We start from the raw sequence: 122,687 nt of genomic DNA on the forward strand, positions 1-122,687 counted from the left end.
CCACACTAGGGACTTCCCTGGTGGTCCACTGGTTAAAGACTTCACTTTCCAATGCAGGGGATGTGGGTTCGATACCTGGTTGGGAGGCTAAGACTCCACGTGCTTCACAGACAAAAAACTAAAACACAAAACAGAAGCAACACGGTAGCAAATTCAATGAAGACTTTAAAATGGTCCATGTCAAAATATTTTTAAAGAAAAAAATAACCACACTATCACTTGGTTTAGATTTAGAGAGTTGGTCTTCTCTACAACACCATTTAGATGACTAGAGACAAATGTGAATCTTTCACAAGTCTGACACTCACATGAGGACAAACATAATCATTTGGTATGGCAGAGTGTATGAACAAGTAAGACACATTTCATTCCAAAGCCCTGGCTACATCTTGTAAAGTATCTCGTGGCGTGAGGTAGATCTATTAATAGGTTCTGGGCTCAGTTCTGATTTTCTACATCATCTTGTAATACTGACTTTCCCACTTGGAGTTTTTGAAAACATAGAACTAGATATTCTCTAAAGTCTTCTTAAGCCCCTAAGTGATATGATGGGTTGTTTGTTTAAAAATATCTTTCAGGCTTAAATTCTGCTTTCTTGAACCACTGCAACAATTTTTACAGAGGAAGGGGTAAGGGTGGGGTAGGAGTTGCTTTCATTAACTTACAAGCTTTAAATACAGAACACAGTGACTCATCTTCTGATTGTATAAAGCATCTGCTCCCTGTGTCCCGAAGTACACAAATCTGCGTGCAGTAAATCACGGTCGCCTCAGAAATGATCTCTTCCTCTTATGTTTTCATGGCAATCCACATTTACTAGTGTTTTCCTATTGAAGTCATCTGTGGTACATTTGATTTCAAGAGCCAGGTAAGGGGCAGACATTCCTGACGAAGGGGCTGACAGTCCCTAGAATAAATTGTCCTCCCAAATATATGATCACTTACCTTTAGATCAGGGCATGCTCATCAGCCTCTAATAAGTTTGAGAGACTCACCAGTCTTAATTTCCTATGTGAATCTATAATTGTCCGCAGAGGTCAATTTCAGTGGATGCCTCATATAAATTAGAATTGAAGATAATGATGCCTGTTCACTTGATCAACTGAAATGACCAGCTGGGTTTAATGGGAGGAAAACAAAAACCCCTGTGAAATTGGAATAGCTTCAAAGGTGAGGGAATGTAATTATTTTTCTGCAAAGTTTCTTCTCCAAAGGCGACTGGTCATTGTGCTGGTGGGCATGTGGACCAGCATGTTATGATGATAGAAATGGTATTCAGAGCCACTGACCACATCCAGAGGCATAAGTCAAAAGTTTGCTCTCTGCCAAGCTGTGGGGGAAAGCAGAATTTCTTCTCCACTCTAATTTTTCATCAGGTCATTCACAGTTGGAGAAGTGCTTTGAGTGACGTGCCTAATTGACTTCTGAGAGGCAAATTCTAATTTAAGTTGCTACAGAAGTGTTTTCTCTTTATAGCCATAAACCATTATTTTAGACCTGTTATCATTATCTTTAGGGTAATATAATTTGAGGTCTGAACAAATCTTGGTATCACCTGCACCAACTCCTTTAACCTTACAGATGAAGAAACTGAGGCTCAGGCATGTGAACAGACAGGACTAAGGTCACAAAGCTAGAAAGAGGAAGAGGTGGGCTTAGAATTCAGCAAATGAAAAGACAAAACCAAAACCGATTCCCAGTCCAGTGTTCTCCACTTATGAGTAGCTGGAGACTTGTTTAGGGAGGAAAAAAAGATGCTCTCCATGAAAATCACCATTTAAGAAAACTTAATTTCTACAAAGGTGGAAGGAGGGGCGCTGAGAGAGACAATGAGTAAACGAACCAGTAGCCCCCAAAGCAGATTACTGTTCCCCACAGCTGACTGCGGGCTCTGGCTATGCGTCTCTGAGTGCCGGGGGACAGTTTTACGTACCTGTGGTGACAGCACAGACTCAGGAGCCATACTGTCTGCCTGGGATTGATTCTTGCCTCTGCTAATTCTGAGCTCTGTGACCTTTGGCAAGTTGCTTAAGCTCTCAGTCCCTAATCTGCATAAAAGGATGATAGCATCAATACTGACTGTTGTGAGGATTCAAAACCTTACTATATTAACCTTACTATACCAAGAGATTAAATAAAGGCTAAAGTAAATTGATATACATAAAGAGCTTCACACATACTAAGTACTATGTTAGGGTCTGCTGTTTCTTTCCTGTTCACTCTCCCAGGAAAAAGTTTCAGAATATAAGACGTAAGTGGTACTTGTTAATAATGTACACAGGTGCTCTATCTAGACAAAGACACAAGGACTGTACTAGAGAGACTTAGAAAGGCATGGATAAAATCTCTTTTTAAGTTTAATAGATTAACTTTTCCCTATGTATTACTACAATTTAAAGTTTTTTTAATAAACGATAGGAATGTTTTCATTAAAAATATTCAATGATATCCATAGTTTCATATAAAATGACAGATATTTCATTAGCAAAACAATTAGTAAAAGAGCATTTCTGTTGTGAAAATTAAAGACAAATTATCATGGCAGGAAATTCGTGCTGAGTGATTAGGAAATTAGTCCTGAAGTAGTTTGGAAGAGCAAGGGAAGTTCGGGGTGCTTCATTTTCTTTTGCCACATAGTGGTTCTTGGGCAAGTCAATATTTGCTCCCTTAGAATTTAACATTATCAAAGCTATCATTAACATTTTACTCAGAGTTCTTTAAGAGAAAACCTTTGCAAAATTAACCCTGGAGATATAGTAATTCAGATCATTTCAGATATGCCTGAAATGGGGACCATGTGTAGATTAGTTGTTTTTTTTTCCATTCATTCTTTAAGCGAAATTCAATGGAAATTTTAAGGGCAGGGGGGAAGTTATCTATCCCCCCATTTTTTCATTAAATAATTTTAGCAATCACATAGATAATTTTTACACATTGTGGCAAAGGACATTTTTGGAATTTGTTGATGATCTAAGACATGGGGAGGTCATGGTAGGCTGCGTATCTTCCAGTCACGTGATGGTAAATCTGTAGGGAAAGCAGAGTTTAGTCATCAGTTATTATATTCCTATTCATATCAATTAATAATGACACTATTACATAATGATTTTAGTTAATATTTCATTATGAAGCCCCACTGTTATGTACTTCAGCAGAATCTCCTTCCAACTTTACTTTAGGTGGAAGTTTGCTTGGAAGAAGGCAGGTGGGGTATGATGAGGTCAATGAACTGAGTTTTCATCTCTTTGTTCTCACAGTCCAATAAATGCCTTTTTAAAAGAGAAAAATTGAAGTTGACCTACAATGGTGTGTTAGCTTCAGGCATACAGCAAAGTGACTTATATATATATATACACACACACACACACACAAATATATTCTTCAGATTATTTTCCATTATAGGTTATTACAAGATATTGAATACAGTTCCCTGTGCTATACAGTAAATCCTAGTTTCTAATCCATTTCATGGATAGTAGTTTGTATCTGTTAATCTCAAACTTGTGCGTTACCCCCTCCTCCCCCTCCCCTTTCCCCTTTAGAAACTAAAAAGTTTGTTTTCTAAGTTGTAAGACTATTTCTGTTTTGTAAATAGGTTCGTTTATACTATTTTCTTAGATTCCACATATAAGTGATTTCATAAAATATTTGTCCTTCTCTATCTGACCTACTTCACCAAGTATAATAATTTCCCAGTAGATCCACATTGCTTCAAATAGCATTATTTCATGCTTTTTTAATGGCTGAGTAAGATTCTATTGCATATTAAATACACACACAAACACACACACACACATGTCTTCTTTGTCCATTCCTCTGTCAATGGACATTTAAGTTACTTCCATGACCTGGCTACTGTAAATAGGGCTGCTATGAACATCAGTGTGCACGTATGTTTTTAAATTAGTGTTTTCTCTGGATATAATGCCCAGGAGTGGGATTGTTAGACAATATGGTAGCTCTATTTTCACTTTTTTTAAGGAACCTCCACAGTGTTTTCCACAGCAGCTATACAAATTTACATTCCCTCCAACAGTGTAGCAGGGTTCCCTTTACTCCACACCCTCTCCAGCATTTATTTGTAGATTTTTTGATGATGGCCACTTTTGATAATGACAAGAATACACAGAAGAACTATACAAAAAAGATCTTCATGACCCAGATAATCACAATGGTGTGATCACTCACCTAGAGCCAGATATCCTGGAATGTGAAGTCAAGTGGGCCTTAAGAAGCATCACACTGAACAAAGCTAGTGGAGGTGATGGAATTCCAGTTAAACTATTTCAAATCCTAAAAGATGATGCTGTCAAAGCGCTGCATTCAATATGCCAGCACATTTGGAAAACGCAGCAGTGGCCACAGGACTGGAAAAGGTCACTTTTCATTCCAGTCCCAAAGAAAGGCAATGCCAAAGAATGCTCAAACTACCGCACAATTGCACTCTTCCCACACGCCAGTAAAGTAATGCTCAAAATTCTCCAAGCCAGGCTCCAGCAATACATGAATCGTGAACTTCCAGATGTTCAAATTGGTTTTAGAAAAGGCAGAGGAACCAGAGATCAAATTGCCAACATCTGCTGGATCACTAAAAAAGCAAGAGAGTTCCAGAAAAACATCTATTTCTCCTTTATTGACTATGCCAAAGCCTTTGACTGTGTGGATCACTACAAATTGTGAAAAATTCTGAAAGAGATGGGAATACCAGACCACCTGATCTGCCTCTTGAGAAATCTGTATGCAGGTCAGGAAGCAACAGTTAGAACTGGACATGGAACAACAGACTGGTTCCAAATAGGAAAAGGAGTATGTCAAGGCTGTATATTGTCATCCTGCTTATTTAACTTAAATGCAGAGTACATCATGAGAAACGCTGGACTGGAAGAAACACAAGCTAGAATCAAGATTGCTGGGAGAAATATCAATAACCTCATATACGCAAATGACACCACCCTTATAGCAGAAAGTGAAGAAGAACTAAAAAGCCTCTTGATGAAAGTGAAAGAGGAGAGTCAAAAAGTTGGCTTAAAAGCTCAACATTCAGAAAACTAAGATAATAACATCTGGTCCCATCACTTCATGGCAAATATATGGGGAAACAGTGGAAACAGTGGCAGACTTTATTTTTCTGGGCTCCAAAATCACTGCAAATAGTGACTGCAGCCATGAAATTAAAAGACGCTTACTCCTTGGAAGGAAAGTTATGACCAATCTAGATAGCATATTAGAGACATTACTTTGCCAACAAAGGTCCATCTAGTCAAAGTTATGGTTTTTCCAGTAGTCATGTATAGATATGAGAGTTGGACTATAAAGAAAGATGAGAGCCAATGAACTGATGCTTTTGATCTGTGGTGTTGGAAAAGACTCTTGAGAGTCCCTTGGACTGCAAGGAGATCCAACCAGTCCATCCTAAAGGAAATCAGTATTGAATATTCATTGGAAGGACTGATGTTGAAGCTGAAACTCCAATACTTTGGCCACCTGATGCGAAGAACTGACTCATTTGAAAAGATCCTGATGCTGGGAAAGACTGAAGGCGGGAGGAGAAGGGGACGATAGAGGATGAGATGGTTGGATGGCACCACCAACTCTATGGACAGGAGTTTGAGTAAACTCTGGGAGTTGGTGACAGACAGAGAGGCCTGGCGGGCTGCAGTCCATGGGGTTGCAAGAAGTCGGACACAACTGAACGACTGAACTGAACTGAACTGATTCTGACCAGTGTGACAAGATACCTCGCTGTAGCTTTGATCTCATTTCTCTAATGATTAGTGATGTTGAGCACCTTTCCATTTGTGCATTGTCCATCTGTAAGTCCTCTTTAAACAAGTGACTTTTTATTTCTTTCTTAAAAATATTTGTCAGGTGTTCCAAGGACAGCGGGCTGCTGCTCCTCACCTGCCTCTCAATGTCGGCAAGTAGAGTGCTGGCACCTATTCGAAAGAGTTCAGGCTTCATCCACTCGTCTCCCAGCTCCTCCTTTATGAGAGAGAGCCACACAAGGGAGTCCTTCGCACTGCGGATGCCTCCGGCCGGTTTAAAGCCTACCTGAAAGAGGACAAGGGAAAGAGAACAATGCTTAGTATTGTTACTGTGTTGCTTTAAAAACTGGTCTTGCATTAATACTGGGTCTCCATCCTCTCTCTCTTTTCTAAAGCCTATTTCACTTCCCCCAGCACTCAGAGCACTGACTCAAGCCCATTCACAGGACAAAATGACTTTTCCAAGATTAATGGGAAGAATGTCACTGCTTCCAAGGAGACACTAATGAGAGTTAATAACCCTCATTAACATTTCACTTGCTGGAAAGTCATAAGCCTTAACCATCTAGACTGTAGCTGTGAACCTGGGATAAACAAGAGAGGTGTCAATAAACAGGAAAACATAACACAAGAGCCCGTTCATTCTCCATTTCTATCAGGAGGCCAGGGGAATGTACACCTTTTGGCCCTTCAATCTGAGCTGCAAAAGATACATTCATGGGTTTAAAATGAGAAGAATCAGTGAGGCTGTACTAACCAAACCACGGAACCACCAAGGACAGGTGACAGTTATTTTAATCAACTTAACTACAGGGACTTTTAAGTTGTCAGTAGACCGAGCTGCATAAAACAGCCAAACAGCTAAATAAGCACAGGAGAGAAAGACAGTGTAGGGGCCCTTCATACTTCAGCAGTCTCTGCAGGTGACCACCAATAGTGCAATTCAGCCAGTATCTGATGTTTACAAATGATGTCCCTGAGTCCATTAGAACAGGATAGATGTGTCCTATATACAGTAAAACCTGCTTTTCTAGAAATACTCTTCTAAGAAGTTGACTATCCGATAGAGTAAATACCCAAAGCCCAAGGACTGAAGCTCACACATTTGACCACTCAAGAGTTTGGCTGCTCTGCTGGGGAGCACCAGTGAGGGGGAATGTCAGAGGGGTGGTTGTTGCTAACAGAATGCCAGAGAAGGGACACAATAAGTATATGGTCCATTATCAGCCTATAAAAAAAATGAATAAACAGAAACCTCAATTAGGGACTTCCCTGGTGGTCCTGTCATTAAAAGTCTGCCCTCTAAAGCAGGGGACATGGTTTTGATCCCTCATCCTAAGACCCCACATCCTGCGTTTCTGCAACTACTGAGCCCATTCGCCACAAGGAAAGTTGCCCTATGCTGAGACTAAGACCTAATGCAGCCAAATAAATTTTTTTTAAAAAGAAAGAAAAGGAAACCTCAATTTAATAGAGTTGCAGGCGCTTACTCCCGGATAACAGGAAGAAGAGAGACTCTTCTTTCCTGGTAAGGACTCAGTCTGTGAATAGTCCCAGACTCCTTCTTTACTATACCTCCCATCATCCTTTTCCTCTCAAGCATTCTTCTTCCCTTGCCCTGCAGGGAGTTGCATGTGGCTCGCCATGTTCACTGATCCCCAGTAAATCCATCTTTGCTGGAGAAATAGCTGGCAGTCTACTTGCTTGAGGTCAATAAACCCAAGCTAGAAACTTCTAGCTAAACCGGCCTCCCCCATTTTCCTCACCACACCACATCCAACGACCAACAGTCAAGTCTCACCAAGCCCACCCTCTGAATCCCTCTCCATACACACACACACTTTCCTCTCAACTCTCCATACACACAAACGCTTTCCTCTCAACTCTCCATACACACACCCACTTTCCTCTCAACTGTTCTAAACCGGTTCCACTGGTTTAGTTCAGACTTCGTCAGTCCTCACGGGAACATCAGCAGAAGTCCCCTAAGTTTCCCTGCCTCGGTCACATGTCACACAGCTAAGCAACAGCCACACAGAGATTCTAACTACATCTGCCTATCACTCTGGAGCCCAGGTGACCTTGTAAGAGTAAGGGGAGGTGAGGGTGGGAGAGGTAAGTGGAGGGAAGCTATTTATTGAGATAAGGCAAAAAAGAAAAAAAAAATCAGTGAGCTGATATTAGCATACATGTTAATCATAGGAGCATTTTCTGTCAATTAGGCAGTACTGCACACAGATTTTTCTATATAATTCTGTTGTATCAGCAAGTCTATTTGGCAATGCTTTGAAACAGAGTTTCTAGCGTAAGTTTATCCTGTCTTTTTTTAAGGGAGAGAATATGGAAAACATAAATCTGCAATGAAATCGGTTATAAAATATCAAATCTCTGCTTCTCAAGAGTGACACTAATCATGGTCTGGAAGGCAACCTATTACATTTTAAAACAGCCCTTAAATCAATGATGTGGAAGCTTCACGTCTAAGGGCTGCCTGGACAGCTTGGCAACACTTTTCAACACTAGGAGAAAATGCCCCTGATTTGCAGCTACACACATGGGTCCTTTCTTTGTGAAGTCAAATGTGATCCAGATGAATATGAACTGACTTCTACCTGCTTCTCAGTAAAACCAGGATGAACTTTTATCAGCTAAGGAAAGGGGCAATAGAGTTAAAAAGAAAATCATGAGAGACAGCAAACTGTTCCTCCCTTTCTACCCTGATCTAGATCATTGAACAGGTAAAATTTTTATTGAAAAATTCTTGTGTAAGTGTTCTTTCAGGAAGGGACGTGTTCACTTTTAAGATAATGGCTCAATGAGTGAGTCAATGAATGCTTGTTAAAAACAATACAGGACTGGGTGCCCAGTGGAGAATTTTAGCCCCAACTGTGGAGCATACGAGGGCTTCTCTGTGTAGCTCGATGGTAAAAAATCCACCTGCCAGTGCAGGAGACACGGGTTCAATCTCTGGACCAGGAAGATCACCTGGAAAAGGAAATGGCACCCCACTTCAGTATTCTTGCCTGGGAAATCCCACAGACAGAGGAGCCTGGTGGGATACAGTCCATGGGGTTGCAAAGAGTCAGATCACCTGAGTAACTAAACACCATCACAGAGTTTATGAACGTAGAGATGCCTGAGGACTGTCCCTGACCCAGGGCTGCCGGGGGTGAGGGCCCAGGCATTTGAAGTATAAAAAACTTCACATCAGTATATCCCTGGCAGTCCAGTGGTTAAGATTTTGCCTTTTGATGTAGGAGCTGAGGGTTCAATCCCTGGTGAGGGAGCTAAGATTCCATATGCCTCACAGCCAAAAAAAATCAAAACAAAACAGAAGCAATATTGCAACAAATTCAATACAGACTTTTTAAAAATGGCCCACATCAAAAAATTCTTAAAAAAAAAAAAACAACTTTGCATCTGTTGGAATGTTTTTTGGCTGAGAGTAACCCCAGGTCTAGTGAATGGTGGTGATCTCATTTGAGGGTCCCGAAGCTAGAGTTCTCATATTTACAGCCTTTCTTTAAAAAAAAAAAATTGTTTTTAAATTCGGATCATTGCAGAAAGGCTACCAAGTAGAGGTTACTCAAGTTAAGTCAACTTTCCTATGTCGGTCACAGTAGATATTTATCCTATTTGTACACTTTTAAGATATAAAGGTATTCTGAAGGAAAAATTCTGGAAGGAGTTCATCTCCCCTTAAACCTAGGTACTTTCTAAGAAAGGTCTCCGATTCCAAAATAAACTGAAATACAGTCAAATATAAAGTCATCACATCCCAGCTGGCAAAGGATTAAAGTTCTTTTTTTGGTTTCTATTCAGCAGACATCAAGAGATTGGTTTTAAAAGATGCCTTTCGTGAAGGCAAAGTCTCATTTTAAAAAAAAATTACCTTTCTCTCCCATGATGTAAAAAAAAAAAAGTAATCCTTTGAGATAATTTGCAGCTAAACAAGCAACTTGAAGTGAAAAGGAAAATCCAAACTCATTTTTAAAAAAAAACACCTCATACGCATTTTTTCCTTTTAAATTCATATGTTTCAAAAAATATGTATTATTTTTCGAAAAGCTGACAAAAGCGAGCATATACCCTCCTCAGCTTAACAGTCTTCCAAAGAGCACATCTGACTGCCATAAAACGCAAAAATGGATATTTAATTCAAGAGCTATATAACGTCTAGCTACCTTTTCCCTGCTGTTTCACAGCATTTCATTATTTTGTTTAATAAGTTCATCTCCTCGAGAATTTTCTCTTCACCTCATATTATTAAAAGTAATAAGTTTTTCTGGACCGGGGGTTTCCCAACAGAAAAACCAATTTATGTGTGTCCTTCAATAATGACAGGAAAAGATTATTTCCCATTATATTGCATACTTTTCATATCGCCACCACAGCTTATCATTCAATAAATGTTACTCTGCAATTCTTTCCATTCCTCAAGGAAGTTTAATTTCTGCATTAACCTGTTTTCGCCGGCCAACGCCTTAGCAGAAAGCCTCTGTGTTGTGGCAGAATTAGTTCGTTAAAGAACCCATTTAGGAATCTCCTGTCAGTGATAACATTGTCTTCGGTTAATAAAAGGATGTAAAGTGAGTTTACATCTTGATCACACCTACCAACTCCCTCACTCACCCTCACTTTTCTATGAATCACACATTCTTTCCCCGTGAATGTATTCTTTTGTCATGAAAGGTAAATTAAACATTTATCTTAATAAAGGGAATGCATTCACAGCATCTGCATATAAAGACACTATAGTGGCTGTGACTAGTATTATAAATAACATCATCTTTACTCAGAAGGAAGAAAGATTTGCAGGCAATAAAATACCTTGTTTCCAGTTTTCCAGAAGAAATCTCTAATGGCCCGAAGCATAACTATAGCTACTGGAAAGGTAGCATTTACTGTTTCTTTTCCCGTAGAGGTCTTAATAAAATCTGATCCTAAAAAAAAAAGAGGAAAAAAAACTCCATATCAATTTTTTAAATTTATTAATTAAAACACTTAATTTTTTTTTCACTTTTGAGTCAGTGGAAGGAGCAAGTCATGTACCTTTTTTTCCCCTGAGGAATTTATTTTTCATCAATTATTTGAAAAACTAAAACCAAATCTCTCTTTAAAGTCATTCTGTCCATATATTTTTTTCCTCCTACTTTGTGTGTATGCTCAGTCGCTAAGTCACGTCTGACTCTTTGTGACCCCATGGACCATAGCCCACCAGGCTTCTCTGTCCATGCGTTTCTCCAGGCAAGAATACTGGAGTGGGTTGCCATTTCCTGCTCCAGGAGATCTTCCTGACCCAGGGATCTAACCCATGTCTTCTGAGTCTCCCAAGTTCCTCTTACTATAAAATTAATTAAATTAGGCATCAAATGGATTCTTCCAGACCCCTGGGGCTCTTGTGTCTACATTTCCATATCATCAACTAAAACCAAGTTGGTTTATTTAATGGAAAACTGAGAGAAATAGAAACAATTTTTTGCCCTATGCTTAGCATCACACTACTACAAAACTGGAGGGCTTACTCATTTTCCCCTCATCTTCTTATGTGCGGTAGAAAGTGCACAGTACAGATGTGACAATACAAGGAGAATCATCACTAGCTGATGTCTGCTGCATTGTTTCTTAACAAAAGCTGTCTTCCAACTAGACTGTGACTTTCACGAAAGACACCACATATTTTCAACTTGCAAATATTTTAAACAACTTCCTGTCTTTCAAACATATCTTCAACCTAATGATGTAATTTAACAAAATAGCACAAGGAGACAAAGAAAGGAGAGTAATAGTTAAGAGTCACTGGGTACTATGCACTATTCTAGTGATTTACAAGTATTGACTCAATCCGCACAATAACTGTATGCATTAAGTACTAATATGATCCCTATTTTTAAGGAGGAAATGGTGACTACAGCCATGAAATTAAAAGACGCTTACTCCTTGGAAGAAAAGTTACGACCAACCTAGACAGCATATTAAAAAGCAGAGACATGACTTTGCCAACAAAGGTCCATCTAGTCAAGGCTATGGTTTTTCCAGTAGTTATGTATGGATGTGAGAGTTGGACTATAAAGAAAGCTGAGCGCCAAAGAACTGATGCTTTTGATCTGTGGTGTTGCAGAAGACTCTTGAGAGTCCCTTGGACTGCAAGGAGATCCAATCAGTCCATCCTAAAGGAAATCAGTTCTGAATATTCATTGGAAGGACTGAAGCAGAAGCTGAAATTCCAATACTCTAGCCACCTGATGCAAAGAACTGATGCTGGGAAAGATTGAAGGCGGGAGGAGAAGGGGACGACAGAGGATGAGATGGTTGGATGGCATCACTGATTCAGTGGACATGAGTTTGAGTAATCTTTGGGAATTGGTGACGGACAGGGAGGTCTGGCATGCTGCAGTCCATGGGGTCACAGAGTTGGACACAACTGAGCGACTGAACTGAACTGAAAGGAAAGTAACTTGCTTGAGGTCAAACAGTAAGTGAGGGAGGAAGAATTCTAATGAAAGCAATAGAATTTAACCCATTTGCTACAGTGCCTCCAAAAAACTTAATGAGGGTCACACAGTCAGACACAGGGTCCATCCTCCATGTGGTAATCTACCCTCAAACTGTTCTGTGGACCACAGCTCAGCATCACAGTCACTACCAGAGAGCTTGTTAAAAACACAGACCTTCGGATCCTACACTGAACCAATTAAATTATAATCTGAATAGAAATTAGATTCCCAGATGATTCCTGGGCAATTTATGGCCCACACCCACGGAATCTGTGAAATCATTTGTAATCTACTAATCTCTGAGATTCTCCCAAGGTCCATCAAGTGGTCAAAAGAAGTAGAAGAAAGAAGTGGTCAAAACTTCCCCCTCTAGTTTCAAGGGAACAAGACACTTCCAGGAAGACTCTGTGGATAGAGAAGTTCAAATCGACACACCTTGAGTAAGTACAATATGAAAGGCACAGCAGAAAATATAAACACAAATCATTCAAGCTCTTTCCCTCAAAAGCGTACATTCAAGGAGCAGGTGGAGATGCAGCATAAATCCCGTGTAATCACTTGATAAGCCAGAAGTCAGGAAATCTGGTTTCTAGCTCTGGCTGACATTTACCTTGCAAATTCCATCACCTCACCTTTCTCATTTATAAAATATGTCTGGAAATCCTTACTTGCCTCATAGTGTTATAAAAGTAATCAAAAGAGACAGTCTCTATGAAAGGATTCTGAAAATTATCAATGTTATACAAACCAAAATGGAGCAGGGACCTAGGTAGGGCTGCAATCTGTGTAAGAACTATGAGAATTCTGATCTACCCAATCAGGTCATCAGAAACTTTCTTTCCTTTGGACCTGAAGGCCCACTGGAAGAAATGGAGATGCGCCTTTCATGCCCGCATTAATCAAGAAGTATTTACTGGGAGCTTATTATGGGCTGCATTCTGTCCTACCTGCTGGGAACAGACCGGTACACAAAGTTCCTGCCCTTGTGACTAGATTCTCGAGAAGAAAAAGACAATAAATAAATAAACACATAATGAAGGCCACCTGATGCGAAGAACTGACTCATTTGAAAAGACCCTGATCCTGGGAAAGATTGAAGGCAGGAGAAGGGGACGACAGAGCATGAGACAGTTGGATGGCATCACTGACTCAATGGACAAGAGTCTGAGTAAACTCCGGGAGTTGGTGATGGACAGGGAGGCCTGGCGTGCTGCAGTCCATGGGGTTGCAAAGAGTCGGACATGACTGAGTGACTGAACTGACTGAATGAATGAATGAAGGCCAGGTGGAGGTAAGTTCGATGAAGAAAAGTAATGCAATGTAATGAACAAGAAAGTGATGGAGGTGGGGAGAGACAGCTGTAATTAAACAGTCATCATAAAAGTATTTCTGATGAGTGAAATCCAGAGACAGATGAAAGGAATCTTTGAAAAGAGCATCACAAGGAAGGAAACGGCAAGTGCAAAGGCCCTGAAGTAGGCATGTACTAAGTTGATGGATGAATGAATGAATGGGACTAGAGAACCAATACCTGGCCCCTACAATATCAGAAATAACAAGCAGAGAAAAGAAATGAAAGCCAGAAAATGCATGTAAAAGAACATCAGCAAAGATTCACACTGATACCAAGATGTGTTTTCCTAATAGGTGTCAGTGTCTTCTGATTCACTAGAAGGCTTTGGGTACCATATTGGATACAAGGCTTCCCTGGTGGCTCAGTGGTTAAGAATCCACCTGCTAGTGCAGGAGACACAGGTTCAATACCTGTTCCAGGAAGATCTCACATGCTGAGGAGCAACTAAGCCCAGGCATCACAATTATTGAGACTGTGCTCTCAAGCCCAGGAACTGCAACTACTGAAGCCTGCACGCCCTGCTGCTGCTGCTGCTGCTAAGTCGCTTCAGTCGTGTCCGACTCTGTGCGACCCCATAGACAGCAGCCCACCAGGCTCCACCGTCCCTGGGATTCTCCAGGCAAGAACACTGGAGTGGAGTGCCTTCTCCTCTGCACGCCCTACAGCCTATGAAGCCACTGCAATGAGACGCCCAAAAACTACAATAAAGAGCAGCCCCACACTCTCTGCAACTAGAGAAAAGCATGCATAGCAATGAAGACCCAGCAGAGCCAAAAATAAATAAATAAAATTATTTTTAAAAAACCAGTATTGGATATCATCTAAATTCTTCATCGCAGAAGAGAGGCTATCAAGGGTACGTATTAATAATCACTTCCTATTGTTGTAGATTCTGGCTTCATAGTTCACTTCTTTTTATTGATGAATAGTATTCTATTGCATGGTTGTTCCACCATTTGTTTATCCATTCATCTATCCAAGGATATCTTAGTTGTTTTCACTTTTGGCAATTATGAGTAAAGTTGCTATAAACATTCATATACAGGTCTTTGTGTGCACATAAGCAATTTTCAAATCAGTTGAGTAAATAATGAGAGTAATTGCTAGATTTTACAGTAAGACCATATTTAGCCTTGGAAAAAACTGCCAAATTTTCCTGCAAAGTAGTTATACCATTTTTCATTCCCAACAATAATGAATAAGAGTTCCTGTTGCTCTGTATCTTCATGAGTGATTGGTGTCAATTTTTGGCAATCTAACAAGTATGCATATAATCATGGGCATATGTTGTTAGATTAGATTACACCTATTTCAATTATGGGTTACTATTGTAATCAGTTTTTCTTAAATTTCAAATTCTAATTGTCCATTACAGTAAATAGGAAAGAAACAGACCTTTGTATATTAAACTTATATCATGCAACCTTGGTAAACTCACTTAGTAGCTTCTGTTGTTTTGGAGGGATTTTCTCCATAAACAGTCATGTCATCTACACAGAGAGACAGTTTTTATACCTTTCTTCTTGTATTAATTTCTTGTGATTGTTATAACAAATTATAACAAACTAGGTGGCTCAAAGCAACCAAAATTTATTCTCAATGTTATGGAGGCCAGAAGTCCAAAATCAAGGAGTCAGCAGGGCTGTCTTCCCTGTGGAGGCTCTCAAGAGAACATCTTCCTTGCCTCTTTGACTTCTTATAGCTTCCAGCATTCCTTGCCTGCATTACTCCAAGCTCTGTGTCCATCTGCATATTACCTTCCCTTCTGTAGGTAAGCTTAATACTACTTTGCCTTTCGCTTATAAGGGCATGCGTGTGCATGAGTGCTCAGTTGTGTCTGGCTCTCTGCAACCCTGTGGTCCATAGCCCAGCAGGCTCTTCTGTCTGTGGAATTTTCCAGGCAAGAATACTGGAGTGGGTTGCCATTTTCTACTACAGGGGATCTTCCCAACCCAGAGTATATAGGATGACATTTTGAGCCCACTTGGATAAGCCGGAATAGTAATGTTATTTCAAAATCCTTAATTTAAACACATCTGCAAAGGCTCTCCCCACCAAAAAAAAGGTAATGTTCACAGGTTCTGGGGATGAGGATGTAAATCTATTTTGGGGAGCCTTTATCAGCCTACCACACTTTCCAATATTTATACATTGATTTTCCTTTTCTTGCCTTATTGCACCAACTAGGACTTACAGTAAGATGTTGAGTAGGAATGCTGAGAAAGAACACCCATCCCTGTTCTTAGAAGGGTCTTAAGGAAAAAGCATCCAGTTTCTCAGCATATTAGCTGAAGTTTGTTTGTAGATATGTTTTATCAAGCTGAGGGGGTTCCTCTCTATTCCTAATTTGCTGAGAGATTTTCTTAGGATTAGGTGTTGGAATATATCAAATGTTTTAATTGTACCAATTGATATTAGCACACATTTTTTTTCTTTTTTAGCTTATTGATATGGTAGATTATATTACATTGAATCAGTCTTGCACACCTGGAGTAAATCCCAGTTGGCTGTGGTATATTATTCTTTTTATATATTGGACTCATTTTTGCTACTACGTTGTGGACAACTTTCACATCTATGTTCATGAGTAATGTTAATATTCATCTATTGCTTTCCTTTCTCATAACTGATATTTGGGTAATGATAGTCTTATAGAGTGAGTGCTCTCTCTTTTACTTTCTAGAAGAGATTGTGGAGAACTAGTATTATTTTCTTCCTTAAATGTTTTGTACAACTCATCAGTTAAACCATCAAAAGCTAGTGCTTTCCTTTTTGGAAGGTTTTAAACATTTTCTTTAATAATTTGCTTAATATTTATTCAATAATTTATTAAAGTATCAAATATATTATTATTAAATTATCAAATATTATATTATTAAAGAAGCAAATTTGTTACTATATACTATCATTAAAATATTTTATAAAATAAAATTAAAATGACATCATTAATAGCCATAGGTCTATTCAGACTATTTCTCTCAGTGTGAGTTTTGGTTATTTATATCTTTCAAGAAATTGATCTAAGCCATCTGTATTATCAAACTGTGGCAAAGAGTTCTTCATACTATTCTTTTATTATTTTTTTTAATGATGATAGGAATAGTAATGATCTCTTGTTTCTGATATTAGCATTCTCTCTTTGATTCTTGGTTATTCTAACTAGAGTTTTATCAATTTGATTGATATTTTCAAAGTACCAGCTTTTGGGATTTTCAAATTTTCTATATTGTTTTTGTTTTCAATTTCATTTCTGTTCTAAATTTTATTTCTGTTGTTCTGCTTGCCTTAGGCTTAAATTGTTGTTCTTTCTCTTTGTATGTCCTAAGGTAGAAGCTGAGATTATTGATTTTTGATCATTCTTCTCTCTAACACATGCAGTTAAAAATTTCCTTCTAAGCTCTGCTTTTGCAACACTTTACAAATTTTGATGAGTTGTACTTTAACTTTCATTTAATTAAAAAGAAATTTCAAAAACTTCCTTTGAGAATGTCTTGAACCAAATGTTATTTAGAAGTACCTTAATTTTCAACTATTTGGGAAATTCTCAGCTGTCTTTCTTCTATTGATGTCTAGTTTAGTTTCACTGTAGTCCAAGAACATACTTTCTATTGTTTATTCTTTTAAATTCATTTAAGTGTGCTTTAAGAACCAGGATGTGTCCTTTCTTGGTGAGCGTTCCATGTGAACTTGAAAATATGTATTCTGCTGCTATTGGATAGTTTTCTATAAATGTCAACTTGATTAATATGGCTATTCAGGTCAATTACATCCTAGCTGATACTTCTGCTTGCTTGAGCTATCCACTACTAAAAGACAGGTCATGAAGTACAGTTATAATAATAGATTTGTCTATTTCTCTTTTCAGTTCTACCAGATTTTGCCTCAGATTTTGATACTCTGTTTTTAGATGTATATGTGTTTAGGATTGTTCAGGAGGTCTTCTTTGAGAAATAACCCCTTTATTTTTATGCAATGTCCTTACTTATCCCTAAAAATGTTCCTTTTTCTGAAGTTTTTGTCTGAAATTAATACCCCTTATTCTGAGGTTAGCATGGTATATGTTCCTCCAAGCTTTTAGTTTGAACCTTCAAAGTCTTTATATTTAAAGTGGATTCCTTACAAACAACATACAGTAGGGTCTTATTTTTATAATTAATTATAACTTTTCTATGTGTTGTATTTTTATTGTTACACTTCTTCCTACCTTCTCTGGCTTTAACTGAACATTTTATATGATTCCATTTTATCGCCTCTCAGCATATCAATTATACTTCTTTTGTATGTTTTTTAGTGGTTGCCCTGTAGCTTTCAATATACATTTTTAACTACTCTAAATCTACCTCCAAATAACATTATATATTGCTATAAGTACTGCAGTTATTTTTCAACCAAGTATTCCTAATTTTTCCCTCCTATCCCCTATAACACTGCTGTAGTTCATTTTCATTTATACATATGGTACAACCTAGACAGCATATTCAAAAGCAGAGACATTACTTTGCCATCAAAGGTCTGTCTAGTCAGGCTATGGTTTTTCCAGTAGTCATGTATGGATATGAGAGTTGGACTATAAAGAAAGCTGAGTGCCAAAGAATCGATGCTTCTGAACTGTGGTATTGGAGAAGTCCCATCTTGAGAGTCCCTTGGACTGCAAGGAGATCCAACTAGTCCATCCCAAAGGAGATCAGTCCTGAGTATTCATTGGAAGGACTGATGTTGAAGCTGAAACTCCAATACTTTGGCTACCTGATGCGAAGAGCTGACTCATTTGAAAAGACCCTGATGCTAGCAAAGATTGAAGTTGAGAGGAGAAGGGGACAACGGAGGATGAGATGGTTAGATGGCATCACTGACTCAATGGATATGAGTTTGAGTAAGCTCCAGGAGTTGGTGATGGACAGGGAGGCCTGGTGTGCTGCAGTCCAAGGGGTCGCAAAGAGCTGGACACAACTGAGCAACTGAACTGAACTGAATGGTATAATCACCCAATATACTATCACTGTCACGACTTTAAACAGTTATTTTTTAGATCAATTGAGAAAGAAAATAATTTATTTTTGTCCTTCACTTATTTTTTCTCTGATGTTCTTTCTTTTTCAATGTAAATCAGAGTTTCTGACTTACATAATTTCCTACTCCCAGAGTAATATTTTTAACATTTCTTATAGGGAAGAGGAGCTATCCCACGTTGAAGGTCAGCAAGGGCGGTGGTGAGGAGACACCCCTCGTCCAAGGTAAGGAGCAATGGCTGCGCTTTGCTGGAGCAGCCGTGAAGAGATACCCCACGCCCAAGGTAAGAGAAACCCGAGTAAGATGGTAGGTGTTGCCAGAGGGCATCAGAGGGCAAACACACTGAAACCATACTCACAGAAAACTAGTCAATCTAATCATACTAGGACCACAGCCTTGTCTAACTCAATGAAACTAAGCCATGCCCATGGTGCAACCCAAGATGGGCGGGTCATGGTGGAGAGATCTGACAGAATGTGGTCCACTGGAGAAGGGAATGGCAAGCTACTTCAGTATTCTTGCCTTGAGAACCCCATGAACAGTATGAAAAGGCAAAATGATAGGATACTGAAAGAGAAACCCCCCAGGTCAGTAGATGCCCAATATGCTACTGGAGATCAGTGCAGAAATAACTCCAGAAAGAATGAAGGGATGGAGCCAAAGCAAAAAGAATACCCAGCTGTGGATGTGACTGGTGATAGAAGCAAGGTCCGATGTTGTAAAGAGCAATATTGCATAGGAACCTGGAATGTCAGGTCCATGAATCAAGGCAAATTGGAAGTGGTCAAACAAGAGATGGCAAGGGTGAATGTCGACATTCTAGGAATCAGCGAACTGAAATGGACTGGAATGGGTGAATTTAACTCAGATGACCGTTATATCTACTACTGCGGGCAGGAATCCCTCAGAAGAAATGCAGTGGCCATCATGGTCAACAAAGAGTCTGAAATGAAGTACCTGGATGCAATCTCAAAAACGACAGAATGATCTCTGTTCGTTTCCAAGGCAAACCATTCAATATCACAGTAATCCAAGTCTATGCCCCAACCAGTAATGCTGAAGAAGCTGAAGTTGAATGGTTCTATGAAGACCTCCAAGACCTTTTAGAACTAACACCCAAAAAAGATGTCCTTTTCATTATAGGGGACTGGAATGCAAAAGTAGGAAGTCAAGAAACACCTAGAGTAACAGGCAAATTTGGCCTTGGAATATGGAATGAAGCAGGGCAAAGACTAATAGAGTTTTGCCAAGAAAATGCACTGGTCATAACAAACACCCTCTTCCAACAACACAAGAGAAGACTCTATACATGGACATCACCAGATGGTCAACACCGAAATCAGATTGATTATATTCTTTGCAGCCAAAGATGGAGAAGCTCTATACAGTCAGCAAAAACAAGACCAGGAGCTGACTGTGGCTCAGACCATGAACTCCTGATTGCCAAATTCAGACTTAAATTGAAGAAAGTAGGGAAAACCACTAGACCATTCAGGTATGACCTAAATCAAATCCCTTATGATTATACAGTGGAAGTGAGAAATAGATTTAAGGGCCTAGATCTGATAGATAGAGTGCCTGATGAACTATGGAATGAGGTTCGTGACATTGTATAGGAGACAGGGATCAAGACCATCCCCATGGAAAAGAAATGCAAAAAAGCAAAATGGCTGTCTGGGGAGGCCTTACAAATAGCTGTGAAAAGAAGAGAAGCGAAAAGCAAAGGAGAAAAGGAAAGATATAAACATCTGAATGCAGAGTTCCAAAGAATAGCAAGAAGAGATAAGAAAGACTTCTTCAGCGATCCATGCAAAGAAATAGAGGAAAACAGAATGGGAAAGACTACGGATCTCTTCAAGAAAATCAGAGATACCAAAGGAATGTTTCATGCAAAGATGAGCTTGATAAAGGACAGAAATGGTATGGACCTAACAGAAGCAGAAGATATTAAGAAGAGATGGCAAGAATACACAGAAGAACTGTACAAAAAAGATCTTCACAACCAAGATAATCACGATGGTGTGATCACTGATCTACAGCCAGACATCCTGGAATGTGAAGTCAAGTGGGCCTTAGAAAGCATCACTACGAACAAAGCTAGTGGAGGTGATAGAATTCCAGTTGAGCTATTTTAAATCCTGAAAGATGATGCTGTGAAAGTGCTGCACTCAATATGCCAGCAAATTGGGAAAACTCAGCAGTGGCCACAGGACTGGAAAAGGTCAGTTTTCATTTCAATCCCAAAGAAAGGCAATGCCAAAGAATGCTCAAACTACCGCACAATTGCACTCATCTCACATGCTAGTAAAGTAATGCTCAAAATTCTCCAAGCCAGGCTTCAGCAATACATGAATCGTGAACTTCCTGATGTTCAAGCTGGTTTTAGAAAAGGCAGAGGAACCAGAGATCAAATTGCCAACATCTGCTGGATCATGGAAAAAGCAAGAGAGTTCCAGAAAAACATCTATTTCTGCTTTCTTGACTATGCCAAAGCCTTTGACTGTGTGGATCACAATCAACTGTGGAAAATTCTTCAAGAGATGGGAATACCAGACCACCTGATCTGCCTCTTGAGAAATCTGTATGCAGGTCAGGAAGCAACAGTTAGAACTGGACATGGAACAATAGACTGGTCCCAAATAGGAAAAGGAGTATGTCAAGGCTGTATATTGTCACCCTGTTTATTTAACTTATATGCAGAGTACATCATGAGAAACGCTGGACTGGAAGAAACACAAGCTGGAATCAAGATTGCCGGGAGAAATATCAATCACCTCAGATATGCAGATGACACCACCCTTATGGCAGAAAGTGAAGAGGAACTAAAGAGCCTCTTAATGAAAGTGAAAGAGGAGAGTGAAAAAGTTGGCTTAAAGCTCAACATTCAGAAAACGAAGATCATGGCATCCAGTCCCATCACTTCATGGGAAATAGATGGGGAAACAGCGGAAACAGTGTCAGACTTTATTTTGGGGGGCTCCAAAATCACTACAGATGGTGACTTCAGCCATGAAATTAAAAGACTCTTACTCCTTGGAAGGAAAGTTATGACCAACCTAGATAGCATATTCAAAAGCAGAGACATTACTTTGCCAACAAAGGTCCGTCTAGTCAAGGCTATGGTTTTTCCTGTGGTCATGTACGGATGTGAGAGTTGGACTGTGAAGAAGGCTGAGTGCCGAAGAATTGATGCTTTTAAACTGTGGTATTGGAGAAGACTCTTGAGAGTCCCTTGGACTGCAAGGAGATCCAACCAGTCCATTCTGAAGGAGATCAGCCCCGGGATTTCTTTGGAGGGAATGATGCTAAAGCTGAAACTCCAGTACTTTGGCCACCTCATGCGAAGAGTTGACTCATTGGAAAAGACTCTGATGCTGGGAGGGATTGGGGGCAAGAAGAGAAGGGGACGACAGAGGATGAGATGGTTGGATGGCATCACTGACTCGATGGACGTGAGTCTGAGTGAACTCCGGGAGTTGGTGATGGACAGGGAGCCCTGGCATGCTGCGATTCATGGGGTTGCAAAGAGTCGGACACAACTGAGTGACTGATCTGATCTGATCCTATAGGGAAGATCTGTTGGGAATGATTTCCCCCAGTTTTTAATATGTCTAAGCCCTTTGATTTTTAAGGATAATTTTTTTGAATATAGAGTTTTAGATTGGTGGAGTTTTTTGCCTTCAATAGTTTACTTCATTTTATTTTGACATGGTTTTCAATGGAAGTCCATTGAAATTGTTTCTTTTTTCTTTTCTCTGGCTTTTTATGAAATTTTCTATATGTCTTTGGTTTCTTCAGTGTGAATACTATATAAACATATACCTATGTAAAGGAACTTCCCTGGTGGCGCAGATGGTAAAGCGTCTGCATACAATGTGGGAGACCTGGGTTCAATCCCTGAGTCAGGAAGATCTCCTAGAGAAGGAAATGGCAACCCACTCCAGTCTTCTTGCCTGGAAAATCTCATGGACAGAGGAGCCTTGTAGGTTACAGTCCATGGGGTGGCAAAGAGTCGGACACTACTGAGCAACTTCACTTTCACTTTCACATACCTATGTAAAAGGAAATGGCAACCCACTCCAGTATTCTTGCCTGGAAAATCCCATGGACAGAGGAACCTGGTGGGATACAGCTCATGGGGTTGCAAACAGTGAGACACAACTGAGCAACTGAACATGCATATCTAAGTATACTGTTTTTTGTTTGCTCGTTTCTGATATTTATTCCGCTGAGTGAGCTTCCTGGATCTATAGTTTGGTATCTATCATTAATTTTGGAAAATTCTTGGCCACTATTACTTCAAATATGTTGTCTGCTCAATTTTCTCTTTCTTCTTCAACTATTCCAGTTACATGTGCCACATCTTTTGAAATTGCACAGTTTTTGGATGTTCTTTTTTTTTTTTTTTTTCACCTGTTCTTTCCCTTGCATTTCGGTTTAAGAGGTTTCTTTTGATGCATCTTCATAGTCACTGACTCTTTCCACAGTTCTATCCAGCCTCCTGACAAGGTATTCTTCATTTCTGTTTCAGTGTTTTTGATTTCTTGCTTTTTCTTTTGAGTATTTCTTAGGGTTTCTATCTCTCTGTTTACATTACCTATCATTCCTCACGTTGTCTACTTTGCCCATTAAGATCATTAACATATCAGTCACAGTTACTTTAAATTTCTCTTTCTGATAATTCTAACATATCTGCCATATCTAACTCTGGTTTAATGTTTGTTTGTCTCTACAGATTGTGTTTTTTCTTGCCTTTTAGCATCTCTCTAATTTTCTGTTAAATGCCAGATGTGACATCAGGCAATAAGAACAGAGAATAAGGAGGACTTCAGTGTGAGATTTTATGTTAATCTGGCTAAGAGTCAGGCTGTGTGTACCGTCTGCTGTAGCCAAAGGTATCAGAGTTTTGAAACCTATAATGTCCTTGTTTTTCTCTCTCATGTTTACTTCAGTCTTCCTAAATCTTTCTCTTTAGGGAGAGTATATGTCTTTTAGCTCTGTCAGCTGTAATCCACTAGATTACTGGAGTCCTATTACTGTAATGATAATGCATGGGAGAAAGGAAGTATTTTATAATCTTATTATTAAATTTCAGTCTTTAAGTGGGTCTTTGTCCTTGGGCTGTAACCTTCATAAGTGTGTCTTGGCTTTTCTCCCTGACTTTGATGATTTAGGAAAACTAGAGTGAAATGCCCTCCCCGGTAGGATGAGGCCCTAATAAAGCCTTTTGCCTTGGAAAGTGGACCTTTGTTAAGAAGAATGATCTGGCCATATTTCACAATGATTATTTTTCTCTTTCCCTCTAAGGGCCAAGAGAAGATCTTTCTTGGCTCTTCACTGTGAGAATATGGGGTTCCTGGAGAGAAAACCCACAAAAATGTAGGGGCCACATGCAGCCTCCAACACTTTGCCAAAATTACCACTTACATGTTCCTACCAGTTTGACTCTCACAGGTGAGCAGATCTCTGCTCTGACGCTCAGAATCTGCCTGTCTCTACAGATTTCAAGGTGGCAGTTTGCCCTGTGACTTAAATTCTTTAATGTTTGAGAAAAGTCATTGATTTCTGAGAAAAGTCATTGATTTTCAGTTTATTTGGATTTTTCTTACTCCAAGTACAGTTATGAAAGCATCCAAGATCTTCACATGTCAAAGTTGACACCAGAAGTTCTTAAATTTTAAGGCAAGCCTTTATTGTCTGGGAAGTCACATATGGAAGAAGATACAACTCATATACAGTATTTGTGTGTTTTAGATATAAGATTACAGTCAACAAGAATTGGAAAGGTCCAGATTCACTTTAGCAAAAATAAGAGAAGGCTTCATGGAATGGGTGAAATTTGGGAGAGACCTTGAAGGAGAGATAAAATGTGAAGATGAGAGAACAGATGGAAGAAAAATACCATTAGAAGAAACACCAAAAACATAGAAAGTTCAAGACATATCCCAACAGTAATAAATGGACCCATCTAAGGAATGTCTGTGAGGGACAGGAAGCATAGAAGTACAGAATGGTGATATTTGGGATATGTGTGTCAATGTGGGTTCTAAAATCTGACTGTAACAATCCCATAGGAAATACAAGGTCTGATCATCTGAAATCAATGTTTAAGATGCTGAATACGGTGCTTGGATAGGCTGAGAAGGACAATTGAAAATCAGAGACTACACAAGAGATTCGTAGAGCAGGTAGGTTGCAGGCACCACTGGCTATTTCTTTAAGTCCAGGAATATGACCTAGCTTTAATTACACAAAACACCTTTAGAAAGTACCTTTGTATTTTACAACTGTCAAAAGAACAATGGATTTTTCCAGTGGGAGTGAGTAGGCACACACTTTGTTTTACTTATGTTAATATTGCTTCCTTTGCCCCTCTGCTAAACCAAAATTACCTTAGAGAAATAAATGCTAGATTTGGAGTTACTGACACCACAGAGCACCAGAGGTTCTCCTCAGAGCTCAGTAAATCTAACATTAACCAAGCTCACCTTTGCTCAGCTTGGGGGAAAAAACCTTATAAGAAAATATCTCACAATTAAAATAGATATCCATATAAATATTCTTTCATCAGTGCCCATAATTTCAGTGAAATAACTAAACTAGGAGACGAAAGCCCTGAAGGGTCAAAAGGAACACATTAAATAAGACAAGTATTCAAATGTGCTTGGTTGAAATGAAAATTAATAATAAATTTATAGTATGATATTAAATTTTTTTTTTTATTTTCCTAATTTGAAATCTCTAGCACAAGAGTTTTTTCATGGTCTAAAGCAACTCAAAGCTTTTCTAAGGCCTATAATTACAAGTCTCCATGGTACATTTTCATTAAAAACTTTCATTAAACAACAGCTGCCCTTGTATATGGTCTTCTAATCAATTTGGTCAAACAGAATGACTTCTAATCAGCTGTTGATAAAAATAGAAGATGAAATTTTAATTCTAATAGATTAACCACAAACTCAAGACAGTCTTCAAAATCCATCTAGCTCTATTCTCCAGCGGATTTAATGACTATTCAGCAACTCATTACTAAATAGAACAAGATGAACATTTTCCAGTTCATTAAAGAAATGTACTATGTATTTTTGCATTGTCCTCATGATTCGTTACAGGGAGTCTTAATTACAAGATAATGGATAATGGTTATTAAATGCAGACTGCAGTAATGAAGCTCTATTCATTTGCGAACCTCAGAGACTGCAAAGAGAGGAAAATAAAATTACTAGCTTCAAAAGATTAACGGATCAAATTATTATTCAATTTTGAAAATCTCATTCAGACTTCATAGAAACAAGAAGAGATTAAAAACTAGTATTAAGACCAAAGCAGTACATTTAAAAAAATAATATCTTAAGGCTATTACTGCATAATAAGCTTCAGATGTGATTATTAGAAAAACATATAGCTAACAATGGGGAAACATACATTTTTATTTCCTGAACAAATCTTTTTTTATGAGATAGGAAGTTACTGGTAGTATCTTAAAGGGAGTCTTGGTGAACATGGAAGATATACGCTACTAGGCTACAAAAGAACAGCACAATGGAAGGTATGATTAACATTTTATACTTCACTAATGAAAAATAGGATTTAAAATCAACTGCTGCTTGAGAAAGCTTGTCATTAAGTGGAATTCATGCCAACCCTATAATAAGAGCTTCTGGGCACATTATTCATTAGCACCATGTTTTCTACTGCTCTGTAAGAAATCACCGATTAAAGTTAGCAAGAGAGTTTTGTATGGTAATTATGACACTAATTTATACTAGAAATCTGCAATGGGACACTAAAAAAAAAAAATACTGTACAAAAATATGAAGCCCCCAATTAAAACCATATTCTTAGATATTGTATTCTTCCACTCAACGTAGGCTTGAAAATAATTTGGGGTGAGACATAAAGTGAAAGCCAGTCAGTCACATCTGACTCTTTGTGATCCCGTATACTGTACAGTCAATGGAATTCTCCAGGCCAGAATACTGGAATGGGCAGCCATTTCCTTCTCCAGGGAATCTTCCCAACCCAGGGATCAAACCCAGGTCTCCCACATTGCAGGCGGATTCTTTACCAGCCAAGCCACCAGAGAAGCCTGAGACATAAAAGATTCAGCATATGGTTGAAGAACTGGCCAGAGGATGGTTGGAAGCAGATGGCCCTTATGGAGGTGTATCAACATGGCGCTCATACTCAGTCTGGAGACAAGTACACCACAAAGGCATCTTTACAGGATCCAGGGATATTGGCTAATCTTAGGAAAAGTGGGGGAAATGTTTGCCAAAGGAAGAGAAAAGAGCCAGATTAAACAAAAAAAGAAACACTAGCTCTCTCAGTTCTTTCCTTCAATTTGAAGAATGAGCTCTGGAAATACTGGATTGGCCAATATTCAGGTTTTTCCATAACATCTATGGGATCTCAAAGAGTAGCTATAAGATGTTATGGAAAAATCCAAATGAACTTTTTGGTCAAGTCAATCTTTTTCATTTGGTCCAGCCCATCATGTGAAAAAAGCAACAGAGCAACACAGTTAAGCAGTAAGGCATGTTCGAGCAGAATGGCAATCAGAAAGCAATCACAGTCTCAGAGTTAGAAAATATCTCAAATACCCCAAGGGGAAGATTAGTTCATGATAACCATATTCCTTGCAGTTGCCTTCCCCTCAATAAAAATTAAAATGTGGCCATTTAAAACAATGCCAAACAGTGTGATTCAAATGAAATGCAAGGTAGAAACTCCAACTCCATAATCCTTGATAATTGACAGTAATGTCCCTGGGAAAATATTCTACGCAGTTATGCCAACCATACAAAGATATGTGTTAGAACGGCATGACACAAACAAGAGTCCTCAAGTTATGTCTAATATGCCTGAAGTTTTCTTTCATTTCTAAAACTTAGATTCTTTGGAATGAGTTTTAGAACTGGAATAACATTAGAGATGAGTTACCAATCGATGCAAATAATATCTATTTTATAGTGGATCTAAACTGTGTAATTTTTCAAACAACTTTAAATAATTTAGTTTTGCTTTTCCAATTTGATAAAAGGATTGTTTAACTCAAATGTTTACAAGATCATATCATCAGTATTTGGGGCTACGATAGGCAATGGGATACAGCAGAATGCCTTCTAAACTGAGCTCTAAACCTCCTCTGAGGTTTTATTATTATTTTATTATTTATTTATTATTATTAATTATTAATGCTCCTGAGGATGTAGCCATGTACAGTCAACAGTTCAGAAATGGGCTCCCTCAAATCATGCTCTCATAGTTCCCACCTCTTCGCTTCCTTCTCTGTCTTCTGAGTAAAGTTGCCAAGGAAGGAGAGTGAGGGGTAAGTGAGCCCTAGATTTGTCACTAAAACAAAAGGTTCTGAAATTAGATCACTGGGAGTGGTTGCACAACTTCATGAATATACTATACATCCCCTGAACTGCACCCTCTCAAAGTGAATTTCACCTTATAGGAATTACATTTCAATTTAAAAGAAAAAGGAAAAAATGAAGTTCACGCATGAGGGAGAAAGCAGGAGAGAAAGGAAAACTAGGAAAACTAACTCTAGGTTGTTGGGGGCCGGCGTGAGGCACTCCGCCCGTGGCAAAGGTCATGAGGAAGGAGGCTCGACACACACAAAGGTGGGATCGAGCCTCAGGAGTCCCCCTGGAAATTCTCAAGCATCTACCCCCATAACCAGAGCCTGCCTACTTTACTACTTTGTGCTCTCACCTACACCTCTGACTTTACGGGGGGCTGTCCCCCACCACCTCTTTTGGAGAAGGAGTTAACTTAGAGCTCCAGTTAATAATAATTCCTGGGCGTGATAGGAGTGTTCCAACCTACAAACTCCTCTGAAGGTTCTCTAGCCTGCCTGACAGGCTTGTCCGGCCACATGTGATTGCTCACAGCCTCCCAACCGTGAGAGGCATGAGATGCTTTAAACCTTCTAAAAACAGGTTCTTTAGAGAAGTTAGAAAGCTATTAGTATAAGTACAATGGGCTGATTAGAAATTGTATTGGTGAAGGGTTTTTCATTTGTTGAGCCAATGTTTGTTGCTAAGTCTCCACATCCCCTGCCCTTACACACATTAATGAATATATAGAAGAAATAAGTATTAACCTTTGATATTAATCACGTTAGACCTTAGGCTAAGTAAATTCTTTCCTTAATTAAAACCCACTACACCCTCACCCTATAGGAATGTAACTTTATTTGGGTGGCGTCTGTTTTAAGAATAATCACCCCTGGAGAAATAAGTGTTGACTGACCGCTGTCACAAGGAGAGGGTTGTAAATTGTCAGCAGGCCCCCCCCCGCTGGCCAGAAGATGATGTAACACCCCTAAGACCTCTGTATACATTTGTGTGAAGCACCTGACTTTAATAAAAGTCAGGACTGCTGTCCCCGCGTGACTTTTGCATAACATCTCAGTGTATAAAAGTAGACCATGGAAAATAAAGAATTGGGATCAGTTCCTCGAAAGACTGGTCTCCCCATGTCACTCTCTCTCTCACTCTGGCTGAGTCTCCATCTAGAGTGTGGAACCCGCCATGCTTACTAATTATGCCTGGGCTTCTAAGATCTAACCGGGGAGGCCTCAGTGTCTCCTCTCCTTCGGGAGAACGGAAGGACGCCTGGGGCCTACGTAAGTGGTACAAGCTTCTTGTCTTGAAGTTTTATTGGTCTCCCGCGTAAACCAAGCTACTCAGCCTCTTTTCTCCACTGAATTTTCCTACTGAGCTATCCTCATTCTATTACTCTTTATATCTCTAATTAATGTCTAATTGAAGCTATTGTATCCTGATCCTCGCCGAAGCCGTCTCCCCTTCGAATACCCTGGATCAGCCAGGGCTGGACCCCGGCACTAGGTAAAATTATTAATCAGTTGACAAACTAAGTGCATACAATTACCTGTACCCTCAACCCTTTCCTGAACTCATGTCTTAAGGCTACTCCCAGTAATCTCTGCAAGGGGTTTTCCATCAGCTCCCAAGTATGACATCCATAAGCCAGGTTTCCTCTCTCATTTTTCTTAATAATTATAACGTTTAGTGATCATTGGTCTCAACTGTGGTTGTTTACTGATAATGCTTCACTCTGTAGATGAGCTTAGTGGTTAAGATGGTAAAGAATCTGTCTGCAATGCAGGAGACCCAGGTTCGATCCCTGGGCCGGGAAGATCCCCTGGAGGAGGGAATGGCTATCCACTCTAGTATTCTTGCCTGGAGAATTCCATGGACAGAGGAGCCTGGTGGGTGACAGTTCATGGGGTCTCAAGGAGTCGGATATGACTGAGCAACTAACACACAACACAACCAGATGAACAACATTCATATTCAAGCATTAAACGACCCACAGCATTATGTTTGAAGGAAAATACTTCAATACACTATCATTATTGTTCCTTTAAAAAAATTTTTTTAAGAATGGTATCCAAACTGAGAATTTCATGCAGGCCAAAGAGGGAGTTTTTATAAAAAGACCTTTTAGGACCAGCTCAATGATGTGCCCTGGGGTCACTGACTACACAGTGCATAGACTAGTACTGCTCTGTCAAAGATGGTGGTCACTCAACCGTGTGGCTACTAAGCACTGGAAAAGTGGTTAAGTCCAAACTGGGATGTGCCACAAATATAAAATACACATGGTGTTTTGAAGGCAATACAAAACACAGACTGTAAAATATCTCAATAGAAATTTCCATACTGATTATATGCTGAAATGAAATATTATAGATTTATTGGGTTAAATAATATATATTTTTATAATTACTTTCACCTGTTTCATTTTACTTTATTACTATGGCTATTAATTTCTTTTTAATTATTTATCTCAATTAGAGAGCACTCCGCCTAGGGCTTCAATGAGACATCAAAATCTGTAATCACCTTATATAGGCTCCTATTTGATATCCTTTTAAACTAACAACCTTTAAATGTTGCTTTAAATTCATCTAGCTAAAAAGGCTTAATCCTGCCTAAAGTAGAATAAGAAGATCCTTGGCAACAGCACAACTATATACTCTCTTGTCCAAAAAATTTGACTCTGCAACTCCGGATTTGAATACTGCACTCAGTCAAACAAAACCACTGTAATGAACTGGACCCACCCTCCTTAGAAAGCAGAGAAGATCTGTCTGGAGAACAAAAGAGCATGTCCCTAAAATGTCATAGGCCCAATCCAAATCATGTATTACAGAGAAATTCTAGTAAATACATTTTTTTCTTTCTTGAATGTTCTGTTATTCAGTGCTATTTATGGATTGGCACCCTAGGAAACTGGCCAGCTGACTAGTCCCTTAATCCTATTTAGAACTGGTCTTGCTTTTGGTTTTCAAACATATAAGAGGAACTCTAAAATTATACTTGCAAACTGATGACAATGTATAACATGCTCCTAGATCTATGCTTAGTCCAACCACTCTATCCCAACCTTATCCCAATCCCATCCAACTAGTATTTACTGAGCACTTACTATGCTCAGTCGGTAAAGAGTCCACTTGTAACACAGGAGACCGCCTGCAATGCAGGAGATGCAGGTTCGATCCCTGGGTCAGGAAAATCCTCTGGAGAAGGAAATGGCAACCCACCCCAGTATTTTTGCCTGGGAAATCCCATGGATAGAGGAGCCTGGCAGTCTACAGTTTATGGGGTCACAAAGAGTCAAACACGACTTGGCAACTAAGAAGAAGAAAAAAAATACTGTGTGTTAGTACTCTTGTAAAAAGGGGGACACGGGGCTTCCCTGGTGGTCCAGCAGTTAAGAATCTGCCGTGTAAGGCAGGGTACAGGTCAGTCTCTGGTCCGAAAAGATCCCACGTGCCCCAGAGCAACCAAGTCCCCATGTGCCACAACCATTGAGCCTGTGCTCAGAGCCTGGAAGATGCCATTACTGAAGCCCGCACGCCCCAGAGCCTGTGCTTGACACCAAGAGAAGCCACCACCGTGAGGAGCTTGAGCACCACAACTAGCGAGTAGCCTCTGCTTGCTGCAACTAGAAAAAGCCTAGCAACAAAGACCGAGGGCAGCCAAAAATAAAATAAATAAAATTATTTTTTAAAAGGCGGGGGGCGGCGGGGAGGGGAGTGGGACATAGAAGTGCACAAAACAAGACTTCCCTTTATGGGGCTCTGCACCAGTAGAGGAAACAATGACTTAGTTGTGTAAGTTACATCTGTTTTCTCTTTCTCTTGGTCTGATTTCTGAAAATTTTTCTTTATCTGTCTCTATCACAGTAAGCTCCTTTTCAGAAAACTGGTGGCACCATTGAGAAGGAAAAAAAAAGAAAAATGAGATTCATGACATTAGGCTGGTACCCTATGATCAAAAGAAGATGCCAGAAATACGCATAGGCATTGTCATTGTGGAGGTATAACAGTCTGGATAAAACAGTAAAGCATTTTAGTCTCAATATAAAATGAAAACATCAATCTATAAATCAAGGTACCATTGCCAGATGTCTCAAAATCAAAATGCTTTCCTTTTGGGCCACTGCCTAGAGCTGAACCTACTGATGTAGGGATTTACTATGGTAAGTAAACGTTCTCTATTGACATAGTAGTTTTAAAGTCATCTTATCTTAAAATGACATATCTAATATATTTTTTTTCCTTTCCCATTTGCTAGGAGGGAAGAGGCAGACGAAACCTCAATAAAGGGTAAAATGTGATTCGGTATCACTATACTTTGGCAAAAAAGAGTAAAATGAAGAAGAGTTTTAACAAAATAACAAGCTAGATATGCTTTAAACAACTGAATTTCCTTCTGATTGTGCTTTCTATTGTCACTATCAAGTTTGGAATATATAGTGTATATTAACATTAAAAGTCAGGTATGCTTGTGTGGAATCTATTAACTTGAGAGAAAATTACTCAAATTGAAGAAATCGCTGCTTAAAATGGATTTAGAAATACATTTTACTGAACAAAAGCAAGTGAGAAAATTAGGCTACTTTATCAGGATTAGAAAGTGCTATGAATTTTAAACACAAAGCTTCTAAAAAACAATGCAGAACATATTTGAGATTATCATACCTCAATGTCATCATAAATCTTTTTTTCCGCCAACAATTGATGATAAGTAAGTAGAGTGACTTTTTATAGTGACCTGTCTTTCATAAAAGAAGTTGTGTTAATTTTCCTGAGGGGTGTTTTTATCTCTAGATGATTGTTTCGCTGTACCTGGAGATTCACACGCTTCCCAATAGCAGATCCAGAGATGCGTGAACCTTGAAAAGCTCTGAATGGGAAGTATTTACGTGTGGAGCTCTCTGGCCAACCGTCTGGGTTATGCAGTGACCACTTACTAACTACTTACAAAGACAATGCTGCCCTCTGATCATTCACAAATCATTTTCAAGTTAAAATTCTCACTATTTTTCAACTAGTCACGCCTTCATTTTTATCTTTATTTCTTTTCCCTCAGCCACCACTAGAGACCTTGAGTCCTCAACAAAAGAGAAACAAGCTGGCAAAGGAAGAAGTAACAGAGCCTAGCAGATCTCATCCGTGGGTAAGGGCACCACTGGGATGGGTCACCACAAACTTTTGCCAAGTAATATGCACCATCAGGGTGTTAGGGTCATTCACAAATTTCCAAAAACACACAAGACAAGGAAGGAGGAGGAAGAAGAAGTCTGTGAACTGGGCAGGAAGAAAGGTTCTGACCCAGACTGTGCAAAAGTCCTAAGTAAATACAACATACCTGCCCGCTGGACCCATTCTGCGTATTAATCAGAACTCATCTAAGAAATTAAAAGATGCTTGCTCCTCGGAAGAATAGCTATGACAAACCTGCTGCTGCTGCTGCTAAGTCACTTCAGTCGTGTCCGACTCTGTGCGACCCCATAGACAGCAGCCCACCAGGCTCCCCCATCCCTGGGATTCTCCAGGCAAGAACACTGGAGTGGGCTGCCATTTCCTTCTCCAATGCATGAAAGTGAAAAGTGAAAGTGAAGTCACTCAGTCGTGTCTGACTCTGCGACCCCATAGACGGCAGCCCACCAGGATCCCCCATCCCTGGGATTCTCTAGACAGTGTATTAATAAGCAGAGACATCACTTTTTCAATAAAGGTCCATATAGTCAAAACTATGGTTTTTCCAGTAGTATGTGTGGATGTGAGTTGGACCATAAAGAAGGCTGAAAAACTGATGCTTTCAAACTGTGGTGCTGGAGAAGACTCTTGAGAGTCCCTTGGACAGCAAGGAGATCAAACCAGTCCATCCTAAAGGAAATCAACCCTGAATATTCATTGGAAGGACTTGATGCTGAAGCTGTAGCTCCAATACTTTGGATACCTGATACCAAGAGCTGACTCAGAAGACCCTGATACTGGGAACGACTGAGGGCAAGAGAAGAAGGGGGTAACAGAAGGATGACATGCTTGGATGGCATCACCGACTCAATGGACATGAGTTTGAGCAAACCCTGGGAGATAGTGAAGGACAGGGAAGCCTGGCGTGGTACAGTTCATGGGGTTGCAAAGAGTCAGACACAACTTATCAACTGAAAAACAATAACATCTAAGATCTCCTTGAAAGTCACTTTTCTTTCAAGGCACTGACTTGCCAGTGAATAAATTCATATGCTCATATCCTGTATTCACCTTATAGCAGAGGGCTATACGTTCCTTTTCCAAAATTCTCAAGTAGAAATTGTATATACCCATACGGTAAGAAAGCATGTTTCAGACAAATAGCTTACACTACACACTTAACACACAGGCTTTATCTGTCTCTCACAGAACTCCCTATTATAAAACTAATAGGTCTGATTTAAGGCTACTGGTTTTTTAGGAGATTCCCCTCCCCCCCACAAACAGACTAGAAATAGTTTCTCAATGTGTATAAGTTAGGTCTTCATTTACATTCCTTTTAAACCTATATTTTAAAATTTCAATACATATTTAATGTTTTTAATACTGCCTATATAATTGCCTTGAGTGTGGCATTTATTCCCTCCCTCTGAAGTACATGTTTTATCATAGATGTAATTTCTCCCAGGTATTTCAGGGGAGTTATTAAATGTCAAAATTCAAAGTGAATATATAGGTAACTTTAAAATGTAAAACCTCAGTGAAGAAAAAATTTCAGCTGTTAAGTTGATTACCAAAAATGGGAAATGGGATTCACAATGATAACCTATAAGGGAAAAAGGCATTTAGAAAACTAGGTTAGAGACAGCAAACAGTGTCAACCTATGCTACGATCCATTTACTTGTGCTTCTGTCACAAATACCATCAATTTATTCTTGAGAAAGAAGAAGGTTCTCTGGGTTGACTTGGTCCAGGTTTTTATATTTAATACATGGAAACAAAAGAACACAAAATTTTTTAAGTATGAAGCCCTACAAATTGTTGAAATATGGAATGAACAGATAAGACAGGTTTGATGGTGGCATTTTTCATTTCATAACCTTCAACTGCTTAAAGAGTAAAATCTTAAAATTTCCACTCTCCAGGGTCTGAATTTAGCCAAATATTCCATTGTTCCCTTCTTCTGCCCACGCTAGACTATCTTGGACTCTAGCTAACTCTGATGATGATAATATAACAACAGGAGAAGAGGGGTCTTTTATTTTGCTAAGAACTCACTAGGTGCTTGGCTTTATGTATCTGTTCTCATCTGATCTCCACAACAGCTAGGAAGGCAGGTTATTCTTACTATTTCCATTTACAAGTGATGAAACAAGGGATTATAGATATTGAGGAACCTAGGATAACAGTTTTTAAGTCTCATGAATGGAATTTAACACAGCTTTTTCTAAGTCAAAGTCCAGGCTTTTCACCACTGCACACTTCTGCCTTCTAAACCAGACTCATTATTGTTTTGCAAAAACATCCTCTGCCTTATCAACCTCATACCCTCCTTCTTTTCTGCCTGCCAAAATCCTACCTAGCCCAATTTAACTACTTGCTTCCATATGAAGTGGCACTGACATTGCTTTCTTCCAATTTTTAATGTAAATGTGATGACCGGAGCTCTGGCAGCCATCTTTCAACCATGAGGGAAACATCAAGCCAATAACTGAGGTACCAATCTAGACAATGATGATGAGCCAACAGCAGTAGCTGGCTACACCTCCAGACTTCTTGTTTTATGAGAAAAATAACTCCTTATTTAGTTGAGCCATCACTGTTCACTTTTGTGCTATCTGTAACTATTTGCTTTCACTCTTCTGACTTAGAAATTCAATGGTACACTACATCTGTTAATGTCTCTCTCTCTCTGCAGTCACTCTCTGCAGCCAAAGACACAAAGTATCACCCCCTACACATGCTCTGCTCTGCCTGGCTGAGATCTCAAGGAACTACCAGCTATGTCTATCTGGACCCCTAACTCTCCATCCACACTAGATGACAGGAGTCAAAGTCCAGCTAAATAAAACGTGGAAGGAAAAGGAGGAGGTGAGCAGTGATTTGAGAAAGTTGGTAGGAATTAGTAGGAAAAGCTCAAAGTGCAAAGTCACTGAACATCAGAGATTTCTGGTAGAAAAGGACCTTCTGAGGACTAGCAAATGACACCTCTATAAACCAATCTGTCTAAAGAAGTTACCAAAGAAGCAGAGAAAAAGGAACCATTTTTATCAACAGACAGAAAATACTAAGAGCTCAAGAGAGTAAAATATGGAGGAAGAAACTAAAGTTGAAGTCTTTACAAGCTAAAATTGGAGGGCTTCCCTGGTGGCTCAGTGGTGAAGAATCTACCCGCCAATGCAGGCATCCTGACTTTGATCCCTGATCCAGAAAGATTCCACATGCCGCCAAGCAACTAGACTCCTGTGCCACAACTATTCAGCCTATGCTGGAGAGCTCAGGAGCCACATCTGCTTAGCCTACAAGCCACAGCTGTTGAAGTCTGCATGCATAGAGCCCATGTTCCACCTTTTGCCTTCAATCTTTCCTAGCATTAGGGTCTTTTCCAATGAGTTTACACGTCACATCAGGTGGCCAAAATATTGGAGCTTCAGCATCAGTCCTTCCAATGAATATTCAGGGTCTATTTCTCTCAAGAGTGACTGGTTGGATCTCCTTGCAGTCCAAGAGACTCTCAATGAGCCTTCTCCAACACCACAATTCAAAAGCATCAATTCTTCATTGCTCAGCCTTCTTCATGAAGAAGATTCTCACATCTGTACACAACTACTGCAAAAAGAGTTCTTTTTTTTCCCCTACTTTTTATTTTATATTGGAGTATAGCCCATTAACAATGCTGTGAGAATTTCAGGTGCACAGCAGAGTGACTCAGCCATACACATATATGTATCCATTCTCCTTCAAACGGCCCTGCCATCCAGGCTGCCTAGATTCCTATTGTTTAAGTCACTCAGTGTGTGGTACTATCACAGCAGTCCTACAAAACCAATATAAGAACCTATATTTTTTTAAAAAATCACACACAGCACTATTTACAATAGTTAGAACATGGAAGCAACCCAGATGTCCATCAACAGATGAATGGATAAAGAAGTTATGGTACATATACACAATGGAATATTGATGCTATGCTATATGCTAAGTCACTTCAGTCGTGTCCAACTCTGTGCAACCCTACAGATGGCAGCCCACCAGGCTCCGCTGTCCCTGGGATTCTCCAGGCAAGAACACTGGAGTGGTTGCCATTTCCTTCTCCAATGCATGAAAGTGAAAAGTGAAAGTGAAGTTGCTCAGTCGTGTCCGACTCTTAGTGACCCCATGGACTGCAGCCTACCAGGCTCCTCCGTCCATGGGATTCAGGAATGCATTTGAGTCAGTTCTGATGAGGTGGATGAACCTAGAACCTATTATACTGAGTGAGGTGAGTCAGAAAGAGAAAGATAAATATCGTATTCTAATGCACAAATATGGAATCAAGAAAAATGGTTCTGAAGCATTTACTTAGAGGGCAGCAATGGAGAAACAGATGTAGAGAATAAACTTATGGACATGGGGAGAGGGGAGGAGAGGGTGAGATGTATGGAAAGAGTAACATGGAAACTCACGTTACCGTACACAAAATAGACAGCCAACGGGGATTTGCTGTATGGCTCAGGAAACTCAAACAGGGGTTCTGTATCAACCTAGAGGGGTGGGATGGGGAGGGAGATGGGAGGAAGGTTCAAAAGGGAGGAGATATAAGTATACCTATGGCTGATTCATGTTGAGGTTTGACAGAAAACAACAAAATTCTGTATAGAAATTATCCTTCAATAAAAAAATTTTTTAAAAAAGCATCACATGAACAGGTGATAAGGAATGCATCTATTATTATTATTACTTTTGGCTATGTTAGGTTTTGGTTGGGGCACACAGGATTAGTTGCTCTGTAGTGTATGGGATCTTAGTTCCTCCTCCAGGGATCAAACCCACATCCCTTGCATTGGAAGGCAGACCACTGGATTGCCAGGGAAGTCCCAGGAGTGGGTCTTGAACAGTTCAAAAAATGAAGTTAGGTCACTTATGTTTCAGACAAATCCAAAGTCAACTCTCCAGGCTGCTTCCCCAGGATGAAGCAGGGGACGAACAAAGAGATGAGAAAGGAGGGCACGGCCAGGAAAGCAGCCCGGGCCAAGCAGAGCATCAGATGCAGAGGAATAGAAGAGAGGAATGGACTGTCCCCTTGCCCAAGACAGGGAGAAATTTCAGGAGAGGACAAGGACATAGTTACAGGCAGGGACCGGCTAAGGAAGAAGGACTAGGAGAGAAAAGGGATATCCCAGAGGGCAGCAGGCTCTGAAGTGCAGGGGTATCCCCATGTCCTCTGCCAATGACCTTGCTGGTTCCTGGTCATGCATGAAGTCAAGGTTACATCCAATGGCTCCTACGTGGTATTTCTTTACCTATCTGGAATCTCTCTAGCAAACAGTTCAGAGCTTATAACCTTCTGGTTATAAAGTACCTAGTAACTGTTGGAAGTGAAAGTAAGTGTTGGACTGCTTCTGTCCATGGAATTCTTCAGTCAAGAATACTGATTAGCATTAGTTGCTAAGTCATTTCTCACGGACTGTGGCCTACCAGGCTCTTCTGTCCATGGGATTTTCCAGGCAAGAATACTAGAGTGGGTAGCAATTCCCTTCTTCGGGGGATCTTCCCGTCCCAGGAACTGAACCCAGGTCTCCTGCATTGCAGGCAGACTCTTTACTGTCTGAGCCACCAGGGAAGCCCATTATTCTACTTTTATTTGATTGGACCTATCTGGGGCACTAAGGAAAGGGACACTTTGTCTGAAAAGTCCACACTGGGAATTCCTTTCTAAGCTCCCAAAGCATCTGAACTCTGAATGACTCTCCAGCCAAATGCTTCCTCTCCCCCATTTCTGACCCTGGGAACAGGAGACACATCATTCCGTGTTAATATTCTCCTAGTCAGACTTTCCTGGTGGTCCAGTGGTTAAGAATCCACCAGCCAACGCAGGGGACATAGGTTTGATCCCTGGTCTGGGAAGATCCCATATGCAGCAGGGAAACCATAAGCTCCAACTATTGAGCCTCACTCTGCGACTAGTGAAGCCTGCCCGCCTAGAGCCTGTAGCCTGCAACAAGAGAAGCCGCCTCAGTGAGAAGCACACACACCACGACTAGAGGGTGGCCGCCACTCACCAGAACTGGAGAAAGCCCGCACAGCAATGAAGGCCAAGTGCACACAAAAACAAAGAAATAAGTAAATATTTTTAAAAATTCTCCTATTCATCACTTCATCATCCTCTGAAGATTCTTCTTCTAATACCATTGAGTTTCTTCCTGTCTTTCCTCAGCTGTATTTTCCCCCTTACTACCTACCAACACTCTTCCTACTAATACACACAAATTCAGACCACCACCCCACCTCTGGAAATTGGTGGAGTTCAGTAATCCCTTTTGGGTGTAGAATTACTTGAACAATGTACATCCTTAAGAGAATCAAATGCGACATCACCCAAGACCACAGATGGTGGCTTCGCAATGCCTATGTCCTTTTCTTTGTTTCTGAGCCTGAATCTCTTTCCCATCTCTGTGCTGCTGCTGCTAAGTCGCTTCAGTCGTGTCCGACTCTGTGCGACCCCATAGACGGCAGCCCACCAGGCCCCGCTGTCCCTGGGATTCCCCAGGCAAAAACACTGGAGTGGGTTGCCATTTCCTCCTCCAATGCATGAAAGTGAAAAGTGAAAGTGAAGTCACTCAGTCGTGTCTGACTCTTAGCTACCCCATGGACTGCAGCCTACCAGGCTCCTCGGTCCATGGGATTTTCCAGGCAAGAGTACTGGAGTGGGGTGCCATTGCCTTCTCCCCCATCTCTGTGGGAGGTGCTTTTTTCCCTGGGTCAATTACTTGAATAAAAATCCAGAATCTTTCCAGTCTAGTTCCTTCTGGTTGAAGGAACAACCAGAAAAAGCAAAAGTGGAGAAGGGTGGGTTCAATGGAAAACTATATTCAATTGTAAAGGAGTCCCTGATCACCTCGTGGGGCTTCCCCAATGGCTCAGCAGGTAAAGAATCTGCCTGCAATGCAGGAGACACAGGAGATGCAGGTTCGATCCCTGGGTCAGAAAGATCCACTGGAGGAAATGGCAACCCACTCCAGTATTCTTGCCTGGGAAATCCCATGGACGGAGGAGCCTGGAGGGCTACAGTCCAAAGGGTCACAAAGAGTCAGACATGACTGAGCAGCTAAGCACACTGATCACCTCAAGGGAGTCTGTATGGTTAAAAAACAAAGAGGGGGAAAAAAAGCAAAGAGGGAAGACAGGATTATCAGCCACGAGAGGATGAAAGTGAGAAATGTACTTCAAAAATAATTTCAGCAGAAAAATGTATTTAATAACCACTCAATTTAGAAAATACCATCTCTAATGAAAATGTCTCCAAGTGATAGTTTTAAGGATTTTCATTTTATATTTTTGAATGGCATTAGAATAATGAACGCTGTGAGATGAGGACACGGGAAAAAGCAGAAGAAAATCTGCTTTTTAACTAAGTTATCTCATCCGCAGTCCTATTCAGAAACTGCCACATCCATGAACACGACTAGAGATAACATTATAAACTCTGAGGTAATTTATACGCTTTTCCTTTTTATTAAAAAATAAACAGGCAAATTTTAATTATTCACTAGAATGTTAATATAAAACCAGTGTGATAGCAGCTAACATTCTACAAACAGCCTTTTGCTGGCTTCATGTGACACGGATGATCTAAATTCTTCCCCATTTCATTGACTATTCAGTGCCTCCCCCGTTGTCCCCTGCCCAATTTAGCAGCTTTGTAACACAGGAAACTTAACTTTCGATGTCCCAGATGATGATAAATTTTTTACAAAAAGCATACTATAACACGAATTCTTAGGTCACTAGGAAAACAAAGCATCAAGATAATTCAAGTAAAAGCATGAATTTCCTTTCTGCTCCCGAATCACTGAAATAACTGTATTCGTTCTCTGTTTTGCTTTATGTGCCTTGTCTTGCTAATGTTTTCTAAACATAAAAATAACTTCTCTTTCTTTTATCTTCATAGCCTTACTCAGACTTCATTTCAAATTCTTCTCCTTGTTACAAGAACAGAAGAATAGAGGAGAAGTGGTGAGACTCCGGGGGATTGGTTCTGCAACAAGCTGGGGAGACAAATGGACAGGTTATGAGACAGGTCTAGGATCTGGGATCCTTTGCTGGAATGCCTGTACCTGGACGGACTTTCCAGATGGCTCAGTGGTAAACAATCCTCTTGCCTATGTAGGAGACATGGGTTCAATCTTTGGGTTAGGAAGATCCTCTGGAGAAGGAAATGGCAACCCTCTCCAGAATTCTTGCCTAGGAAATCCCATGGACAGAGGAGCCTGGCAGGCTACAGTCTGTGGAGTCACAAAAGAGCTGGACACAACTGAGTGACTAAACAATGACAACAACCACACCTGGACACACCTCTCCTTGAGCCACAAAATACAAAGAAACCAAATGGGAATAAAAATAACTGTGTGCATGTACAGTTGGGATGAATTCTGGATGAAAGGTAACAGAGACCCAAAACCCCCTAATGCCACTTCTGAAGATCTGGGAGCAAAAGCAGGGTACTGCACATGTACACTTGTACACAACAGCATCTAAGGGGTGAGCAAAACACCTAAGTCACCCCTCCAGCCTGACCTCTGGACACATCCCTACCCTCACCCCATATAAATAGGAACCACCTTATCCCATCTCAGAGAGGGAACAGGGAACCTGTTACTTGATTTCACTCCTCCCTTCCCCCTACTTCAGCAGTGACCCCAGTAAAGCCTTGCCTGAATTTCCTGTCTGGCCTCTAGTCAATTTCTATTGATTGAGGAAAGCCAAGGACCCTGATGGATAACAGGTGGAGGACCTTGTAACAGGAGGCAGAGGTTCAGCTTCCTGGGCCGGAAAAAGCCTTGCACTGTGTGTTGAGTTGCTTCAGACAAGTCCGACTCTTGAAGCCCTATGGACTGTGGCCCACCAGGCTCCTCTGTCCGTGGGATTCTCCCAGGCAAGAAATACTGGAGTGGGTTACCATGCCCTCCTCCAGGGGCCTTTCCCGACACAGAGATCAAACCCGAGTTTTATGTCTCCTGCATTGGCAAGTGGGTTCTTTACCACCAGTGCCATCTGAAGCCCCACCATTTGGGGGCCTTGTTTCCTCTGAACTCCCTATCCTTACAAACTGCACCATCATGAGCTGTTCTGTCCTCTTTCTCCCCTGTTTAGCAGACAACCGTTCATCAAATACTGTTCATTCCACCCCTTTAGCATCCCCCTCAGCTGTCCACTTCTCTCCAGCCCCACTGCTCTGCCCAGGTTCAGCTCCTCATTCTGGTCACCAGGTTGGGACAACAGCCTCCTAACAGGTTCCTGGACTCCCCCTAAATTCACTCCCCTGAAAGTGAAATTCTGATCACTACTCCACTACTGCAGAGAGCAAAAAGGGAGGACGGGGAGTCTGGAGAAAGGGCATCTTATTGATCTTCATCCCCAGTGCCTAGCACATAGTGGAGAAAGAAATGGATGAACGAATCTGTTGATCACTCACTTCCTGGCTATAAACTGCCAAGGCTAAAAACTTTCCACAGCCGCAGACAGGAATGCAAATTCTATAGCAGAGCCATAAGCCTCAGGCTGCTTACTCGCTTAATCCACTCGCTTGCCAGGTCTCCACCCTAATCATATCAGTATTCTCACCATGGTATGCTCTTCACAGCTCCAGGTATAAAAGGGCATGAGCTTCTTTTGCCTGAGATGTCCCTCCTCCTCTGCACCTAATGACTCCTCCACGCAGGTCACTTGCTTTGTGAATCCTTCTGTGAGACCTCAGAGTGAGGCATGTTCCTGAAGCCCCAGAGTAAGTGTACCCACAGCTCCTACCATTCCCAATAGGGAAAATCATAAACCCCATTTTTTCACCTCCTCACCAGACTGAGAGACACTCAGCATTTAAAGGGAAGGCGCTACTTCTTATTTTTCTCTCCCCTCTCTCTTGTCATCTCCTTTTCCAATGCCCAGAATGTTGTTGCTGTTTTATTAATAGTAGAGTTGTGTGTGACTCCTGAGACCCCATGGACTGTGGCCCTCCATGCCCAGAACAGCAGTTGATAAACATTAGATGCTCATAAAATACCTGCTGGATGAGCCTGTTCAAGGGAAACAAATACCCTAGGTATTAGGAGGACAGAAAGTCTCACCTTTCTCTTCCCACCAGTCTCTCCTCCAGCCCCTCTGTCTTCACCCCATCCCTTTTACCACCCCTCACTCTCTCATTTCCTTCCACTCCCCAGCACAGCTCGGACCTGGGCGGGGAGTCCCCATTCAAGTCCTAAATCTCATACCTTGCAGATCAAGGGAAGAGGGACCTCAATATTATCAAGGCAGCAAAAAAGGATGAAAAATGTTCATAGAGACCTAATTAGAAATACAAATTCAGGGCCTTCCATAAAACACTGTTATGTGTTGGTTAGGACCTACAGAACTGCTGTTGCAGTGGGAAATTTCAGTTACTCTGTCGGCTACATTCAGGGCTGGCACGGAGATCAAGTAACAATTCACGATCTTGTTCTACGGGAATACTGGTTCAGAGTTCCCAACGAGCCTTCTGTAAGGTAACTAACTACTGGAACAGTCAGCTTGTTCACTGTGGACTGTCTTTGCTAAAGGCTTTTCCGCTTGAATTTGTAATTCTCTCCCTGAATAATTTCTAAACTACTAAGATGAGTGGAAAGGACTCTTGTCTTATCATCAAGAAACCTATATTCCAGATCAAAGGCCTCATTCCTGCCTACATAGTAGACACACGAAGGGAGTTTTTTAAAGTACTCATTCAAATGCCCCCATTCAAGATGGTTAACATCAGAATCTCTGGATGGTAGGATCTTTTCAACAGTTTATGGAAGAAGCTCTTCAGGAAATTCTAATTTGCAAACTGGGTGGAGAACCTAGACTGTGTTTTGACTCATTTGTTCTGGGGTAATTTCCTCATGAATCTGACTTGTCTGAATCTTGGTTTTCTTACCTAATAAAATGAAAGCTTTGAGATGAACAAAAGTTTCTCTATATTCTATAAGTTTCTCTTATTCTTTCCAGTTTTCAAAACATTTGGAATTTTTATGAGTTAATTTTTGAGCATTTAGTTGCTCTATTCCTCTTGGCTTATCTGACGACGTACAAATCAAGAAAAAACAGACAGAAATCTGCAAAGACCTTTTAGTAACTGAGACAGAAGGAGTTGCAGGCAACATTCCAATTTGAAAAGTATTCTTCCCACATACTTAACTAGTTCCTGGGAAGACAAAAGTTACATGTACAATTACTTAATTTTACAGGTTTTTTAGAGCCATTAAATTAAAACTTTTAAAAAGGAAAAGAAAAAAATCCCCATACTAGATAATATTTCACTCCCTCAGATATATAGCTTTATCATTCTAACAATGCCTATTTTTGCATAAGCTTCCATTAAAGCCATGACTGCAGAGTAAGCTGATGATTTCAATGATGCCGCCTCACTCCCGAAGTCTTTTTTATTCAGTAGCTCACTGAGAAATTTAACACACAGGGTCCCTAATTTCTTTGTTCTAAGGACAGCAATATAACCTTTGTCTTGCTTTGACCAATTTTTCTCTTAGTTAACACATCTTTCCAAGTTTAAAAAAATATTTTTTTCATTGATTTGGATTATAAAGTAAACCGAGAAACCTGCAAATATTTTGTGAAAAACAAATAAAGAAATATTCACCCTTGCAGAAGAAAAGAGAACACAGGAGAATCGCTTGCTCCATTTTATAATATTATGGTACACTGTGTAGTCTCATGTCAGTATTTATTATCAGTCATTTAGTTTATGATAGAGAATAACTTTTGATTACTGATGCTTGTAGTATTACTCACTCTGTCTTGGACTGTTTGAAGATCTGTATTTTTATTACAAAGTCCAATAAAAATAAAGTGAAAAACCCATAGGTCCCAAAACTGATTCCTGGCTAGTGCTGTATGTCACTCCTTTCCAATCTAAAAAGTATTTCCTTCTACTGTTAGTCTCTGTCTCTCGCTCATAAGCAAATTTATCTCCTAATGCTTCATTCTTTATTTTAGCCATTAATCTCCTATTGAGAACCTTACCAAATGCTTTTTGCAGATAAAAATATTTAATATCTACTAGATTTCCCCTATCCACAAAGCCATCCAACACTGCTTAGAGGGGAAAAATCAATCTTTTGTACCTGAATTTAAGTTTGCTGGTTTGACTCAATGTATTTTTCTCAAAACTTCTTCAGGTCTTTACAGGAAACAAGAGAACCATAGGGCAAGAATGCTGCTTCTCTTTGTTATGGGTTCAATTGTGCTCCCTAAAAAGGTATGTTGAAGTTCCAATCCCCAGAACCTCAGAAAGTGACCTATTTGAAAATACTGTCATTTCAATTGCAACCAGTTAGGTAAAAATAAAGTCTTACTATGTAAACTGGGCTATTACATGATGGATGTCCTTAGAAGAGACAGAAATGCACAGGAAGATGACCATGTGACAAAGGAGGCAGAGATGAGAGTAACTCATCTATTAATATAAGCCAAGGCTTCTCTGGTGGCTCAGACAGTAAAGAATTTATCTGCAATACAGGAGACTCAGGTTCGATCCTTGGGTCAGGAAGATCCCTGGAGAAGGGAATGGCTACCCACTCCAGTATTCTTGCCTAGAGGAATCCTTGGACAGAAGAGCTTGGCCAGCTATATATAGTCCATGGGGTCACAAAGAGCTGGACACGACTGAATGACTAATACACACACACAAAGCATCCCAAGTATTGCCAGCAAACAACAGAAGCTTTCTAGCAAGAAAGGATTCTCTGCTACAGATTTCAGAAGGAGAGGGCCCTGTGGACACAGCCTTAATTTCAGACTTCTGCCCTCCAGAACTGTGAGAAGAAACATCCGTTGTTTTAAAGTACCCAGTTCTTGGTACTTTCTTAGGGTACAGTTTAGAAAACCAATACCCTCCCTCTTTTCCCATTAATCCCATATTTGCAGGCCCTGTCTATCCTGGGTTTAAGTCTACCCAGAAATTTCATACATACACAACCTGTGTGTATGTGTGCAGGCATGTAAAATATTTTTCTCCTTTAGTATCAGGCTGAACACTGAAGAACCACATTTAACACTTAGAGCCAAAGGATCATATTTAACATTTAGATTCAAAGGATCATATACAATGTTTCTTCTTTCAGGATCATATTTACCTCCAAAGCAGAAAGTACCCCAATGGTCGCTGAGTATCACGTATCTAATACTGGCTCCAATGGGCTGTCATCCCAGCTGGTTCTTTGAATACCTCCTACTTCCTGACGTGGCCATGCAAATTCCAGAAAACTTGGACTTTATCAAAACTCTGCTTTATACTGGGCTGAAATCCATCTTTCTATATCTTCTAAAAGTAAGGTGCCAGTCCTCTGTCCTTGGGTAATAGACAACAATCATGTCTTTTCTTGCCTTGTTGTGTATGCTGCTGCTGCTGCTAAGTCACTTCAGTCATGTCTGACTCTGTGTGACCCCACAGATGGCAGCCCACCAGGCTCCCCCGTCCCTGGGATTTTCCAGGCAAGAACACTGGAATGGGTTGCCATTTCCTTCTTCAATGCATTACAGTGAAAAGTGAAAGTGAAGTTGCTCAGTCTTGTCTGACTCTTCATGACCCTATGGACTGCAGCCTACCAGGCTCCTCTGTCCATGGGATTTTCCAGGCAAGAGTACTGGAGTGGGTTGCCATTGCCTTCTCCACTTGTTGTGTATATGCGTGCATAAAAGCATGTGAACACAATATCACAACCCCAATGCTCACATTCTTCCCAAATAAGATGTCCCCTTTCCTTTCAATCACTCTGCATGAGGATGTTTCAACTTCCCTCATCCCATGCTCGGCCATCCTTCTACACATGCTCCAGTACCATTTCCATCCTCACACCCTTTCATCGTATCTCTCTGCTCCTTCATTCTCATACGGCCCTCAGCCTTGACCTCTCTCCTCATCCTTCCTCAGGTAGACAAGAAAAAGGTCTACTTCAACTTCTGCCTGTGAGCTGCTCCCTGGGCACCCCCAAGGAAGAGAATCTAAAACGAAGCTAGAACCTTGTACAGAACCAAAGTGGCCGTTGATATTCATGACCTGCACATGCATCATCACAGGACCATCAGCAGAGCAGGCAGATACAGTGGAAGCTACTTGAGCTCAGGGTTCTCTTGCAATCTTCCCTTTCATTTCAACAAGGATTTGCTGTGGGTCTATCATGGGTGGGGCTCTGGGTTTGCCCTCACATGACTCCTTCATGTGTACCATCGTCTAGGGGATTCCTTGGTGGCTCAGATGGTAAGGATCTGCCTGCAATGCAGGAAACCCTGGTTTGATCCCTGGGTTGGAAAGATCCCTTGGAGAAGAAAATGGCAACCCACTCAAGTATTCTTGCCTGAATAATCCCATGGACAGAAGAGTCTGGTGGGTTACAGTCCATGAGGTCAAAAAGAGTCAAACACAACTGAGCAACTAACTCACTCACTTACCCCCTAGAGTTTTTCTCCAAACATTCTCTCTCTATTGTCTTATTTTTCTTGTCCTCCATAGAAAAGTACCGTTCAACATATAAATCTCATTCAGGGACTCGAGAAATACCTCTGGGCCTCCAAAGGTCAAACGTAGCTTAAACTTATCTTTCATAATCTAGATTGATGGCGGGACAGAGAGCAGGATGATGCAGTGACTAAAGTATGGAATCTGGGGTTGAGTCCTTCAGAACTCTGCTCTGTCCTCCATGTGTGGCCTCAGTCTAGTTACCTAACCTCCAAGCCTCAGGTCTCCAAGCCACTCAATGCTGAGAAGGTACCTCCCCTACTTTGCTTTAGGACAACTGCAAAAAGAATTTGGTGAACTACTCCACAAGATTTATTAACCTTTGCTCATGAAATGATTCAACAAATATGTACGGTGGTGGTTTAGTTGCTAAGTCATGTCTGCCTCTTATGACCCCATGGACTAAAGCCTGCCAGGCTCCTCTGTCCATGGGATTTCCCAGGCAAGAATACTGGAGTGGGCTGCCATTTCCTCCTCCAGGGGATCTTCCCAACTGACCCAGGGATCAAACCCACATCTCTTGCACTGTAGACAGATTATTTACCACTGAGCCACCAGGGAAACCCCAAATATGTATATCAAGTATCTCCCCAATGCAAAGGACTAAGGGGCCCATTCGAGGATTTCAATTCCACAGCATTTATGAGTTTGCTAATAGATGAGTAACTGGCACAGATACCATATGACAAATAACAAAAATCAACATGTTAGGAAATAAAGACAAATGAATAACAATCTCAGAGACACAAGCAACCACCTATGGGTCTCACCTCCAAGTCATAAACCAGAATTCCACTAAGAAAAAAAAAAATCCCTACTTCTTCTGCTGAGAAAAATATAGATCTCTTTTAAAAAATGAGTTTTATATGTGTTGTTTACAATTGTATATTTTGATGTCCTTGTACCTGATGACCTATCCCATAAAGAAGCATTTTCTAGGCACTGACTATGTGCAAGTCTTTCTGCCGGGGGGATTTCTCTTAGCAAGCCAGGTCTGTAAAAGGCAGTTATACGCTTTTGGAATAAGGTGGGTTACTTTTTTTTTTAATTTCACATAGTAAAATTTTACACAGACTAGTATACACCACATAAAAAACTAAGCTTGGAAGCTATTCCTTCCCTGCCCCTCCTCCCTAGAAGTCTAGCCATGAGGAGGCACAGAAAATGCTTTATGCTTAAATAGACTTAACCTGTTTTAAAAAATGACATGCATGGACCAAAATGCACCATCAGGAGTTCCTGCCCTGCTGGGAGGCCAGCAAACATGGAAAGTCCTCTCTTCTGCGGAGTTTTTTATTTTACACTCACAAAGGATGGGGAGGGTATGGGTGGGCTAAGGTAAACGTTCTGAAATTTTTGCTTGGGGCCTTGAATAAGATGGCAAGTTAATTAGTTTTTACTCTATAAATGGTTTAATTTTCAGGGCTGGTTTAAGGAACTGTAAATAAATCTACACTTTAAAATCTTTACTTTTTAACCTAATACCCATGTGTATTCTTATACTTTCCACAGTGATAAACTTTCAACTGAAGCAAACTTTTTCATAAATTAAATGCTTTTCCTATGAAAGGCAAGATCTTATTTAAAAAAAAAAAAAACAGGCTGGAACACCACAGGGGTCTGGACGTGCCATCTGGATCAATACTCCTTCAGGATACAAAGATTTGCAGCCTAAGATGAAGGACTCAGTGTGACTTATGACAGTCTTTGGAAAAATAAATCTATACTGTCATTTATACTAGGATTGACTCATATTTAAATTTTTTTTAACTTTTAAAAAAGTCTTAGATGTTAATTTGCTATTAATCACAGCATTTTTTTTTTTTTTAGGGTTTTGGTTTCCTTCAGTCACAGCAAATTTCCCACTGTTTTCTCCCTTTTTTATTTATTTAATGGCTTCCCTTCTATTTTCTTCTCTTTTTCTCAGCTTCATCTCATTGTTTCTGTATTACTTTGATCTTATTGGGTTGCATTTCGAGTATTCCCTCCCCTGGTTCCTACTTTTTTCATTTTTGATTTCCTATACGTTACAAAATCCCAGCCAAGTTCAAAACTCATTTCGCATTCCCTTCAAGGTCTGCTTTTCTCAAGCCCCATATTTTTATGTTTGTACTCTTCCCACAGATCTTCATCAGCAATTCAAACCTGATGACATTATGATTGCATCTTTAGTGCTTTTCTACTCCAGCCTTATTTATCATGCCTGCATTATTTCCAAAGATAAGGTCTAGCATAACTTCAGAGCAGAGCTTGTTAGCTGTTGCGTGTGTGTGAACAGTCCAGGCTACTGAAAGATAAAGCCACATGCCTACAATCTGGCGTTATTCTTAATGTGTGCATTTGCTGGGCGGAAATCCCTGAGCAGTAGATGACCTGCTTTCGACTTCTCTTTTCTATAAGCATGTTTCCCTTTCTATCTTACTTCCTATCACCTTGTTCTTGGATTGTTTGATGAAAAAAATATGGTGCTCGTTTCTCTTCCCTGATTATATTCCCTTCAAACTGTTTACTCCTACTTCACCGTCTTCTTTTTTTGTATTTCTCTCACCACATTTCCACTAATGTAAAAGTAAGATCCATTTTCTCTTTTTTTTGAAATATTTTATTTTAATTAATTACTTTATTTATTTATTTGGCAGCCTCGGGTCTTAGCTGCAACACACAGGATCTTTGTTGCATCACGTGAGACCTTTCATCACAGTAAACGGACTCTCTAGTTGGCAGCACAAGGGCTCAGTAGTTGTGAAAGCGCTTAGTTGCCCCATGGCATTCAGGATCGTAGTTCCCTAACCAGGGATTGAACCCGAGTCCCCTGCACTGCAAGGTGGATTATTAACCACTGGACCACCAGGGAAGTCCCAAGATCCATTTCACTGATGAAAAAGTCAAGGCAAAACGTTTTTTCCTTGGTCCTTTCCTTGCCTCTGGAACTATCTGAGAATCCTAAGAAACCCTTTAGACATCATACCACACGCTTGGATTGCTCAAGCTGTGCTTTGTATACATAATCTCCTTGCCAAAGTTATATTTTTTTCTAACTTTTTGTTCAATTAAAATAGGAATTTGCAGCTTCCGGTCCGGTACTGGCATCTTTGCTGAGGGTCACATTGAGCTTCCAGCGACTTCAAGGACATCTTTAGGAGTCAGCACTATGGCAGAAGACATCAAGACCAAAATCAAGAACTACCAAACTGCTCCTTTTGACAGCCGCTTCCCCAACCAGAACCAGCCCAGGAACTGCTGGCAGAACTACCTGGACTTCCACCGCTGTGAGAAGGCAATGACCGCTAAAGGAGGTGACGTCTCCGTGTGTGAATGGTACCGGCGTGTGTACAAGTCCCTCTGCCCCATATCCTGGGTGTCAACTTGGGACGATCCCCGGGCAGAAGGCACGTTTCCTGGGAAGATCTGAACTGGCTCCATCCCACCTCCTCTGTCCTCTGTCCTTCTCCCCAGGGTGGTGAAGGGGGACCGGGGTACATGGTGATCCCCACCCTGGGATCCTGACTCATGGTATAACTAATAATAAATGCTCGTTGGAAACGTGAAAAAAAAAAAAAAAAATAGGAATTTGCTCTAAAAACCACATGTCCAAACTCCTCAAAGTTGTGACACATCAGGAAAGAGGAACTAGATCTAATCTAATCTCATTTCATTTTGCCTGTTTTCACTTTTCTTTATCTCTGTCTTTCTCATTGATTCATTTGTATATTCCACAATATTTCCTTAGGCTGTCCTAGATGTCAGACATGGTAGCAATCACAGAAGAATACAGATAAGTAAGATAAGAACCTCGTTGGCCTCAAGGAGGTTCATAGTTTTATACATACACACAGACACACACACACACACACAATGTATATATAACTATATATATATATATATATATATATATATATATATACACACACACACACATACCCCTAACAGGTAAAACAACTGATGATGATACTATATGATAAATGCTACTGGTATTTATAATTATCCAAGGAGGAGGATAGTATGAACAATTAGTTTTGCCTTTAAAAGATCATAGAGAAATCTGACAGAGTATGAAAATTTCACTTAAATCTTTAAAAACGGCTATCAGGAGGGGAGAAGGCTACTACAGACAGAGGAAATGATGTAAAGAAGACAGAAATACCTGGGATATTTACAAATAGCAATAATGACCACACAAAACAGCAGTAAAGATAACCTTTTTTATTTTTCTTTTAAATAGAGGGGTCTTATTTATTTATTTGTTTGCTTTTACTAATTTCTTAGTTGCAGCATGCAGGATCTTTAGTTGGGGCACATGGGATCTAGTTCCCTGACTAGGGATTGAATCTGGGCCCCCTGCATTGGGAGTGCAGCATCTGAGCCACTGGAGCACCAGGGAAGTCCCTACATTAAAGATACCCTTTTAACTGATTTAATTTAATTCTTATTTTACCATAGAAGAATACCTACCTCGCAGAGTTATTATAAAGATTAAATATAAATAAAACCCTTAAAGAGTACCTGTCACAGAGTAAATGCTCAAGAAATGCTACCTATCATTATTGTTATATTACAGATTATATCACATATATTTCATCTATTCAAAATATTTTATTTTATTTATTTATTTATTTATTTTTGGTTCTTGGATCTTTGTGGATCACTGTGGCTGCTGAATAAGTGATCTCACACATGGCTGAAGAGCTGAGGTGGCTGCTACAGCTTTCATTATGAAAGAATTAGAAATAATGACAACGATATCTAAAAAGTATACCATAAAAAAAATGACACATCTAATTATGATTCTCAATGAATCAGATTTTTTTTTTATAACTTTCTTTTTTAAGACAGAGTCAAAAGCTGGCAAAACAAGCTCATATGTAAGATTCATTAAACAATTCTACTCATACAATAAGCTTTAGGATCAGTACAGAATAGAGTCCAGCTGTTTCTTTTATCTCCTACAGCTATACCAGGGCTTCCCTGGTGGCTCAGTGGCCAAGAATCCATCTGCAATGTAGGAGCCTCAACGGACACGAGTTTGATCCCTGGGTTGGGAAGATCCTCCAAAGAAGGATTCTTGCCTGGAGAACCACAGGGACAGAGGAGGTTGGCGGGCTACCGTCTATGGGGTCGCAAAGAGTTGGACATGACTGAAGTGACTTAGCACACACAGCTACACCAAAATCACATGTGTTACTTCATTTGAACTGATAATTAAATGAATTTATTTGTTCAAGGGTCACAAATTCTGTAAGACAGAATAAGAGTCCAAGTCTTCTAACACCTATGACCATGGCTCCTTCCCCTAAAACATTTTGAAAGATTCCTCAGTGTTAGTTCCTCAGTCATGCCTGACTCTTTGCAACCCATGGACTGCAACCCAGGCTCCTCTGTCCATGGAATTTTCCAAGCAAGGATACTGGAGTGGTTTACCATTTCCTTCTCCAGGGATCCTCCCGACCCAGGGATCAAACCTGGGTCTCCTACACTGCAGGCAGATTCTTTACCAACTGAGCTACCAGGGAAGCCCTAGATTAAACCAAAAACTAGGCTACTAATCACTTAGTTGACCAAAAATGTAAACACACTCTGGATAACCAAGTGTTTGCTTACAGTGATGTATAACACCAGACTAACATAGTTATATATATTTTTACCTCTCTCTCTTTAGAGAATTGGGTTTATAATAATAGAAATGGTTATCAAAATTATAAGATAAAAATTATTATGAATGTAAATGACAAACTTCTTTCAAGATTTTTAATGCTAAATTGATGGGAAAACAAGAGCCATGAAGAATTCTAGCCATGATAGAATACATGTTATGAGACTTGCCCTCCTGCTAGAAATAGTTATATAAATAACTGTACAACTGAACAAAATATATAAGGCAACTATTTTTAGGCATCGGGAAACTGGCAGCTCAAGATAAAGACCTTAAGGTAATTCAGATATACAAACGAGCAGATAAGGACTTTTAATCAGCTATTACAAATATGTTCAAGAATTTTAAAGAAAATATGATCTCATTGAATGAAAAAAATTGGAAAAGACTAGAAAAATTAAAATTCTAAAAAATAACAAATGGATCCTAAAACTAAAAATGTTCATCAGCACAAATTTCAGTGGATGGGCATAAAAGTAAATTTAAGGCAGAAAATAAAGGTCAATGAACTTGAAGAAAGATCCATGTATATTAGCCATTCAGAAAAAGGGGGCTGGAGGTTTGAGGGGAGATTAAAATTGAAGTTAACAGGCCCCAGGAAGCTGTGGACAATATCTAACACTCAGGAACTTGGGTCCCAGAAGGAAAAAAAGACTGGGGAAGAAAATATATTTGAAAAAATATTTTTTTAAATGTCTAAAACAACAACCTACAAATCCAAGAAGCTCAATAAACTCCAAGGAAGGATGAATATGAAGAAAACCACACTTAGGCACATCATAGTCAAATTAGTGAAAAATAAAGAGAAATATTTGTGGCCACAGCCAGACTAAAATGAAACATTACTTACAGGAAAACAGGAAGAAACAGAATTCCAAGAAATGGAATGAAAAGGTTAATACCGAAATAGAAATAAAACTGTAACGTAAAATTCTATATTCAGCAAACCACCCTTGAAACATGGAGGTGAAGAAAGACATTTTCCAATGAACAAAATCTGAGAGAACTAATTACCAGCAGACTACAAGAAGAATAAGAGATAAAGAAATGACATGCAAAAGACTGGTTTTACCTAGGTTTCTTCTTTTAATTTTCTTAAAAGACAAATGACTATTAAAAATCACATCACTTTGAGGAGGGGTTTATAAACAGGTAGAAGAAGAATAGTAAAATAATTCTGGGGACTAATGAGGGTGTAAATGGAACTGCTCTAAGGTTTTTATATTTGTGACAAATGAAGTGTAAAGAGGAATATAGGTATGCCTCATTTTATTGTGCTTTGCATTATTACACTTTACAGATACTGCATTTTCTATAAATTGAAGGTTTGCGGCAACCCTTCATCAAGTAAGTCTATCAGTACCACTTCAAGTCTCTGTGCCATGTTTTGGTAATTCTTGAAATGTTTCAAAAGTGTTCATTACTATTATATTTGTTATGGTGATCAGTGATCAGAAATCTTTGATATTAATAAATTCATAGAACAAGTAGACCAAAATAAAATGAAACAAAATCAGATCTAAAAAATGTGACCAACCAACTTGAGTTAATTGACATTTACAGAACATTACGACTGACATTGGCAAAGAAATGACACTTTTTTCAGTGCACTTGAAGCAGATACTTAAATATACCATAAAATGGGGTATAAAATAAATCTCATTAATTACAAAAGGCAAAAGATTCTTAAAATGGGTATTCTCTGAGCATAAAAGAATTTTAAATTTTAAGTCAGTAATAATGATATCCATAGAAACATAAAATATTTGGAAATTAAACATTTCATACTAAATAACACTCCAATAACATTCTAAACAACTAGAAAAATTAGAAAACATTTTTAACTGAATGATAAAGCAAAAAAAGCAAAATATTGGTTCTTCGAAAAGAGTAATAAAACTGGCAGATCCCTAGCAAGACTATATTTTCTACCAAAACAAAACGAAGAACAACAACAACAGGAAAGAAAACAAAAATGGTTGATACTGGGAATAAAAAAGGAGATATAACTACGGACCCTACAGACATCAGACTAGTAAGAGACTATTCTAAGCACCTTATATCAATAAATTCAGCAACTCCTATATTTGTACAATGAAAAACAAGCAAGCAAACTTATACACAGAATGACATGAATGGATCTCACAGGTATTACACCTCAGGGCATGTAGGTGAAAAAACACAGAAGAGTACATACTGTATAAGTATAATGTTCTAAAACTGGCAAAGCTAATCCATGGTGATAAAATCAGACCAGTTATTGCACCTGGAGCAGAAGGTTAAAAAGAGTGGAACTGACGTCAAAGGGGAACAAAGGCTGTTTCTGGGAAGATGGAATATACAAATTGTCAAAACTCATCATATTGTACATGTTAACACTTGAACTTTATTGAATATAAATTTACTTCAATAAAGCTGATTTTGAAGAAAGCAAAGAGTTTTTAGATAATACAGAAACAGGATGAAATGTGAAGGCAGTCCACATATTTCATTTAAAAAATTTTTCAAAAACTACTTCATTTCTATTATATAGCTCCATAACAGAATGAGAAGCAAAAACTGTGGGTCAGGAAGTGCTAGATGCTTTCATATACATCTCACAAAGACTGCCTTTAATTCATCATAAGGTCTGGCACAGTGCCTTGGGAGACAGGTGAGTTAAAACTGAAAAAGCGATACACGTGAGGCCAGAACACTTGGGTTCAAATAATGACTTATATGTTCAGTTAGCTTTGGGACCCTAGGCAAGTCCCTCCATCTTAAGTTTCTTCATCAGCTACAGGGCTGGTGTGAAGGTGAAGGAACATAATTTTGAAGTATCTAGTAAAGCACATCACAAATACTAGTTCCATCACTCACAGTATCAGACACTGATCAGATGAAAAACTGAAGGAGATAAACAAGATGGACAGGGATACGAGCCAAAAGGAAGAGACAGGTGACGGCATGTTTCCAGTCACATTTCTGTCTGTGGATGCAAAGGGTGGAGTGGAGGGTGGAACAGACGTGTCCAAGCATGAGGACCTAATAATGTTCCTTTTTTTAAGCAATAGGTACAGGGTTGGCTTGCTCACCCAGAATGAATACACTTTCACTGTGACCTGGATCATGCCATTCTGGGCTAACTCCCTGGTCCTGTTTCTAGGAGCATGAAAAGGGAGGCTACCTGTCTACCTAAGACTCCAATGGGCTTTCCCCAGGCTCCTGAGGGTTCCAGCATCTTCTATCATTGAGGACCTTTGGAATACCAATATAACTGATGACCCATTCGTCACAATGTTCCATTCTTCCCTATCCTTAGGTTTTCAGAAATTTCACTCTAAATAAAATAAGCAGAGCAGAGATCTTTTGGATACAGCAGCAAACCAGAGCAACAGCTTCATTAATGCCTGGTCAGCTAATTTTCAGTACAATTCCAGGGAACCACGCTAGGTCTGAGAGAGTCTTTAATGAAAAGTACATGAGTAGAAAAATCTAGAGGGTGACTGCAATAGAGGCCCAAATTTAAGAAACGAGAAGTCACGTATATTCATCCAAACATGGAGCCACTAGTAGGGCAGCTAAAGATGCAACACTCCATCATGGTATAGTAAGTTATCTGACAGAGGTTTCAATAAACCTCTATGGGGAGGATTTCCCTGGTGGTCCAGTGGTTAATAATCCACATTGCAATGCAGGGGATGAGGGTCTGATCCCTGGTTGGGGAACTAAGATCTCACATGCTGCAGAGCAACTAAGCCCAGGGGAGCAACTACTGAGCCACGCACTCTGGAGCCCATGTGCCATAACCACATGCTGCTGCTGCTGCTGCTAAGTCGCTTCAGTCATGTCTGACTCTGTGCGACCCCATAGACAGCAGCCCACCAGGCTCCCCTATCCCTGGGATTCTCCAGGCAAGAACACTGGAGTGGGTTGCCATTTCCTTCTCCAATGCATGAAAGTGAAAAGTGAAAGTGAAGTCACTCAGTCGTGTCCAACCCCTAGCGACCCCATGGACTGCAGCCTACCAGGCTCCTCTATCCATGGGATTTTCCAGGCAAGAGTACTGGAGTGGGTTGCCATTGCCTTCTCTGAGAAAGCCAGCATGATGCCGCAACTACTGAGCCCCTGAGCGAGAGCTACAGTCTGTGCACAACAGAAGATCCTGCGCCACCTGCAGGGCACGGCAGGTAACTCCATGGAGCCCCACATAGGAAAAGGAGGAGGCCGCGGAGGCTCAGGCAGGGTCTTGGGAAGGACCTTTATCAAAGCCAAGCTGAAGGAATTTATATTGTATCTTGAAAACGAAGGGCCGCCACCAAAGGATTTTAAACAAGCAGTACCACAACCCAATTAGCATTCCTGAGAGATCATTCTGGCAACAGTGTGGAGAACAGATTGAAAGGGGACAGAAGCAGAGACTGGGAAACTAGTTAGAAGACCGTTGAAGTGATCCATGTGGGGAATGACAGTGGCCTAAGATAGCAGCACACAGGATGGAAAGAATGTATGAAATACAGCGAAAAACAAAACTCTCAAGACTGATTCCCTGATTCCTATGAAGGTGAGAAAAAGCAATCAGTGTCAAGCTTGGGTGTATGAATAGCTAGACCTGCTGTTTGTGAAAACAAAGACTGAGTCAAGCTACATTTCAAAAACAACCAAAAAACAAAACAATGACACTGCCCTAAATTTAAGAAGAAAAAAAATAAAACACAGACAAAAGCTCAGGCTGCCTTAGACAGGACGGATATGGATGTCTGAAAAAAATCAAACACTTAAATTCACAGAGAGGAATAAGTCAGAGTCAAAGAAATTCCTGTCTAACATATGTTGATGAATGAATAATCAAAGACTAACGCAGAAGGCAATTCACTAACAAGAGAGCCATCTACTGCCTTACAAGGATAATGCAGTGATGAAACGCCATGCAAAAACGTGGAAGAAAGCCAAGTTGGTGACCATTTCCCACTGCACGTGTATTCATAAAATAGCTGACCCCTCCCACAAAAAAAAAAAAAACCCACCAAGTGGTTAGCTGCTGCTGCTGCTAAGTCACTTCAGTCGTGTCCAACTCTGTGTGACCCCACAGACAGCAGCCCAGCAGGCTCCCCTGTCCCTGGGACTCTCCAGGCAAGAACACTGGAGTGGGTTGCCATTTCCTTCTCCAATGCATGAAAGTGAAAAGTGAAAGTGAAGTCGCTCAGTCATGTCCGACTCTTAGCGACCCCATGGACTGCAGCCCACCTGGCTCTTCCATCCATGGGATTTGCCAGGCAAGAGTACTGGAGTGGGTTGCCATTGCCTTTTCCACAAGTGGTTAGCACTTTCAGTTAATAGCCAAATGCTTCGTCTTACCAATTTCTCTTAAAAGCATCCCTTCAATATATACCATCATTTCAACATAAAACGCTTACCTGCCATCATGGCTATCATACTGGCTTTATAGACGTTGGTGAGAGATCCAAGTTCTCCTGTGGCTAAGATGGTTTTGAGATGAGCCTCCCCACAGGCCTTGCGAAACTGACGAATCTCATCATACAGGGCTGAGGAAGGAAATAATTGAGGCCGTTACAAAGCCGGCAAGTGATAACATAACTTGGCAGCCATTTAGAACTGGTAGAACCCATCTCAGATTTAGGAAACATAAACCATTTGTCACTTTCTAAAAAATCACCCCAATTTAATATTGCCTCAAGCATTCTGTTGCAGTTCCCCTCCTGTTCTAAGGAACTCCTTCGTTTGCAACCATGAAACAGTTTCTATGCCCTGGCCCCAGGTTCCAAGCCACAGAGCTTTTAAAGTATCATTATAAAGACATGCAAATTACAAATAATTTCTACTGCTTCCATAGGATGGTTACTTAGGAGAAAAAAAGAAATTCATCTACGACATATACAGGGGTGTATCACTTTGCAAACTAAAGAAAAAAAAATCCTCCAGTCCTTTTGAATTCTCCCATTCACATATAATAAGTTCTCTTGTTGGAATATAAAGCAGGCCTTTCCTGAGAGCTCTGCTAATGAAAATAAAGACATAACATTTTGCCCCACTCTCTGCCAGGGTATTTGTCTATGCATGCATGTGTGCTAAGTCACTTCAGTCATGTCTGACTCTGCAACCCTATGGACCATAGACTGCCAGGCTCCTCTGTCTGTGGGATTCTCCAGGCAAGAATACTGGAGTGGGTTGTTGTGCCCTCCTCCAGGGGATCATCCCAACCCAGGGATCAAATCTGTGTCTCTTACATCTCCTGCATTGGCAGGCAGGTTCTTTACCACTAGCGCCACCGATATATCAGACTAAAAAGCGTTGAGCCTAGACAGGGAGTGATGGGTGTTTGTACACAAATTCAGCTGTGGAGGAATTCAGAGATGCAGCTTTGAATCTATTAACCTCTGACCCCAGTACCACATTTGCCTTCTAGAGCTCCATATAGCATTCATAAAGCACCTGAATTGAAAAAATATATATATTTATTTTATACACATACACACATATATACCCTCAAAGCCCATTATACCCAATAAAATTGAGGGGGAAACATTTCATATTCAAAGTAACAGAATATTAGCAAGCAAAATCAGTACAGTATAATGAGTATTAAAATTCTGAAAAATTATTTAAGACTGTCTATTACCAATAACACCAAGCCCTTACCCTGCATCAGGGTGGCTACATCTCATTTCCTGAACTTCAGTTATTGCTACACTACCAGGATTAGGGTAATAATAAACATTAGGGTTAAGAGAAGCATTTTCAATGCTAAAATGAGAGTTGTATAATCCACAGGTTTTCTAAAGTACTTATAAAAGACTAAAAACCAGTCTTGAGTCAGAAAACTAAGTCAAACCACTCGAGTTTTTGGTGTTTTTATTTTTGAGGGGTGATACGCGCCATGCCAGACAGCATGCAAGATCTTAGTTCCCCAACCAGGGATGGAACCCACGCCCCCTGCAGGGGAAGCATGGAGTCCTAACCACTGGACAACCAGGCAAGTCCCCAAACCATGAAAGATAAAGATGGAACAAAACCTGTCTTCTCAATTTTAGAAAACCCAAACTTAACTTGCAGCACCAAGGATTCTATCACAAGATGCATGGGAAAGAACAATGTTTGTTGCTCCCAAGAGGTACCCACGGTTTTTTCTAGAAAGGGCGGAATATTTTTACAAATTCCTAACAGTCAGTAGTTGTGAGTATCAGAAATGACCTGAGATGCCACACTGCCCACCTTACCCTGCGTGTCGCACCTAAACCATGAGAAAATCATATCACCCACACATCCAACAACGTGCAAGACTAGGACAAACAGAGAAAGACGATGTGGAGTAACAATTTATATTCTTTTAACTCAGAGACTGAATCTTGGATGGAATGACAGTTCTTGAAAATAGAAAGCTGTCCTCTAAGAACTAGTGACAAGGAAACCTCTTGAGCTAAATATTCAAGAATGATAATCTGGAGATGAGTTGTGATCTAATTAAGGATTTTTTAGCTTCCTAGTACAATGAGCAATCTCAAGGGTCAAACAAATGTGGATTTAAAACTCAACTCCAACACTTTCTGTGTGACCTTAGGCAAGTTATTTCTCCCAGCCTCAGTTCTAGCCTTAAACTATCAATAATAATATTTATTTTGTAGGTTATTTGAGGATTAAAAGATAAGATATATACAGATAGATAGGTATACACACACACAAAACTTTGTGCATCACCTGGCTTATTGTAAGCATTCAAAAATTTTAATCATTAAGTTCAGAATTCTAGTAAAATGAATTTCCACTAAGTGTTGATAAAAGCCAAATCTTGGTTCATGGCCTGACCCAACTTTTTGTACTACACTGAAATTTTGTTATATGCATTACCGCTTACATTCAGTGAGCCATCAGATAAGGCATGAAAATATTTTGTTACAGCATTTGTGAAAGGGAACTTTGGCCTGTATGACAAAATTCTTAAAACATTGATCCTGAGCATATTTACAAGCAAAATCACCAGCCTTTTTCTAAAATATATTATCCTTTAATATTCACTGAAGTTCTTTACCTACAGTTAAAATTAACCAGAAAACCCAGATGTATTTTATGACTCAGTTATCAGCCACCTGGAATTCTTGCTTTTTAATCCATGACCCAAACAGAATGAACCAAAAATGGTCACTCTGAGTTTCACTGGATTTAACCAATATGCAACAAGTGCCTTCTAATTCTTTAATTGCCAATTCCTTAAATTATGTTACTGACCTGTTTCATCACATAACAGAATCAAGGTTAACTGAAAAAGTATCTTATATCTTTAAAGATCAACACTGGGAAAGCTGTTATTTGTTTCTGTTACCATTCTGCCCAGAGTCTACCAGGACAGTTAAATCAGAAAGCATACCAAATCTGCTCTTTTTAAAATTCAGTCTGTGTGTTCTGTGCTAAGTTGCTTCAGTTGTGTCCAACTCTTTGCAACCCTATGTACTGTAGCCCACCAGGCTCCTCTGTCCATGAGATTCTCCAGGCAAGAATACTGGAGTGGGTTGCCATGCCCTCCTCTAGAGATCTTCCTAAGTCAGGGACTAAACCCAAGCCTCTTCTGTCTCCTGCACTGACCGGCAGATTCTTCACCACAAGCACCAGCTGGGAAGCCCAAAGTGAGGTCTGGGCTCCATCAAAGGAATGCTTCTACATAATCCTTTGAATTTTACTGAATGATACAAAGATGAAGGACAGTTAGAGATTTTCATCAGTAATGCAACACCAGCAATGGCAGTAGATCCAAGAGTCCAGGGTGGTCACCAGCCAGCATGGTACCCACGCTGGCCAGTGGCAGCAGCAACAGCACTGGTCTTGTAACCAAACTCTTTCTGTGACACATCTGGCTTATTCTCTGCTCCTCAGTCTTCATGGTCCTGCTTGTGTTCCAAGCCTGCTTCTCAGCTTCCCACTGATTCAGTAAGCTACCCCAGATCCTCCTAATAATAAATAATAAATAATAAACCCCTTTTCAGCTTAACCATGGGGCTTCCCTGGTGGCTCAGACAGGAAGGAATCTGCCTGCAATGTGGAAGACCCAGGTTCGATCCCTGGGTCGGGAAGATCCCCTGAAGATGGGCATGGCAACCCACTCCAGTATTTTTGCCTGGAGAATTCCATGGACAGAAGAGCCTGGCAGGGTGCAGTCCATGGGATCATCAGAATTGGTTTATTAGTCTTCAATCTATGACTCCAGTATAACACATCTACACTGGGAAGTATGGTATAATGGACAATAGTGTGGGTGCTCTGACAGCCTGGATTTATATGAGAAGACTGCAGGCAGCACCAAAGGATAGTCCCCGACTCCTCACAACTAGAGAAAGCCTATGTGCAACAACGAAGACCCAGTGCAGTCATAAATAAACAAATAAACAAAAAGCAGAGGACACTATGATCCACATTTCCTAAAGAACCTAAGATACAATCTCTTTGGGGCACTAGAAGAGATGTCTAACTTATTACTGTTGTTGTTCAGTCGCCCAGTTGTGTCCGGCTCTTTGTGACCCCATAGACTGCAGCACACCAGACTTCCCTGTTCTCACTATCTCCCGGAGCTTGCTCAAACTCGTGTCCATTGAGTCGGTGATGCCATCCAACCATCTCATCCTCTGTCTCTCCCTTCACCTCTTGCCTTCAATCTTTCCTAACATCACGGATAGATAGAGCTGTATGTATCTTTATAGGTGTGCATTGTATACATTTATGTATTTCGTAGATCTGTCCCCTGAGAAGGCATGGAAACAGCAGCAACCTTGTAGCAATGAGCACCCTGTAGCACCCAGATCTTGGTTTCTAAACACCAACCTTCAATGAAAACAAGCAAAGCTCCTTGGGAAAGTGGCTGATTCCAACCCTGGGGCAGAGAAAGCTAAAAATATGCCCGAAATATCTTTTAAATAAATGTATCCAACCAGTCCATTCTGAAGGAGACCAGCCCTGGGATTTCTTTGGAAGGAATGATGCTAAAGCTGAAACTCCAGTACTTTGGCCACCTCATGCGAAGAGTTGACTCATTGGAAAAGACTCTGATGCTGGGAGGGATTGGGGGCAAAAGGAGAAGGGGACGACAGAGGATGAGATGGCTGGATGGCATCACTGACTCGATGGACGTGAGTCTGGGTGAACTCCGGGAGTTGGTGATGGACAGGGAGACCTGGCGTGCTGCGATTCATGGGGTCGCAAAGAGTTGGACACGACTGAGCGACTGAACTGAACTGAACTGAACTGAAGTGAAAGTGAAAGTGAAGTTGCTCGGTCGTGTCCGACTCTGCGACCCCATGGACTGTAGCCTATCAGGTTCCTCCGTCCATGGGATTTTCCAGACAAGAGTGCTGGAAACCCCACTCGGGTTGCCATTTCCTTCCCCAGGGGATCTTCTCAACCCAGGAATCGAACCCGGGTCTCCCGCATTGCAGGCAGACGCTTTACTGTCTGAGCCACCAGGGAAGCCCAAATAAATGTAAAGAAGGTCTTAAAGAATAACAAAAACATGTCAAAAGGGCAGAGGAGCTAATTTGAAGCAGCTCCCATCTGCCAAATCTGGGACAATTTGAGTACCAGAATAAATAATGATAGTAATGGATTATAACCAATTGGAAAAAAACAGGCATCTATGAGTTCTTGAAGAGAAGAAGAAAGGGAGGGAGAAGAAGGTAATGCTAACTAGTGAGTATAAAAGAAATGATGGAATCAGAAAAAATCACCATTTGCCAACTATCAGAGTATAACTGAAGAATTACCAATGAACACTTAAAACTACTGAGTAAAAGTTAGATGAAGAACAGGATATTAACCATATCTCCATTCATAGTGGATGTTAAATACTTACTAAAATACAAAATATTTATTAATTTTACAATGGAGAAACTTGACAGAAACCATCTTAGCCAAGTAAAAGTGTAACACCATCAATCATGGAACAGATCAACATTTCGGGACTCCTGAAAGCAGAGGACATTGAGAAGAACAGAGCAAAACTTTAGGGTGGTCCTATCAAAAATACCTAATGTGATGGGAAAAAAAAAAACCTAATGTGAATCTAACCATGAAAAAACATTTAACACACCCAGACTGAGGTACACTTGACAAAATAGACCTCAATTCTTCAAACACGAGAAAAGATTGAGGACTATTCCCGATTGAAGAAGCCTAAAGAGACATGTGAGCTTCCCAGGTGACTCAGTGGTAAAGAATCTGCCTGCCAGTGCAGAAGATGCAGGAGATTTAATGGTAACATTAATGACAATAATGTTAATTTCCTGATTTTGATGGTTTACTGTGGCTTCATATGAGTGTCCTTGTTTTTAGGAAATTCACACTGAAGTACTTAATAGTAATATATCAATAGGTCAGCAACTTAATCTCAAATAATTCAGAAAAAATATATCTATATTTATCTCTCTCTCTGCATACATGTATAGACAGAGAGAGAAAGAGGGAAGGCAAAAATTTAAATGGGGTAGAATTTTATAACTGGGGAATCTGAGTGAAGAATAAATGGGAGTTTTGTGTGCTATTTTTGTAAACTTTCTGTAAGTTGTAAATTATTAAAAAATAAAAGTTAAAAACAATACATTTGCTATACTGTTGATAGTTTATTTAGCATCCAGGTAGTTTTCTCACGGGAGGGCTTTTGAACCTACCAACTATTCTACTGTTTTGTTTTTTTTTTAATGTGTGATTACATACGGTACATATTATTTTGTAACCTGCTTTTCTTCCCTTTGGTATATCATAGACATCTTTCCAAATTCATGTCTGTAGAACAATTTTTAATGGCTGCATAATCTTCCACTGCATGGTCATAAACAATGTATTCAACCATCTATTACTGGATAGTCAAAGTTTCACATTATTTGCTCTTAAAAACAATACTTCAGTAAACCCCTTTATGGTTAAATCTCTGAATATATCATGACCTTGTTCCCTAAAGCATTTATTAATTTTTCTGCTCACATTCTCATAATACACATTCACTGTTAAAAATTCAAACATTACAGAAACTGAAAATTCCCCATTTAAAAAAAAAAGAACAATTCTTGCATGTATCAGAAAAATAATAATTTGGAAAGCTATTATAAAAGATGACTGACAAATGAAAATGGAATTCAAATACCACGACTTTTACTCAAATTACTCAGAATAATGCAAAATTTAACAAAATGCACACACCAGAGCGGTGGCTGGCAGAGTGATGTCACATTAAGAAACCTGATAATAAATGTTTTGACTTATAATGAGGTTTTCAGGAGTAGCAAAAGTGGGTGTACTAGAAACCCAAGATGGATTACATTGCAGATGCTTAATCAATACAACGGCACAACCAGCAGAGGCGTGGTCTCCTGTCTGTCCCCCCTTGTTCCTCCTACTGCTGCCGCACTGAGGAGGAGACATGGAGGTCATAACCTGACCTTCTGCTTGTCCCTGCCAGCGGGAGAAACAAGTGGGGCTGAGCCAGTGGAGTGGTCCATGGTAGGATTTAGATAATTCAGCCACTCTGGGAAAGGCTCGGATGCTGACCCAAGGGGACGGAGGTTTTAAAGAGCTGCATTGGTTTTAAAGAGCATCCAAAACAAGGTGGCCGCTGGCTCCCTGTGCCAGCAGGAACTTGCATCTCAAGAATTCAACTTTTGTCCATCTAAAAGTCTCTTCTTCCTCTCCAGCTCCTACCTAAAAGGAAAACAGATTCTTCATCTTGAGGCTGCTGGCAACCTGTTAAGCTTTCTGGAAAAAGTACTACTGTAGACTTAGAAAAGGGCTAGCCAAATGGCTCAGTGGTAAAGAATCTGCCTGTCAATGCAGGAGACACAGGTTCGAACCCTGGGTCTGGAAAATCCCCTGGAAGAGGAAACTGCCATTTCTGCCAATACTGCAGTATTCTTTCCTGGGAAATCCCATGGACAGAGAAGCCTGGCAGGCTACAGCCCATGGGGTTGCCAAGAATTGGACACGACTGAGAGACTGAGCACAAAAGCACATAGACACAGAAAACTGTTAGTAAAGCTTTCGTGTATAGAAATTATGATTGAAGTTAAGAACCCAAGTGTTTAAAGACTGTATCGCCCATCTAAAAGCCATAAAGTAGATTTCCCTTTATATTTCCTGCTATTCAAAGGCACTTAAAAATAATTGTTAACGAACATATCTAAGCAATTATTTTTTGAGTACCAGAAAGATGTTCAACACTGTGCAAGAGTGGCCTGAAAATCACTCTTAAGATAATTATATGTACAGTAAAACACTTAATATAAAATTACACAGCAACCTTCTAATCTAAGAAAGTCACAGAATGTTCAAGAACAGTTTTCATCCACTAAGGCAACTAATTAATCTTGAAAGACTAAAACAGAGATGAGCTAAAACACTAGGTAGTAAAATAACAACCTACAAGAGATAAAACACACACATTTTTGTCAATAGTATTTGAAGTTTTGAAGAATCATAGCATAAAAACAAAAACCATAAAAGCATACAGCAGTTGTAAGTATCTCCAGAGGGTTTCTGTTATAAACAACCCTCAAAACAGAAAGCCCAGGTTATAGATTATGTGATTCCTCCCCAAAAAAGTGTCTATAGATTTAGAGATTGCTTTTCTCATAAGATATTATGATTAACAGCTCTACAAAACAAAGAAAAACCCTAACTTCTTTTAGGAGATAGTCTTTCTACCACCCTTCTTTTGTAAAACTAAGCAAATAAGAAAAATAAATTGTACCATCCTAAAGCTCCTGAGAATCCTGAAGCATATACTCCACAAACCAAGTTTAAGAGAGCTGAAGAACTGAACAGGGTAGGGACTTCCCTGGTGGTCCAGTGGTTAAGAATCTGCCTTGCAATGTAAGGAATGAGGGTATGATTCCTGGTTGGGGAACTAAGATTAAGATCCCACATGGCTTGGAGCAACTAAGTGCACAGGTCATAACTAGACACACTCTGTGCACCTCAACAAAGATCCCACACTGCCACTAAGACAACGCAGCTGAATAAACAAACAAGTAAAAGAAAAAAATAATAAACAACTGCAAAACAATGGAACTGAGCAGTGTATAAGGCATGTGAGGCTGTGGATACAGAAGACAAACGATAATCCCAGATGTGATTCTGAACACATAATGCTGGAAAAATATCCCAGACGCAGCACCTTTGGAGTCACCAGGGAGCCCCTGGTGAGTCAGTAGGTAAAGAATCCACCTGCAATGCAGGAGACTGCCTGCAATACAGGAGATGCTGGTTCTATCCCTGGGCCAGGAAGATCCCCTGGAGAAGGAAATGGCAATCCCCTGCAATATTCATGCCTGGGGAATCCCATGGACAGAGGAGCCTGGCGGGCTATAGTCCACAGGGTCTCAAGAGTCGGATACGACTTAGTGGCTAAACCCCCACTACCTGCTCATGCTTCAGTGTGGAATGGGTTTTCAAAAACTAGTTAACACCAGCTCTAGGTCCTAGAAGATGCTTGAATCTGATAGTCTCTCCATGTCACTGGTAATATATTAGGTAAATATATGCAGCAGAGAGAGGTCATAAAAAAGTTTTAAAAAATTGAAAACCTCTGTATATTTACAGAGCATGGAATGCATTTAATTTTCAAAACCTGCTCAATAAGATTTATGATGTGATGAACCTCTTCTGGTGAATTCTTTCTTCAAAGAACTGTTTAAGGAATGCAACCAAGGTGTCAACCTCAATATCATCATTAAAAAATGCCGTATTACAAGGACTTATCATGGGAATATTACACACAGACAAGGAACACCACCAAATACAAAACCACAGGCCATTATAGCTGGGAACACCCATAGAAAACCCTTATGTCTTATCCCCTCACTAGTAACTTAATTTATTAGTTGATTTTTTGGCCCCACTGCACAGCATGTGGTATCTTAGCTCCCCAACCAGGGACTGAACTAGCGTCCCCTGTACTGGAAGCTTGGAAGCACAGTCTTAACCACCGGACCGCCAGGGAAGTCCCTGGTCGCTTATTTAAACGGAGGGAGGCAGACAGAAGAGAAGTGCTCACTGACCAGGTGTAAATTAGCTAAATGATAAATACTAAAACCTAGGTCTTTAGAATTCTTCTTCATCAACTCGATGCTTCTGCTATGTCGTTACTTCCCTTGGCAACATACTACCTTCCTCAGGAGGAGCGGGAGAGAGAGGAAACCACAGTGGGCATGGAGAGATTCATCTGGGCCAAGCAAGAGGATGACCAATTTATGGACATCATCTAATTTAATCTCTATTACTAATATAACCCCATGAAGCAGATGCCACTATGCCTGTTTTACAGAAAAGGAACAGAAGGTACAGAGAGGCTAAGTGATTTATCTGAGAGCAAACAGCTACTAACAATAGCACCAGGATTCCAACCAGAGTTTGTCTAATGCAAAGACCTTGCAAAGACCCTAAGATTTCCAGTCTCCTGGAGCAATCCCCCACCTTCTTGCTTGTGTGCATGCTAAGTCGCTTCAGTTGTGTCCTACTATTTACGATGCTATGAATTACTCCTCTGTCCATGGGAATCTCCAGGCAAGCATACTGAGTGGGTTGCCATGCCCCACTCCAGGGGATCTGCCCAAATCAAGGATCAAACCTCCTGTCTCATATCTCCTGCAATGGCAGGTGGGTTCTTTACCTCTAGCGCCACCTGGGAAGCACCCCACCCTTCTTACTCCACAGTATATTTGTCCTGGGTACTTTCTGGGCCTGACTGTGACTCCAATGATGGTTGGCTCATCTGGCTGGCTGACTCCACCTCTCTCTGGGTCCAGCACAGGATAACTACTCTCTTCACCTAAGGCACAGTCTTCTCAGGGAGAGGAGAACTAGCCTCCCAAGAGCACAGAAGTAGATGTCTTTCTGGCTAAACTCAACAGAGTAACACTGTTCCTTAAGCCTCCTGTTTACAGCCAACTGCAGAACCAGGCTCAATAAACAACAAACACATGGGAAATATGATTTGTATTAATTAATGAATATGCAAATTCAATAATGCTTCAATTATGCAGCACCTAATTCCCAAGTGGTACCAGTGGTAAAGAACCCGCCTGCCAATGCAAGAGATGCAAGAGATGCAGGAAGATCCCCTGGAGGAGGAAATGGCAACCCACTCCAGTATTCTTGCCTGGAGAATCCCATGGACAGAGGATCCTGGTGGCTACAGTCCACAGGGTCGCAGAGTCAGACACAACTGAGCACGCATGCCTAAACTATACAGAATCAAGAACTAGAAGCATGTTTAAAAAAAAAAAAAAAAAGTTGCTCCAAGTTAGTGCTTCTCCTTAGGAATATATGGGATGGCTGGGCAGCAGGGTGGGGGCGGTGGGGGGGAGGGAGGTTGGAATGTGGAATCCAAATGATCTGGAGTGACTTTCAGTGTAGACCCTACTCCTCCCTAAATCCAGCCCCCAATTCTGACAGTACACATAATTGGGGGATGTCCTGGATTCTGTGAGGCAGGGAGCTGAGGCAAATAACATGAGAAGGTCTGAGAACCAGCAAGACATTCCACATCCTACCCAGTCAGAACAACTGTCACGAGCAATAAGTTAGATGGTGTCCATTTCTCTGCCCAGATGGAAAGGAGTGAGGGAAGGACAGTGAAACGAGCTGACAGTAAAAAGCCTAATAGCAAAGGACCAGGCACAACAGCAATAGCAAAGATGTTTCAGTAAAAAGATACATGAAGTCTAAAAAAAAGGCACAGCAGCCTGGACCATTAGCTATGGAGCCATCAGCTACGGGACCATCAGCTATGGGGCCATTAGCTTTGGGGCAAGTCATCTCCCAGACTTCAGCCCCTGAGAGCATCACTGTGTTCCAGAATAACACACAGGCTGACCTCAGTGATACTTTGGTTCAGTTTCAAACCATCACAATAAACCAAGTAACGGAATAAAATGAGTCACGTGACATTTTTGGTTTCCCAGTGCATGCAAAGTTATGCTTATGCTATACTGTAGTGTATTAGGTGTACAGTAGCATTATGTCTGAATGAAACAGTGTACATACCTTAAAGGAAGAAATACTTTACTGCTAAAAAATGCTAACCATCATCTGAGCCTTCAGTAAGTCACAATCCTTGTGTAACAGTAACATCAAAGACTACTGGTCATAGATCACCATCATATAATAATAATAATGAAAAAGTTTGAAATAATGTAAGAATTTCCAAAATGTGACCCAGAGACATGAAGCGAACTAATGCTGTTGGGAAAACAGTGCCTACAGACTTGTTCAACTCAAGGTTGCCCCAAACCTTCAGTTTGTAAAAATCTGTGAAGTGTAATAGAGCAAAGCCAAATCAAATGAGGTGCCTGTAATCACCGATACAACCATTATGAATGACCTAGACATAAATAAGCTGTATTTAATAGAACAAGTAAATAAAGTCAGGGAAATGAAAATATTTTAATGGATTTCTAAAATGGCTGGATTCTCTGCTATGGTGAAGATTCACTGATTTTTTTAGGCTGTGCTGGGTCTTAGTCGCTACACTGGCTTTTATCTAGTCATGGCAAGCAGGGGCTACTCTCTAGTTGCAGTGGGAGGGCTTCTCACTGTGGTGGCTTCTCCTGTTGCGAAGCTTGGGTTCTAGGGCACACGGGCTCAGTAGTTACGGCTCCCGAGCTCTAGGGCACAGGCTCAGTAGTTGTAGCCCATGGGCTTAGTTGCTCCATGGCATGGAATCTTCCCAGATCAGGGATCAAACCCCTGTTGCCTGCATTGGCAGGTGGATTCTTTACCACTGAGCCACCAGGGAAGCCCAGATTCACTGACTTTGAATGTTTGCTTAAGTGAAACTAATCAATCAGTTCAGTTCAGTTGCTCAGTCGTGTCCAACTCTTTGTGACCCCATGAACCACAGCACGCCAGGCCTCCCTGTCCATCACCAACTCCCAGACCCCACCCAAACCCATGTCCATTGCATCAGTGATGCCATCCAACCATCTCATCCTCTGTCGTCCCCTTCTCCTCCTGCCCTCAATCTTTCCCAGCATCAGGGTCTTTTCAAAAGAGTCAGCTCTTTGCATCAGATGGCCAAAGTACTGGAGTTTCAGCTTCAACTTCAGTCCTTCCAATGAACACCCAGGACTGATCTCCTTTAGGATGGACTGGTTGGATCTCCTTGCAGTCCAAGGGAAACTGATCAATGAAAAGCATCATTTCATGGGGAATCATTTTAGTGGGGAAATGGAATGCATGTTCCCGAGTCAGACAGACTCAGGTCCCCCACCCTGGAGGTTTAGTCCTCAGCATAGGTAATGGCCGAAATCAGTGTGGACAGGAGGTTCCAAAAAAAACAGTGCAGAGCCTGAGAAATTGAGTTTTCTGGGACAGAGCCCAAGGACCACAAACACTTCGGTGAAGACAGGGGAGGTGGAGGAGCTTGCAACAAGACACAGGAGGCATCAGAAACACGAAGGAAAACCTGAAGACAGTGGGATCACCAAAGCCGTGACAAGAGAGTATTTCCAGGAGGAAACTGTCCCTTGTGTCAACTGTTTCTGGGCCACAAAACTAAATGACCAAAGAGTATCCCCAGGGACAGCAAAATAAGAGGCCACTGGTGTCATGGGAAAAACAGATTCAAGGGAACAAGTAAACATAACTCTTGTAAGAATTTCAGCCATGAAAGGGAGAACAGAAAGGGAGACTCAGCTGGGGATGAGCAGGAATGGAGCCTGTGGGCTTCTTTTTTTTTAATCATAAGAACTTTTGGATGTCTGCTAGTATGCTGATGGGAGGAGTGAGCTCTGAGAAGCAGCTGGGGAAGTGGACACAGGAGGAAGAAGAGAAAGAAAAGGGAAGCAGATTGGATGCAAGGACCTTGAGGAAGTTCCTGCCTAACAGATGTATTTTCTCTGAGAAGTAGTAAGAAGGACAAGACTTAAGGAGCCCCAAGGTGGTAGAGGGCTTCTCAGGTGGCACCCCCTGGCCAAGGCAGAAGATGTAGGGGACACGGGTTCGATTGCTGAGTTGGGAAGATCCCCTGGAGAAGGAAATGGCAACCCACTCCAGTTAGAATCCCATGGACAGATGAAGCCTGGTGGACTACAGTCCATAGAATCGAACAGAGTTGGACATGACTAAAGTGACTTAGCATGCATGCAAGGTGGGTGGAAAAGTTAAAAGTTTGAAGAAGTAGATTTTATTTAATTTTCTGACATGGGCCATTTTTTAAAGTCTTTATTGAATTAGTTGCAGTATTTCTTCTGTTGTATGTTTTGGTTTTTTGGCCACGATGCATGTGGGATCTTAACTCCCTGGCCAGGGATTGAACCCACACCCCCTGCATTGAAAGGCGAAGTCTTAACTACTGCACCACTGGGGAAGTCCTGAGGAAGTAGATTTTCAACGACCACCAAGGTGAATCCAAGCAGAGGAATAACAAGTCCTTCTCACATCTCCCCTCTGAGTTCATATCCTAAACTGTGAACCCCTGTGACCATGAAAAATGGTGAAGAGACACTCTGAATGGCCAGGTTTTAAAAACAGGATTCTTTCTCTTGGTTTTTAACCAGTGTCCTCCACACCTTAGTGCAAAGAGAAGAGGGACCTAGACTGGAATGTCTAACAGCCTCACAGACGCCTCCATCAGCAAATTCCAAGAAATCGATGATAGGCTCATATTTTAGAAAACAGCTAATATTAAAACATGACACTGAAAAACACAATATGTAATCAAATATGGAACTGAAATTAAGACAAAATATTGCAGTGAAAAAGGGCCAAGACGTTCGCAGGCTTCTAGTTAGAATTAAATTTCTAGTATTCAATGGTTCTTTTCAATTTGTTTGGGGTCAAGAGGTTATTAACACCACAGAAAGAGTTAATAGAAAAGTATGGTCTGGGACAAAGATATGTTATTATATTTTACATGAATGTCTGTTATTGGGAAATTATCATCAGTTCTTAAAAACAACCATTCCTGCTTCATTAAGGGAAAGCCAATTACATCAAATCTCATCTCCTATTGTATTTGATTTTCCAATTAGTAGTATTCTAAAGACAGGAGCACAAGTTATAATACAATCTATACTTCTATGTCTATAATTACTTAATAAAAGATAAAGAGCATACATTTTTTTATCCAACTAAATGACACAGAGTGTATTTCTAAATTTGCGCTAGTAGTTTTGCAGGAGATGTAAGAGACGAGGGTTCAGTCCTTGGGTCAGCAAGATTCCCTAGAGGAGGAAATGGCAACCCACTCTAGGAATCCCATGGAGAGAGAAGCCTGGGGGGTTACAGTCTACAGGGCTGCAAAGAGTCAGAGATGACTGAAGCAACTTAGCACATAAAGCTTACTCATTTTTTTCCTACTCTAGCTTTAAATCTGAACTGAAATCTATTACAAGAAATAGACAAGCAGAATTAATATATAGGGACGAGGGACATCTACTTAAAATAAGCCATTTAAGGATGGTTGTAAATGCCCAAGGCACACGTGACCCATAAGACAAGGAACAAAAATCGAAAGCACAAAAAGATATTTGTACACTGTCAAGAATTGAAACCTGGACTTCCCTGGTGGTCCAGTGGTTAAGAATTTGCCTGACAATGCAGAGGACATGGGTTCAATCCCTGGTCCAGGAAGATCCTACATGCCTCAGGGCAATTAAGCCCATGCTCCACAAGAGAAGCCACTGCAGTGAGAAGCCCATGACTGCAATGAAGAGTAGCCCCTGCTCGCTGCACTAAGGAAAAGCCCACAAAAAAGGCAACAATTACCCAGCAGAGCCAAAAAAAGACAAACATATAAATAACAAAAATCTGAAAAAAAAAATATTGAAACTTGGTAAGGGTTTAAAAATGGTGGTGGGTACAGATAGGAGTATCAGATAATGCGAACAACCTGACCTTTTTTCCTAGACCCTTCAGAAGTGCTGTGGGCTTCCGCCTGCAATGCAGGAGAACTGGGTTTGATCCCTGGGTTGGAAAGATCCCCTGGAGAAGAGAAAGGCTACCCACTCCAGTATTCTGGCCTAGAGAATTCCATGACTGTATAGTCCATGGGGTCACAGAGTCAGACACAACTGAGTGACCTTCACTTTCACTCAGAACTGCTATACTAGTGACTGGATTCTCCTGGAATACAGTGACGCTCCCCAGAGGCTACAGAAATCTCTGAGACAACCTGCCCCATAGCTCATGGTCCAGATTGCTGTGCCTTTTGACTTCATAAATATTTTTATTTAAATGTTGCTATTGTTGCTTTGCCCCAACTTTTTAAAAATTAATCTATTTATTTTGGCTGGGCCTTCATTGCAACACAAGGACTTCTCTGGTTGCAATGCACTGGATTCTGTAGTTGTGGCATGAGGACTCTAGAGTATATGGCCTTAGTAGCTGTGGTGCAATTGCTTAGTTACAGCCTGTGGGATCTAGTTCCCTGACCAGGGATCAAACTCGGGCCACCTGCATTGGGAACGCAGAGTCTTAGCCACTGGACCACCAGGGAAGTCCCCTTGCCTCAACTTTTGCTGTCAAGTTTTTTAAGATCATGTCCTATTTAGCTCATGTGGCAGTCTCTTTCTGAACCAGAATTTCCCTCACTCCTTTCCACTGAGGCACAGAAATGTGCACCATCCAACGTATAAAGAATGAATGGAAACACAGTGAATGTTCCAAGCCAACATTTTCCAGCTTCACTTGCAGTCAAGCCTGACCACAGAATTTGATTCGGGGCCATGAGGTGTAAGCAAAGATGGTGTGTGAGAGACAGGACAAGTCCCTATTTCCTGTCATCTGGGAGACAAGTGTAAGGGCTGGAGCTTCAAAAGCCATTGTAAACAATGGAGTGGTCTTGAAGCTGAGATCAGATGCTATGATCTTTGGAAGCCGAAGGTAAAAGAAGCTCAGGTCTCTGAGAACTCTGAGGGACTGCCACAATACTCCTGAAATACCTAGGCCTAGACTTTACATGAGGGGGCTTCCCAAGTGGCTCAGTGGTAAAGAATCTGCCTCGCAATGCAGAAAATGCAGGAGACACGGGTTCGATCATGGGGTCAGGAAGATTCCCTGGAGAGGGCATGGCAACCCACTCCAGTATTTTTGCCTGGAGAATCCCATGGACAGAGGAGCCTGGTGGGCTACAGTCCATGAGGTCACAAAAGAGGCAGACAGGACTAAGTGACTATGCGTGAACATAGACATTAAATGACAGAGTAACTCCCTGAGCATTTAAACCACTGACTGAATCTTTGTTGCTGCCTAACCAAAAGCAATTTTTAGTGAATAAACAATGGAATTAGAATTTACAGAAGATGAGCTAGATGGATTGATGGATAGAGTCTAGAGATACCTATGAGATATTGGCAAGTCCAACTGTTAGATTAAGGGAAAATACATTAAGCATGATCCTATTTTTAATTCTAACTTTTTCAGTTTTTAAAAAAATATTTATTTTAAACTTTACAAAATAGTAGGCATTGCATGTATGTCTATGAAGGGGAAATGGCTTGGAAAGTTGTGCACTGCAGTGTTATCAAGGGTTATTTGTAGGGGAGGAGATTAAGTAGAACACCAACTTCCTTTATTACTAGTTAATTAACAGTGGGAATTAATTTTAATTAATTAATTACAAATTACCCTTTGTAATTAGAATAAAATATGCCATTTATTTGATAGCTACATAGCTAAAGAAACAATACATTATTCTGATTTTATCCTATGATTTCATTAAAAATTTTCAATTAAGCTACATATTACAATGATTTTTTTTTTTAATACAGAATTGTACTTATTTTAGCTATCAACAATCCCTGTGGAGTAGGAAATGGCAACCCCCACTCCAGTATTCTTGTCTGCAAAAACCTGGCGGGCTACAGTCCATGGGGTCAGAAAAGTTGACATGATTGAGCACATCCTACCTCCTTTGATTAAGCAATTATCAATGTTATTAGTTCAGCTTCAGCTATTCTAACATATACACTGCAATAATATAAGATGTTAATGATACGGGAAACTGTATGCAGTGGGGCGCACACAGGAGGTATATGGGAACTGCATACTTTCTGCTCAATTTTCCTGTAACTTAAAACCGCCCTAAAAAATAGTCTATTAACTTAAAAAAAATCTCTAAGTATATAAAATATATTTAACGTAGAAGTAAAATCAGTCTCTTAAAAAAAGAAACAAATTGTTACTGGACTGGGCAATGTCTTATTGTAATTGACTTGATAGTAAACCACAAATCTTGAAGGTGAATACAGAACAAAATCCAAAGGAGCTATGTCCAAGAACAGGAGTAAAAATAGACTTCATAAACTAATCAATAATCCCACATCCTCAAAATCCACAAAGATTCACATAAAAAAGGGAAGCTTCCTCCAGCATATTAAAATAAACTCTGCATAAAATACTTGCCTGGGGTGATTTTTGTATTGTACTGAGTAACAAAACAGCAGAGAATAGAGCAAAAGTTAATAATTCACTGCTTGGGAATAACTGATTCCTTAAAAGAGATATAAAAAATTCATGCAGGTGGGCATCTGCCCAGAGTTATAAGCAACAAGGATGAGCAGTCTTAGTCGTGTTTTCTCCTCCATTCACCCTTTGACCTAGCGACTTGTAATCTAGAACAGTGACTTCCAAACCATGCTGCCTCTTTTCAGGTCCTTGCCATCTGGCTGACCACGGAATGACTGAGTCCCTTGGGTAAGCACGTGCCCTTACCTTTCCACTGGCCTGTCAGCACCAAGGTCCTGTTAATCACCACATCGATTTCCGTAGCTCCATCTTCCACGGCCAATCTTATCTCTTCTAATCGTGTTTTCAAATGAGTCTGTGCAGCTGGAAAGCCAGTGGCCACTAGCAGAGAAAGAAGGAAGGAAGAGAGGGAGGGAGACAAATTTCAGTTGGTCAGTATCTCAACAAAGAATTTCAGGCTAAAAAAAATCAGTGTTCAGACCAAAGTATAAATGACACTTTAGAACTTCATGCATACCTTGCAAAGTGAACTGTGAAGAAACTGAATGCGATCTTATATAGCACTGACACTAGGATAAATACTAGTAGTATATCTTTTGGAAGATCTGAAATTAAGCTGCTGGCAGAGATGCTAACGGGGGAGCTTTAGGAAAATAGTGATTAAGAAGATATGTCATCATCACAGTGATACTCATAAAGTAGTAGTAGTAGCCTTGTGGATGGACACTAGTTAATCCTGGATCCTACTCTTGACCAAGTTGGCTATCGCCATTATGACTTACTCATTCATATTTATAGCTGTTGTAACCAAATGGAAATACATGTTCCATCCACTGCCCATCTTCAAATGAACAGTCAAGCAGATAAGAATAAAGGGGAGATACTGCATGATGGAAAAGCACCTAATTAGTCCACAAAACTGAAGCAGCTGTGAGTCAGGAAGAACTAGCCCCAAGTATGAAAGTGAAAGTGAAAGTCACTCCATTGTGTCCAACTCTTTGCGACACCATGGACTATAGAGTCCATGGAATTCTCCAGGCCAGAATACTGGAGTGGGTAGCCTTTCCCTTTCCCAGGGGATCTTCCCAACCCAGAGATCGAACCCAGGTCTCCCATATTGAACAGAAGGAAAATAAAAACACAATGACACTTTTGGAAAAAGTATTAACATTTTTAACATGCTTATCACTGATTTCATTCTTGTGTCTAAAGGTAACCTTTCATGTTTCCTTAATGTTATTAAATTCCTTCGGTCTGCTACCTTAGAGGAAAGTATGTTTCCCTGTTGTGTAAAGGAAAAGCTGAACTGATTGAGCCTAATGAAAAATATTAAAAAGCAGTGGTGTTACCTTGCTGACAAAGGTCCGTCTAGTCAAAGCTATGGTTTTTCCAGTAGTCATGTATGGATGTGAGAGTTGAACTATAAAGAAAGCTAAGCATTGAAGAATTGATGCTTTTGAACTGTGGTGTTGGAGAAGACTTTTAAGAGTCCCTTGGACTGCAAGGAGATCCAACCAGTCCATCCTAAAGGAAATCAGTCCTGAATATTCAGTGGAAGGACTGATGCTGAAGCTGAAACTCCAATACTCTAGCCATGTGATGTGAAGAGCTAACTCATTGGAAAAGACCCTGATGCTGGGAAAGATTGAAGGTAGGAGGAAAAGGGAACGACAAAAGATGAGATGGTTGGATGGCATCACTGACTCGATGGACGTGAGTTTGAGCAAGCACCATGAGTTGGTGATGACAGGGAAGCCTGGTGTGCTGCAGTCCATGGGGTTACAGTCCATGCAAAGAGTCGGACACAACTAAGCAACTGAACTGAACTGAATGAAAAATGAAGGCTGATTAAGGTGAAGCTGCCAAATACTTCAGGAATCTTCACGAATAAGCTATATTAATATATAAATACTGTATACTTTGTTTCTCTTGATGTATCCCTAACAAAATAAATTAATGATCTTCTCAGCTTCCTTCTTTAAACCACTAGGATATCCCTCTAACATCTTTTAAAAGGAGAATCTAATTTAATATCTATCTACCCATTTGTAAACGTACACACACAGAGAAGCGTTCAGGAGGACTTTTCCCTCCCTCATGCCTTGTTCTCCTACTGCATCTTTCTTTAAGTCAGTAATCCTTGAACATACCCTCTTTTATTGTTCAGGTTTGGGGGTGGCTCTTGTCATCTCCCACAGGGACTATGATCAGTCTGACTCCATTTCAATCCCCTTTAATTTATCCACTACCATCACCTAACTTATTACATTATGAAGTAGATCATGGCATTCTCTACTTAACATCTCTTGGCATCTTCCCCATCAACAAAATAAAACCCAAATACCACAGCCTGGTAAGGTTTCCCCATGGGGTCTGGCCCCCACCTACCTCTCCAGCTTCAACTCCCCAGCTCTCCCTTTGTCCTACCTTAGGAAGCAACACCTGCAAACCATTTCAGTTCCCTGAATGCACTTCTGCACCTTTACACATGCCAGCTCCTCTGCTGGAAATGCCACTCCTTAGCTTTCATGGCTGCTAAGTCGCTTCAGTTGTGTCCGACTCTTTGTGACCCTATGGACCATAGCCCGCCAGGCTTCCCTGTTCATTGGATTCTCCTGGCAAGAATACTGGAGTGGGTTGCCATGCCCTCCTCCACGGGATCTTCCTGACCCAGGGATCAAACCAGCTTCTCTTGCATCTCCTGCATTGGCCGGCGGGTTCCCAGGTGCATTGGCACCTGCATTGGCAGGCAGGTTCCCAGGTGTGTTGGCCCCTGGGAAACCCACTTCCTAGCTTATCCACTCTCTAAACTCCTCCTTATCCTTAAGACCCAATGCAGTTACATCTCTTTGAAGCAGCCCCTTACCCTCTGAGTGTTACCATACTCTGCAGAATAAATCACTCTTCACTCAGAGTTACAACTGTATCTTCTGCATAGTTTTATTATTATATTTTACAAAAAAATAATATGTCCTACATTATGATTTTTTTTTTAACTTGACAATTCCTCCTTAACAACTGAATTTCCTTTAAGGTTGAACCTGCATCTCCTACACTGGCAGGCTGATGCTGTTACCACTGAGTTACTGGGAAAGCCAACAGCTCTGTAGTCTTAGGAATTAATACCATGTCTGCTACTCAACAGGCAATTGACAAATATGAAAAGAATGAATAAATACAATCAATTAAATAGACAAGACTGGTTAAAATCATAATAAAAAACTATATGGGATTTCCCAAGTGGCTCACTGTGGGAGGGGGATTCAGGATGGGGAACACGTGTACACCCGTGGCACATTCATGTTGATGTATGGCAAAACCAATACAATATTGTAAAATAATTAGCCTCCAATTAAAATAAATTTTTTTAAAAAGTTGAAGCAGCCACATTTATGTGGCTCCTCTAATAAAAAAATCAAAAAAAAAAAAAAGAATCTGCCTGCCAATGGAGAAGATGCAGAAGAGGCAGATTAGATCCCCTGGAGAAGGAAAAGGCAACCCACTCCAGTATTTTTGCCTGGAAAATCCCATGGACAGAGTGCCTGGTGGTCATAGTCCATGAGGTCGCGAAGAGTTGGAAATGACTGAGAGCAGTATGGCAGCATAAAATCATATAGATAGGGACTTCCCTGGTGGTCCAGTGGTTAAGAATCCGCCTTGCAATGCAGAGGACATGAGTTTGTCCCTGGTGTAGGAACTAAGATCCCACAGGCCTCAGGCAACTGAACCCACGCACCGCCACTACTGAGCCCACACACCACCACTGCTGAAACCCGCACACCCAGAGCCTGTGCTCTGCAACAAGAGAAGCCCCTGCAGTGAGAAGCCTGCACACCGCAACTGAGAGTAGCTCCCGCTCACGGCCAACTAGAGAAAGTTAAAGTTCGGTCAAAAATAAATAAAATAACTATATAGGTAATATTAAGGTGTCTGAGTTGATGGGAAACACTGAAAAAATGACAATAGAAACCACAGGCTTTACCTGATGCCACTGGGATGTCACAGCCTGCAGCCTTTAGAGCTCTCACTGCATCACACACGCGGGCAGGATAAACACAAACGGCAGCTGTAGTGATGCCTGTGGAGAAAGGAGGCATAACGGCCTACTTCATGTGAAGTTCAAGTCACACAATATGCTTTTAATTATTATTTATACTTCAACATTGGCAGAAATCAAAATCAGAGAAAAAATAATCCTCCTACGACATTGCAACAAATTAAAAGGCTTTTACTTTCCACATTCCCTTCTAGTTCTTGACAACATGGATCATTTCCTCATCCTTAGAGAATAAAATATTTTTAATACATTGTTCCTGGAGGTTAATATAGTACCATTTGTTGAAAAAATATCCTAAATGGTAAACTTAGTGGCTTTGACTCAATGAAAATGCTTTATTTCATGTAGGTAACAAAATCTAAGTTTTTACAGGGGTCACACACGATAGTAGATGAATAAAAATAGAAGTGAACCTTGCAAGATAGTACAGGCAGACCTTGGAGATAGTGCAGGTGCAGTTTTAGAGCACCGAAATAAAGCAAGTATCGCGATAAAATGAGTGACAGGAAGTTTTTGGTTTCCTGGTGCATATAAAAGTTACGGTTACCCTGTATTGCAGTCAATATTAAGTGTGCAATACCATTATCTTTAAAAGTACGTACCTTAATTTAAAATTAAGGTACGTACTTTTTAAAAACATAATGCCAGATAATTACAATGGTAACGTCAAAGATCACTGATCACAGATGGCCAAAAAGAGTATTACAATAACAAAAAAGTGTGCATTACTGAGACAATTATCAAAATGTGACAGAGACAAGAAGTCAGCAAATGCTGTTGGAAAAGCAATGCCCACAGACTTACTCAATGCAGGGTTGCCACAAACCTTCAATATGTAAAACACAGAGTCTTTGCCAAGTGCAATAACACAAGGTATGCGTGCACTGCAAAATGACATGTCACTAATCCTAGTCTCTCTTCTGCAGAAAATAATAAAATCTGGATCTGGAGCCCTCAGTTTGAGGAATAAGCTCTTAAATTAAAAAATCAAAGAGACACTATTAAACGGTAGCATAAGACTCATATAAAGCTGCTGCTTTGAAGTGTTATAAATGGTAGGTGTTTTATCGTCAGTGTAAAAGAAACATACTAAATACTTTCTAAATGCTATGCAGCTGTTTATATCTATAAGTCATCTATTAACACAAACTATTTGTGAAAAAAATACCTGCATTGGGTCAATGCAGCATTAGTTGCATTCATTAGAGACAGGCACCTAAGAACCAGGAAAGATCCCTGCATGGTTTAGATCTGGCTCCTAAAACTAGCCCATTGAGGAATGAGGCACACTGTCCTCTCACCCTCCAGGTCTCAGTTTTCACATTTAGAAACAAGGGCATTCACTCTCAAAGTCTCCTGCATTTCTAAAATGTTGAGGTTCTAAACTTATGGCAACTTAAGAAAGTCCTTTCTTTCATGTACATGAAGAGAGTGAATATAACATTTTTTTTCAAAAGATCTAACCCAGTATACAAGCCGGCAATATTTCCCATTTGTATTTTATTCTCAAAAGCATTTCATTTACTCACAGAAAATACTTTATGTATGAGATGTGATTATTAAGTAATGAGACTGGCTTTTTTACACGTGGCTAGGGAATCAGAATCATAGTATTTGAGTCACTAGACAGAAAATTTCCAAAACTGAAGAACTGGAACAAAAAATAAAGAAACTCAATACTTGCAACTTTAATCCATGATGGGAAAGAACTGACCTAAAAATGAGACTCAGATTCTCTCTCTGCTGTTTTTCAGAGAAGAATCTCAATTATTACTCTGCATACACAATTCTATCACAGATTTTATTGTTACTATCATTTTCAGCATCCAAATCTTAAGTCTTCTTAGATTCAGTGATTGCTACTGTAAAAAAGGTAAACACCAGACAGACTATACACATTACCTTTATCATGCATATTTAAAGCTTTTAAGAGGTCTTCCCGGATTGGATACTTGGCTTTATAACACAGCCTTTGAATGTTGGAAGCTGTGTCATCACCTGAAAGTGTAGTAAGATCTATACAGGTAACAGCCTTCAGGAGCCATGCAGCCTGGTTTGAAGAAAAGTAAAAACAAGGCTTAAAAAAAAATAATTAATCTCCAATACAGTTAGTTAGTAGAAAACCATTAGGTACATAAGGGTGCTAAAATCTCATGTCTAGGGACTTCCCTGGTAGTCTGGTGGTTAAAACTTCACCTTCTAAGGGAAGAAGGGGTTCTAGTTCAATCCCTGGTTGGAGAGCTAAGATCCCATATGCCTTGGGGTCAAAAAACCAAAACATTAAAAAAAAAAAAAGCAATACTGTAACAAGGTCAAAAAAGACCAAAAGAAAAAAAAAAGGTCCACATCAAAAAAATTTTTAAAACAAACTGCTTTAAATAAAATAAAATCTCCCGTCTATGCTGTTCCGAGGCATACATTCTGATGTGTTCAAGCTTAACCAAAAAGACGAATGTTACACAGAGTAAAATAAAAGGGGAAAAAATAGCTTATAAACTTTTTTTCTTCCACAGATACCCCAAATGGAAATTCCTAATAGAACAAGTCTCCCCACGTGTGACTTTTGCATCTCAACACAAGGAGACTCAGAGGTGGGTTGCCATTTCCTTCTCCAGAGGATCTTCCTGACTCAGGGATGGAACCCACGTCTCTTGCATGTCCTGCATTGGTAGGTAGGTTCTTTACCATTGAGCGACCTGGGAAGGTTCTACCCTGATAAGGGAGAACTCGGGAACAAAAGTTTCCATCTTGTATTAGACCTCCAGCCCTGGGACCTGGAATGAGACACGATAAAGAGTCTACTTTCTTTTTTTTTTTTTCCAGTTTAATCCAATTTCAATTTTAAAACAATATTCACATTTCACAACTCATTCAAATAAATTCCTTTTATCTTTTCAATCAGATTATTTCTAAGAATGAGCAAAATGCAACCTGCTACCCTAAAGGATTCAATCACGATATTTTGCCTCACTTGTGGAATGAACTCTGAATTCCTTTCAGTCCTGAGATGTATAGCATGTCTTTGGTTAGTACATACTGAAGAATATGCTGACCACTAGTACTCTACAAAACACCATTTTGCAAATTTTGAAAGATAATTTGGGAAAATTAATTGTACATTAAACATGTGGAGAAGGCAATGGCACCCCATTCCAGTACTCTTGTCTGGAAAATCCCATGGACAGAGGAGCCTGGTGGGCTGCAGTCCATGGGGTCACTGAGTCAGACATGACAGCGACTTCACTTTCACTTTTCACTTTCATGCATTGGAGAAGGAAATGGCAACCCACTCCAGTGTTCTTGCCTGGAGAATCCCAGGGACGGGGGAGCCTGGTGGGCTGCCATCTATGGGGTCGCACAGAGTCAATCACACTGACGCGACTTAGCAGCAGCAGCAGCAGCAAACATGATGATCAAAGAAGATCAAGGCTCATAACTGCAGGGCCTCCAACAATGGACCCATCAGGTTTAGGTGTTAAGGTTTTAAAATTAAAATAGAAGACAACCAAAGGTGTGTCTAAGAAACTGAATAAGTATGTTGAGAAAATATGCCATTTAATTCACTCATGAATAAAAATGCCTCAAATTCATTTGCAGCTTTGCCACTCAAGAATGATAAGATTTTAACCTGTTTGGATGAACATGTTATCTTTCTCCAACCCATCTTCATCATATATGAATTATTAAAATAAGTCATGGACAGCTGCAATCTTTTGAGATGCAGCTTGAGTGAAATTCAGTCTTGTGGCCTCGAGGGAAGAGATCAGGCTTGTAAAGCAAGGGAAAGAGTTTTTAAGAAAAGCCCTTACCTGCCACTCCTTTTTCACAGGTCTACGAGCCTGGATTTGTTCTGCACGTCTTAGCACTGCTGGTTTATTCACTTGTATTTTGGAGATCCAGCTAAGGTCTAGAAGCAAAAAGAACAACAATTTAAAACTTGAAGATTTTATTAAATACATTCACTTGTTTTTTACACAGTCCTCAAAAAGAAAGACTTACCAGTATCAAAACTTTTATTTACTTTTTTATTTTTTTAATTTAATTTTTATTTATTATTATTATTTTTTTATTTTGGCTCATCTCATAGCACGTGGGATCTTGGATCCCTGACCAGGGATCGAACCCACATCCCTTGCATTGGAAGCGTAGTCCTAATCACTGGACCACCAGGGAAGCCCAAAACTTTTTTTAAAAAGATATATTTCTTTTCCACTCAAATATAAATAACTTTCTTGAAGGAAGCCCAGCCATGAAAAGTCCTACTCTGTGCAAAATCAAATACATTTGGAACTAGGAGAACCTGTACTGATTCATTACACAGATACGCCTAATGGTGGAGGAAAACATTGTGTGATTCATGTCACAGGCTTCATTTCTGCCAGCAGGGAGTTATTTGGGAGTGCCCAGTCCAGGAGAATGAATAATTAATAAACACATAAATGAATTAACACTGGGGCTTAAAGGAATCCTTGATCAACATCCCCTCACTGATAAGATTAATATCTATTAGATGCTGATAGGACACCCCCATTCTTTCCTCAAAGGAGAATTTCTTAAAGTGTATTAGAAATTAGAGCATTAAAATTAAAAAAAGTCAGAAGAGGGAAAAGAAAAAACAAGCTGCTCAAAATTCTGGGAGAGGGACTTCCTGATGGTCCATGCTCCCCGTGCAGAGGGCTAGGAGTTCGATCCCTGGTCAGGGAACTAGATCCTGAAGCCGCAACTAAGACCCGGCACAGTCAAAAACAAAAACAACAAAATTCCGGGAGACATCTCTGTTGCTTGTTTTGAAATGCTCTCTCCTATCTGTAGGGCTTCCCTGGAGGTAAAAAATCTGCCTGCCAACGCAGGAGACAGGAAACGAGCACTTGATCTCTGGGTCAGAAAAATCTCCTACAGGAGGAAATGGCAACCCACTCTAGTATTCAGGCCTGAGAAATCCCATGGACGGAGGAGCCTGAAGGGCTACAGTCCATGGGGTTACAAACAGACTCGACTGAGCAACTGAGCACACACACAGCTTGACAAATAAAATCTGAATATATTTAAGGTGTATGTTTTGATAAACATATACACTGTGAAAGAATCACCACAGTCAAGCTAATGAATATTACCTATTACTTCACACATTTACCATATTCTTTTTCCTTTTCATGTGTGCTGAGAACATTTAAGATCTACTCTCATAGCACATTTCAAGTATACAACACAGCACTGTTAACTATCTATAGTGACTCTGCTGGACAAAAGATAAAAGATCTTCAGGAATTCCCCATCTTGTGTAACAAAACTTTGTACCCCAGTTGCTTCTCAATAAAGGACTTTTGGATCTCTACGAGAGAAGCTGGGACTGCAACGTGAATACAATACCTGAGGACATCCCCCTAAAAACTAATTTTTACTACAATTTCCCACCAAAGATCAGAACCCACGAGGCTGGCTCTCACACGTCTCAGACACCACTCGCCAGAGGTCCTTGCAAACCATCTTTGGGAGAATGTAATAGGATCACTTCTCTCACAATATCAGCCTCCACTGCTAAAAATATCTTTAGTGGTCATAAAATCAGCCAGCCCCACAGTTAATCCAGCCACAGAATTTGCCTCTGTGACCTCCCATGATAATGAATTATATAAGTGATTATCCCATTTTATTAGCATTTAATTTGCTACTCTTTAATTTCATCAGATAACCCTTGTTCTCCTATTATGGGGTCTGGGGAAAAGAAAGGACTGATTGGCCTTTGTTATGTCCTTCATAATTTTTAATATTTTATTCGAGTACCCTTTAGCATCTCCTTTCTCGGAGAAGTGATTCTAAGGCACACAATCTCATCAGGACCATAGAAGTTTCTCTTAGGGGGCCAGGAGGAGTTTCAAGCACATGTGTCTTTGGGGAGAGTAGTCGTAAAGCCATAACTGGAAGGCGATAACTCCTTTCAGAAAACTCTTCCATGGAGAAAATCCCAGTGCTCCTCTTAGTATGCCATTTCAGGGGCTTTCAGGCCCTTCTTTCAATTATAAATTTGTTCTTAAAAACTCTTTTCACTTTTTTTTTAATCATTATTGTCTTTCTTTCTTAAGTCTCCGTGGAGACAGACATCATTTTCCCTGAAAATTGACACTTCACCTTTCCATCACTTCCTCTTATGTTCATGGCTGTTCCTGTACTTCTTCTCAATATTCCTAAAAAGTGTAATACCAAATGATAACTCCATGAAAGGAGGTTTATATTGTATTTTGATTTTATCTTTGCTCCTAATGGAGAAAAATGCATGGTGGTACTTCATTAGACTTTCTCAAATATGGAAAAGTAAGAAAGATTAAAAATTTCCTACATTTTCACTTCTCATTCTTTCTGGGTTTTTATACCTAAAATTGTACCACTAAATCTGTGCCTTAATGGTTGTCCCCAAACAGTCGGTTCTTGAGATGCACTTTCACAGTATATTTTTAATCCCAGCATCTATTACAGAGTACCTCTTCCTACTGTAGGCACCCAGATATCTATTTTTCCTGTGTTGTTTAGCTTTAGTTCTAATTTGCAACTTGCTAGGAATCACTCACAAATGCCAAGCACACAAATAGGTGCTCACTAAGCCCACCACATCACAATAAATTTGTTTTTTACCTTAGACACTGAACAACTGAAGTATCAACTTCATCGTGTCTAGTCTTTCAACCTTAATCTTGGAAAAGGTTAGCTTTTTTTTTTTTTTAAAGCCTTGGATGTCAATATATATCTGATCCAGTCAAGCTCAGAAAATATTCAGTTTATATTAGTGAGAAGACTCAGCCTTGCCCAGTTTCTACACCGTAAAGATATAAGACAGAGACTGTGCTAGGAGCTTCATCATTTCCAACAGGTGGGGTCTAGAATGAATCTTCATTTGAAGGTCTAATCTAATATCCAAAAATATAAAATATATTTCTGTTGGTATATGTGCAAAAAAATAATAGAATATAGACCAAATTGATAACAATGTTTGTCTTCAGAGGCAGAATCACATAAGATTTTTACTTTCCCATGCTTTATAGTTACATAATACTTAAAACTTTTTTTTAACTTAAAACTTTTACAAAGAGCATGCATTACCTTACTAAACAGTAAAAGCAAAATATACTTAACTCTTTGGAATTAAGAGGCACTGACAGCAGTGCGCAGGTTAGGAAGAAAGGGAGGGAGACTAGAGTAAGTAGACCAGTAAGATGACTGCTGCTGTAGCCCGGGCATTAGCACATGTAATGTGTCTGTGGGGCATTTCACCACACCAATACTTTCATGACCAATCCACGGCCACAGAGCTCTTCCACAAAGCCAACCTGACATGACTACTAGGCGCCAGGCAGATATGATAAGGTCAGATACCACTTTTACTGCTTCCATAGAATGGTCACCAAAAACCTTAGCACCAAAGGTCACCAGACAGAACCTTATTATTATATGAACCGTATATGATACCAATGGGGCTTCCCTGGTGGCTCTGTTCACGGAATTCCCCAGGCAAGAATACTGGAGTGGGTTGCCATTTCCTTCTCCAGGGGATCTTCCTGACCCAAGGATCAAACTCCCATACACTATGTATTTGGGATTAGGCTTTTTTATTTAAAAAAAAAAAAAAATCTACCAGCAACAATGAGCTCAAAATAGTATGTTTAATGAAAAATTAGGAACTTCTGTGGTGGTCCAGTGGCTAAGACTCCACACTCTCAATGCAGGGGGCCAGGGTTTGATTCCTGATCAGGGAATTAGATTTCATATGCCACAACTAAAGAGCAAAGATTCTATGTGCTGAATCTAAGACCCAGAATGTCCAAATAAATATTCTTTTGAAAAATTAAATTCTGAATTTCCATTTCTCAGAAAAGTTCATGCTCTGCAGTTTGCAAAAAATGCTTCTCAACATTTCAGTTCAGTTCAGTCGCTCAGTCGTGTCCCACTCTTTGTGACCCCATGAACCACAGTACGCCAGGCCTCCCTGTCCATCACCAACTCCTGAAGTTCACCCAAACCCATGTCCATTGAGTTGGTGATGCCATCCAACCATCTCATCCTCTGTTGTCCCCTTCTCCTTCTACCCCCAATCTTTCCCAGCATCAGGGTCTTTTCAAATCAGTCAGCTCTTCACATCAGGTGGCCAAAGTATTGGAGTTTCTGCTTCAACATCAGTCCTTCCAATGAACACCCAGCACTGATCTCCTTTAGGATGGACTGGTTGGATCTCCTTGCAGTCCAAGGGACTCTCAAGAGTTTTCTCCAACACCATTCTTCAAAAGCATCAATTCTTCAGCACTCAGCTTTCTTTATAGTCCAACTGTCACATCCATACATGACTACTGGGAAAACCATAGCCTTGACAAGACGGACCTTTGTTGACAAAGGTCAACAAAATATCTCTACTTTTTAATATGCTGTCTAGGTTGGTCATAACTTTCCTTCCAAGGAATAAGCGTCTTTTAATTTCATGGCTGCAGTCACCATACGCAGTGATTTTGGAGCCCAGAAAAATAAAGTTGGACACTGTTTCCACTGTTTCCCCATCTATTTCCCATGAAGTGATGGGACCAGATGGCATGATCTTAGTTTTCTGAATGTTGAGCTGTAAGCCAACTTTTTCACTCTCCTCTTTCACTTTCATCAAGAGGCTCTTTAGTTCTTCTTTACTTTCTGCCATAAGGGTGGTGTCATCTGCATATCTGAGGTTATTGATATTTCTCCTGGCAATCTTGATTCCAGCTTGTGCTTCTTCCAGCCCAGCGCTTCTCATGATGTACTCTGCATAGAAGTTAAATAAGCAGGGTGACAATATACAGCCTTGACGTACTCCTTTTCCTATTTGGAACCAGTTTGTTGTTCATGTCCGGTTCTAACTGTTACTTCCTGACCTGCATACAGGTTTCAATGTTTATCACATGCCAAAATATCTCTACAAAAAAATATCACTGATTCCAAGACCAAAATCTGCTTAAAAGGATTCATATCTACTTAAAATATAAAATATGAGTGGGTAAAGCACTGTGATCCTCATCAGAAAAACTCAAAACAACATTTTGCAATTCTAGAAGCTTGCACTTCTAGAAGTTGAGTCTACTGGAATAAAAACATAATGATATAAGAATATTTATCACAGCAGAATTTGTCACAGCAAACCACTGAAAATGACCTTGGTACCCATCAATAGAAAGTGGTTGAATAAAATACATATCCATCCATACCATGGAATATTACATAGATATTTACAAAGCCTGGAAAACTATTCAAGATATGATAAAAAAAAAATATATATTAGCAGTTATGTTAGGAAGCCTGTGCTTAATGATGGCAATTTAATACAGCCTCAGCAGATACAGTTATATAAAACTATGAAGCATGACTTCTCATTTAGATAAAATGAGTATTCTATATAGTGCTTGTTTTTACATCCCAAATTTCTAGTGTATGTTTAAGGAGAGGCAATGCCAAAGAATGTTCAAACTACCACACAATTGCACTCATCTCACACGCTAGTAAAGTAATGCTCAAAATTCTCCAAGCCAGGCGTACGTGAACCATGAACTTTCAGATGTTCAAGCTGGTTTTAGAAAAGGCAGAGGAACCAGAGATCAAATTGCCAACATCCGTTGGATCATGGAAAAAGCAAGAGAGTTCCAGAAAAGCATCTATTTCTGCTTTATTGACTATGCCAAAGCCTTTGACTGTGTGCATCACAATAAACTGTGGAAAATTCTGAAAGACATGGGAATACCAGACCACCTGACCTGCCTCTTGAGAAACCTGTATGCAGGTCAGGAAGCAACAGTTAAAACTGGACATGGAACAACAGACTGGTTCCAAATAGGAAAAGGAGTACGTCAAGGCTATATATTGTCACCCTGCTTATTTAACTTCTGTGCAGAGTACATCATGAGAAGCGCTGGGCTGGAAGAAGCACAAGCTGGAATCAAGATTGCCAGGAGAAATATCAATAGCCTCAGATATGCAGATGACACCACCCTTATGGCAGAAAGTGAAGAGGAACTAAAAAGCCTCTTGATGAAAGTGAAAGAGGAGAGTGAAAAAGTTGGCTTACAGCTCAACTTTCAGAAAACTAAGATCATGCCATCTGGTCCCATCACTTCATGGGAAATAGATGGGGAAACAGTGGAAACGGTGTCAGACTTTATTTTTCTGGGCCCCAAAATCACTGCGTATGGTGACTGCAGCCCTGAAATTAAAAGACGCTTACTCCTTGGAAGGAAAGTTATGACCAATCTAGATAGCATATTGAAAAGCAGAGACATTACTTTGCCAACAAAGGTTCATCTAGTCAAGGCTATGGTTTTTCCATTGGTCATGTATGGATGTGAGAGTTGGACTGTGAAGAAAGCTGAGCACCGAAGAATGATGCTTTTGAAGTGTGGTGTTGGAGAAGACTCTTGAGAGTCCCTTGGACTGCAAGGAGATCCAACCAGTCCATTCTGAAGGAGATCAGCCCTGGGTGTTCTTTGGAAGGAATGATGCTAAAGCTGAAACTCCAGTACTTTGGCCACCTCATGTGAAGAGTTGACTCATTAGAAAAGACTCTGATGCTGGGAGGGATTAGGGGCAGGAGGAGAAGGGGCCGACAGAGGATGAGATGGCTGGATGGCATCACCAACTTGATGGATTTGAGTTAGAGTGAACTCCAGTCATGGGTGTTTTAAAGAGAAAAATCAGCTAAATTAACTCAAATATTTGCTCATTTTTAAAAAAATCTAACATTAAATTCAAGAAAAAATTTTAAAGTCTATTTTGTTGAAGGTAAGACACCTGAGATCATGTGACCACCACTATAAATGTAAACAGGTTAGCACTGAACAGATCAATTATTTGATTTTGCAGAGATGCCACAGATGCAAATTTTGTTGGAATATAGCATCAGAATAGAAATAATGTTTTTATTAAGAAACTGAGGAAGCAGAAAAACACTTGGATTTGGTTGTGATAGACACTTAATTTATAATTTCATCCAAATAAGTTCCCACAGTCTAACAATCAAAGTGCAAGCTATCGCTGTCAAATTTTAAATATTTTATATATACACAGAATAAATGAACTACCTGATGTTTGTGAGAAAACTGATGTTTAGTTAAAAATAAATACTTCTTCTTGGCAGTGTGCACTCTCTCTTTACTGGTTATTATCAGTTGAATGTTAGGAACATATGACTCTTTGAAGAGGAAGAACAATTTTGTCAGTCAATCTAAGCTGACATATGTCAGTCATGAACTATTTTATAAATAAGACTTTTAAATCTTGGCTTTTTTTTTTGAAAATCAGTTGAAAAAATCTTTTTAAAAAAAACCGCTGAAGAAGACTCTTGAGAGTCCCATGGACTGCAAGGAGATCAAATCAGTCAGTCCTAAAGGAAATCAACCCTGAATATTCATTGAAAGGACTGATGCTAAAGCTGAAGAGCTAGTACTTTGGCCATCTGATGCAAAGAACTGACTCACTGGAAAAGACTCTGATGCTGGGAAAGATTGAGAGCAAGCAAAAGGCGGGGGGTGCGACAGCGGATGAGATGTTTGGATGGCATCACTGACTCAATAGATGAGTCTGAGCAAACTCTGGGAGATAGTGAAGGGCAGGGAAGCCTGGCATGCTGCAATTCATGGGGTCACAAAGGGTCAGACATTGCTTAGAAACTGAACAACAACTAAGAATGCACTTCCCTGGTGGTCCAGTGGTTAAGAATCTGCCTGCCAGTATAGGGGTCAGGGGTTCAATCCCTGATATAGGAAGACGCCATGTGCCATGGGGCAATTAAGCCCGTGTGCCACAACTACTGAGCCTACCTGCCCTAAAGCCCTCGCGCTGCATCATGAGAAGCCACCACAGCAAGAAGACCGCACACCACAGCTAGAGAGGAGGCCCCACTCACTGCAACTAGGGAAAGCCCTTGCACAGCAATGGAGACCCAGTGCAGCCAAAACTAAAATTTAAAAAAAAAAAACCTATTCTGTAAATAAAACATCCAAAGTCTCCAGTTTTTGAAACATAGTGAACTACAATTATTTGTTGACAATTGTTTGCAAATATTGCAAAGAAGACAACCCTGAAATTTATCCCTCTGCAAACGAGAGGGCTTGACCAAATCAAACGAGATTTCAACCCGTGTACAAGGCTTAATTTTAAAATTCTAAAATTGCACTTGGGAATATCTCAACCTATCTGATTTGATTATTATCAATCATTGTGTAAGGGCTTCCCAGGTGGCACTAGTGGCAAAGAACTCGCCTGCCAAAGCAAGAGACGTAAGAGACTAAGGTTCAATCCCTGGGTTGGGAAGATCCACTGGAAAAGGGAATGTATTCTTGCCTGGAGAATCCCATGGATAGAGGAGCCTGACAGGCTACAGTCCGTGAGTAGCAAATAGCCAAACACGACGGAAGTGCCTTAGCATGCATACCTATCGCTGTGTAACAAACTACCTCGAAGTGTCATGCCTAAAAACAGCAATTCTTTTATGATTTCTCCTCACACTATTGGTTGACTGGGCTTAGCAGGGCGGTTCTGTTGCTGCTCTCACTTGAGATCAGCAACTTGTGACCACAGCCAGATGGTGATGGGGCTGCGACTCCTAAGTCCTGTGCCTCAGAGGGAGTGGCAGGAGCCTGGGCTCTGCCAAGACACCTCCATGTAAGTCCAGAATATCCCCTCATCACAGGAAATCCAAAGAGTTTAGGAGCTCTGTGCCAAGGAGAATAGATGAACATCAAATATATATTTCTTATTATAAATCACAATACCACATAAATGAAATTGAGACAGCCTGTGATTTTATAGTATATGAATTTAGTAAAACATTCAAAGAAAATCAAGACCTCTTTTTTGACAAGATTTGTCTTATGAAAAGTGAAAGTCACTCAGTCGTGTCCAACTCTTTCTGACCCCACGGACTATCCAGTCCATGGAATTCTCCAGGCCAGAATATTAGAGTGGGTAGCCTTTCCCTTCTCCACGGGGTTTTCCCCACCCAGGAACCTGTACTGCAGGCAGATTCTTTACCAACTGAGCTATCAGGGAAATGGAGCCTCACTGGGCCTCAAGGTGCCCAGATATGTGATTAAACATTATTTTCGCATGTGTCTTGTGAGGGTGTTTAATGGATGGGGTCAAGGCCTAAACTGGTGGATGGAGTAAATCATATTGCCCTCCCCAAGGTGGGTGGGCTTCATCCAATCTAATGAAGAAAGACCTGAATAGAATAAAAGGCTCCATGCACACATACACACACACATATGTGTGTGTGGCTGGGTATGTATCTATCTGTCTATCCATCTATCTACTACTGGTTCTAGTAGTAGACTAATATAAGATGTAACTTCCAACTTAAAATATAGAAGATACAGAAGTAAGTTAAACGACATCATGAGGAAATAATCAGATAAATTTAGAAGCTGGGTCAATCCACAGGTCTCATAACCTAACATCATCAAACAGCAATTTATTTTATAGCAATAATTAACATACAGAACATACAGAAACCAATATGAAAAGCTTGTAATAAGAAACTGATTCACAACTATAAAATAGCAGACTAAGAGCTGTTTTTTCCTTCCCAAACTTTAAAATCTAAGTATCTGGGACTTCCCTGGCAGTCCAGTGGTTAAGACTCCGAGCTTCCAGTGCACGAAGCTCCATCCATCCCTGGTGGGGGAACTAAGATCCTATATGCTGTGCTATGCAGCACAACCAAACAAATAAATAAGTAAATATTTAAAATATAATAAATAAGAGTAGTGTATAGCATACACTACATTTTTTAAAATGTAAATATTTAACCTTCTACTAATACAAATGTGTAAATCAAATTACACTGAAACTCACTTATATAGGTATGTAAAAACTAAACTATACATTTAGGATTAGAACATTCTGCCTGGAGAATCCCATGGACAGAGGAGCCTGGCGGACTACAGTCCATGGTGTTGCAAAGAGCTGGACATGGCTGGAGCGACTTAGCAGTAGCACCCGCTCTGCATGCTTTACCCTCCCCCAATCCTAATTCATATGTTGAAACCTAATCATCAAAGTAATTGTATTCAGAAGTTAGGCCTCAGGAGGTGACTAGGTCATGAGATGGAGCCATCACAAATAGGATCACTGCCTTATAAAAGAGGCCCCAAAGCGATCCCCTGACCCTTTGCCACGTGAGTTTATAGTGAAAACAGCCACCAGTGAGGAGACTGGTTCTCATCCAACATCAAATTTGCCAGCACCTTGATCTTGGACTTCCCAGCTTCCCGAACTATGAGAAATAAATTTCTGTTTCTTATAGGCTGCACATTCCACGGTATTTCTGCTACAGCATCCTAAACATACATCAACAACATTTGTTTCTAAAAATTACAGTGAAACTCTACAGGTTAAAATATCATAGCAGTGGGTGCCCATATTTTTAAATTCACCTCAGTGTATTTACAAAGCTAACACATTTTTCACTTTTCAAAATATCTTTAACTTGATGTCCATCAATTGTCTTTCTAAGCTCTCCCCCAAAGAGTTCTGTTAGCACTAACAGTATTATTTGCCATAATAAAACTGGTATCAACCAATGACTGACCTCCCTGGGCAAAGAACAGCAGTTTTTCCTTTGTACTCTTTTTTGCTATTGTTTAAATATGTTGAAATCTATGAAAAAAGCAATACTTTTTACTCTGTTGGCATTTTTCTTAAACCCTTAAGGGAAGCATTATCAAAAGGCTTTTCAGAAACTAAGCTGATATTTCTCCAGGTTCCCAGTATGAAGCATTTCATTAACTAGTTCAAAGAACTCTTAACCTGCCAGGTTGGGACCATATAGCTTTCCTCAGCAGTCTGCATATCAAAGTTGTTTGAGAAATATACTGTTGGCTTGAACCAAGAAGTCAAAGAAAGAGGCAGTTAAAATATCCAATAGTTCCCCGCCCTTTTCGTTTTTAATTTACTTAAGAGTTCTGAGTGAGTTCACTGTAAAACTTAAACAGCACAGTGGTAATGTGACCAAACCCGCAGGCCATCTACTGAGGCCTTGTACTAGATTGCCAAGGATAGAGATTAACCAAAGTGTAAGGCGTATCAGCTCTGGAGACACAGCAGTGCCCTGGAAGAAAGGAATTCTAGCTTCTGGTTCTATGATATGAGCATCACTGGGTCTGGAGCTGGAAAACCATGGATGGCTGTTTATGGACATTGCTGACAAGGAGGAAAGAAACGGCCAGCTTGGTGTGACAGCCATCATTCAGTGGATCTGAGCAGGAATGCTAAACAGAGGGCATGACAGTGCAGAACAAGGCAGGAGCTTGGGTTCTGGCTCCAAATCCATCACTATGAGAAGACTAGGACAGTCAGGAAGATTCCAACAAGTCCACCTGCACTGATAGATTAGGAGAAATGAACTACAAGTCGAGGAGAGGGAAGACATTGCACATACTGGGTATAATATGAATAAAGACCAAATATGGGAATGGTGATGGCTTGTTCACAGAACAATTAAGAATGACCAAAAGTTCTGTTTGGGAGTAAAGTAAGGTGCTATAAAGTCACAGGGAATCTTGAAATTTAGCCAGAGGACTTCACCTGTGAAGTACTGGAGAACTACTATGAATTTATTTGATCAGTTGGTATGTTAGACATAATAGGAAGTCCGGGGTGGGAGGGTGTGGGGAGAGGGAACTATAGCCCAGTTTCTGCCAACAGTCATTGTAATGAATACATGTGTGCACGCTAAGTCACTTGTGTGTTAGTTGCTCAGTCATGTCTGACTCTTTGCAACCCCATGGACTATAAGCCCACCAGGTTCCTCTATCCACAGGGATTCTCCAGGCAAGAATACTGGAGTGGGTTGCCATTTCCTTATCCAGAGGAACCTTCCTGACACAGGGATCGAACCCAGGTCTCCCACATTGCAGGCAGATTCTTTACCATCTGAACCACCAGGGCCAATCCCAAGTCACTTTAGTTGTGTCCAACTCTTTGTGACCCTAAGGCCTATAGCCCACCAGGCTCCTCTGTCCATTGGATTTCCCAGGCAAAAATATCAGAGTGGGTTGTTGGCAGGCAGGTTCTTTACCACTAACACCAGCTGGGAAGCCTCATAATGAACACTTACTTTCTCAAAATCTGGGAGAAAAAAATAAAAGTTAGTTTAAAATAGTTTAAAAAAATGGTTAAATGGGAAAAAGCAATAGGGCCAAATGGGTAGGCTCTTTTGCCTTTGATATCAAATATAATGCCAAACGAAGATACAAATAAAATGGGGACATTCTGAAGATGTTTAGAATGAGGATAACTTGGAACATTTACATATATTCTCTAATATATGACTGTGAAAACTTGAAGATAGATCACAGGGGAAATAAAAAGAAATCTCCATTCAAATCAGCTAGAAACAGATTTAGTAAGCCCTATCACACTAGGTGGACTTCCCAATTGGCGCTAATGGTAAAGAACTCATCTGCCAATGCAGGAGATATATGAGACGAGGGTTCGATCCCTGGGTCAAGAAGATCCACTGGAGGACAGCATGGCAACCCACTCCAGTATTCTTGCCTGGAGAATCCCATGGACAGAGGAGCCTGGTGGGCTGCAGTCCATAGGGTCACAAAGAGTCAGACATGACTGAAGAGACAGCACAGCACAGCACAGCACACTAGATGCCAAAATTCCTGAGTTGGCCAAAATTATAGATATCTTGCAACCAAAAGATGTGAAAATAAGAGTAGAAATAGGACCTTAGGTCTTACTCTACGTTTTTAATGAGTAAACAAGGGACACAGTGCTATGAAAGTTTAAGAGAAAGTGACGATCTGCACTTCCCGGGCCATCTAGTGGTTAAGACTTCAAGTTCCGATGCAGGGGGCACAGGTTTTTGCATCCTAGTCAGGGAACTAAGGTTCCACATGCCACAAGGTGCAGCCAAATCAAAAAAAAAAAAAAAGTCCCTCTTTAAAAAAGAGAGAAAGTGAGAGTCTGCTGGTACAGGAACTAAAAAAATGCCGTGCTGAAAGAATCACCCCAACAGCTGTGAAGGGGTAGAGATAAGGGGAGGGTGGGGCAGCTGAGAAGCCAAAGAGCTGCATTCTAAGTGAGACCCTGGGGTGGAAGAATTCAATTCAAATATAGTTTCAGTTCAGTTCAGTCACTCAGTCATGTCCGACTCCTTGCGACCCCATGAATCACAGCACGCCAGGCCCCATTGTCCATCACCAACTCCCGGAGTCTACCCAAACCCATGTCCATCGAGTCGGTGATGCCATCCTGCCATTTCATCCTCTGTCGTCCCCTTCCCCTCCTGTCCCCAATCCTTCCCAGCATCAGGGTCTTTTCCAATGAGTCAACTCTTCCCATGAGGTGGCCAAAGTACTGGAGTTTCAGCTTTAGCATCGTTCCTTCCAAAGAAATCCCAGGGCTGATCTCTTTCAGAATGGACTGGTTGGATTTCCTTACAGTCCAAGGGACTCTCAAGAGTCTTCTCCAACTCCACAGTTTAAAAGCATCAATTCTTCGGCGCTCAGCTTTCTTTATAGTCCAACTCTCACATCCATACATGACCGATGGAAAAACCATAGCCTTGACTAGATGGACCTTTGTTGGCAAAGTAATGTCTCTGCTTTTAAATATGCTATCTAGGTTGGTCATAACTTTCCTTCCAAGGAGTAAGTGTCTTTTAATTTCATGGCTGCAATCACAATCTGCAGTGATTTCAGAGCCCAAAAAGTAAAGTCTGACACTGTTTCCACTGTTTCCCCATGTATTTCCCATGAAGTGATGGGACCAGATGCCATGATCTTTTAGGGAAAATTAAACTTCTTTTCTTTTCTGAAGAATCAAGAAAACATATCGGAGAGAAACAGAAACAAAGCCTGAAAGACAGGCTGGGAACATTTCCCGAAAGGCCAAGATTGATAGTATGGGCTTCCCTGGTGGCTCAGAGGTTAAAGTGTCTGCCTCCAATGCGGGAGACCTGGGTTCGATCCCTGGGTCGGGAAGACCCCCTGGAGAAGGAAATGGCAACCCACTCCAGTATTCTTGCCTGGAGAATCCCTTGGACAGAGGAGCCTGGTAGGCTACAGTCCACCGGGTCGCAAAGAGTATACGTAACAGCTAATATAAATTTCAGTATCTGCTTAAAACTAGTCTAATCAGTCATATTACCACTACAAAAACGCACCAACAAATCTCAGGTGACATCCAGAAGACAAAGGCAACAAGCAACAGACAAACTAACAAGAAAAACTTGCAACTAATGTAATCATTCAACTCCTCACAAAGTCCAACTTCTCATACCCAATGCAGTAAGTTTAAATCTGGATTCTTAAGCAAACATTTCATTTAGAACCTCATTGCTGTTATTTACATATCTGAAAAGGACATGGTATTAATTAGTTGGGCTTCCCTGGTAGTTCAGATGATAAAGAATCTACCTGCAAGGAGGGAGACCTGGGTTCCATCCCTGGGTTGGGAAGATCCCCTAGAGGAGGGCATGGGAACCCACTCCAGTATTCTTTCCTGGAGAATTCCATGGACAGAGGAACCTGGCAGGCTGCAGTTCACGGGGTCGCAAAGAGTCAGACACAACAGAGCGACTAAGTACATTAATTAGTTAATATAACTAACCACCAAAAGAAAGAGTGCCTTTGGTATTGCATCCCTGGTGCTGTTCTTCTGATTATATGAACTACTATAACAAACTGACAACTTACTTGGTCCCCCTTACAAGACACATCTACTCAAATACATTTATAAACCTTCTGCCTAGAACGGGGCTTCCCAGGCGGCTCAGTGGTAAAGAATCTGCCTGCAATGCAGGAGACATGGGTTTGATCCTTGGGTCAGGAAGAGCCTCTGGAGAGTGGAATGACAACCTACTCCAGTATTCTTGCCTGAGAAATCCCATGGACAGAAGAGCCTGGTGGGCTACAATGCATGGGGCCACACAAAGTCGGACATGACTCAGCGACTGAGCATACATACATGCTGCCTAGAATACTCTCCCCTCATTCTCACCTAGCTGGCTCCTTTCTCATCCTGCAGATACCAGCTTAATCCTTCTCGAGGAGGTCTTCCATGTCACCCCACATAGATTAGGTGACCCTGCTAACGTGCTCCCCCAACACCTTGTACTATTTCTGTCGTCAAGATTATAGTAGAGCAGATAGAAGGGAACAGTGAAGGTTGATATCCAGAGCCACCACCAGCTTGCTTCCCCTCCACTTTAAGAACAGTAGCCATCTAGCTTATGTTCCCCCCAGGAAAGAGATTGGAGGATTCACCTGAACAGAAATGGACCAAGCCAAGAGAAGACCACGAATTATTGAACAATTGAGAGTCTTTCAATGAAATAGCCCAGTAGAACCATCCTATGGTGGATAAGCCCCGTCCATGCCCCCAAAAGCATCTAATGAGCTTTTTACTGATACAAACACTGGGAGGAATTTTCCCAGGACAGACATCATTTCTCACATCATTTATAAGTTGAAAATCTATTGTTCAGTGAAGCCACCTGCAGGCTGCAGCTTCTGCATCAGCACTTGCTGCTTCACCTTGCACTTTGATGTTTAGGAGACAGTTTCTTTAGCTTCAAACTTTTCTTCTGCAGCTCCCTCATCTTTCTTTGTCACTATGATTGTAATTTTAGCCGCTAAGTCATATCCGACTCTTTGTGATCCCAGGAAGGACACCCCTCTTGGCAGAGTCACAAAGAGTAGGACACAACTAAGGTGATTTAGCACGCACACTCATAGAGTAATTAATTGGGCTGATTTCAATACTATTTACTCTCAGGGAATAGGGAGGCCTGAGGAGACGGAGAGAGATGGGGGAATGGCAGGTCGGTGGAACAGTCAGAACACAGTCAACAATTATTGATGAAGTTTGCTATGAATATGGTTCATAGGGCCCCAAAACAATTAGAAAGTAACATGAAAGATCTCTGATCCCAGATTACCATAACAAATACAATAACAATGAAAAAGTTTGAAGCACTGCAAAAGTTACCAAACCATGACAGAGAGGTAAGAAATGAGCAAATGCTGTGGGGAAAATGGTGAAGGTAGACCTGCTCAATGCAAAATTGCCAAAAACCTTCACTCTGTAAAAAGTACAACTTCTGCCAAGTACAATAAAGTGCAATAAAACAAGGCATTCCTATATTTCATTTTCCTTCGATTTCAGAAATGTCATGAGGAAGTATACCATTATACTCCTAAAAGATGAAGCTTCTCCACGCTTATAGACCACCAGGGCTCACATTCTGGACTTGGACTTAACATATGGATTTACATGATAATTGACATCTCATCATATCACCGACGCTTTGCTTTGTAAGGATAGGAGAAAAAAAATCTAAGAAGCAAGAAGACAAAAGGTCCTTTACAGTTTCTTTGACATTCTACCTTATTTTTCACCTTTATGAAACAGACTTATTCTATCAGCCTAAATCAAGCACTGGTTTTCAGCCTCTATCTACACCCTTTCCGGGCAAAGCAAGTTGGGAAGGTACATGGGCTTTTTGAATTTGGAAAGCACATGTTTTTTAGACAAATTAGCATCTTAAATAAATTCGCTAATCGACAAAATTTCCCATATTACAAGACATTTCCTTGCCAAGATCTTGATTTTACCACTATATCCTTTCATAAAGACACCCTATAAGGCTTACTAAACCACATTTGGTTTTAAGTATGTCCAAATACTTAGTTAGCCTTTCAATTTAATGAACTTTGGGAAAACTTATCAGAGTTTCTCCAAGCCCCAAAGTGTGCCCAGTGTTCAAAAGGAATCATTAGACCTCATAGAAATTCATCAAGAAGCTGGAAAACTTTGGCCCCCTGTTGGGTAAAGATCCATCTCTCAGTCCTTTGAGAAGATTTGATCGATTGTTCTAGGAGCTAAGAGCCTCACAGAAAACCTATTTAACTCTTTCCTCTCAATGAGAGACTGGATGACAGGCTTTCCTAAATTAAAATCTAAAAGTGTCTCAAAAGGCCTTTGGCATTTTTTTTTAATAGAAAACATTATTCACAAAGCTGCACCTCTGCTGGATGTCATGCCAGTCACACAACTTAGTATCTGCAAGGATACTTAAATGTTAGAACAGACTTACACACAACTAATCCCATCAAAGTATAAGCATAATTTAAAGGCTGCAGAACAGAACTTAAAACAGGAATAAAAGCTACTTCATTTCAGTTTAAACAAGTATGTTAAGCTCCCTTCCAAAAATAAAGAATAAATACGTTAATGGAACTCAACAGTTACTTAAAACCTATACTTATTTTTCCTGAAACCAATTCCCCCATTACTCCTGCCCTGTCCTTCTGTTCTCATAACACATGTCCCACTTGTGAATGTAAGGCAATACATGAGCTTGCCCAGGAAGATTTACTTTTTCTTTTTGAATTTTTATTGGAGTAGAGTTGCTTTGGGACTTCCCAGGTGGCTCAGTAGTAAAGCATTCGCCTGCCAATTCAGGAGACATGGGTTCGATCCTTGGGTCAGAAAGATCCCCTGGAGTAGGAAATAGCAACCCACTCCAATATTCTTGCCTGGAGAATCCCGTGAACTGAGGAGCCTGGAGGGCTACACTCCATGGGGTCGAAGAAGAGTCGGACACAACTTAATGACTAAACAACGTAGTTGCTTTACAATATTGTGCTAGTTTCTGTTGTACAGCAAAGTGAATCAGCTATACATATACATATATCCCCTCTTTTTTGGATTTCCTTCCCATTTAGGTCACTATAGGGCTTCTCTGATAGCTCAGTTGGTAAAGAATCCACCTGCAATGCAGGAGACACTGGTTCGATTCCTGGGTTGGGAAGATCTGCTGGAGATGGGAGAGGCTACCCACTCTGGTATCCTTGGGCTTCCCTGTGGCTCAGCAGGTAATGAATCTGCCTGCAATGCGGGAGACCTGGGTTCAATCCCTGGGTTGGGACAGATCCAAACCCAGGTTGGGAAGATCCCCTGGAGAAGTGAAAGGCTATGCACTCCAGTATTCTGGCCTGGAGAATTCCATGGAGTGTATAGTCCATAGGGTCACAAAGAGTCGGACAAGATTGAGCACCTTTCACTTTCACTTTGGTCACACCAGAGCAATGAGTAGAGTTGTTACCTGTGATACTCAATAGGTCCTCATTTGTTATCTACTGTATACATAGTTGTGTATAGGAACATTTACTTTTATGTTTTGTCTTTAAGGTAAGATGTAGTAAGTTATGAAGAACATATTTTAACAGGGGCGTAAACTAATTTCCTAAAGTTTGTGAGTTCATATTATTCCTGACACTTCACCTTTCAGGCAAATACTTTTTAAATGTCCTAAGGAGAATCACCACAATTTTGCTATTAAACTTTGTGTATTTTGATTTTGAAACCAATATCCACTTTTACCAAAACAAAAATAGTAGATGAGCACTTGCAGCAGAAATCAAAGAGGAACTAAAGAGCCTTTTGATGAAAGTGAAAGAGGACAGTGAAAAAGCTGGCTTAAAACTCTACATTCAAAAAACTAAGATCATGGTATCTGGTCCCATCACTTCATGGCAAATAGATGGGGAAACAATGGAAACAGTGACAGATTTTATTTTCTTGGGCTTCAAACTCACTGCAGATGGTGACTGCAGCCATGAAATTAAAAGGCACTTGCTCCTTGGAAGAAAAGCTATGACAAACCTAAAAGGCATATTAAAAAGCAGAGACATTACTTTGCTGACTAATGTTGGTCTACTCAAAGCTATGGTTTTTCCAGTAGTCATGTATGGATGTAAGAGTCAGACCATAAAGAAAGCTGAGCACCAAAGAACTGATGCTTTTGAACTGTGGTGTTGGAGAAGACTCTTGAGAGTCCCTTGGTCTGCAAGGAGATCAAACCAGGTAATGCTAAAAGAATCATTCCTGAATATTCACTGGAACGACTGATGCTGAAGCTGAAGCTCCAATACTTTGGCCACCTGATGCAAAGAAATGACTCACTGGAAAAGATCCTGATGCTGGGAAAGATTGAAGGCAGGAGGAGGAGGGAAAGACAGAGGATGAGATGGTAGGATCACCGACTCGATGGACATGAGTTTGAGCAAGCTCTGGGAGTTGGTGATGGACAGGGAAGCCTGGGGTGCTGTAGTCCATGGGGTCAGAAAGAGTCGGACATGACTGAGCAACTGAAGTAAACTAGACTGAACTGACTTGTCTGGGATTATTTGCCTAAAACAGTTACTGGATGACATCAATGGTACTTAGCCAATAAACACTTACTCTGTAGTCTGGTTATTTAACAATTTTCAAAGATGCTGATCACCCTCCAAAAATTAGAAAAATAAAAGAACTTGGGATGGATAAATTCCCTTCTGGGGCGGTTTGGTGGTGGGGACCTCCAAATGATAGCTACCTTTAAGACATTTCCAAAGGAAGAGAAGCAAGTCACTAGAAAGGACTTCCCAGGTGGTGCTAGTGGTAAAGAACCCACCTGCCAAAGCAGGAGATGCAAGAGACAGGAGGTTGGGAAGATACCCTGAGATAGGAAATGGCACCCTACTCCAGTATTCTTGCCTGGAGAATCCCGTGAACAGAGGAGCCTGGCTATAGTCCATGGAGCCACAAAGAGTTGGCATTACTGACTACATACCTTCTTTCAACATTAGACTCCAGCATACACTAGGCCTCCAAGTGCCCTAGATCCTTTGAACTTCTCCCTCACAACCCCATGTTATACTCCAATCGGCAATGCTCTTGTTCACAACCAGTTATTCTTGAGCATTAAGGTCAAAACCTTTCAACATTTCTGTTACATCTCTTGTAAAGAGAAGGCTAAGTAACCCTTACCATAGCTCACCACACTCCAGGCACCATGCCAGCTGCCCTACACATAATGCCTCATTTAATCTTCAGTCTGTGACCCAGCTTTTATCCACCACATATTTTTAGCTGTGAAAACTCAAAAATCATAGGTAGAAGAATCAGGACTCGAATCCCAGGCAGTCTGACTTCAAAGGCCAATCTCCTTCCAAAAAAGAGGCTATATACTTAAGTGGGTAACCATCCCAACATATATATTTATTTGCAGAAAAATTTAACCTAAGTGGGTTACAACTACATACCCAAATTCTCAAACTGGGACGTCATCCTTTGAAGTGAAGTGAATGAAGTTTTGAAAGAAAAATTGAAAAAAGAAACATTTATTGCGTAGCTACTCTATGTACCATACATGCCTTATATCACATTCTCAATATCCTCTGATTTACAGAAAATATCAAATGCTTTCCACAGCCCTACATACCAGTCTCCTGCTCTCCAGGAATGCCTTTATCTGTGTGTAAATACACATATCTACACACATGCAGAAGAAGCCTGGGATATAGCTGTACCCCTTAAACAGCAGGCGTCTAACACGTGCTAAAACACCCTGCCGGTAAGCAGGCAGGGCTGGAGCTGATGCAGCCTCCCAAACAAACACACCAACCGTCCCCATCACGTGATGAAACACAGTGACTGTCAACACTGCCTAGGAAGCTCTGCTCAAAACGGAAGTTAGGCAATTCCCACCTCCTGCTGCATAATCAAAACTCTGCCTCCTGCAGCAGCAGCTGATCGCCTTCCACAGTTTCTCCCCAGGAAGAACTTCTCTGATGGCACAGGATTTTAACAAGGGTGCTGCTTTTACCAGACACTCTGGGACACATCACCAACAACTTGAAATCACCCCTACTTTAAACAAGAAGGGATCTGATGCGCCAACTCGGAAGTTCAGCTGAATCAGCTCTAGAAGAGCATCTCCAAGGCCATGCTCGTCATTGGGAAACATTGGGGAAGCGGTCCCCCTCAGGGTGTACCCGCAGGAACACAGGCCCCCCACTGCCACCCCCGCTGCCGCACCAGAACCGGAAGTTCCTGAGGCAGTCACGTGACTGAGTCAGCTCTCCACAGGAGCTGGGTCCAAGTTTTACAAACAAGGCTGCTCCCTTCTGCAGGGGAGGATCTAACAGCTACGGAAGACTGGAAGCCTGAGAGATCTTCTGCAAGGTCAACTGTATCAAACACAGAGTGGACAGAAGTCAAAATGGCAGGCAATAGCGAGAAGGTTCCTCGCCAGCCACCCAATATTCCCCCTGGTTAAATGTTACAAACCACACAACTAAAGGGTCACTCCTTGGTACTTATTAAAGTTACCTTTCCTGGGGAAAAGGAACTCTCTACATCATCAATCACTCACTCATTGGTGAGGAGGGAATTTTCTGTTCTTATTCCAGACAACGTTTTTTTTTAAAAAAAGGAACTCTTATTTTTGGCTGCATAGGGTCTTAGTTGCAGTGTGCAGACTTAGCTGGCCCATGGCATGTGGGATCTTAGTTCCCTAACCAGGGATCAACCAGTTCCCTGAATTGCAAGGTGGGTTTTTAATCTCTGGACCACCAAGGAGATTTCCCAGACAGCTTTTAAACAAAGGGAGAGGCACCCTCCATATACTGCAGGAGTAAGGAGAACTTGCAGCAAGACGCAGGTGCCCCAGAGTAAAAATTTCCCCTGCCTCATAAGGAAAATCCCTAACGTGAGCTGACTCTCGATTACCCAGAGGTTAAAGATCCAGGATCCGACCCTGAATTGGAGGGACCGATGCTGAAGTGGAAGATCCAGTTTTTTGTTGTTCAGTCACTCAGTTGTGTATGACTGTTTGGGATCCCACAGACTACAGCACACCAGGCTTCACCATCCTTCACCATCTCCCAGACCCTGCTCAAACTCACATTCATCAAGTCAGTGATGCCATCCAACCATCTCGTCCTCTGTCGTTCCCTTCTCGTCCTGCCTTCAATCTTTCCCAGGGTGTTTACTCTGGCCAGTACTCTGATGCCAGAAGCCAACTCATTAGAAAAGACCCTGATGCTGGGAAAGATTGAGCGCAGAACAAGAAGGTAGAAATGGATGACAGAGGATGAGATGGTTGGATGGCGTTGCCAACTCAATGGATATGAGTTTGAACAAACTCCAGGAGATAGTGAAGGACAGAGAAGCCTGGCGTGCTGCAGTTCACGGGGTTGCAAAGAGTTGGACACAACTGAGTAACTGAACAACAACAAGTAATATGAGGGATGTAGAGACCTAACAAACATAGATATTAATAAAGCATCACAACAGGGAATTCTCTGGTAATTCAGTGATTAGGACTCTGAGCTTCCACTGTAGTGGGTGGGGATTCAGTCCCTGGTCAAGGAACTAGGATACCACAAGCCATGAGGCATGGCCAAAAATAATAATTATAAAGCATCACTACAAAACGCAAACACAAGACAGAAATCAGTCGGTGCCATAAGAGAAGGCAAAGGACTTTTGGAGACGAGTGGTAAACAGCAAAGGAAATTAAGCAAGCCTTTAGAGGAGGAGGTGAAGTAATAATGAAAGCCATATTTTCAGAAGATCACTGGAATAATGGCTACCACTAATCAAGTTAAGGGTGATTTAACTATATTTCTCTTTGAATATTCATACTAATTCTGCCACGAAGGCATTTAGTCCATTCTATAGATGAAGAAACTGAAAAAGTGTAAAGTGAAAGTGTCAGTCGCTCATTCATGACCAACTCTTTGCAATCCCATGGACTGTAGCTCACCAGGCTCCTCTGTCTGCAGAATTCTGTAGGCAAGAATACTGGAGTGGGTAGCCATTCCCCTGGAGAACCAGGGGATCTTCCCCAACCAGGATCAAACCTCAGTCTCCTGCATCACAGGCAGATTCTTTACCATCTGACCCACCAAGGAAGCTGAAGCTCAGAGATTAAATTACTTGTCCAAGGTCATACAGCACATGTCAGGACTAAGATTTAAACAGGTCTCTGTGATTCCAAACTCAAAGTTATTTCTAGGATGCTGTACATAGAATCGTTAGAGCATAAAGTATATTTACTTTATTCAATTATTTGGTATGAAATTTTAACAGATGTAGGGCTTCCCTGGTGGTTCAGGTGGTAAAGCATCTGCCTGCAATTCGGGAGACCCAGGTTCAATTCCTGGGTCGGGAAGATCCCCTGGAGAAGGAAATGGCAACCCACTCCAGTACTTTTGCCTGGAAAATTCCATGGACGGAGGAACCTGGTAGGCTACAGTCCATGAGTTCGCAAAGAGTCAGACACGACTGAGAGACTTCACTTTCATTTTAACAGATGTTAATAGACATTCCTATTTCCAGTTTTGAAAGAATTCAGTTCAGTTCAGTTCAGTCGCTCAGTCATGTCCGACTCTTTGCGACCCCATGTATCGCAACACGCCAGGCCTCCCTGTCCATCACCAACTCCCGGAGTTTACTCAAACTCATGTCCATTAAGTCGGTGATGCCGTCCAGCCATCTCATCCTCTGTTGTCTCCTTCTCCTCCTGCCCCCAATCCCTCCCAGCATCAGGGTCTTTTCCAATGAGTCAACTCTTCCCATGAGGCGGCCAAAGAATTGGAGTTTCAGCTTTAGCATCAGTCCTTCCAATGAACACCTGGGACTGATCTTCCTTAGAATGGACTGGTTGGATCTCGTTGCAGTCCAAGGGACTCTCGAGTCTTCTCCTACTCCACAGTTCAAAAGCATCAATTCTTCGGCGCCCAGCTTTCTTCACAGTCCAACTCTCACATCCATACATGACCACAGGAAAAACCATAGCCTTGATTAGATGGACCTTTGTTGGCAAAGTAACATCTCTGCTTTTCAATATGCTATCTAGATTGGTCATAACTTTCCTTCCAAGGAGTAAGCATCTTTTAATTTCATGGCTACAATCACCATCTGCAGTGATTTTGGAGCCCAAAAAAATAAAGTCTGACACTGTTTCCACTGTTTCCCTATCTATTTCCCATGAAGTGATGGGACCAGATGCCATGAGCTTTAGGCCAACTTTTTCATTCTCCTCTTTCACTTTCATCAAGAGGGTCTTTAGTTCCTCTTCACTTTCTGCCATAAGGGTGGTGTCATCTGCATATCTAAGGTTATTGATATTTCTCCCGGCAATGTTGATTCCAGCTTGTGCTTCTTCCAGCCCAGCATTTCTCATGATGTACTTTGGTTGGTAAACCTATTTATCACCTCCTGATTGCCCCACTGGGTTTCCCTGGTGGTGAAGTATCCACCTATCAATGCAGGAGACTTGAGTTCAATCACTGGGTTGGGAGAATCCCCTGGAGAAGGAAATGGCAACCCACTCCAGTATTATTGCCTGGGAAATCTCATGGACAGAGAAGCCTGGCAGGTTACAGTCCATAGGGTTGCAAACAGTCAGAAACAAAAACCACCATAATGCATACTCTCCCCATTATCAATGTCCCCCCTACAGTGGCACAATTACTACAATAGATAAATGTATGCTGTCATGCATCCTTTTCACCAACTTGTAAAGTACAAGCCAGTGCACTGGAGTCCCCTACCAAGGTCACATAGCCAGATGCTGCCAGGGTAAGGACCAAAATGCTTGGGTCCTAATTCTGTGTGCTTTCCAGAAAAACCACAATGCATAAAGCTTGTGAAGCATACACAGCCAAGCACAGATCCCTGGACATTCACTGTGTAGGCTGCCTGAGTTTACCTGGCTTGTAAAAGTACTACTGTCAGCATCAAAACAATTGCACTCTTTTTCAGAAGCAGAGAGAACTCTGCTTTGTTTCTAAGACATCTTCCACATTATTATGCTTATTGCCTGGACTCTGCATATTAAACACTAACTTCTACAACTTCTCTATTTTATGTAATGACTAGTGGCACCCCACTCCAGTACTCTTGCCTGGAAAATCCCATGGACGGAAAAGCCTGGTAGACTGCAGTCCATGGGGTCACTAAGAGTCGGGCACGACTGAGCGACTTTACTTTCACTTTTCACTTTCATGCATTGGAGAAGGAAATGGCGACCCACTCCAGGATTCTTGCCTGGAGAATCCCAGGGACAGAGGAACCTAGTGGGCTGCCGTCTTTGGGGTCGCACAGAGTCAGACATGACTGAAGCGACTTAGCAGCAGCAGTAGCAGCAGTGTAATACTATAACCAGTCAATCAATATTCCTCTGCAGACTGAAATGGTGACTTTTGCTTCCTGGAGTCAGATCCATGAGGTGTTGCCACTGATAAAAACCCACGCGAGATCTTCATTTGTCTCACCCAAGAGATTTCCCACAGTACTTTTAAATGATTACCCAAAGGTCAGTAATAAATACCATGTTGATGGGTTCATGATTTGAAACAGGGCAATTGCACATCCCAAGGATGAGCCAAGTCTGCTTTCCTTGGCCAGAGTGAAGCTTTATGCTTTCCCAGTTTTAAAGTTTGATGAAGAGGTTTCTCAAGGGTGGGACATCCCAACTTGTACGGCCCTGGTCTCTTTCACAAAGACACAACAATGCTGAATATACACTAGTTACTCTACATATTTGTGCTGGATAGAAGGATTTGAGAGTATAATAATGATTACTTCCTGAAAGAATCAACACTTTTTGCAAAAGAAAAATAAACTCTGCTTAGAGAGACATGGAAGACTGAAATATGTTGCTTTCTTTCTAAAAAATTATCAGAAGCATTTAAGTTCCTCCTTAAATACTGAAGAAAATAAAACAATTTCCCCTCAAAAATGCCAAAATGCACAGAGCTGGAGCTACTTTACCAAATACAAGTGTAAAGAGGATTGTACTCTTCCTCCCTGAGTCCACAATACAAACTTAATGTGTAATCTCCAACGAAATACGAATATGTTCGTTTTCCCACCAGAAAATTAACTAAATTACTCTTTGTGGTAGACAACACCATGTCTTTGGGTATTATATCTTCAGGGTCTGTCCCCTCCAGTCTCTGAGATCATGGAGAAGATGCTCTCAGGTCAGTTTCCAAAATCATCACAAAGACCACTAATCACATTTTTCTATTAGCCAGAGGCATTATTTGAATAAAATGTGCTCCATTTCAGATGTAATGCACTTTTCAGATAAATACACCCACTTAACTGTCCTACACTCCTGATGCTTCCAACACTGCCTTCACAATATGCTTTAGACATGATGCAACATATTTCAACTAGAAAATAAAAGGATAAATTCTCCCCAAATTTGCTTACAGAAACTTAGCTAACCAAAGATTAAAAAAAAAAAAAAAAACGATGACATATAAAGATATTAATATTAAGGCAAAAGTGACATAAAAAGGATTTATCAAAAAATAATCTAGCCATCCCTTGGTATCCACAGGATTGGTTCTGGGAGCCTTGTAGATATCAAGATCTGTGGATGCTCAAACATCTTACAGAAAATGGCACAGTACCACCAGCCCTTCACAGATGCAAAACCTGTGGATACACGCCAACTGAACAGTCATTGAAGGTTCTCTGAAACTCCAATTAATCTGGGTCACTCTGGCTTACTGCAGGGTTCTGAATCTGCAGTGTTCCTAAGAACCTTCTGGGGAGCTTGTGAAAATGCAAGTTCCTGGGCTTCTCCTCTCATATGTATAGTTAAAGCTACTGTAGAGGTCAGCAATCTGCCTCTTTTAAACTTTTTATTTTATATTGGAGGGTTGTTGTTTAGCCACCCAGTCTGACTCTTTGTGACCCCATGGACTGTAGCTCACCAGGTTCCTCTGTTCAAGGGATTTCCCAGCCAAGAATACTGGAATGGGTTGCCATTTCCTTCTCCAGGGGATCTTTCCAACCCAGGGATCAAACCTGCATCTCCTGCATTGGCAGGCAGATTCTTTACTACTGAGCCACTATGGAAGCCCGTATTGGAGTAAAGCCAATTAACAATATTGTGATAGTTTTAGGTGAACAGCAAAGCAATTCATCCATACATATACATATATCCATTCTCCCCCTGAACTCCCCTCCGGGCTGCCACATAACACTGAGCAGAGTTCCCTGTACTATACAGTAAGGTCCTGATTGCTTAACCATTTTAAATATAATAGTGTGTACATATCCATCCCCAACTCCCTAACTATCCCTTCCCCCCAGCAACCGTAGGTTCATTCTCTAAGTCTGTGAGTCTGTTTTATAAGTTCCTTTGTATCATTTCCTTTTAGATTCTGCATATAAGGGAGCTCATACAATATTTTCCCTTCTCTGTCTAACGAGGAGGGAGGTAATGCTGCATATTGGAATAAATCAACAAAGAGAGAGCTTCATGTCCAGTACCACCTGCAACAGTCATGTGCCCACAGGTTTAACTTCCTTAGTTCTCCATTTACTCGTCTGTAACACAGGGATGTTAAACTGATACCTAAGAGGCCTTCCTGCTAGGAAACTGTGACATGTTAAAAAAAAAAAAAAGTAGCCTTATAAACATGGACACTGTTTATTTTCCTAGAAAACAGTGTTTGACTATTCCTAGGTAATGTTTATACATAGATCTCTACATCAGAGGGACTTCCCTGGTGGCTCAGATGGTAAAGCGTCTGCCTACAATGCAGGAGACCTGGGTTCAATCCCTGGGCCAGGAAGATCCCCTGGAGAAGGAAATGGCAACCCACTCCAGTATTCTTGCCTGGAAAATCCCATGGTTGGAAGAGCCTGGTAGGCTACAGTCCATGGGGTCATAAAGAGTCAGACACGACTGAGCGACTTTCTTTCCTACATCAGAGATAAACAGTCTCTCTACCCGAAACATGCCAGACACTGAATGAAACCACACACTCACACACATACACATACACACACACACACACCACCCCCTACCTTGTGGCCATGGGGCAGGAGTTGGGTCCACTAGGTGCTCAGTTGAAAAGCGTATCTGAACCGAGATTACAAGAGCAGTTAATTTGGATTATTTCCACCCAACATTAAAGGCCACAATCCCGACATTATTAACCACAGTCCAAGAGAACCAAAGCACCAGCTAAGTGGCACCTTTTTAGGAAGGAACTACTGGAGGCTGCTTTTATCTCAGACTCTGCTTTAGGGGAGGAAGGCCTGACTCTACAAAGAGAGTCAGAACTCGCAGCCTGGAGTGTCTCCACACTTTAAAAAAGTCTGTATAGTTTGCTGGAATGGAGATGAAACATTTATCCTTCTCGTGCAACCACGCTGGTTTCCAGGGAGCTGCCTGTGAACGGCTGAGGCGGGCGGAGAAGAGATACAACTGCAAACACGCACATGACACACACCAAAGTTAACTGAAACATTTCAAAGTGCCTTTTCATGCCTTTAACTCAAAGATGAACACATTTCAAGGTGACCCAATCCTCCAGTGACAGGCAGTGTTTTAAAAGGGCCGACGCTCTCCACTTAAACAATTTCTAGTGACACGTCTAAACCGCATCCTCCGGGGCTCTCTGCGCTGTCTCTCTGACTAGTCTTTCTTTCCTGGCAGAGGCATCCCGTTTCACATGAGCGCTTGAAGTCTGTCTTCCCTTCTAACAATTAAAACTCACAGAGCTCAGATGCTTTATTTTTTTTAACTTAGCAGGCACCATGCAGGACTGTTAATTATTTAATTATACCACAGACACAAATGATTCCCTTATAGTGCTTTCTAGTTACTAAAATCATGAATCACATGTGCTTCCTCAGTCGTGTCTGACTCTTTGTGACCCCATGGACTGTAGCCCACCAGGTTCCTCTGTCCATGAGATTTTTCAGGCCAGAATCCTGGAGTGGGTTGCCATTTCCTCCTCCAGGGGATCTTTCCAATCTGGGTATCAAACCCACGTGTTCTGCGTCACTTACATTGGCAGGCAGATTCTTTACCACTGAGCCACGTGGGAAGCCGTTTATCAAAATAGTATCAGAATAATAAAAGATAGCCTTATCACTCGTGCTTATAAGCAAAGGATAAAAGACTTTTAAGGTAAAATCAAAGTTCAAGTTCAGAAAAGGAGGTCCCATTTAAAATCTAAAAGTATGGAAATTCTCTGGTGGTGCAGTGGGTAACACTCTGAGCTCCCAATGCAGGGGACCTGAGTTCAGTCCCTGGTCAGGGAACTAGATTCCACTCCCACAGCCATGAGTCCACATGCCGAAACTAAGACCCAGCACAGCCTAAACAAATAAATAAAATATTTTTTCAAAAACCTACAAGTGTACATAATTATATATTGACTCTGTGTATGAATTTCATACATAGAATATGAAGGACTTTTTTCTCCTTTCGTCACTAAAATAGTATGGTTAGTCATTATAGAATGAGAAGATTGCACTAGAAATCTGAAAATTGGGTTCCTATAGTTAATGGAACATGCCAGGCTGTTTTGGGTCAGTTTCTTTGCAGAAACTACTCCCTGTCCAAAACATCCTTTCCAAAAACCTGCTCTGGACTACCTGTAAATTCCTCTGTAACTTTCCAATTTGATTACTTCTATATGGCATGAGTTTGAACAAACTCCAGGAGATGGTGAAGGACAGGAAAGCCTGGTGTGCTGCAGACCACAGGGTCGCAAAGAGTCAGACACAACTGAGCGACTAAACAATAACAACAACAATATGGCCACTGTATCCTCCTGTGATCATTTTTTATACATGACAGTCTCCTTTAGTTGACTGTGAGCTTCAGGAAAGCAGAGACCAGGCTATGCTCATTTTGGCAGCCTAACCATTATCATGAGCAACAAGGAACAAGTGCCAGGAACAGCAGGAACTCTACTTCGCTCTTTTTTTTTTAATATGTGTAAGTTTATAATAAATAAGAATAAATTTTTTAAATGTATTCTGGTCCCTGTCCTCTCCTAACAATTATCCTAAACCCTACCCCCACCCTGGGAAGCAAGGAGAGTCATTGAGCCAGGGAACCACCTGCCAGGGGGTATCAATGTGGGCAGCAGCCTGATGCAGCAGTTGGAGTACAGCCTGGATGCAGGTGCCCAGCACAGGGGGTCAGAACTTGAGAAAGTTGAGAAGAACGTCTACTGGGCATGGAGTATGTACAACCCAGCATGTGAAGGGTTTCAAACATGCAAAGGAAGAAAAACTGAATAAATCTGTGATGCTGGTCTGGAATTGGAAGAATCGGTGTGAATTCATGGTTTTCACTATACAGAGAGATATAGATAGATGATAAGTAGGTAGTTATAGAAGTAAATGTGTGTGTGTGTGTGTGTGTGTGTGTGTGTGTGTACACAGTCTAACTCTACCAAGTGAGGGGCTTAGGAGCAGGGACACACCAGTCTCCACACCTACTGCCCAGATCATGGCTTCTAAACACCATTATCCACTGAAAAAAACATTCCTTGGAGAAAGGGCTGACTCTAGTGCTGGGACAGGGAAAGTATTGAAAGTGAAAGTGTAGTCACTCAGTAGTGTCTGACTGTTTGCAACCCCATGAACTGTATGTAGCCCACCAGGCTCTTCTGTCCACGGAATCTCCAGGCAAGAATTCTGGAGTGGGTTGCCATGCCCTTCTCCAGGCAATCTTCCTGACCCAGGGATTGAACCTGGGCATCCCACATTTCAGGCAGATTCTTTACCATCTGAGTCACCAGGGGAAGTATTAGGTTGGCCAAAAAGTTCATTTGGGCTTTCCCGTAAGATGTTATGGAAAAATCAGAACAAACTTTTTAGCCAATCCAATATAAGAGAAGTCTAGAACACCTTGTTAAGCCAAGAAAGAATGAAGTACTTCAAAAATAATGAGACATGTTAAAAACAGAGAGGAGCTAGGATAAAGAGAATCCCATCAGCAAAACCTCAACAATTTCAATATTAAATAATAATAGTAAAAACTACAACCCATTTGAAAAAAAAATAGGAAACCTCAAATGTATACTAATATAAACAAACATAAATAAATGGAAAATTTGCAGAGAAACAGGGTACTTAGTTTCAAAGTACCACAACACAAAAGACACATGAATTACAAAGGTTAAAAAGTAACTTTACAGTGGTGAAGCCTAGGAGACAACACCTTAATTGAATGATCAAAATGAACATCAATAATGAGACAAATCAATATCATGGGCTACTTAATAGGATGCAATGAGAAGTATGTAGCATCATTCCTGTGAAATTCCTGCCAAGGATACATAATCTAAATCTAACCACAAAACAAACATGGCAAACAGAAACAGAGGAACAGTCTTTAAAACAACTGGCCTCTGTGCTGCAGAAGTCAACAAAACACAAAGCAATCATTTCAGCCTGAAGACAACTAAAGAGACATGACGATTCAAGGCAACACACGATACTAAAGTGAATTTTTTTGAACTAAACAAACATTATTTGGACAACTGGCTAAACTTGAAGTTTGTGGGCTGGATGATAATAATAAATTCATGTTAAAGTTTTCAATTTGAGGACTTTCAATTTGAGGTGTTGTTGCAGTCTTTGAGGAAATTGCCCTTGTTGTTGTTACTGTTGTTCAGTCACTCAGTTCAGTTCAGTTCAGTCGCTCAGTCGTGTCGGACTCTGCGACCCCATGAATCGCAGCACTCCAGGCCTCCCTGTCCATCACCAACTCCTGGAGTTCACTCAAATTCACATCCATCGAGTCGGTGATGCCATCCAGCCATCTCATCCTCTGTCGGCCCCTTCTCCTCCTGCCCCCAATCCCTCCCAGCATCAGAGTCTTTTCCAATGAGTCAACTCTTCACACGAGGTGGCCAAAGTACTGGAGTTTCAGTTTTAGCATCATTCCTTCCAAAGAACACCCAGGACAGATCTCCTTTAGAATGGACTGGTTGGATCTCCTTGCAGTCCAAGGGACTCTCAAGAGTCTTCTCCAACACCACAGTTCAAAGGCATCAATTCTTCCTCGCTCAGCTTTCTTCATAGTCCAACTCTCACATCCATACATGACTACTGGAAAAACCAAAGCCTTGACTAGACGGACCTTTGTTGGCAAAGTAATGTCTCTGCTTTTGAATATGCTATCTAGGTTGGTCATAACTTTCCTTCCAAGGAGTAAGCGTCTTTTAATTTCAGGGCTCCAGTCACCATCTGCAGTGATTTTGGAGCCCAAAAAAAACAAAGTCTGACATTGTTTCCACTGTTTCCCCATCTATTTGCCATGAAGTGATGGGACCGGATGCCATGATCTTCATTTTCTGAATGTTGAGCTTTAAGCCAACTTTTTTACTCTCCTCTTTCACTTTCATCAAGAGGCTTTTTAGTTCCTCTTCACTTTCTGCCATAAGGGTGTCCAAATCTTTGCGATCCCATAAACCGCAGCACTCCACGCTTTCCTGTCCTTCACTGTCTCCCAGAGTTTGCTCAAACTCATCTCCATTGAGTTAATGACGCCATATCTCATCCTCTGTCATCCCCTTCTCCTCAGTCCTCAATCTTTCCCAGCACCAGGGTCTTTTCCAATCAGTTAGCTCTTCATATCAGGTGGCCAAAGTAATAGAACATCAGTTTTAGCATCAGTCCTTCCAATGAATATTCAAGGTTGATTTTCTTTAGGATTGACTAGTTTGATCTCCTTGAAGTTCAAGGGGCTCTCAAGAGTCTTCTCTGTTATGGTAACTCATTTAAGGTACAGTTTAGGCATAACTCAGAGAAGGCAATGGCACCCCACTCCAGTACTCTTGCCTGGAAAATCCATGGATGGAGGAGCCTGGTAGGCTGCAGTCCATGGGGTCGATAAGAGTCGGACACAACTGAGCGACTTCACTTTCACTTTTCTCTTTCATGCATTGGAGAAGGAAATGGCAACCCACTCCAATATTCTTGCCTGGAGAATCCCAGGGACGGGGGAGCCTGGTGGGCTGCCGTCTATGGGGTCGCACAGAGTCGGACACGACTGAAGCGACTTAGCAGCAGCAGCAGCAGCAGGCATAACTATCTAATTTCTTTAAAAGACAAAAATAAATGGAAAGTAACAGCATATCACATTTGCACTTATTATAACTGCAGCTTGGCTCAATGCAGCTAGCCATCGGACCTAGTTCTGTGAAGGCAGGGACTCCCCTTGTCCATGTTGTATCCCTAGAGCCCAGGTAATATCAACCAGTTCACAACTGTTACTCAATAACAACTTTTGGATGAATAAATGTATTTCGTAAAAAAAATTTCATCTTGCTTCTTGGTTTAGCAACTAATCCAAAGCTGATCTCCTTTATCTGTATTTTAAGCAAATAAATTGCCTTGTCTGTTCTGACTTGAATTACAAAAAACGTTTCTACAGAGCAGAACAGTTTTCTCAGTAATCATGGCTCCTGTTCATTTCAATTTAAATATATGCCTAAAACAATTTATTTTCACTGCAAAACAGGAAATTCATAGAATTGTCCCCATCCTGTCTCAGCTAAAAATCAGTTTTCAAGGAGTTTTTTTTCTTTTTCTTTTCTGTTTTTCAGAAATCTTTGAAAATTTCCTTTCTGTACACAAGAGCTTGGCTTCCAATAGGTCAGCAGGTAAAGTCTTCCTGCAATGCAGGAGATGCAGGTTCGATCCCTGGGTTGGGAAGATCCCCTGGAGAAGGGAATGGCAACCCACTCCAGTACTCTTGCCTGGAGAATCCCACAGACAGAGGAGCCTGGTGGGCTACAGTTCATGGAGTCACAGAGTTGGAGATGACTTAGCAACTAAAGAGTAACAACAACAAAGGGCCAAAGGTGCACCACAGAACTATAAAGATTATAGTTAAATAGATTATATCTTTTTCTTTGAGCAGTGTTGGCTGTAAGTGGGTAGGTGACAGCTGTGTCTTCCTATGAAGAAGGCTTCCTAATCAGAAGGAAAAAGAACCCTAGAGCTGGTCTAGCTTTTGAGCAGCCTGTGGCTTTGGCCTAGGTGCTTGCTTTCTTGAGTGTGGCTCCTGGACCTACAGCATTAACATTAGGTGACAGCTCATTAGAAATACAAATTGAGATCTCAATGAATCAGAAGCTCTGGACATGGGGCCCAACCTTTCCAGTGGTCCTGAAATGCACTCAGGTTTGAGAACCATAGGTCAATCTATAATCTAATTATAATCAAGGTGTGAAGTGAAAGTCACACAGTTGTGTCCAACTCTTTTCAACCTCCTGGACTGTACAGTCCACGGAATTCTCCAGGCCAGAATACTGGAGTGCATAGCCTTTCCCTTCTCCAGGGGATCTTCCCAATCCAGAGATCAAACCCAGGTCTCCCACTTTGCAGGCGGATTCTTTACCAGCTGAGCCACAAAGGAAGCCTAAGAATACTGGAGTAAGCAGCCTATCCCTTCTCCAGGGGATCTTCCCAACCCAATAAAGGATTAAAAGTTCATTTCTTTAAAAAAAAGTTAGTGTTTATTTCAAAAGACTAAGACACTAAGTAATATACTGCATAAATTAATACTGAATGATTTTTTCCCACTACATAAATATTTCAAATAACTTATTTTAGCATTTTAGGCTAAATCTCTGCCTGGATTAATGATTAATACCAGTGAAGGAAAAACATCCAAGAAATATATCTGATGTTATTTAAACAAAGAGAGTAAAACAAAACTATGAGCATTTAAATAGCTGCATAAAAATTACATGTACTATTATTCTACACAGCAATTGGTTTTTGTTTACAAAAACCAATTTTTCTAAAGTTTATACACAGCAATTGTTTTTCTCTTGTCTATACTGTTATTTTTCAACAAAGAAATGGATATGATTCTAATTCTTGGAAATAAAATTTTCTATGTCAATTATAACTCAAAAAAAAAAGCAAACAATGGTTTACTTGTGCTTCTTGAAAGAAAAAGTTCTATGTTTTGGTGAAACAGTAGTGTATCAAATGGTAAACAGAGTCACAGCCATACCCTGAAGATACCAAGGTGACTAAGGCCTATGCCCATTCTTATCCTCCATCCATCATCTTTCTGGATCTTCCAATCTAGGAAACTTCTTTTTTTACTAAAGTCCACATTTCAAAGATACAACTTGAGTTTAAAATATAACCTACTAAAGGGCAGTGAGTAAAGGTGACTCAATGTGGTGAGGAAATCACCTGCCTTCATAAAGACAAGCTTTCATTCGACCATCTCATGAAATCCAGATGGTTCTGGACCATCTCATGAAATCCAAGCTGTTTAATGAGAACAACCACTTAAAGAGAAAAAAAAAAAGTACCCATATGTATTATGTAAATTCATAGCTAATTTTCACAAAATTGGCCCCTAAAAATAGAATTCTCCTTATATTATTGTATACTTACTTGGCATATTGTGAGTACTATTATATACTATTTGTGAGTACCTAGTAAACTATTATATACCTTATACTTACTATATATGTGGTGTATAATCGTTTACTAGGTACTCACAAATAGTATGTGTGCGTGTGTTAGTCACTTAGTCGTTTCCGACTCTTTGCAACCCCATGAACTGTAGCCCACCAGGTTCCTCTGTCCAAGGAATTCTCCAGGCAAGAATACTGGAGTGGGTCACCATTTTCTTCTCCACACAAATAGTATATAATAGTAAGTATATGGTATATAATAGTTTACTAGGTGCTCACAATGTATCAGTTAACACCCTCTCATTTAATCTCCAAACCACCTTATGAGACAAGTGCTACTATTATAACCATTTAACAGATTAAGAAATTTAAGCAGAGTAAGTTATTTGCCCAAAGTCACACAGCTAAAGTGAAGATTCAGAATACAGATAAGCAAGCTATCATACTTAAACTAAGATCCCTAACCTTTGGCTCCGTCATGGTTTTGCTATGTCTGAATTACAAATTTTTCACATTCAGGAAAATCAAAACTAGGTTTTCTTGCCAGAAATATTTGATAATATCAATGAAATGAAATAAATGGCAAAATAATACAAGCATTTTTAGAAATCATTGTACCTATAAAATCATACAATTTCCATTAAATTATATAATCCAAGGACAGACTATATAGTGCCAGGTGGCGCTAGCGGTAAAGAATCCGCCTCACAATGCAAGAAAATTTAAGAGATGCAGGTTCGATCCCTGGGTCGGGAAGATCCCCCGGAGGAGGAAATAGCAACCCACTCCAGTACTCTTGTCTGGAGAATCCCATGGATACAGGAGCCTACAATCAGCAGTGTCACAGAGTCGGACACGACGGAAGTGACTTAGCATACAGCACATAGTCCAGAGACCTCACAACTTTTTCAACAGTACGACCGCTCTGGACACAGAGCTGTGCCAACAACAACCCATGGAAAGCCAGCATTAAATAGCGCAAGGTAATTCTGTTAATACGCAACGGAGGTTTTCATCTGGTTTGTTTGCGGGTCTTTGGGTTTTTTTGGTTACTGCTGTTGTTCTTTGCAACCAGGTGAACGAATGAGTTGAAAGATCAAAGTCGAATCCCTTCCGATTACTTCCTCCGATTATAAATATAAGGCTCGTGAGTCAAGACTTGCAGGGTCCACGTGCCCAAGGGTTGAATCTCCTGGGTTGCTGCCCCCACGCCTGCGCCACCCGACCGGTCTAGCACTCGCCTCCGGAACCCCTGGCCAGGGTACCAGGCGCCGCAAGGCTGGAGGAAGCAAGGGATCGAGAGCAATGGAGAGGAGAGGGAGCGATTGCGGGCCCTTACCGAGCTCCGTGCCCTGCTGGTGCGCCGACATGTCGTAGAGGCCGCAACTCAGCTGGCTCCGGGAACCGGCCTCTGTACGGCCCTTCCTCCTTCCTCCAGCTCCTGCTTCGCTCCACCCCTGCTTCGCCACGCCACGCCCCTCTTCCTCCAGGCCACGCCCATCTGGGGGCGGAACTACTGAACAGCCCCGGATGCCTGGAACGTGACTCCCTTGACTAAAGAGAAAATCGCACCGCCTAGCCTCCTCGGTCCTCTCAGCCAGGCGCGAAACTCCTGCAAATCAGGCTGCGAGAACTCGTCGTCAAATACTTCAGTTACCGACTGCACTGAACAAAAAGCATTTTGAAACTTTTCCCTGATTACAAAACAAGACAGGAGAAGCTCTTCCCAGTTACCGTTAGCAGAGCTCTGCGGCCGCACACCTGAAAGGGCATTGGTGGTCCCCGAACTTTTAAAAGGCCACCAAACTGCACGCCAGAGTCCCCCAAGTCCTGTGACTTCTAACCTAGGCTTCCTGAAGAGAAGCAGCTCTGTGGCCTGAGAAACAGGGGGCTTAGGAATGGGTCTCAACTTTGCTCTGAAAGCGATTAAGTGTGACACTGGCCATAAATGCCTTTTTAAGCTTCGTTTTCCTCATCTGTAAGAAAGCACCTTGACAACATCTTGGAGCTCTAAAACTCTAATTCTGTGAATTTTTTTAGCCTAACTTTTTTTGACCTGGAGGTTTACGTTAACTGGAGTAACTCAGCACAGACTATTGATGAACTCCGTACTCACCATCAGAGATAGCTTCACTCTGATGAAAAAGGGAAAACTTAGTTACAGTTTGTTTACCATGAGCCAGTTACTAGGCTAGGTACTTTCAGAGAAATGATAGCAATGGAGTCTCAGAACAACCCTGCCAAGCATGTACTATATTCTCCATTGTTGTGCATAGAGACATAAAAGTTATGAACAGAGAGATCCTGTCGTAGTGGAAACTGCGTGTGTGCTGTCCTGTCCGACTCTTTCCAACCTCATGTATTGTAGCCAGCCAAGCTCCTCTGTCCATGGAATTTTCCAGGCAATAATATTGGAGTGGGTTGCCATTTCCTTTTCCAGGGAATCTTCCCCACCCACGTCTCTTGCGTTGCCTGCATTGGCAGGCAGATTCTTTACCAGCTGAGCCACCCGGCAAGACCAGTGGAAAGTGAGCATATTTCAAATGGGTCCAATTCCCTAATACACCAGTAATTCCATCTAATGACTAGCTGATTCTAAGAATGTTCAGATCAGATCAGATCAGTCGCTCAGTCGTGTCCGACTCTTTGCGACCCCAGGAATCGCAGCACGCCAGGCCTCCCTGTTCATCACCAACTCCCAGAGTTCACCCTGACTCACGTCCATCGAGTCAGTGATGCCATCCAGCCATCTCATCCTCTGTCGTCCCCTTCTCCTCTTGCCCCCAATCCCTCCC

General features: G+C 40.9%; 1 protein-coding gene and 1 pseudogene across 2 annotated transcripts; one reads left to right on the top strand and one right to left on the bottom strand.

Annotated features, from left to right (window-relative positions):
* Nucleotides 1-2,339: 2,339 nt before the first annotated feature.
* On the bottom strand, nucleotides 2,340-121,305 carry DERA (deoxyribose-phosphate aldolase). Of its 2 annotated transcripts, none has more exons than XM_059886551.1 (9): nucleotides 84,631-84,717; nucleotides 83,507-83,595; nucleotides 82,724-82,871; nucleotides 80,747-80,842; nucleotides 77,011-77,145; nucleotides 58,725-58,853; nucleotides 10,596-10,708; nucleotides 5,902-6,051; nucleotides 2,340-3,027 (listed from the first exon to the last, which is right to left on the bottom strand). In XM_059886551.1, the coding sequence occupies exons 2-9, from the start codon at nucleotides 83,507-83,509 to the stop codon at nucleotides 2,971-2,973; spliced, it is 831 nt and encodes a 276-aa protein (XP_059742534.1). In that variant the 5' UTR covers nucleotides 83,510-83,595; nucleotides 84,631-84,717; the 3' UTR covers nucleotides 2,340-2,970.
* Nucleotides 50,747-51,242, top strand: LOC338087 (cytochrome c oxidase subunit VIb pseudogene; annotated as a pseudogene).
* Nucleotides 121,306-122,687: the final 1,382 nt, after the last annotated feature.

Source organism: Bos taurus, chromosome 5 (assembly GCF_002263795.3).
Source record: "Bos taurus isolate L1 Dominette 01449 registration number 42190680 breed Hereford chromosome 5, ARS-UCD2.0, whole genome shotgun sequence".
NCBI classification, from domain to species: Eukaryota; Metazoa; Chordata; class Mammalia; order Artiodactyla; family Bovidae; genus Bos; species Bos taurus.

What these genes read in the sequence shown, in the direction of transcription:
- DERA (XM_059886551.1), bottom strand. An exon ending in TTTAAATATGCATGATAAAG is followed by an intron (nt 80,843 to 82,723) that starts GTAATGTGTATA and finishes CTTTCTCCACAG; the next exon opens with GCATCACTACAGCTGCCGTT. An exon ending in TATGATAGCCATGATGGCAG is followed by an intron (nt 10,709 to 58,724) that starts GTAAGCGTTTTA and finishes TTTTTTTTTTAG; the next exon opens with GATCAGATTTTATTAAGACC.